We start from the raw sequence: 137730 nt of genomic DNA on the forward strand, positions 1-137730 counted from the left end.
GTGCCCATTCTTTCTCTCTTGCTATCTGCCTACTTCTCTCTTTCTCAAATGAATAAGTAAAAAACATTTTAATTAACATGTTATATGTTAATTAAAATTAATTAATTATATATAAATGCCCCAAAATGTGATTTTTTTTCTATTATCTGTACTTTTTTGTTTGTTTGTTTGTTTTCACAGTAGGGTCTCACTCTAGCTCAGGCTGAGCTGGAATTCACTATGTAGTCTCAGGGTGGCCTCGAACTCACAGTGATCCTCCTGCTTCTGCCTCCCAAGTGCTAGAAGATGAAGGGGGAGGGGAATACTGATATCTGCTTCACAGAATTGTAGTGAGAATTATTAGGAAGTCTACATAATTTTTGCTTTTTAGCCAGTGCCTATCATATTGCAAGTCCTCAGTAAATATTCTATTATGATTATTCCTTACTTTCTTAGGAAACTTCATGGGTGGTTCCATTTCCCCTCAATATCACTGACATATGTACAGTACATATATTCTCTTTCTTTACCCACTTAGATCCTGATAGGCAAAAATCATCTCTGGAGGAAACAAACCCTATAGATGTATTCTACATGCCAAAAACTTGGCAAACAAAGAATTTGAAAGGATAGGAAAGGAAAGAGGGATGGAGGGAAGGAAAGAAAATGTTCTTCCTAAGGAAACTATTCCTTTCTTAATTTGGGGGCAAATAAAATGTAATCTTCAATAGCAAAGGACCACTAGAGATCTTGAATCCGATATGACTTTCCTTCTTCTAAACTGATACAACATCGTATTAGAACCATTCATGTCACATTCTGAAAGCTTGGGTTCATATTCTCATGTATGTCACCCTGAGTACAAGGACTTACATTTCTGAAAGCCCAAGTCCCTTTACCTCCAGAGAGTCATGTAGCTGCCAGTTTTCCTTATGTTCAAGAGAAGACAAGGTGGTACAGGAGAAGGAGCACTATCTTCAGTATTTAGTACACTTGAATTTGGATCTGGGTCCTGTGATTATCACCAAGATCTTAACTTCTGTGAACCTCCATTCCCTCAGCAGGAATGTGGGGACATTTGCAGTGCCTTCCTGTCAGGGGCACTGTGTGTAGTAGAAAGAATGTAGGAAAAGACCTTAATATCATATGTAAGACACACACCCACACACAGGGGCCCAAGAACAAGAGTCCCACACAGATAAGTAAGGCTTGCAGGTTTTAATGTTTCATGACTGATAATAGCAGTTTTAAGAGGATCCTCAGAAAATCCCTTTTGACTTTAGAAACACTTCCTGTGGACAATGGAGGGCCCTGCCTCATCATACTCGGGCTTGCTGATCCACATCTGCTGAAAGGTGGAGAGAGAAGCCAGGATGGAGCCTCCAATCCAGACTGAGTACTTGCGCTCTGGAGGAGCAATGATCTGCAAAGAGCAAATGAATAGGTAAGGAAGCAGAATACAGCGGTGCACACCTATGGTCTCAGGTACTTGGGAGCTCCAAAACTAGCTGTTCATATGAACAGAGGAATTCCAAACTTACTGGGGTAACACAAGATCCCATCTCAAAAAGGAATGGAGGCTGGGTAAATAGCAGCCCAATAGGCAAAGTCCTTGCCATATACAGAGACCTGAACTTGACCCCCAAACCCATATGACAAAAATCCATGTGTGGTGTAGTGTGCTTGTATTCCCAGTGCTGGGGAGGTAGATACAGATGGATCCCTGAGGTTCACTAGCCAGCTATTCTAGCCTGCTTGGTGAGCTCCAGGACTATGAGAGACCCTGTCTCAAAAAAAAGAAAAGGTGGATAGGGGGTTGAAGAGATGGCTTAGAGGTTAAAGCAGTTGCTTGCAAAGCCTAAGAACCCAGGTTTGATTCCCTAGTACTCATTAAGCCAGTTGCATAAGGTGGTACATGCATCTGGAGTTCACTTGCAGTGGTTAGAGGCCCTGGTGTCCCTGTTCTCTTCCTCCCTGCTCTCTCTTTCAAATAAAGAAATAATCTTTTTTTTTTTTTAAGGTAGATGGTGGGTTGGATGGTGGGTATATGGTTGGCTCAGCAGTTAAGGAGCTTGTCTGCAATGCCTAACGACCTAGGTTTGATTCCCCAGTACCTATGTAAACTCAAATGCACAAAGTAGCACATGTGTCTGGAATTTGTTTGCAGGGGCTAAAGGCCCTGGCAAACCCATTCATTTTCTCGCTCTCTCCTTACAAATAAATAAACAAAATAAAATAAAATTTTAAGCCAGGCATGGTGGTGCACACCTTTAATCCCAGCACATGGGAGGCAGAAGTAGGAGGATCACCGTGACTTTGAGGCCAGCCTGGGACTAAATAGTGAATTCCAGGTCACACTGGGCTAAAAGTGAGACCCTGCCTTGAAAAACCAAAACAAATAAATATACTAATTAATTTTTTAAATATGTGGATGGTGCCTGAGAGGAATGATACCTGAGGTTGGCCTCCACATGCATGCACACATACATGCACACACATACACCACACATATATCCATGAACACACCTTCTGCACACCCCCAGCAAAAAAAAAAGAAAAAGAGAAGAAAAGAAAAAAAAAATGGCAAGGAAGGCAAGAAATCAGAAATAATCTCAGCCTGCTGCAGACTGCTTCAGAAAACAGCAGCTTCCATGTCGGAAATGAAGAGGATAAACATAGTGGTTGATTGTTCAAAATTTTCACTCCTTGACCACTCCTCCATAAGAAGAGTGAGTTCCTCTGCCCTGTGATTTTTGGCTGGGCCATGTGTTTGCTTTGACCAAAGGGATGCTAGCAACCAGGACGCAAACAGGGACTTAAAATGTGCTGGCACAGTTGAACGTAGTCTCTGGTGCCTCTTCTATCTGCAAAAGAAGAGCTCCCCTTCAGGAGGAGTTGGCCTTCCATCCTGGGCTTGATTAGGTGAGATATGGACTTGACCTGAGCTGGCCAGCCCTGTAGGGCGGCCTGGCCATGTTGTGGTCCTGAGATTTCACAGGTGTTTGTTAGCACTAGGTGAATGATACCAAAATCCCTAGGGGGCCTTTGTTCTGTCCTTGCCTGGGTTTGGATGCATGGACAGTTTGAATGGAGCTGCCTCTGTTCCTGACTCCATGCCACAATGCCCAGACCCTGGTTTGAACTTCATCTGCCAACAGCCACTTATATTTGAGAAGTTCTAAATTCATGCATAGAATGTGTATCCTTTTATGAGGAGCCCTGAGCTTAAGTTTTAGGAATTGGTTGTCATGTCCAACAACTTTGAATTTCATGTGAAAATGGATCCAGAAGGACTATGGCTCTTCAACTATTTCCCAGTTTCTGAAGGTTCTGGAAATCCAGTGCTTTAGCAATCAGAGAATAAACTTGCTTCCTAGAAACTCTTCACATAGTTCTTAATTTCAGAGATCATAGGATTACATCATAAGAAGTGCTTTAGAAGTTATGAACACTTGTTCATACTCCTGTAAACAATGCCACTGAAAGACAGTGGGTCACAAAAAAAAAAAAAAAAAAAAAAAAAAAAAAAAAAAAAGACATGAGGCCAGGTGTGGTGGCCCACATCTTTAATCCCAGTACTTGGGAGGCAGAGGTAGGAGGATCACTGTGAGTTCAAGGTCACCCTGAGACTACATCATGAATTCCAGGTCAGCCTGGACTAGAGTGAGATCCCACCTCAACCACCAGCCACCACCCCCCGCCCCCCGCCAACAAAAGACATGAGGAGTGGGGAGATGGCTCAGGAGTTAAAGATACTTGTTTGCAAAGCCTACCAGGCCCAGGTTCAATTCCCCAGTACCCACATAAAGCCAGATACACAAAGTGGCCCATGTATCTGGAGTTCGTTGCAACTGGAGTGCCCTACTCTTACACTTTCTTCTCTCTCTCTCTCTCTCTCTGCTTGCCAATAAATAATTTTTTTTTTTTTTTGGTTTTTCGAGGTAGGGTCTCACTCTGGTCCAGGCTGACCTGGAATTAACTCTGTCATCTCAGGGTGGCCTTGAACTCATGGCAATCCTCCTACCTCTGCCTCCCAAGTGCTGGGATTAAAGGCGTGCGCCACCACGCCCGGCTCAATAAATAAATTTTTTAAAATATATTTTATTTATTTGAGGAAGAGAAAGAGGAAGAAAGAGAGAGACAGAAAATGGGTGTGCCAGGGCCTCCAGACACTGCAAACGAATTCCAGATGCATGCACCCCTTGTGCACCTGGCTTACATGGGTCCTGGAGAATCAAACTGGGATCCTTTGGCTTTGCAGGCAAATGCCTTAACCACTAAGCCATCTCTCCATCCCTAAATAATCTTTTTTTAAAAAATATGGAAAGCTGGGCATAGTGGTGCACATTTTTAATCCCAGCACTCAGAAGGCAGAGGTAGGAAGACTGCTGTGAGTTTGAGGCCACCCTGACATTACATAGTGAATTCTAGGTCAGCCTGTGATAGAGCGAGATCCTAACTTGAAAAGCAAACAACCAACCAACCAAACAAACAAACACATAGAAGTAAAGGTGGGGTTAGTGGGAGTAGAAGGGGTCAAGAAAAGGGTAACCAGGGGTGAGTGTCATCAAAATGCATTATGTACCTATTATATAAATGTCAACATGGGGCTGAAGGGATGGCTTAGTGGTTAAGGTGTTTGCCTGAAAAGCCACAAGACCCAGGTTCGATTCCCCAGGATACACATAAGCCAGATGACAAGGGGGCATATGCATCTGGAGTTTGTTTGCAGTGACTGGAGGCCCTGGTGTGTCCATTCTCTCTCTCCCTCTCAAATAAATAAGTAAATAATAATAAAAATATTTTTTAATGTCAAAATGATGGGATGGAGAGATGGCTCAGCAGTTAAAAGTGCTTACTTGTAAAACATGAAGGCCTGGGTTTAATTCCTCAGTACCCACATAAAGCCATAGGCACAAAGTGGTACTAGGCCTTGACATGCCCATTCCCCTGATCTCTCTGTCTGTCTCAGTACTTGTAAATAAATAAATAAATTTATTAAAAATGTCATAATGAAACCCATGATTTTATATGTATAACTAGTATATGCTAATTTAAAACTTTTTAAGGCTGGGCATGGTGGTGTATGCCTTTAAGCACAGCACTTGCAAGGCAGAGGTAGGAGGATCATTGTGAGTTCGAGGCCACCCTGAGAATACAGAGTGAATTCCAGGTCAGCCTGGGCTACAGTGAGACCCTACCTCGAAAAACAAACAAACAAACAAACAAGCAAACAAACAAAAACCACGTTTTAAAAAATCATTTTACTATTCAGGCTGATCAAGGTCACCTAGATGCTCCTGACACAGATATGTGGAGGACTGAAAATGAATGGTCACTAAGAAAGGAACTGGCTTTATTGTCTGGTAATACTAGTTGTAAGAAAACTCAGGTTTGTCTTAGGCTACTGATCCTAGATCACAGGCCATTTCCAACCCAAATCCTTTGTGCATGTCCTCAAGGTTTGCCTCCTGTCCCCCAACTCATGCCCATAAATCCTGCTGTCCAATTAGGTATATGAACAATTTGTTAACTTGTGCTCTTGGGGCAATCACGTCCATCAGCAGCAATCACTTCCATTGACTAGAGTCTAAATTTTGTGAAGATTTGTCATGGCAGTAGCTAATGAATTGGCATATGCATAAAATTACTGGTGGTTGATTGTCTACACAGGGAAGGGAGGCACCCCAGACTGGCTGAGCCAAAAACTGAGGGTGAGGGCCAATTATTGTATCTTGACACATGGTCCTGACCCAGACCTGACATGATGCCTTCTTCGTAGCATGCTTTAGAAAGAGGATGGTTCCTGGGGATTTGGGTAGGAAGAGCTCATAGGCTTTCAGTAGTGTTCTGATGGGCCACTCTGCTTCTCTGTGATGAGCACTGTCAGACAGGTAGTCATGGACAGCCTTTCTTCCTGATGAAGGTTCTCAAAATGCTGACAGAGTGCATGCCCCCTCACATCAGTCCTATTTCCCAGCTTTCTAACCCTATTAGCAGGGAAGTTCCCAGAAGTCCTGAAAAGGTTTATATGCTTGTTCAGAGACAGAGATGAGGAGGAAAGGCAGATATGTGGGCTTCCTTTCTTTCTTTCTTTCTTTCTTTCTTTCTTTCTTTCTTTCTTTCTTTCTTTCTTTCTATCTGTCTATCTATCTATCTATCTATCTATCTATCTATCTATCTATCTATCTATCTATCTACACACACACATACAGTAATGAGAAAGGCTATGGCCTAGATGGTCAGTAGAATAAAGCTGCCTCACTAGGGAATCAAGAAAGCTGATGTGACAGCCAGCCCTGTGGCAAACATCCCTCTTTAGAACGTTCTACCCTCCTCTCAAGTCATGTTTGAAGTTCAAAGATACTGAAGTGTTGCCTCTCTCTTTTCTTTCCCTCTATTCCCTCCTCCACCCCCTTGACATTCTCTTTATGTCAAGTTCTTTTAACCCATTCTTCTGTGATGGCCATGCAATTATGGGTTTATCAATGCTAACCATATTGCTAGCTCCTCGTTGTCCAAGGAACATAATCCTCCATGATGCAGTTGGCTGCAGACTAGGCTGCTGCTGAAGCCAGGAGACCACCAACCACTAGGGCCACACTGTATCTACCAGGTAAGCAAGTCTTTATACAAAGAATAGTAAAAGGGAGGTAGGGCAAGACCCACCTTGATCTTCATGGTACTGGGGGCCAAGGCTGTGATCTCCTTCTGCATCCTGTCAGCAATGCCAGGGTACATGGTGGTACCCCCAGAGAGCACATTGTTAGCATACAAATCCTTACGGATGTCTATGTCACACTTCATAATGGAATTGTAGGTTGTCTCATGAATTCCAGCAGACTCCATGCCTAGGGGAGGTTATGGTACTTAGTCAATGCTTCAGCTCCACCTCTTCAAATGATCCCTCTTCAGCCATTGAAACTGCCATTGCTTAGACCTTTGGTCAACCTTCCAACCAGATCACAAGCTCTGATTCCCCACTAGTTGTACCTTTGCCTTTAGTTTCTCTCTGCTCTGGCTGATACTTCTCACTGTTGCCCATGACATAGTTCTAAAGGAATCCACTTCTTTCCATGGCTTTATGAAGATATATTCACATACCACAAAACTCATCCTTTAAAAGCATACACTTCTGTAGATGTTAGAATATCTGTGAAATATATAGACATCACGGCAATCTAATTTGTTTTTCAGTTGCTGTGTGTGTGTGTGTGTGTGTGTGTGCTTGTTTCTTTCTGGTTTTTCAAGGTAGGGTCTCATTCTAGCCCAAGGTGACCTGGAATTCCCTATGTAGACCCAGGCTGGCCTCGAACTCATGCCAATCCTCCTACCTCTGCCTCCTAAGTGCTAGAATTAAAGGCATGTGCCACCATGCCCCGCTTTTTTTCACTTTTTTTTTTTTTTTTTTTTTTGGTTTTTCGAGATAGGGTCTCACACTAGTCCAGGCTGACCTGGAACTCGCTATATAGGCTCAGGGTGGCCTCGAACTCTTGGCAATCCTCCTACCTCTGCCTCCCAAGTGCTGGGATTAAAGGTGTGTGCCACCATGCCCAGCTTGTTTCACATTTTTTTGAGACAAGGATTTATGGTTTCAATAAACCCAGGGTGCTGGGCATGGTGGTGCACGCCTTTAATCCCTGCACTCAGGAGGCAGAGATAGGAGGATCACTGTGATTTCGAGGCCACCCTGAGACTACATAGTGAATTCCAGGTCAGCCTGAGCTGGAGTGAGACCCTACCTCAAAAAACTAAAAAACTAAAAATAAAAAATAAAAGAGAGAGAGAGAGAGAAACCCAGGGTGGCCTCAACCTAGCTATGTTGCTGAGGATGAATTTGCATTTCTGCTCCTCCTGCTTCCACCACGCAAGTGTTACAATGACAGGAGTGTGCTACCACACCTGGCTCTAGAGTATTTAATGCTCTCTAAAGAAACCCTCCCTTTTTTTTTTTTTTGAGGTAGGATCTTGCTGTAGTCCAGGCTAACCTGGAATTTACTCTATAGTCTCAGGGTAGCCTTGAACTCAGGTCAATCCTCCTACCTTAGCCTCCCAAATGCTAGGATTAAAGGCATGTGCCACCATGCCCAGAGAGAAATACCTTTTCTCTCAAATAAATAAGTAAATAAAAATAAAAGAAATCCCTTTACTATGAGCAGCCATTTCCCATTTTCCCAATAAACAGGTCTCAAAAATGTGATTGTCCTTGTATCAAATACTGTCTTGTGATCATTGTCATAATATTATTTGGTAGGTACTATTACTATTTCCATGTTATAGATGAGAAAAATGCAGTTTGGCAAATGTAACAAGTCTAAGGAGATAGTCTGAATCCCAAACTCATCCTTTGTACCACTCTATAGATACAGGCATCTATATTCAGAATGTCTAGTGGAAAAGTGTTCTGGATTCATTCTTAGTTTCATATTATATTCTCTACCCTGTTTTTCCTCATCTTGACTTCATTATCCTTCTATTAAAACTTTGATTTAAAAAAAAAACAGTATTTTTACTTATGATGGCACATCAAGGTCTCTTGCTGTTGCAAACAAACTCCAGATGTATGTAGCACTTTGTACATCTGGCTTTATGTGAATACTGGTGAATCAATACCTGGTCCAGTAAGTTTTGCAAGCAAGTGCCTTTAACTACTAAGCCATCTCCCCAGCCTTAAACTTATGTTTTTATCTATTTATATTGTTTATTTGCCATTTCCTAAAAAATGTGGGGTAGATATAAAATTTTAAAAGGCTGGAGGGGCTGAAGAGATGGTTTAGCAGTTAAGGAATTTGCCTGCAAAGCCTAAGGACCCAGGTTCTATTCCCTAGTGCCCACGTAAGCCCGATGTACAAAGTGGCACATGCATCTGGAGTTCATTTGCAGTGGCTAAAGTCCTTAGTGTGCCCACTGTCTATATTTGCACCCCCTCTCAAAAAATAAATACGTAGAATGTTTAAAAAATAAAAAAGGGGCTAGAGTGATAGCTTACAAGATAAGGTGTTTGCCCACAAAGCCAAAGGACCCAGATTTGATTTCCCAGGATCCATGTAAGCCAGATGCACAAGGTGGTGCATGCATCTGGAGTTCAGTGGCTACAAGCCCTGGCATGCCCATTATCTCTCTCTTCCTCCCTTTTTCTCTCAAATAAATAAATAAAAATATTTAAAATATATAAATAAATTAAAAAGGCTGGAGAAGCCAGGCGTGGTGACATATGTCTTTAATCCCAGCACTTGGGAGGCAAAGGTAGGAGGATTGCTATGAATTCAAGGTGACCCTGAGACTACATAGTGAATTCCAGGCCAGCCTGGGCTAGAGCAAGACCCTACGTTGGCAAAACAAAAAACAAAAACAAAAGGCAGGCTGAAGAGACAGCTCTTTGGTTAACTGAGCTTCCTGGGCAAGCATGAAGGCCTAAGGGAGCCTGAGACTGCCAAAGTTCAATGTACCTTTAACTCTAGTCCCCACAGGAGAGCAGAGATCCAAGCATTTTGGGAGCTTGCAAGCTCCAGAATCAGTAAAGACTCCAGCTCAAAATAAGACCACGGGGGAAAATGATGGACACCATTGTTCTGCTTTGTCTACCCTAGGAGAGCATCTACCCCCCACTACATGCAGGCATATACCGGACACACCCACACATGCATAAAACAAAAAATCTGTGACACCAAAACTCATCTGCCCCATCTTCACCCCTCTACCCTGTACCCATCTATACTCATTCCTCAACCCTGTACCTTTCAACCTTTGCCCCTCTCACCTGCCCCCCTCACCCTGCACCTACCCACCCCAACTCCTTCATCATGCACCCCTCTACCCTCACCTCTACCCTCCATCTGTACCCCCCTACCCTCACCGTCTGACCTCATCTCTACCCCTTCATCCTGCACCCCTCCACCCTGCCCTCTGTCAACGAGCAGGCAGCACATCACCAATGAAGGAAGGCTGGAAGAGGGTCTCTGGGCAGCGGAAGCGCTCATTGCCAATAGTGATGACCTGCCCATCCGGCAGCTCATAGCTCTTCTCCAGGGAGGAAGATGAAGCTGCTGTGGCCATCTCGTTCTCAAAGTCCAGGGCCACATAGCACAGTTTCTCTTTGATGTCTCGCACAATTTCTCGCTCAGCTAGGGGCAGGAAAGACAAAAGGTGGAAACTTAGTTCTGCCAGCTCAATTGTACTGCAGCAATGTCCATGGATCCCCTCCCCCACTTTTTAACCCTCCTTAAGTCTATTTTGGATCCACCCTTAAGATGATAATGGAATTCCCCCATGAGAGTTTTGCATTCCACTTTCGAAAGTGGGAGTTCAAAGGCTTGGTACTCAAGCAATACTGGGATATTCTCCTTGTCCCCATCACTGTCCTGACAAAGCTACATGACATGAGACCCTTATAGGGTACATTTCCAGAGTAGACTTGGACTTTCCCTTGATGATATGACAGACTCTAACAGGCCACTACTCTACTCAAAAATTTCTCGAACTTCCAGTTAAGATGGTGGCTTAGGAACCATGCCAAAGCAGCCTATGGGAGAAAAAGCACCCCCCACAAAAGAGCCCAGCAAAATATACTCTTCTACTAGAAAGTGAAGGTGTATAAGAAATTATCAATCATAGCAGAGAACTAGGAGAGAACCAGATCATCTAGAGACCACAGTGGCAGGCAGAAGCAGCTCCAGCAGTGGTGGCAGTAGGTCTGCACAGCCACCAGGCTCAGCCTGAGCTGTAGGAAAAGCCAGGTGAGATTTTCCACTCACACCAGCCTCCTAGCAAACTCAAAAAAGGTGGTAATCCCAGCACACTTGGGAGGCAGAGGAAGGAGGATTACCTTGAGTTCAAGGCACTCTGAGACTATATAGTGACTTCCACATCAGCCTGAGCTAGAGTGAGACCCTACTACCAAAGAGAGAGAGAGGGAAAGAAATGTGGAAGGGAGGACGGCAGGAATCAGCAGAGCAGCTTGTGAGGAAGAGGATCGCAAGGTCTAGCAGGAGAACTTCAGCCACCATCCATGCCCTCCCCTCTCCCAGCTGCCAGTACAAGCACCAGAGACCTGGGGAAGGGAGCTCAGCTACACAGCACCCACCATAGGCAATCACAGCAGCAACCCACAGATCCAGCCAGCCTATGTGAGACCACAGCACAGAAAAGAGAGACCTAAGCGGATGTGCATAGCTAAGACCAAAGCCATCCCAAAAGGTAACTGGTATTATACCAGGTCAGTAGCCGCCAAATAAGCCTGGTATATAGGCTTGCATCAGAAGTGCTAATGGCACCTTCCATGTCAGGGTAAATTATATGTTAAATCTGACAGATGGTAGGATTGGTTATTCTTAAATAAGCTGTATTTTGGGCTTGTGATTTTTACTTCCTGATTTATAGTGCCATTGTCTCCTCTTCTTTCATTCATAGGGGAAGGGTCTCATTCAGTCACAAGCTGATTTTAGAACCCTCTACAGACCAGAAATTTCAGCCTCCTAGTTGACAGGATTGAGGGTGTGGGCAACACACATCATTAGGGACTTTGACTTTGTTAGAGGATCTGTTTGTTGAAATGCCTATTCTTGCATAAATACTCTTCTGTTTTCCATTGAATGTGTATATTGTTTAGTTAAATTTTAGAATTTGCCTGTATATGTTCCACCCAGCCTACTACAATACTCACATAACAGGCAAACCCAACACCAAGGGTCACTTTTGTGGTTACTCTGAGAGTCTTTAGAGCCACACCTAGCACCTTAAACTCTTACACAGAAGATATATAACATCAGATTGATTGATACATCTAATATGATACTGCAGATAATTAGAAAACCCAAGCATTAAATTAATCCAAGATGCAAAATCTCTGCATTATAATACAAGAAACACAAAAAATCAAGACAATATAAATCCACCCAAAAGTATGAATCCATCAGAAATGATGTCTAGTGAGAATGATTTAGATGAAATGCCTGAGAAAGATTTCAAAAGAATGATTATCAATATGCTCAAAGAAAACAAAGATGAAATCAAAATAATCAAAGACATAGGGAACCAATTTAATGAAATAAGGAGGTCAATACAAGACATGAATAAGGAAATAGAAATAATTAATAAAAAACAGTCAAAATACTAGTAATGAAAACCCAGTCAGTCAAATAAGGAAATCTGTAGAAAATCTCACCCGCAATATAGATGAAAAAGGAAACGGAATATTTAAACTAGGAGACCAGGTAGCAGATCTAATACAATCCAACAAAGAGAAAGACAAACTATAGGAAGGCATGAATTGGAATTTCAAGATATTTGGGACACTATGAAAAGATCAAACATAAGAATTAAGGGTATAGTACAAGGAGAATTTCACTCCAAAGGCACAGTAATTATTTTCAACAAAATCATAGAAGAAAACTTCCCCCAAATTGGAAAAGGGATGCCCATGCAGATACAGGAAGCCCTTATAACACCAAACAGACAAAACCTGGAAAGAACCTCTCCTAACCATATTATAATTGAACTACCAGACAAACAACCAAAGAAAATATATTGAAAGCAGTTAGAGAGAAAATGAAGTCACATACAAACAAGCCCATCAGGATCACAGCAGATTACTCAATACAAACTTTGAAAGCCAGAAATGCTTGGACTGATGTATCCCAATTTCTGAGAGATAATAATTGTCAACCAAGGTTACTTTATCCTGAAGAGATATCTATGAAAATAGATGGAGAAATAAGGACATTCCACAACAAAAACAGACTAAAGGAATATTTGACGACAAAACCAGCTCTACAGAAAATACTTGACAGGAGAAGATCACACATATAACGAACTAGAAAAAAAAGCCAAAAATACTCAAATACTAGTTAATAGAAGAGAACAAAAATGAAACAGGAAAAATTACAAAACAAGAAAAATGGCAAAAAAATACACATCTTTCAATAATATCTCTTAATAACAACAGCCTCAAACCAAAAAAAACATAGGCTTGCAGACTGGGTTAAAAACAGAATCATTCAATTTGTTGCCTCCACGAAGCTCACCTTTCTACAATGGATGGACACTATCTTAGGGTGAAAGATTATAAAATGGTGTTTTAAGCAAATGGGCTTAGAAAACAAGTAGGGGTTGCTATCCTATTATCTGACAGGGTAAACTTCAGATCAACATTACTTAAGAAAGACAAGGAAGGTCACTTTATATTGATTAAAAGCACACTCCAACAGGATAACATTACAATCCTAAACATATATGTACCTAACATGGGGGTTCCCAATTTCATCAAACAAGAGCTATTAGAACTAAGGTCACAGATAACACCAAACACAGTTGTAATGGGTGACTTCAACACCCCACTCTCATCAATTGACAGGTTATCCCAGGAAAAAATAAACAGAGATGCATCTGGACTAAATGAGATCATAGAACAAATGGACATAACAGACATATACAGGACATTTCATCCAAATACTGCAGAATATATGTTTTCTTCAGCAGCCCATGGAGTATTCTCTAAAATAGACCATATATTAGGACACAAAGCAAATCTTAACAAATGCAGGAAAACTGAAATAATTCCTTGCACTCTGTCTGATCACAATGGGATCAAACTACAAATCAATAGCAAGAAAAACTGTAGAGCCTACACAAAATCATGGAAACTAAACATACACTATTAATGAGTCAATGAAGAGATCAAGAAGAAATCAAAAAATTCATACAGTCAAATGATAATGAGAACACAACATACCAAAACCTTGGGATACAATGAAGGCAGTCCTAACATGGAAATTTATAGCTTTAAGTGTCTATATTACAAAATTAGAAAGATCACAAGTAAACAACTTAATACTTCACCTTAAAGCCTTGGAAAAAGAACAAGGCAAACTAAAAATTAGTAGATGGGAAGAAATGATAAAGATTAGGACAGAAATTAATGGAATAGAAATTAAAAAAAAAAAAACAATCCAAAGAATCAATGAAACAAAGGGTTGGTTCTTTGAAAGGATAAACAAGATTGATAAACCCTTAGCAAATCTGACCAAAAGAACAAATTAATAAAATTAGAGATGAAAAAGGCAGTATCACAACAGATACTAGAAAAAGTCAAAAAATTATAGGTACATACTATAAGAACATATACTCCACTAAGTTTGAAAATCTGATAAAAATGGATGATTTCCTTGATTTATATGACCTACTAAAATTAAATCAAGATGAGATTAACCACTTACATAGACCTCTAACAAGTGTGTTATAAAAAAAAATCTCCCAACTAAAAACAGTCCAGACCCAAAGGGATTCACTGGTGAACTTTACCAGACCTTCAGGGAAGAACTAACACCAATGCTTCTCAAACTTTTCCATAAAATAGAAAAGGAAGGAATCCCAAAACCAGGCAAAGATAGAACAAAAGAAAGAAAGAAAGAAAGAAAGAAAGAAAGAAAGAAAGAAAGAAAGAAAGAAAGAAAAGAAAAATAAAATTACAGACTGATCTTCCTCATGAACATAGATGCAAAAATTCTGAACAAAATATTGGCAAACAATACAAGAATATATCAGAAAGATCATTCACCCCAACCAAGTAGACTTTGTCCCAGAGATGCAGAAATGGTTCAACATACGTAAATTAATAAATGTAATACATTATGTAAATAGACTGAAGGGAAAAAAATCACATGATCATCTCATTAGATGCAGAAGAAGCATTTGACAAAATCCAACATCCCTTTATGATAAAACTCCTACAGAAACTGGGAATAGAGAGACCATATCTCAATATAATAAAGGCTATTTATGACAAACCTGCAGCCAATGTAATACTAAATGGAGAAAAGCTTGAACCTTTTCCATTAAAATCAGGAAGAAGACAAAGGTGACCACTGTCCATAATTTATTTAATATAGTACTGGAAGTCTTAGCCATAGCAATAAGTCAAGAGAGATACATAAAAGGGAGACAAATTGGAAAGGGAGAGATCAAGTTATCATTATTTGCTGATGATATGATTCTATACATAACAAACCCTAAAGACTCTACCAGCAAACTGTTAGAGCAGATAAGCACCTATAGCCATGTAGCAGGATACAAAATAGACACACAGAAGTCAGTAGCCTTCCTGTATGCTAACAACAAAGACACAGAGGATGTAATAAGAGAATCACTCCCATTCACAATAAAATAAAAAAAGTAAAGTACCTTGGAATAAACCTAACCAAGAAAGTGAAGGATTTCTACAATGAAAACATTAAAATGCTCAAGCAAAACATTGTACAAGACACTAGGAAATGCAAAGACATCCTTTGTTCTTAGACTGGAAGAATCAATCAATATTTTGAAAATGGCAATATTACCAACAGTAATCTACATATTTAATGCAATCTTAATCAAAATTCCAATGACATTCTTCACAGAAATAGAAAAAACTCCAAAAATTCATTTGGAAGTACAAAAACCCTCAAATACCTAAAACTATTTTGAGCAATAAAAATAAGGCTGGTAGTATCACCATACCTGATTTAAACCTATCTTACAGAGCCATAGTAACAAAACTAGCATGGTACTGGCACAAAAACAGACATGTAGATCAATGGACCAGAATAGAGGACCCAGATGTAAGTCCGGGTAGCTACAGCAGCCTGATCTTTGACAAAAATGCCAAAAATACTCATTAGAGAAAAGACAGCCTCTTCAGCAAATGGTGCTGAAGAACCTTGATATGTGTCTGTAGAAGGATCAAACTAGATTCTTATCTTTCTCTATGCACAAGAATTAAGTCTAAATATATCAAGGACCTTAATATCAGGCCCGAAACTCTGAAAGTGCTAGAGGAAAATGTAAGGAAACCCCATCAACATATTGGTCTTGGCAAAGACTTTCTGAATATAACCCAATTGTTCAGGAAATAAAATCACAGGACCTCATGAAATTACAATGCTTTTGTATAGCAAAGGACACTGTGAATAGAGCATAGAGGCAACCTACAGAATGGGAGAAAATCTTTGCCAGCTATACATCTAAGATATACAAAGAACTCAAAAAACTAAATAATAAGAATCAAACAACCCACTTAAAAATTGGGCTATGAAACTAAATAGAGTGTTCTCAGAAGAAGAAATATACTCTCTTTGCTTGGACCTGTGAAAGCAGGGCCAGCTTCTTCTGCCATTATGGACCTTTTCTGGATCTGTAAGCTTAAATAAATATCAATAAATATTCCTTTCTCCATAACTGTGTCTGGTTTGGAAGTTCATCTCCACAAACCTGAAACTGTCTGCTACAGAAATTGGTACCAAAATGTCAGGTGACATGAATCTGACCATGTGGATTTTGGTCTTTTGGGACTTTTGTTTTGGAGGAATGGGAATGGGCACAGACTTGGTGCTTGCAACTGAAGATGCCTTCTGAAGCGGTAAAGCCAAGTATTATGGACTATTCTTATGAGAGTTTGCAAATGCTAAGTGCAGAGTGGGTTAACCTTGGAATCTTGGCTTATGAGGTGTCTATGGAGAAGGAAAGACTGCAGAAGACTTTGTTGGAACTGGGCTACTGGCATAAGGACTGGCTGAATTCTACTTAGGCCCAGAGATTTTGATCAAGGTTAAATTTGAAATGGACTGATATGCTTGGCTAAAGATATTGGACTGAGAGACTTAAAATTTTAAGTTGGAAAACCTCAAGCAAGTTAAAATTACAGGCATTGAGACTGGTTTTAGGTTACTGAAGCTGCTATTGTCAAAACATATTAGCAGTCTTAAGAAAGATGGCCCAACTGCTTTACATTAAAACAATGGAGAAGATACCTGATGAAAGACTATGATAGAAATGTAATCTCTTGCAAAGAGTTGACTGGAGAAAGAACCTACTTTTCAAGGTCCTGATTTATTTCATCACTGAATTGGGAATACGGCTGTGTCTTTCACACCTGGTATTTGTCTTTAAGCATCAAAAATTCATGGAGTGGGTCAAGAAGTGCACACATGGTTCCAGAAGCCTCTGCTGAGACATGGCATGAGGCAGGGTGTGATGACACTGATAGGCTGGCAAAGCCATTGGAAGATGGGCTGTGGTTTGCATGGAGACCTGAAGATGTTTTGGATATACCAGGACTGCTCAAGGGCTACCATAGAGACTGTTGGCTAGGGATTGAAATTTTTCCTGGTTACTCAGCCCAGCTGGATGGGCGGAATTGGAAAATCTGCACACTGTTACTGTCTGGTTATATTGGACTTGAACTGTAGAAGTTTGATGTTTGCTTGATGGTTGTTAAGTTTGCATTTTTCTAGTCTGTTTTTATGCTTTATACTAGTTGAAAATGTTTACTCTGTGCCTTTATATGTTGAAAGTATTTAACTTGTTTGATTTTACAGAACTCACAGCCAAGAGACAATCTTAAATCTCAGATGAGATTTGGGACTATCTTATGTTGGTAAAGTCTGTGGGGAGCTTTGAAATTAGACTAAATATAATTTCAAATGTGTGATGGTTTTGAATCTACTGGGGGCCAGCTGCAGAATGTGGTAGTTTGAATAGATGGCCTCCAGTATATTCAGTATTTTATTAGTTTGTAGTTTGGATCTGCAGCCACCTGGCTGGAGGAGGTATCACTGAGCAGTTCTTAAGGTGTGATGGAGGGTTTGAATTCCAATCTAAAGGTATGCAAAGTGCCTAACTCCACCTGGAAAAAAAAGAAGAAATTACAGATGGCATATAAACATCTAAAATGTTCTACCTCCCTAGCCATCAGGGAAATGCAGATTAAAACTATGTTGAGATTCCATCTCACTCCTGTCAGATTGGCTACCATCATGAAAACAAATGACCATAAATGCTGGCAAGGATGTGGAAAACGAGGAACCCTTCTACATTATTGGTGGGAATGCAATCTGGTCCGGCCATTGTGAAAATCAGTGTGAAGGTTCCTGAGACAGCTAAAAATAAATTTGCCATATGTCCTAGCTATTCAACTCCTAGGCATATATCCTAAGGAGTTGTTGCACTACCTTAGAGATACTTGCTCAGCCATGTTTATTGCCACTCTATTCACAATAGCTAGGAAATGGAACAAGCCTAGAGGTCCTTCAACTGATGAGTAGACAATGATGTGGCACACTGGCACATTTACACATTGGAGTTCTACTCAGCAGTAAAGAAAAATGAAATTTGCAGGAAAATGGATGGATTGGGAAAGGGTTATTCTTTGTGAGGTAACCCAGGCACAGAAAGCCAAAATGTCACATGTTCTCTTTCATATGTGGATCCTGGCTATGAATGATTGGACTTCTATGTGGGTAGGAATAAAACTCAGTAGCAAAGGCCAGTAAGCTAGAAAGGGGATATAAAGGGAATAGAAAGGGAGGGAAGGGACTACTTAATAGGGTGGCATTGTATATATGTAAGTATAAAGACAGATTAATGGGGGTGAAAAGACCTAAGTGAGGTCAGGGGAAGAGCCTGAGTAAAGGAAAGGTGGAAGAAGGGCTAATCAGAACCTAAGAGGATATAAATTAGTGATATGGAAACCTATTTTTTGGGGCAATGGAACATTCAGAAGCCATAGATTGTTACTAGAAAATTTTCAGTGCCAGGGATGGGATACCTTCCAGTGAGTTGTTGGCAATGGGGGTCACTGATACCCTCAAAACATTATAGGCCATTGCCAAAGCTCTTGGTTTCCCACCAGAAATAGATGGTAAGACCCTATTGCTGAAGACTTCACATACTTGGCTGCAAGGCCACTGAGAAATCCTGATGGAGTTGTGCTGAAAACCTCCTATATGTAGACCAGCTGACAGAAAGCTGGGAAAAGTGATGCTGCATGCTGTTCAATGGGAGAGAGAGAAATCACCAGTGAAGACACTCAACAATGGACACTGCAAGCCTTATATTTGGCCAGCCAGGCTAAATGACCAACAAGTGCAATAGTGGCATGTTTGTTATGGGGGAAACCAATCACTCTATATTTGGACTAGAGGCCCACTCCATGGGAGGGAATACTTTCCTGATACTGAAAATAGCAGGGGTAGTCATGAACCTTAGGGATATAACATCTGCTGCTGTCTGGCTAAATGTATATACTATGCTCACCAAAATACCCAGTAAGCACTTCTCTTAATGTTCATACTCATATATTAATGCTACTCTACTTTTAGAAGCTTCTTTTTTCAGAAGGCAGTGACCTGGGGATGACTCAGAAGATATCATGGTGCTAAGAAGCAGTGACAGAGGAGTGTTCAGGACTGAAATATCTCTAGCACATCTTCCAAGGGACAGGGTCCATTGCAGAAGAGATGGAGGAAAGAATGTAAGAGCCAAAGGAAGGGTAGGACTCCTTACAACATACACAAAATGGCCTGGTATCCATGACCTCACAGTGCCTGGTACTACTTACCCAAGACCATTATAATAGGAAGAAAAGATGATGACACCAACATAAAAGAGAGACTGATTGAAAGGAAGAAGGCCTATGATGGAAAATGGAGTTGCAAAGGGGAAAGTGGGAGAAGGGAGGTAATTACCATGGGCTATTGTCTACAATTATGGAAGCTGTCAATAAAAAAAAAGAATTGAAACTTAACAAAAAATTCTCTTGTCCAGCTGGGCCTCACGACTCCCCCTTGTTCCATTTGTCCTTACAGACACCGCAGCTCCACAGTGGAGAAGATGCATCCTCAGCTCTTCAGTATAGTTCAGCTCTGCTCGGACCACTGGGCCCGTCAGCACAGATTTGGCTCTGAGCCCAAGTGGGAATAGAAAAGGGGTAGTATACCTGTGGTCACAAAGGAATAGCCTCTCTCTGTGAGGATTTTCATGAGGTAGTCTGTCAGGTCACGGCCAGCCAGGTCAAGACGCATGATGGCATGGGGCAGTGCATAGCCCTCATAGATGGGGACATTATGGGTGACACCATCTCCTGAATCCAGAACAATGCCTGTAGACAGAAAGAACATTCCTGGTTGAAAACCTTATTCTTGTTTCTCATTTATTTATTGGTTCTGTTATCAAATTAAAATTATCAAAAAAAAAAGAAAGAAAATTCAGGCCAGGTATGGTAGTACACACCTTTAATCCCAGCACTTGGAAGACAGAGGTAGGAAGGTTGCTATGAGTTCAAGACCAGCCTGAGACTACATAGTGAATTCCAGGCTAGCCTGAGCTACAGCAAGACCCGGCCTTGAAATCCTCCCCCCAAAAAAGAAAGAAAAGAAAAATTCACCCACTATGAGAATCATCAGTCGTGTGTGTGTGTGTGTGTGTGTGTGTGTGTGTGTGTGAATTTTCTTCCCCCAGATGATACCACAGACTTCTGGAAAGCAGGTATGATGTCTCCTTTTCTTGTACTCCTTGAAATACATACATAATAATGCATACTTGCCAATCAAAAAAAAAAAATCTAAATTGCACTTTTTTTCTTTTCCTTTCTTTCTATTTGATAGAGAGAATGGATGTACTAGGACCTATAGCCACTGCAAACGAACTCCAGAAGCATGTGCATCTGGCCTTACATGGGTACTGGGGGTTGAGCCTGGGTCCTTTGGCTTTTCAGGCAAATGCCTTAACCGCTAAGCAATGTTTCCAGCCCTCTTTTTTGGATACAGGGTCTAATGTGTTTCAGGCTGGCCTCAAACTCACTATGTAGCTGAAGATGACCTTGAACCTCTGATCCTCTTGTGTGTACCTCCCAAGTACAGGGATTATAGGTGTATAATGCCACACTCTATTTATGCAGTACTTAGAATTAATCATTAATCCTAAGGCTTCATGCAAGCTAAGTAGGCTTTCTCCCAACTGAACTATATTCCCATCCTCTAGACTGTACATTCTCAAGTCAAAGTTAGCCTGACCTACATAGTGAGATTTTGTCTCAAAAAAAAAAAAAAAAAATTCCAGGCTTCACTGATGACTTAGCAGTTAATGTGCTTGCATGCAATGCCTGACCAGCCAGGTACAATTCCCCAGTACCCATATAAAGCCAGATGCACAAAGTGGTGCATGCATCTAGAGTTTCTATGCAGTAGCTAGAGGCCCTTGAGCACCCATTGTCATTCTCTCTCTCCTTGCAAATAAATAAATAAAAAATATTAAGCTCTATTCTCCCTGGATCACTCATTGGTCTCTCTCTTCTCTTCCTTTTGTCCCATGAGCTCGCCTGAACATCCAGGTGAGTTTGTTCTTCCTTTCCTTACCTTGGCTTGGGTATTTTTCTTTTTTATTTTTCTTTAAAATAGTATTTATTTACTTGAGGGGGGTGCAAAGAGGCAGATAGAGAATGGGCATGCCAGAGCCTCTAGCCACTGCACACGAACTCCAAACACATGCATAACCTTGTGTATCTGGCTTTATATGGGAACTGGGGAATGGAATCTGGGTCCTTTGGTTTAGCAAGCAGTTGCCTTAACCACTAAGCCATCTCTCCAGTCTCAGTATTTTTCTTTTTGCCTTCTGTTCTGGGATAATTTCTCACTTTAAAAAAATTTTTTTTTAAATTTTTATTAGCATTTTCCATGATTATAAAAAAAATCACATGGTAATTCCCTCCCTCCCCCAATTTCTCACTTTAATTGCACGTATGACTTTCCTCTAATCTCTGAGTCTACCACGTGTGTACTCCCTTCACACTCTAGATCTTTTATATGGGTAATCCCCCCCCCACCAAACTCTGGGCCTGCTACTTGTGTAATTTCTCTAAACTCAGGGTAACTATGGGAGAAACTCTCTTTACTACCCATTTCTCATCTGAATTTCCTGGTCTCTGCTTTGGCACACTCTGCCCTGTGATCTCTACATGGATACACTCTCTCTCACCTGTTCTTTTCTTTCTTTTGCTCCATAACCTGGCCTGAATATCCACATAAGTCTGTCCTTCTTTCTCTCTACTTCTCTCTGCTTGCAAATAAACAAATAAATAATTTTTTGGGAAAAAACCTAACTGGCTGTGGTGGTTTGGTTCAGGTGTCCCCCATAAACTTAGGTGTTCTGAATGCTAGGTTCCCACTGATGGAGATTTGGGAATTAATGCCTCCTGGAGGGAGTGTATTGTTGGGGTCGGGCTTATGGGCTTTATAGCCAGTTTCCTCATGCCAGTGTTTGGCACACCCTCCTGTTGCTGTGGTCCACCCTATGTTGGCCAGGGGGTGATGTCCACCCTCTGCTCATGTCATTGTTTTCCCCAGCCATCGTGGAGCTTCCCCTCGAGCCTGTAAGCCAAAATAAATATCTTTTTCCCAGAAGCTGCTCTTGGTTGGGTGATTTCTACCAGCAAGGTGAACCGGACTGCAACAGTAAAGTGGTACCAGGAGTGGGGTTGCTGCTAGACACCTGACTATGTGGCTTTGGCCTTTTGGAGCTGATTTTCAAGAGGAATGTGGAAGGAGTTGAAACCTTGGCCTAAGAGATGCCTTGCAGTGCTGTAAGTACAGCTTGATGGACTGTTCTGGTCTGAGCTGCAAGACCTGAATGCAGTAACTGTGAGGTTTGGCTTATGAGGGTGAGAAAGAGCTTTGCTTGAACTGGGCTAGCAGTTTGTGTGAGAAGTTGTGCAGGGTTGCGTTGCATAGAAATGAACTGGTGTGAGCAGAGGGATATGGCACAGAAAGAAAAATCTTTGGGTGAACTGTTGCCCATTCAGCTGCAACTGAGAGATTATAACCTATAAGACTGGGATAGCTGACCTGCGCTGGGGCAAGAAGAAAAATGTCAACTCTTTTTTTTTTTTTTTTTATTTGAGAGCGACAGACACAGAGAGAAAGACAGGTAGAGGGAGAGAGAGAGAATGGGCGCGCCAGGGCTTCCAGCCTCTGCAAACGAACTCCAGATGCGTGCGCCCTCTTGTGCATATAGCTAACGTGGGACCTGGGGAACCGAGCCTCGAACCGGGGTCCTTAGGCTTCACAGGCAAGCGCTTAACCGCTACGCCATCTCTCCAGCCCAAGAATGTCAACTCTTTTGAAGGGGCCTGAGTGCTCAGGGAGTGTCCTGTTCTTCAAAGTCTGCTTAATTCCCCCCTGGATTAACAAATTGGCACCCTACCTGGTATCCTGGAGTATAAGAAATGCTGGAAAGAGGGTCATTGAGTTTGCAACATGGTCTTGTGTTTTGGAAATGGTCTTGGGCAGTGTGAAGCAGGTTTGCTGGTTGCCTGCATAGAGACCCCATGGGGCCATGAGGATGAACCGTGGCTTGCAGTGGAGACCCAGTGGAGATGCTGGGACCATGAGATGGCTGCCAAGGAGAGCTGCCGGCCCTGATGAAGATTCCCAGGACTGTGAGTAGCCTAGCTGGAGGGGCAGAATTGGAATGCCAGAGACTTGTTGCTGGTTAGAATTATTGGACTTGGAGATTTGTCACTGGCTAGAGTTGCTGGACTTGAAGCTACAGTTTGATATTTGCCTTGGTTGTTTTAAATCTTGTCTTGGTTGAATGTTTCTTTGTTATGCCCAATGCCATCTATTGCATTGTGAATATTTATTCTGTGCCTTTATGAGTTTTTTGAGGTTATTTTTTGGTATTATGGCTCAGTTAAAAGATCTTGAACTATGGGGATGTATGAACATCATTGGAATTGATAAAAACTGTGGGGACTTTTAACGTCAAACTGAATGCATTGTATTTTACATCATGTATGGATATCAGTTTATGGGGGCCAGGGGCGGAATGTGGTGGTTTGGTTCAGGTGTCCCCCATAAACTTAGGTGTTCTGAATGCTAGGTTCCCAGCTGATGGAGATTTGGGAATTAATGCCTCCTGGAGGGAGTGTATTGTTGGGGGTGGGCTTATGGGCTTTATAGCCAGTTTCCCCATGCCAGTGTTTGGCACACCCTCCTGTTGCTGTGGTCCACCCTATGTTGGCCAGGGGGTGATGTCCACCCTCTGCTCATGTCATTGTTTTCCCCAGCCATCGTGGAGCTTCCCCTCGAGCCTGTAAGCCAAAATAAATCTCTTTTTCCCAGAAGCTGCTCTTGGTTGGGTGATTTCTACCAGCAAGGCGAACCAGACTGCAACACTGGCTATACCAGCTGTTTATTCATGGGGTTCACATAAAAATTCCCAACCTGAGTTTCAAGGTGGTTTTTCTCAAATTTCCTTTTGCCTGTCTGGGCAAGAGCTCTGCCTTGCCTCCTTTTCTTACATTCTGGGTTTAAGCCTTCCTTCTCTTCTCTCTCCTAAAGCTTTAAGCTATAATAAAATCTCTCTGAATCTTATCTCTGATCTGTGGATTTCATTGTTCAAATGCATAACACAAGAATCTGGGGACATGCCAAAATTATTAGTGCATTGGTATATATTGGTGCATTGGCAGAATCTCAAAATTCCTGTATCACTGAGAGGCATTGTTTCTCCCCACAGAAACTGACTGGTGTATCCATGACCCTTCAGAGACTATGAACACCCAGCATGTGCTTATTTGTTATTCCTACACAGGGTTTCCTCCTTGGCTTTGGTTGCCCCTTTTATTCTTATTAGCAGGAGTCCCCCTCCCAGGACCCCAGGTTGTTCATACTTTTGCTGGAGTCAGAAAAGGAATGGATGGACTGAGAAGATCATTCAGTTGGCAAAGTGCTTTCCTCACAAATGTGTAAAAACATGTAAAAACAGCTGGACATGGCATGCACTTGTAATCCCAGCACAAGGGAGCTGAGGATGGACAGAACCCTGGGATTCACTGACCAGCCAGTCTAGTCTACTTAATGAGTTTCAGGCCAGTGAGAGACCCTGCCTCAACAAAGGTGAAGTGGATGGTGGCTGAAGTTGCCATCTGGCCTACACACACTCGTTCATTTGTACACACACACACACACACACACACACACACAATGAATTTGAATGTTACTAACCTGTAGTGCGACCAGATGCATAGAGGGAGAGCACAGCTTGAATGGCAACATACATGGCAGGGACATTAAAGGTTTCAAACATGATCTGAAAGGACAATGAGGAATCAACACTGTCATAGCACCTCTTGACCTAAAGAATGGTTTGTAATTTTTTTTTTTCCAGACAGAGCAAGAGAGAGAGAAAGAATTGGCATTCCAGGACCTCAGCTACTACAATACAACTCTAGACACTTGTGCCACCTAGTGGGCATGTGCGACCTTGCACTTGCCTCACCTTTGTGCATCTGGCTTACATGGGATCTGGAGAGAGATCAAACATGGGTCCTTAGACTTCACAGGCAAGCACCTTAACTGCTAAGCCAGCTCTCCAACCCTGATTTGTAATTTTATTAAGGCAAAGAACTATAAAATTCGGTAGTATGTCTTTATCCCACTCCCATTCTCCATTGGGTCTGGCCTAGATAGCAAGTCTTCAAAAATTCTTCTGCAGCGATGAATGAAGGAAGGAAATATGACCAAGCTGCTTTCTTGGACCAACACTAAGTTTTTCTGGCTCTTACCTGGGTCATCTTCTCCCTGTTGGCCTTGGGATTGAGTGGAGCCTCTGTGAGCAGGGTGGGATGTTCTTCTGGTGCTACCCGCAATTCATTATAGAAGGAGTGGTGCCAGATCTGGTTGAGACAAAAGCCAGATAAGCAAGGCAGACTCTCAGGGAACTGGATAAATCATGCTGGAAGGAGTGGCTGAGTGCTGCTCAGAGGAGGATCAGGAGAGGCTGAATCTGGAGAGAAGAGTCAGCCCTGGGGACTTTTTTTTTTTTTTTTCATGAATCAAGGTTTCAAACTTTTTTTTTGTTTGTTTGTTTGTTTTTGTTTTTCAAGGTAGGGTTTCACTCTAGCTCAAGCTGACCTGGAATTCACTATGTGGTCTCAGGCTGGCCTCAAACTCACAGTGATCTTCCTACCTCTGCCTCCCAAGTGCTGGGATTAAAGACATGTGCCACCACACGTGGCTTCAAACGTTTTGATGTGTGTGTGTGTGTGTGTGTGTGTGTGTGTGTGTTATGCATGCACCCCATGCACATGCTGCGTGGAGGTGGAGGTGGGAGGAGGATGGGTGACCTCAACCTCCTCTATCACTCTTCTGCCCTGTTCTCCCTTAACCTGGATTTGAGCTGTTTTGGTAGTGTTTTACTCTAGCCCAAGCTGATCTGGAACTCACTCTAGTCCCAGGCTGGGCTCAAATTCACAGCGATCCTCCTACCTCTGCCTTCTGAGAGCTGGGATTAAAGGTGTGTTCTCCCCTCAGCTTTTTACATGGGTTCTGGGCATGGAACTCCAGTCCTCATGCTTGCAACAATCTTACCCATCGAGCCATCTCCCCTGCCCTAGCCCTGAGTTTTGGTGAACATATAGTGGATACATAAATTCTAGCTCAACAAGACCCCAGACAGGACAGACAAGAAGCCAATGTACTCTGTTTGCTGTCTACTTCCATTTGACCCTCCCTCTTCTGCCCTCTTCTCTTCTCCCCATTGCTTTGTGCCTTAGGAGAGCCAGGCTCACTGTAGTACTCTGCACTCATTGCTTTCTGTCTTCCTGAGGTGTTTGGTGGACACAAGATACTGCTAGTAAAAAGCTAGACAGGGGCTGGAGAGATAGCTTAGCAGTTAAGTGCTTGCCTGTGAAACCTAAGGACCCCAGTTCGAGGCTCAATTCCCCAGGTCCCATGTAAGCCAGATGCACAAGGTGGCGCATGCATCTGGAGTTCATCTGCAGTGGCTGGAGGCCCTGGCGTGCCCATTCTCTCTCTCTCTCTCTCTCTCTCTCTCTCTCTCTCTCTGCCTCTTTCTTTCTCTATCACTTTCAAATAAATAAATAAACAAAAAACAATTTTTTAAAGGCTAGACAGTGGAAGGAAATAAAAGCCAGGGCATTTCTCCTGACCATAGTGTGGCCTTCCATGAACGTACCTTCTGTTGGTAGTCTTTCTTCTAAGATGCCAGATCTCACTGGGCTCCAAGTACATTGTCCCATTCACAGTTCCCTCAGGCTTTGGGTTGTAAAAGGTGGTGGCTGGTGATTGGATTCCTCAGCATTTCCTTCTGGTTGCCTTATCCCTGCCCATACCTCTGTAAATCTTCATTTATTCATTCTCAAAAAGTATATACTGCCTCATGCTGGGAACCTGTTCTCACTGTTTATTATTGACCAGGCTGGTACTTTAGAGTTCTGGGGACAAAACCATCTCAGGTGAAAACCACTGTTTCTGAGAAAGAGGTCCCTCATTCTGTGATCAAAGATAGCCAAATGGGAGTCTACCTCAGAGGGCTTTAGCAAACAGTACCAGGGACATAGGGCTGTGGCTTCTTTAGAGGTGTGGCTCAGAGTCACTTCATCCTATTGATCCATATATTTATGAGCTTTGCTAGGACGGCATTAAATGTGATAAGAGTAGCTATGGATCAGACATGATACCTACTTCTTAATTCCAGAGTTAAGAGGGGAGAAATACCAAATGTCAGGACACAAGCCAAGTTTAAAATGAAGGAAGTAGGGCTGGAGAGATGGCTTAGCAGTTAAGGTGCTTGCCTGCAAAGCCAAAGGACCTTGGTTCAATTCCCTAGTACCCACGTAAGCCAGATGCACAAGGTGGCTCATGCATCTGAAGTTCATTTGCAGTGGCTGGAAGCCCTGGCATCACCATTTTATCTCTCTCTCTCACTCTCACTCTGCCTCTTTCCCTCTCTCTCAAATAAATAAATAAAAATAAAATATTTAAAATGAAGAAAGTAGCTGGGCATGGTGGCACATGCCTTTAATCCCAGCACTCGGAAGGCAGTGTTAGGAGGATTGCCATGAGTTTCAGGCCACCCTGAGACTCCATAGTAAATTCCAAGTCAGCCTGGGCTAGAGTGAGACACTACCTTGAAAAACAAAACAAAACAAGCATCAAATGAAGGAAGTAGCTGGGCATGGTGGTGCATACCTTTAAGCACTTGGGAGGCAGAGGTAGAAGGATCGCCATGAGTTTGAGGCCACCCTGAGACTACAGAGAGAATTCAAAGGTGGCCTAAGCTACAGCAGGACCCTACCTCAAAAAACCAAAAACAGGAAGGAGGAGGAGGAGAAGGAAACAAAAGTTATATGGGGGATTGGGATGGACCTGATAGCAGAGGTCTCCAAAGTCTGCAAAGGGCATCTGAAGTGGCACAGGAACTGGGCATGAGCAGAAGCTCTGCATCATGCAGTTCTCCAGTGTTATGAAGTTCAGTAGCTGGCGTTGGAGGTGTGAGGTAGTGTTTTAAATGTGCTTCCCAGACACCCTGTCCCAGCATCACCTGGAGTCATCAGTACAGAGACAGTGTCTTTGGCTCCATCATCCACCTGCCAAATCAGTATCTTTAGATGTAAGCCCATGAACTATACTTTATTTTTACAAATTACCATGTCTGAAAGGTTAGAGATGTTGGTCATTCAAAAAAATAGGAATTGAGCCAGGCATGGTGGCATACACCTTTAGTCCCAGCACTCTGGAGGCAGAGGTAGGAAGATCACCATGAGCTCAAGGCCACCCTGAGACTACATAGTGAAATCCAGGTCAGCCTGAGTTAGAGTGAGACCCTACCTCAGAAAACCAAAATAAATAAAAATAAATAAATAAATAAATAAGAAGAAGAATTTTTTTTTGGAGAGGGGTGGATTTCAAGGTAGGGCCTCACTCTAGCCCAGGCTGGCCTGGAATCCACTCTAGTCGCAGGCTAGCTTCAAACTCATGGGTGATCCTCCTACCCCTGCCTCATGAGTACTGGGATTAAAAGTGTGCAGCACCATGCCTGGCGGAAAATATACTTCTTTTTTTTTGTTTTTTCAAGTCAAGTCTTGACCCTAGTCCAGACTGACCTGGAATTCACTATGTAATCTCTGGAGAAATATTTTTAAAAGAAACAAAAACAGCCCATATTTCCATCAACTTACTTGACATTTGACTTTTTCCTTGTGAATTTTTTAAAGGTTTTTTATTTATTTAACTTTACAGAGAGACAGAGAGAATTGGTGCACCAGGGCCTCAGCCACTGAAATTGAATTCCAGACACTTGCACCACCTAGCGGGCATGTGCAACCTTGCCTCACCTTTATGCGTCTGGCTTATGGGGAATCTGGAGAGTTGAACATGAATCCTTAGGCTTCACATTCAAGTGCCTTAACTGCTAAGCTATCTTTCCAGTCCTTGTGAATTTTTAAAAAATCGTTTTGAGTTATTAATTTATTTTATGCCCTTTTATTATCATTACTATAAAATGTTCAAATTTGTTTTTACTTATTTATAGGGGGTTTGACACTAAGGTCTTACTGTGTAGCCCAAGCTAGTCTCAAACTTGTAGCATTCTTTCTGATTCAGCCTCTCGAGTGTTGGGAATACAGTCAGGTGCCACAATGGATGGGGCTCAAATTTGTTTCCATAGAATCAGTGATTTCCCTTTTCATAGTAACTGTTAGTGAATGCAAAAAACTTTCAAAGCTTACACAATTCATCATATATATCATGTACTTAATCATATTACTATTTGTGTAATCTTTGATTTTTGTTTATCCTGTTATAACTACCATTGTGCTTATTACATTTTCTATTTGTAAATTAGGATATTTACAAAAAATTTAAATGTAGGTTGCAGGATATGGTGACTAGAAGATTTTGATTTTTTTTTTTAATTTTATGAGAGTGAGAGAGAATTGGCGCATCGGGGACTCTGGCCACTACAGTCGAACTCTAGATGCATGTGTCTCCTTGTGCTTATGTGTCGTCTCGTACATCTGGCTTATGTGGGTTCTGCAGAATCAAGCCGGATCCTTAGGCTTTGTAGGCAAGTGCCTTAACTGCTAAGTCATTTCTCCAGCCCCAAGATTTTGATTTCTATTACAAACACTAAACTGGTGTTTGTTTGAAACAAAGTCTCACTGTAGTCAAGGCTGGCCTTACTTAAACTTGGGGCAAGCTTCTTGCCTCAGCCTCCCAAGGGCTAGAATCACAGTCATAAATTACTATACTCAGCAAGGGTGGCCTTAAATTTATGATGATCCTCCTACTTCTGCCTCCCAAGTTCTGGGATTATAGGTGTGTGCCATTACACCCAGCAAGAAAGGATTGTTAAAAATTAATTAATTAATCAATTTGCCCGTGTGTGTGTGTGCAGGTGCACATATGCAGCATGCCAGGGTCTCTTGCCACTTTTTGCACTTGTTAAATATGGACAGTTTGGCAATCAAACCCAGCCTGGCAGACTTTGCCTTTGACCATTAAAACATCTTCCCCACTCCAAGAAAGGGTTTTTATCTTTACTCTACAAATGAAAAAACTAAGGTTGGTGGGGGAGGGGGTGTGCACCCAGATTGCATTACTGCTGACCCCAGCATCTTACCCATTCCTCTGTGGAATGTGAAAGCTTCCACAGGCTATGCACTTATCTCACATCCAGGGAGACTTAATCCAGGATGTAAAAAAAAAGAAAACTAAGTGAGTTACGTATTTCAAATCAATTCTCTCTATTCCTCATTGCCTTCTGCTCACGGAGCTCTCCATCACATTTCAGAAGCCAAGTCGGAGTAGAAGCAAGACTCAGCAACTGTCAGCAGAGCCCACTAGAAGATTAGAAGAGCTCTGGTAGCATTTCATATGCATGCTGTTTATCACAAAGGCTGCCATTTAAAAATCATACTGCCCTTGCATAAAGCTTCTACAAATTCCTATGGTCCTCCTTAAGCTTTTCATTAGAGAATCATCATGATAACATAGAAGCAGAGTACCTACCTGAGGTTAAGACAGAGAAAAGGAAAAGGAAAGAGCTATTTGACTCTGTGGAGGCAGCCAGCACCAGCATTTTAAACAAAGCATGAGCCCTAAACAGAGTTAATGCTGCAAATTAGGTGTGACTAGGTCCCCAGATGGCAGAAGAAGGAGTCAGAAACCTACTGATGTTCATGAGGCTACCTTCACAAAAAAAGTGAAAGACATATGGCAGATGTTTTTAGAAAAGTATGGTGGTTTCAATCATATGTCCCCCATAAACTCATGTACATACTTGGTCTTCACCTGATGGCAGTTTGGGAGGCGGAGTCTTGCTGGAGGAGGTGTGTTGCTGAGGATGGGCTAGGGGTATTATAGCCAGCTCCCCACCTGCTGTGGCAGGGGTGATGTCTACCCTCTGCTAATGCCATGTTCTCCCCTGCCATCATGAAGCTCCCCTTCAAGATTGTAGGCCAAAATAAAAAATGTTCCTTCCATCAGCAGCTTTTAGTAGGATGCTATGTCCCAACAATGAGAATGTAACTACAACAAAAGGGAAACTTTGCAGCAGCATAGAGAATTGATTGAATGAGTTAGGGTAGGATGCAAAGAAACCAGTAGGAAGCCATTGCAATGATCCAGAGAGAAGTTGGTAGCCTAGGTTGGAAATGATCTTGGGGGTGGAAAGGAAAAGAAGAGGAATGTGAAAATCATTTCAGAGTAACAGTTGACAGAGCACAGAGAACTGTGTCATAGGAGGGTCAAGGTTATCTATTATCTTAACAATAAGCACATTGGAGGGGAGGGTCCATATACCTTCTCCATGTCATCCCAGTTGGTGATGATGCCATGTTCAATGGGATATTTGAGAGTTAGGATCCCTCGCTTGCTCTGAGCCTCATCCCCAACGTAGCTGTCTTTCTGGCCCATTCCTACCATCACACCCTGCAATATAAAAGAGAAGGATGGAGAAGTGAATCAGTTGAGGGTTCCTACAGAGAGATACAGTCATTGGACTATCCCTGAAGAGGAAAGAGATGGGGAAAGAGCCCTTCTTCCTTGGAAACAGGGCAGCAGGAACAAAGGATAGGTAGACACTGGGCAATCTGATGGCATTAGGAAGAGGAGGAGAACTTCTTGTGGGCAGGTCTCTCTTCTCTCTTCTAAGACAATGAAATTTTTGTTGTTTGCTTTTCAAGGTAGAGTTTCACTCCAGCCCATGGTGATCTGAAATTAGTCTCAGGGTGGCCTCAAATTCACAGCAATCTTCCTACCTCTGTCTCCCAAGTGCTAAGATTAAAGGCTTGCACAATGAGATTTTTTTTGAGAGAAAACAAGGGCCATAGTACACTTTCCCCCTTACCTTATGTGGTGATTTGATTCAGGTGTCCCCCATAAACTTAGGTGTTCGGAATGGTAGGTTCTCAACTGATGGAGATTTGGGAATTAACATCCGCTGAAGGTAATGTATTGTTGGGGGTGGGCTTATGTGTGTTAGAACCAGCTTCCCCATGCCAGTGTTTGGCACACTCTCCTGTTGCTATTGTCCACTTTATGTTGGCCGGGGGATAATGTTCATCCTCTGCTCATGCCAGACAACATACCTGGTGGCGAGGACGGCCCACGATGGAGGGGAAGACAGCCCGGGGGGCATCATCTCCTGCAAACCCTGCCTTGCACAGGCCAGAGCCATTGTCACACACAAGTGCAGTAGATTCCTCTTCACACATGGCGGGTGTGGCTGAGTGAACTGGGGGCTGGAGCACCTTGGGAAGGGAGAAGAGCATAATATTTAGCCACTTGTGAAATCATGCAAGGAACAGTCTTCTTGGCTTTGGGTGTGTGACTACTGGCAACTAGAGTCCTGTTCCAGGAGACACGGGTATGGACTTGGCCTCCCCAGCCTCCCAGTCTCTGGCAGTTGAGCCTCTCAACTCTAGTCAGTTGCTTTGCACTGAATTATATTCCACAAAGTTCACATGTTGAGTCTACCTCAGTATACGCAGTACCTCAGGATGTTACTGAATTGAGAGATTGGTCTCTAAAGTGAGTAATTAAGTTAGAATGAAATCATAAACCCCAAAGGCTGCTAGCCAATATGGATATTCACATAGGATGGGAGTCTTTTTTTTTTTTTTTTTTTTTTTTGAGGTAGGGTCTCACTCTGGCTCAAGCTGACCTGGAATTCACTATGTAGTCTCAGGGTGGCCTCGAACTTTCGGCAATCCTCCTACCTCTGCCTCCCAAGTGCTGGGATTAAAGGCGTGCGCCACCACGCCCGGCTCAGGATGGGAGTCTTTATAAGAAAAGAAAATTACATGCCTTGAGTCACAGCACTGTGGAAGCAGAGGTCGGAGGATTGCTGTGAGTTCAAGGCCACCTTGAGACTACGTAGTGAATTCCAGGTCAGTCTGGGCTAGAGAGCCTACCTTGAAAAACCAAAGAAAGAAAAAAAGAAAAGAAAAGAAAAGAAAAGAAAAGAAAAGAAAAGAAAAGAAAAGAAAAGAAAAGAAAAGAAAAGAAAATTAGAATACAGATGCATGTAGAGTGGACTACGTAAAGACATGGCCAGAAGATAGCTATTTACAAAGGAAATGAGTGTTATAAGAAACCAACCCTGCTGATACCTTGACCTCAGACCTGGCTCCCAGGACTATTAGAAAGCAATTTTCCAGGCTTGGGACATGGCACAGCTGGTAAAGCACTTGCCTTGCAAACATGAGGACCTGATCCCCAGTACCCACATAAAAATGCCAGGTGTGTTTGTAATCTCAGCACTGGGGAGTTGGAAGCAACTGGGGTTCACTGGCCAGCCAGTCTAATCTAATCAGTGAGCTCCAGGCCAGTGACAGACCCTGTTCATGATTTGCTACTTGTAGATATAAATACACAGCACAAAGTTCTGATGGGACATACAACAGACTGTTGTAACTGGGATTACTTCTGGGGCTGGGGAGAAGACCATGAAGGAAGTGTTGAGACTGCCTCTCTAGTGGTTTAGGTGATTACAAGACCATCTTCACATATAGTTCATATGACAGAAAATAAATCATCAAAGACATAGTAGTTATTAGCAAACTATAGAAGCAGCCGGAGGAGGAAAGGGCAGCTTAAAAGGAGAGAGAAGCAAAGAATTTCATGGTGGAATCCACTATCTGCTGTTTCAACAGATGAGGAAACAGGATCTCCCTCCAGGTCTGGGAGCTGAATCAGGATGGATACAGAGGGGTATAGAGATGAATTTTTCCAACACCTACTACAGACTTCTTCCCTCTCTCCTCTGCCTTCTCCCTTCCTTTCTTCTCCTTTTTCTTTTTTTAAAGGAAAACATTTAGTTTTTAAATTTTTTTTAAATAATTTTTAATTTATTTATTTGAGAGCGACAGACACAGAGAGAAAGACAGATAGAGGGAGAGAGAGAATGGACACGCCAGAGCTTCCAGCCACTGCAAACGAACTCCAGACACGTGCGCCCCCTTGTGCATCTGGCTAACGTGGGACCTGGGGAACTGAGCCTCGAACCGGGGTCCTTAGGCTTCACAGGCAAGCGCTTAACCGCTAAGCCATCTCTCCAGCCCCAAGTTTTTAAATTTTTTAAAGAAAGATTTATTTGAGACAGAGACAGAGAGAGAGGCAGATAGAGAGAATGGGAGCACCAGGGCCTCTAGCCACTGTAAAAGAACTCAGACACATGTGCCCATTGGGCATCTGGCTTACATGGGTCCTGCAGACTCCCTCCCAGGTCCTTAGGCTTTGCAGACAAACACCTTAACTGCTAAGCCATTTCCCCAGCCCAAACGTTTACTTAAATTTATTTATTTATTTGAGAGAGAGAAAGAGAGAGAGAGAAAGAGCGAGAGAATGGGTGTGCCAGGACCTCTAGCCACTGCAGACAAACCCAGACACATGCCATCTCTGGCTTATGTGAGTAGTTGGGAATTGAAACTGGGTCCTTTGGCTTTGCAGGCAAGTGTCTTAATCACTAAGCAACCTCTCCAGCCTCCCTTTTTAAACTTTTTTATTTGAGACAGAGAGAGCAAGAGAGACTGGACACAGTGCAAACAAAGGCTAAAAGCGCCACCTTATATATCTGGCTTATGTGGGTCCTGAGGAATCAAACTTGGGTCCTTAGGTTTCACAGACAAGCACCATAACCACTAAGCCATTTCTCTAGCCCCACCCTCTTTTTAAGAAGGGTCTCATGTAGCTGAGACTGGCGAAGAACTTCTGATTGTCCTGCCTCCACCTCTCAAGTGCTAGCATTACAGGCATGCACACCAACTCCAGGGTCTTCCTTTTTTGAGTTAGATAGCATCTGAGACATTATTCTTGGCCCTTGCTGATGAAGAAGAAGCAACAGAGGACTGTATGGATGGCTTAGTGGTTAAGGCGTTAGCCTCCAAAGCCAAAGGATCCCAGTTCAACTCTCCAGGACCCACGTAAGCCAGACGCACAAGGGGGTACATGCATCTGGAGTTCGTTTGCAGTAGTTGGAGGCCCTGGCATGCCCATTCACTCCCCCCCCCCCGTCAAATGAGTAAATAAGCCAGGTGTGGTGGTGCACACCTTTAAACCCAGCACTCAGGAGGCAGAGGTAGGAGGATCACCATGAGTTCAAGGCCACCCTGAGACTACATAGTGAATTCCAGGTCAGCCTGGGGCTAGAGACCCTACCTTGAAAAAACAAAAATAAATAAATAAATAAAATATATTTTTTTAAAAAAGAAGAAGAAGCAACAGAACCCCAGGAGGCAAGGTGCCTCTTAGCCAATGCTTGGGGCAGGTGCAATCAAAGTGTATGACCAGAGGTGACTCCAATGTAGAGGGAAGGACAGACATGTTAGAGACTCCTATTACCCTGACCCCAAAAGGCCTTAGGCTGGAGCTGGTCGATGAGTGAGCAAAACAGAGGAGAGACCATATCTCAGGGCTTTTGAATAGGAAGTTTGAAAGGCTAAGCAGGGACAGATCCGAAGTCAGTACAGCATGAGACTGAAAATGAACAAAATTGGGAACCACCTTAATGTTTAAAAAAAAAAGTACTGAATAAGTTAGTTTTATTAATTAATTATTAGACTTCTCTATAGCACACAGAAAGATAAATATTTAATTCAATGGAAAAGTGTTTTTGTTATTTTTTCAACTTAAAAATTATTTATTTTATTAATTAGTTTTGTACTCAGTGAATACAGTCAAGTTGGTACCATTGTTAGGCTTGTCCATGTCCTACCCCCTCCCCTTGTTGAGGTATATGGGTCATTCATTGTGGAGTTAGCCCATAATTATGGGTAGGAGAAATCTCTCTGTATATCATGACCCAAAGTGTAACTCTGACATTTTTTCCACCCCCTCTTCTGCAAAATTTCCCTGAGCCATGTTGGGTTCATTTTGGGTCTGCTTCAGTGTTGAGGTGTTGGGGGCCTCTGTGTCTCTGGATATCTGATTTGTTAGGAGTTGATTGTTCTATGTGTTGATCTCCTTCACCCTTGTGGTGGTACCCGGTTCACCAAGAAAACAGCACCCTTGCTTGTTTCGCCAATTATTCTTAGTTTCAACTGGGGCCCTTTTGAGGTGTGATGGGATGGTTCTCTCCATATTTATTCAACTTTGCTGGGGAAAATACATTTAAGTTAACTAAAATCTAACAAGAATTAACGAATGAAATCTAACTTCAATTTCTTCCTAAAGACAGAAATTTAATATTGAGAAACAGATTTTAGGGCTAGGAAGATGGCTCAGTGAGGAAAGTGCTTTCCATCCAAGTACCAGGGTCCGAGTTTGGATCTCCAGCATCCGTGTAAAAGCTAGGCATGGTGGTGCCATCCCAGCCCTGGGAGGCAGACAAGAGCATCTCTAGGGCTTCCTGGTTAGCTAGACTAGCTCAATTATCAGTTCCAGGTTCAGTAAGAGACCCTGTCTCAGAAAATGAAGGTGGAGGGTAACTGAGCAAAACATTTGACACTGACCTGTGGCCTCCACATTTATTATTTTTATTTAGATAAAATATCATGTAATGTTCAGTGTTTCCAACTTTCCTAGAAAAAAAACAAACAAACTTTTTTTCAATGTAGGGTCTTCTCTAGCCCAGGCTGACCTGGAATTCACTGTGTAGTTTTAGGGTGGCCTCAAACTCACCTTGACCTCCTGAGTGAGTGCTGGGACTAAAGGCGTATGCCATTACACGGGCCCTGAAAATTTTTTTCTGTGTTTTTTGTTTGTTTGTTTGTTTTGTTTTTCAAGGTAGGGTCTTGCTCTAGCCCAGGCTGACCTGGAATTCACTAAGTAGTCTCAGGCTGGCCTTGACTTCACAGTGATCCTCCTACCTCAGCTTCCTGAGTGCTGGGATTAGAGGTGTGTGCCACCATTCCCAACTAGAATTTTTTTTTTTAAAGACAAAGTGGTGCTTTATTTATTTATTTGAGAGAAAAAGAGAGAGACAGGGAGAGAGAGAGAGAGAGAATGAACATGGGTTCACCAGGGCCTCCAGGAGCTGCAAAATGAACCCCAGACGCATGCACCACCTTGTGCATCTGGCTTATGTGGGTTCTGGGGTATCAAACTTGGGTCCTTTAGCTTTGCAGGCAAGTGCCTTGATGGCTAAGCCATCTCTCCAGCCCCAGAAATGTACACAGTAGTGAAGCCATCCTAACTTCTTCTTGTTTGGTGTTTTGCTTTTGCCCATTCCTCCAGAGCTATTGACACCATGAACCTTAACACAGAAGCATGTCTGTTTCTTTCTCTGGGAACCACTGAACTCTTCTGGGTCAGCACCAGGTCTGCTGGACATCTAAGAGCATCTAGCACAGTGAATGGAATGATATAGCAGTTCCCTCCCCAACCTGGTCAGCTCTGTGCCTGGAAACCTCAAGTGCTTCATTTTCTCTTCCCACACTGGCCAGCGGAGGTCAGTTATCCTGACCTACTGGGGTGGGTGGTCCATCTAGAGGGGAAAACAGCCTCAAAAAAAGCTTCACTTTCGTGACTGTCTCACTGTAGGACCCCTCAGCATCTTCTCTCATCAGGGTGTGATTTATACTTCAAGTGCCTCTGCATTTTTACCCCCCCTTTTTTTCTTGGTTTTCCGAGGTAGGGTCTCACTCTAGCCCAGGCTGACCTAGAACTCACTCTGTAGTCCCAGGCTGGCCTTGAACTTGCAGTGATCCTCAGCCTCCAGAGTGCTGAAATTAAAGGTGTACACCACCATGGCGGGCTAACACCTTTTATTTATTACTCTTGTTTTCTTTTTGTGTATGCGTGCATGTTTGTGAGTGCAGGTGCACTCATGCCATGGTGCATGTGTGGGTGTTTGTGCTTACCTTCTGCCTCGTTTGAAACAGGGCCTCTCCTTGTTCACCATACTGCATTCACCAGGCTAGCTGATCTGCAAGCTTCTGGACCATTCTCCAGTCTCCACCTCCCTTCTTGCCCTACACACTAAGATTATAGATACTGATATCATTGCCTCAGCTTCATGCAGATTCTGGGGCTCCCAGGTCCTCACCTTATCCACTTTAGCCATGGAGCCACCTCCCCAGCCTCTGTTTTCATTTTGCTGTGTTGTCATTTTTTTTTTAATATTTTATTTATTTTTTTTAATTTATTTATTTATTTGAGAGTGACAGACACAGAGAGAAAGACAGATAGAGGGAGAGAGAGAGAATGGGCGCGCCAGGGCTTCCAGCCTCTGCAAACGAACTCCAGACGCGTGCGCCCCCTTGTGCATCTGGCTAACGTGGGACCTGGGGAACTGAGCCTCGAACCGGGGTCCTTAGGCTTCACAGGCAAGCGCTTAACCGCTAAGCCATCTCTCCAGCCCCTGTGTTGTCATTTTGAGACAAGGTGTCGCTACCTAGTCCAAGCTAGTCTCAAGCTCATAGCAATCCTCCTGCCTCAGCCTCCCAAATGCTGGGATTGCAGGTGGGAGCCACCAGCTTGGATTCCCTTTCTGATGTCCCCTCACACAAGAAGAATCAGAGGTGGACTGGAGAGATGGCTCAGTGGCTAAAGGTACTTGCAAAGCCTGATGACCTGGGTTCAACTCCCTAGTACTCACATAATGCCAGATATACAGAGTGGCACATGCATTTGGAGCTTGTTTGCAGTGGCAAGAGGCCCTGGTATACCCATACTCTCCCAGTTTCCACTTGCAAATAAATAATAAATAAAAATATTTTGAAAAGATTTTATTTCCCAAGCAGCATGGCCATGGGCCACTACAGATGCATAGATCTGCCTTCCAGAGGTAGAACCAAAAGCAAACAGGATGGAAGGTGAGGATGGGCAGCTGGAAGAAGGGCTTCGGATAGGCTCCTGTGATGTGTGTCAGGAGCAATTCTAAACCTTTCTGGTAACGTGTGGCTGGTCTCTAGCATGTCAGCTGAACCTAAGCCAAAAGTCACTGTAGTTTCCTGGGGTTGCAACTGCTTTGCCTTCAGGGGAAGCTGAGAAAACTGTTGATTTTCAACATACAACATCTAGGCTTCATTAGAGATCTCACAGTGGGGGCTGGAAAGATGGCGGAGTGGTTAAGGCACTTGCCTACAGAGCATAAGGACTCAGGTTCAATTCCCCAGTACCCACATAAGCCAGATGAACAAGGTGGCTCATGTGTCTGGAGTTTGCTTGCAGTGGCTAGAAGCCCTGGTGTGTCCATTCTCTCTGTCTGTCTTCTCCTCTTTTCTCTTCTCTTCTCTCTCTCCCTCTCCTTGCAAATAAATAAAGTTTAAAAAAAAAATCTCACAGCGGGGCTGGGGAGCCTTCCAGCTCAGGTTGAAATCCCCAGTACCCACACAGTCAGATGCACAAAGTGACATAAACAACAGAGCGCACTTGCAGTGGCAAGAAGTCCTGGCCTGCCTATTTTCTCTCTCTCCTCACAAATAAATAAATAAAATATATTTTTTAAATCTCACAAGATTAGAAATCTAGTTTTGGGGATTTTTCTCTTCAAAGATAGTCAAAGCTGGGCGTGGCGCACGCCTTTAAGCCCAGCACTCGAGAGGCAGAGGTAGGAGGATTGCCTTGAGTTTGAGGCTGCCCTGAGACTCCATAGTGAATTCCAGGTCAGCCCGGTCTAGAGTGAGACCCTATCTTGGAGGAAAAAAAAAAAAAAAAAAAAGTCAAAACCCTGGCAAGTGAGTACAAATAATTTGTTCACTACCCATCTCCTTGGCCATCCCAATATGTGGACAGGTGTGAAGATTCACCCTTCCCAGCACACAGGGGCTAGTTTAGGTCCAGTTTCTCCCACCTCTCCTTTCCTAACACTTATTCTTTCCTGGAACTCTCTTCTCATAGTCCTGATCATGTTTTCCTCCCTGGTCCCCAGTTTCCTCCATTATAAGATAGAAATGATGTCATCTTACCATCTATCACACGAGATGATAGATAGATTAAACAAAAACATGGATATGAAATTTCGGTACAGAACATAAATGAGGATAGGCATACTCAGGCCATTTTTAGAAAAATCCCACAAGCTACGAGTGGTTTTTGCATTGTTCAATGGTTGAAGAAAGAGCAAAAGAAGAATAGTTTGTGGCTTGTGAAATTCAATTTCAGTGTCCATAAAAAAAAGTGTTTTGTTTTTTAAAGACAGGGTCTCATGAAGCCCAGGATGGCCTTGAACTTGCTATGTAGGCAAACTGAACTCTTAGTCTCCTGCCTCTACCACCTGAGTACTGGGATTACAGGAGTATGCCACCACACATGGCCTGTATAAATAAAAGTTTAGCTACAACACAAGCCTGCCCATTTAGTTACATATTGTCTATGGCTGCTTCTTGGTTATAGCAGCACAGCTGTAGTTGCCTAAAATGTGTACTATCTGGCCTTCTATAGAAAAAGTTTGCAGACCTCTATTGTAACAAGCCAAGCAGACACAAGTTCTTATTCATCTCTCTCATTCTTCGCCATGCAAACTTACTCTTGGGATAGAGTGTGTCATTCTGAAGGAGCTACATCATCCATTTCATAAACTAGTGACTACCCAAGTATGAATTTATGCCAGTTACCCAAGATATCTTCATTTTTCTGGAAAGCTTTAACCCTAAATAGAAGGCCTCTAAAAGGTGGGATCTCAAATAAATAGTTGGAGATATAATTTATTTTGTTTTGTTTGTTTGCTTTTGGTTTTTTGAGATAGAGTCTCACTCTAACCCAGGCTGATCAGGAATTCACTATGTAGTTTTGGGATGGCCTTGAACTCACGGTATTCCTGCTACCTCTGCCTTCCAAGTGCTGGTACTAAACATGTGTGCCACCATGCCTTGTGCTGGGGATATATTTTAAAGTGAGGGTTTCAAATGGCATGTAAGTGCCTATACTCTTCCTGTTATTACCCATCCCCTACTCTGGCATAGAAACATACTGTGCAGCTGGTGTGCTGGATGTCCCCCACAGGCCTGCATGTTAAAGACTTAGTTGACATCTGTGGAAGGTGAATAAGAACCTCCAAAACGGGGAGCTAAAATATACCCTTTCTCATTATAACTTAATAATCTCAGGTGTTTTATTTATAGAGATAGAAGCTGAATAGCACACACATGATCAGAAAAGCTGGCAGAAAGGAGCCACTGCATGGAAAGCATTGTACAAATAGAGGACTAGCAGCACTCTAACGGACTCCAGATACTTTCACTGAGTTCATATCTACTCATTCCATGAAGATGACTTCTGGAGCTGGGAAGATGGTGAAGTTGGTAAAGCACTTGCCTGGCAAGCAAGAGGACCTGAGTTTGACCCTCAGTGTCCTCATAAATGCCAAGTGTGGTGGTGCACACCTGTAACCTCAGCCCTGAGAAGGCAGAGAAGCTGTTCCCTGGAGCTTTCTGGCCAGCCAGTCTAGCCTATGTGGTGAGCTCTGGGCCATGGACAGAGTTCTTCAAAGGAAGTGGTTGGAATTCCTGAGGATGACACCTGAAGTTGTCCCATGACCTCCACACATGGGAGCACACAAACATGTACCTACACACACACACACACACACACACACACACACGCATTAAAAATGACTTCTGAGCCAGGCGTGGTGGTGCACGCCTTTAATCCCAGCACTCAGGAGGCAGAGGTAGGCAGATCGCCATGAGTTCAAGGCCACCCTTAGACTACATAGTTAGTTCCAGGTCAGCCTTGGCTAGAGTGAATCCCTACCTCGAAAAAAACAAAAAACAAAAAACAAAAAAAAAATTACTTCTGGTAATATTTCTGTGGGTTGTGTTTTAGGTAGAGTTTCACTTTAGCCCAAGCTGACCTGAAACTCTGTAGTGCCAGGCTGGCCTTGAACTTAGAGATCCTCCTACCTCAGCCTTTTAAATGCTGGGATTAAAGGCATGAGCCAGGGTTGGAGAGATGGCTTAGCAGTTGAGGCCTTTGCCTGCAAAGCCAAAGGACCCTGGTTTGATTCCCCCAGGACCCATGTAAGCCAGATGCACAAGGTAGTGCATGACTCTGGAGTTTGTAGTGGCTGGAGGTCCTTTTGTGCCTAATAGAAAAGCGAGAAGAAAAAGAAGAAGAAGAAAAAAAAGGCATGAGCCAACATGCACAGCTATTTTAATTATTTTATTGAGAAAAGGTTTCATGTAGCCCAGGTTGGCCTTGAGCTCAATATGTAGCCAAGGCAGGCTAACTCCTAATCCTCCTGCCTCTAACTTCTAAGAGCTGGGATTACAAGAATGTATCACTACACCCTCGGTGGTGATTCTTCCCTCCGCCCCCCCTCTCCAACCCTGCAGGCAGGGTCTAGCTCTAGCCCAGGCTGACCTGAAATTCACTTTGTAGTCTCAGGGTAGCCTTGAACTCATGGTGGTCCTCCTACCTCAGCCTCTTGAGTGGTGGCATTAAAGGTGTGCACCATCACACCCAGCCCCAATAGTGATTCTTAAAGTTGGAGAACTCTTGGCCAAGGCCCTCGCTATACTTTATGGCATTTATCCCTCACTAAATAGATACTATTTCAGGTACCCATAATTTACAGGTGAGGAAATGGAGGTCAGTCATGTGTCCAAGACTTACAGTCCACCCTCAACCTACCCCAGCTGTGAAGAGCTGCCACAAGGGTGGCAGTGAGCCTTCAGCCTCGTCCCTCTTGATTCCTGGAGCCTGCTGTCTGTGTGCGTTGGGGGAATAGCAGCCTCATCAAGGAATGCCACAGCTGAGTGTAAGTCATTGTGCCTGGTTTCTTTTAAGGCAGCATCTCATTCAATAGCCCAGACTGGTCTTGAGCTCATGGCACTCCTCCTGCCTCAGCCTTGCAAGTGCTGGACCAAAAGACGTATGTTCCCATACTGAGCAAGTGTTAAACTTCTGTGTGAATTACTGAGCTGCCCTGGGCCTCAGTGTCCTTATCAGATAAGAATGAATTAACTGGCTGCCAAATGCCTTCCGGCTCTAAAACATGATGTCATAGGACATTTGCCCTTCTTTACCCCTAACTCCTCATCCCACAGCCTTCAGACACCAGAAAAATTCTCTATTTACCTTAGCCAAGCACGTATCAGAGGACAGAGACCTACCCAAGGGGGCCTGAAGAAGATGCCTTCCTACTCCCAACATGAATATCTCGTGGATACCAGGACCACCACTGGCTTTGACTCAAATACTGGAGAGGAAGTTGCTTTCCTGGAAGCCTTCCTAAAGCAACCTCCCTGCCATGCTGACCAATGACTCCAGGCGAGTGGGGAAAGTAGGGTACGCAGACACCACGCCCCACCACCTTCCAGCCTGACAGTCCAGAACACAGCACTAAGCTGCCGGGACCCAGGATGCTCTCTGGTCACACATACCCTGGTGCGCTGCAAAGTGTTTGCAGGCACCACTGCCACCCACGGAGGGCCTTGACGTGTGACCTGGGCCAGCATCATGGAAATCAAGCCAATCTGGAGTCCTCCCTGACAATCAGGAGGTCAGAAAGGAAGAGGCTACAAAAGCCAGACTGTACTCACCAAGGGAGTGAGAGGTCCTTCTCCAAGGACTGAGGGCCGCTGTGTCTTTGGCAGAAGTACCAGAGCAATATAAAACCCCAGAGGCGGATCTTCTTTAAACAGAGTCCCTAAAAAGGCCAGCTGACGGTGTGGTAGCAATATTACCATATAAGGTGTTTTTTTTCAATAATGTGGCCTTGGGGGTGTGTGTAGGGAGGGTGGGTAGAGTAAATTATCATTTGAAAAATGTATGCAAAAGGATTCAAGTGGCAACTGCCTGGGTGCTAGTGGTTTGTTCCTTTTAGACTGTCCTCACATAAACAAAACTCACACCAGGCCTTATAAGCTGCCCAGCACAAGGCCAGACAAGGCTGTGCTCCAGAGAGACAGCCATACCAAGAATGGCAGTGGGATTCCTCCGTCCACGCCTCCTGCCTCAGGCCTACTGCCCACTGCCCCAGGGTTTGCATGGGACCCTCAGGCAGTGTCCCCCAAATGAGTAGCTGTGCTTTGGCTGGCACAAGCCCGGGACAACAGAAAGCTGAAGGGAAATTCCACTTGTACTTGGCAAGAAATCCCAAGCACTCCACTGTCTTACTGCCCTGGGGTCCCCAGCCGTTGTAAGCTTCCTGTGGATGTCACGCTCTCACATCCATCTCCTTCACTTCCCTCTACCAGCCCCCCAGTACTGGGAAATACAGACCCAGAGGCCTTCCTCAAGGTTGAGTGCACCTAACAAGACTCATAAGCATGTGGAAATTTCCAGAGTCCTGCGGGTCTTGCTTTTCTTGTGCAGCTCATATTCTCTTCTTGGGTAGCTGTTTCCTGCCCTATTATGTTGGATACCATCTCTGTGGCAATTACTTTCAACTCCACAACACATCACATCTAACCGAGACTAAAACAATCAATCAACTGCTTTTTGGAGAGCTCCTATGAGGTGAGTCTGGGCTCTTCCAGCCCAGCTGTCCAAAACTGATGGTTTCACCTCCACAAAGCTGTACTTCCTGCTTTCCTCTCTCACAATCTTTTCTCTGAGTTAGTCTAGAAACCTTTGTCCCTTCCCTTCCCAGATATCTGAGCACCCTGCCTGGTTGTCATAAAGTGCTTCTCAACTGTGTCTTCCGTCTCTGATTCTAGCCTGGACCTGTCTGACCTGGAGTTCAGCTGAACTTCCCAATTGGCTTTCCTGACTCTGCTCCATGTTCAAACCCAGCCATTCCAAATGTGGGGCCACCAGCGTGCAGCACAAGCATGACATAGAAATGTGGCCAAAATACAGTTTCTCAGGCTTCCCCCAGATTACTGAATCAGAAACTCCTACACTTCACAAGCCCCACCCCCCCAACAACTGGATGCTCAGAAAACCTACCTTTCAAAGGAGAATGCAATGGACACTGACCAGCATCTAGAAATGCTTATTTGTGCATATTCAGAAAAGCACAAGCTCTTTTCTTTTTATGATGGTATTGATTGTTATGCTGTTCCCCAAGCTGGTCCAGAACTCATAGGCTCAGGTAACCCTCAGGCTTCAGCCTTCCAGGTAGCTGGAGCTACCAAGTACATGCCACTGTGCTCATTATTATGGTAAAATTCTTAGAGTTTTCATTTGATTAGAGTTCTTGATTAAGCAAGAACATGTGAACTATTGATGGACAATGCCAACTGTTGGTACCAGTTTAAACTCCTACCAACAGTATGAGAGACCAATATTTTTATACTCCTTTAGATGTTCAATATCAGTGGGAGGTTTGGTCTATTACATTAAAAAATTATTTATTTATTTTATTTACTTGAGAGAGAGATATAGAGAGAAAGAGGCAGATAGAGAGAATGGGTTTGCCAGAGCCTTCAGCTGGTGCAAGTAGCACCTTACGCACCTGGCTTACATGGGTCCTGGGAAATTGAACCTGGGTCCTTTGGCTTTGCAGGCAAATGCCTTAATTCCTAAGCCATCTCTCCAGCCCTATTACATTTTTTTAAGTAAGGAAGGAGTTATTTTAACTTGCAGTTTAAGGGTGCAGTCCATCATGGAGGGAAGCCATGTAGCCGAAGCTTGAGACAGCTGATCACATCATGTCTGCGGTCAGGAGAGAGAGTGCTGCTCAGTGCACCGTGCCCTTTGCGTGCAGTCTGGATCCCCGCCCAGCCTGTGCAGTGGCCACCCACATTCAGGTGGGTCCTTCCTCTTCAATTTACCTAATCTGGATCTCCCAGAAATAGGTCCAGGTTTGTTTCCATTGTGATTCTTTAAAATTAATTTTTTTATAATTTCAAATATTATATATATTTTGATCATATTTCTCCCATCACCTTCTCTTGTCCCCCTCACTTCCCACTCCTTCTGAACCCCTTCTTCTTCCCAACTAGTTCCTCTTTTATTTGGATGTCTTTGTGTGTGTGTGTGAGAGAGAGAGATAGAGAACGAGATACAATGAGTTTAATTAAAGTTGCTCGCCTGAGCATGTATAGGGAGTTATTTAACCAAGAATGGGCAATTTACCAGTGGCTATGCTACTGAAGGAAATGTTTCCCCTCCCCCAGCTATCATTAACTGCCAATAGCTCTTCAGTATGTTTGTTTATTACATTTAGAAGCATGTTGATTTTTTTTTTTTTTTTGAAGTAGGGTCTCACTCTAGCCCAGCCTGACCTGGAATTCACTATGTAATCTCAGAGTGGCCTTGAACTCACAGCGATCCTCCTACTTCTGCCTCTCAAGTGCTAGAATCAAAAGGGTGTTTCACCATGCCTGTCTTTTTTCTTTTTAAATAAATAAATAATATGTGTATATTTAAAGCAAAGAGAGAAGAGAGATAGAGAGAATGGGCACACCAGGGCCTCCAGCCACTGCAAACAGACTCCAGATGTGTGTACCACTTTGTGCATCTGGGTTTACCTGAGTACTGGGTATCATACTTGGGTTGTTAGGTCTGAAGGCAAGTGCCTTAACCACTGAGCTATTTCTCCAGCCCCCAGGCTTGTCTTGAACTCACAGCAATCATCCTACCTCAGCCTTTCAAGTGTTGGGATTACAGGCATGAGTTATGATTCCTGGCTCTCACAACATTCTTTTAATTCTTTTTTATTTGCCCATGCCCATGCCCACAGGTGCATGGGTGTTCTATGTGTGCTAGGGCCTCTTGCTGCTACAAATGGACATCAGAGGCGTGTGCCACTTTTTCCATCCAGCATATGTGGGTGCTGAGGAATTGGATCTAGGCCAGCAGGCTTTGCAAATAAGTGCTTTAGCCCCTGAGCCATCTTCCCAGCCTTTTCACAAAAAATTTAAGTAACATTTTCTAATATTTAGAAGATGTGGTATTTCTCCATTATAGACAGCATTGACATTCAACCTGTGGGTTTAAAACTATTTTTGTTGGGCTGGAGTGATGGCTTAGTGGTTAAGGCACTTGTCTGGGAAGCCTAAGGACCTACGCTTGAGTCCATAGTTCCCACACATGCCAGATGTACAAAGTGGCACATGTGTCTGGAGTTTGCTTGCAGTAGCTGGAGGCCCTGGCACACCCATTCCCTCTCTTTTTCTCTCTATCTGCCTCTTTCTCTCTCTCTCAAATAAATAAATATTATTTTAAAAATATTTTGTTATTTTTATTATTTCTTTGTGGTGCTAGGAATCAAACCTAGGGCCTCACATGTTAGTTAGGCAAGTGCACTACAACTGAGCTATATTCCCAGCCCTGTTATTTTCTAAATTAGCATACAGTATGATGGGTATTATTATGGCATTTTGTTTTGTTTTGTGAGGTAGGGTTTCACTCTAGCCCAGGCTGACCTGGAATTCACTGTGTACTCTCAGGGTGGTCTTGAACTCATAGTAATCCTTCTACCTCTGCCTCCCGAGTGCTGGGACCAAAGGCATGCACCACCATGCCTGGCCTCATTATGGCATTTTCATACACACGTTGTTTTCCCTGACATGCTTGTCAGGTGTGGTTTTGCATACCTGTAATCCCAGTTCTGAGGAGGCAGAGACAGATCAATCCCTAGAACTTGATGGCCAGCTAGTCTAGTCTAACTGTTGAGCCTCAAACCAATAAGCGACCTTGTCTCAAAAAGGGGTGGACAGCAGACCTGAGAAAGGGCACCCAAGGTTATCCTTTGGCCTCCACTTGTATACATGCACCCACACAAACCTGTATCACACACACACGAACATGCACGTATATGCACTCCACATACACAAAATAAGGCCAGTTCCCATTTATATCTCTTAACTTACACATCATGGGTTATTGCCCTTAGGGTTGATGGTCAGCTCTAGCTTTTCCTCTTTGGTGGTGGACCTCTGCTGCCTCTGGGAGTCTAGTATCCACTTCTTCCTCTTCTTTTTTTCTGAGGTAGGGTTTCACTGTAGCCCAGGCTGACCTGAAATTCACTATGTAGTCTCAGGGTGGCTCCACACTCATGGCAATCCTCCTACCTCTGCCTCCCAAATGCTGGGATTAAAGGTGTGCACCACCATGCTGGCTGTTCATTTCATCTTCTATGAATGCAATTATGATCTTCCTTGGATGTGTGCTGCCTGTTCTCAAAGTGTGTTAACCCAGGCTGGCCAATCATAGCACTCCATCCCTCTGGCCACAATGATTGCCCCAAGGATGAGTCTTTACCAAGGCCATGACCCAAAAATGCAGTTCTAGGACTTGTGTTGAAACCATTGCACCCAGAAATTTGCATTTTCCTGCTAGATTTACAAAGACAATGGGCTATCAAACAATAGCTGTTAAAGTTTCTGTTATATGGGCTGGAGAGATGGCTTAGCAGTTAAGATGCTTGTCTGCAAAGCCAAAGGACCCAGGTTCAATTCCCCAGTACCCACATAAGCCAGATGCACAAGGTGGTGCATATGTCTGGGGTTCCTTTGCAGTGGCTACAGGCCCTGGTGCACCCATTTTCTCATTCTCTCTCTTAAATAAATAAATAAATAAATAAATAAATAAATAAATAAATATTTTAAAAAGCTTCTGTTATGGAACAAATGCTGATCATGTAAGAACCAAGAGATGAATATCAAGTAAGTCTTGGTGACAGGAGACACAGGGTCCAACTAAGACTAAGCAGGTACTCTAATTTTCTACCATTGGAATGAAAAGAATTTGAACTGACACAGAACTATTTTCTCCTTCTGTGGTATCTTCCTGAGCTAGCTGAGATCTCAAGGTCATAATCAGAGGCTTTGTGATTTCAGAGCCACACAGGAATTGAGAGTTAAAATATTTGTGTGGTGGAGCCCTGAGTTGTCCATGGATCCATTAAAAAAAATTTAAAGAGCTGGGAATAGCCGGGCGTGGTGGTGCATGCCTTTAATCCCAGCACTCGGGAGGCAGAGGTAGGAGGATTGCCATGAGTTCTAGGCCACCCTGAGACTCCATAGTGAATTCCAGGTCAGCCTGGGCTAGAGTGAGACCCTACCTCGAAAAAAAAGAGCTGGGCATGGTGGCGCAAACCTTTAATCCCAGCATTTGGGAGGCAGAGGTAGGAGGATCACTATGAGTTTGAGGCCATCCTGAGACTGCATAGTTAATTCCAGGTCAGCCTGGGTTAGAGTGAGACCCTACCTTGGAAAAAAGAAAGAAAGAAAGGAAGGAAGGAAGGAAGGAAGGAAGGAAGGAAGGAAGGAAGGAAGGAAGGAAGGAAGGAAGGAAGGAGGAAAGAAAGAAAGAAAAATCGTTTAAAGCTTCCAGTGTGTATGGGGGTGGGGAGTATAGAACCCTAGGCTAGGTAAGAGAAGTTCTAGACACAGGTGTGCTAGTATGGCATGCAGGGCACTAAGCACTGATTAAGGTGTCAGCGTGGCTGTATGGTCGATAGCATGGGTGATATATTGTAATGGGATTGTGCTTTGATGTATTTTTGTTGTTGCTGTTTTGAGGCAGGATTTTACTTTAGTCCATGCTGATCTCACTCTGAAGCCCAGGGCTGGCCTCAAACACATGGTGATCCTCCTCCTTCAACCTCCCGAGTGCTGAGATTAAATTATGAACCACCACACCTGGCTTGTATCTTTTTTTTTTTTTTTAGGCTGGTTATCACTGTATTGCCCAGGCTGGTGTTGAACTTGGTAGCTCAGGCTGAGCTTCCTGGTATATTGAGATCATGGGCATGTGCTACAACACCCGGCACAGTCGACATTGTTTTTTTAAGGTAGTGTTTTGCTCATATATACATAGTCTAGGGTAGACTCAAACTCATGGTGATCCTCCTACCTTTGCCTTCTGAATGCTGGGATTAAAGGCATGTGCCACCATGCCTGGCTCCAGTCGACATTTTTTAGGGTAAAATGAGATGAAAACAGGAGGCTGCTGGGGATGGCAAAGCAAATGAGGGAACAACAGAGGAGTGTCTAAGAATACTCTTGCTTCCCTTCCTATAGGAGATTCTTCCACCAGCGTCACCCACCAATAACCCATTTTGGTGGGTTCAACATAACTCACATCCCAGACCCACAAAAAGACAGAAATGACCTTGGGCCATTGTGGCAGTTCTTTTTTTGGAGCAGAATGAGGCTGGGAAGTAGAATCCTCTCCTGAGGAATTGATCATAGAGATCTGCTGAACCCAGATGCCTAAGCCAGGCCTTCTTCAGGCCATAAAACCAGCACTTTGCTCTTTAGGTCAGTTCTTTGTCAGCTCACCATCTAGCAGGCTCTGTCCAAAGATCTGTACTGGCTCTCGCAGGCACTGTTTATGTTGAACAGGCTCCAGCAGTGAGGTCAGCCTCATGGAAGGTTCCCATATATGACAAGCCTCTGCTGCTGCACCCACGAGCTTCCTCCAGGCCCTTCTGCTGAGGCTGTCCAAGAGTAAGGTCTTAGCTGATTCCCATGTTGAAGGGGCAGCAGAGTTTGGGTTTCAGAAAATATGAGGCCTTGTCCCTTTGCCCAGTTATAAATGTTGTATGTGTTTTCTGTTATACTTCTGGAGAATGCAAAACTGGATAGAGGAGAAAAATAAGGACAACTGGGGTTGGGGAAATGGCTCAGCAGTTAAAGGTGCTTGCTTGCGAAACCTGGTGGCCCAGGTTCAATTCCCCAGTACCTATGAAAATCCCAATGCACAAAGTGGCACATGCATCTGGAATTCATTTGCAGTTGCAGAAGGCCCTGGCTCACCCATATGCTCTCAAATAAATAAAAATACTTAAAAAAAGAGGACAACCATTCCATATTCCTATCCATTGGTAGTTCATATCAATATCACTGTTACAAATATCGCTCCTCATAGCTGTTCTGAACACATGTGTATATGTGGATTTTAGGAAGGGAACTTCACAGTGTGGGTCAGAGTATTGATTTGAAACTCCAAACCACTCATTTGCAGTCCCTTAGCCTTAGGCAACTTAACGCTTTAAAGACTTTCTTCCTTCAACAATAAAGTCAGCTCCTTCTCAATGTTGTCTTTGGCCAGCATCACATTCTTTTAACTTACAGGTTTATAAATAAGTATCATTTAGTAATAAAATTTCCCCCATCATTAGTCTTCTTTCAATTTTTAGGGGTTACTTTATATATTCCAGATTACTCCTAGGATGATACTTTACAGTTAAGAAATGAGGTTTGGGGTTGGAGACATTGCTCAGTGAGTACAGAGCTTGCTGTGCAAACATGAGGACCTTAGTTCGAATTCTTAGCACCCTCATGAAGGCCCATGGTTGTAATTCCAGTACTGGGCAGGCAAACATGAGAGGATCTCTAGGGTTTGCTGGCTGGTTAGTCCGGCTGAATTGGTGAGATCTAGGTTCAGTGAGAGAACTTCCAAAGTTTCCAGCATCTCCCCAAATATTGTTATCAGCCAGAGACTTGGTTTTTAGTTATGGACATACTTGGTACGTAAAGAGCACATGTTGGTACCATCCTTTCCCTCATCCCCGACCCCCCCCCCCAAGCACCAAAAACTGTATTAGTCAGGGTTCTCTAGAGGAACAGAACTGCTAGAATGAATTTTTTTTAATATTTTTTGTTCATTATTTATTTATTTATTTGAGAGTGACAGACACAGAGAGAAAGACAGATAGAGGGAGGGAGAGAGAATGGGCGCGCCAGGGCTTCCAGCCTCTGCAAACAAACTCCAGACGCGTGCGCCCCCTTGTGCATCTGGCTAACGTGGGACCTGGGGAACCGAGCCTCGAACCGGGGTCCTTAGGCTTCACAGGCAAGCGCTTAACCACTAAGCCATCTCTCCAGCCCTAGAATGAATTATTTTTAAAAGGGGATTTATTGGATTAGTTTATGGAAGTCCAATAACAGTTGTAGGCCCGAATCAAGGAACCTGGTAGCTGCTCAGTCCACATGGCCAGATGCCTCAGCAGTCCCAATCCGGCACTGCAGATGGTGCTGGAAGGCCTGGAGGCTTCCTGAGGAGCCGCTGGGTTCCGATCCATGCAGGTCTTCAGTTGATGCTGGTCTTCAGTCTGTGCTGGTCTTCAATTCATGCTGGGAGGCAGAGAGCAGCTCCAGCAGCCAAGTGGAAGGAAGGGCTCTCTTTATACAGAGCTTCCTTATATGAAGTCCCCCTCTGAGCGGGGCTGCTCGCTCTGGGGGAAGGGCACACTCTGGGGGAAGGACTTCCTCCTTTAGTTGATCCTTCCTGAAAGCAACTTCTGAGACCCACCCGAAAGGGATTTTTGTGGATTATTAAACAGATCAAGTTGACAACACCTTAACTATCACAAGCCCACCCCTTGCCAACTTGCCACCAAACCATATCTCCTTACACCATACTTAATTTCCAAATGAAAACAGTAACAAGGTCATAATTCTGTCTAACATGGTATAACTATCCCACGTTCAACTGAAACCGCAAAACCTTCCCCCCAACACAAAGCTTAGTCTCTAATATAATAGGTCCAATATAAATTCAACAGTTAGCTAGTGATATAATCTTAATATTGTGTAGATATGTACAAACACTCTGTATCAAGGTAGGACAGAAACATTGCAATTACAATCCTCATTTCTGTAATTGGTCACGTGGCCTTAGCTGGTATCTGTAACTGCCTTCTTCTACTACCCATTCTGGGTTTCTTCCACCTTCAGGAAGCACCTCATCAGGTTTTGGTTCTTTGCCCAGAGGGGTGACCCATGCCTTCATTCCTGAAGGATCTGGGCCATTTGTCACACTACCTTGATTGGGTTGTTGCAGTCATCCATTGACTTTGAGAACAGAGCATAGTAACACTAAGAACGCCCTAAAGGATGTCCTGCACTCCAGACATACTCTTCCTTACCTCCATTGTGGAGGAGCAGTCCAATTTCCTCCCGGTAGTCTGGATCAATCATCCCTGCTATCACTGTAACTCCTTTCTCAATCTGTTCACTCAAGGACATTAGGAGCCCAAAGTGACCAGGGGGTAGTCTTAGCTTCCAGTTCAATGGAATGTTCTTTGTGTCTCCTGGCAAAAGCACTCCCTACTCTGGAACCAAGACTTGTAGGCCAGCAGAGCATAAGGTAATAGGAATGAGAAGCAAAAATTTAGCTAATAGGTCACTTGGGGCAATGTAAGTGGGACCATTCCCATTTCCACACCTTGGTTCCTGGACCAATGAATCTAGGCTATAGGAGAAACAGTACCACATATAGGATGCTGATTCAGAGCATATACAGCCTGCTGGAGGACACTCCCCCAGCCCTCCAAGCTATTGCCACCTAGTTGGCACTGTAGCTATTTCTTTAAAAGGCCATTCCACCATTCTATCAAGCCATCTGCTTTAGGATGGTGAAGCACATAGTAAGACCAGTGAATTTCATGATCATGAGTTCATTGCCATACTTCCTTGACAGTGAAGTGAGTGCCTTGAACAGAAGCAATGATGTGTGGAATGCCATGATGGTGGATAAGGCATTATATAAGCCCACAGATGATAGTTTTGGCAAAAAGCACTATATACAGGAAAGGCAAAATGCATACCCAGAATAAGTATCTATTCCAGTAAGGACAAAACGCTACCCTTTCTATGATGTAAGAGGTCCAATGTAGTCAACCTGCCACCAGGTTGCTGGCTGGTCACCCCAAGGAATGCTACCATATCGGGGGCTCAAAGTTGGTCTCTGCTGCTGGCAAATTTGGCACTCAGCAGTAGCTGTAGCCAGGTCAGCCTTAGTTAGTGGAAGTCCATGTTGTTGGGCCCATGCATAACCTGCATCTCTGCCACCATGGCCACTTTGTTCATGGGCCCATTGGGCAATGACATAGGTGGCTGAGGAAAGAGGTTGACTACTATCCACAGAATGGGTCACCTTATCTACTTGATTATTAAAGTCATCCTCTGATGAGGTCACCTTCTGATGAGCATTAACATGTGACACAAGTATGTTTCTATCCTTTGCCCAATCAGAGAGTTCTATTCAGATACATCTTTCCCAGATGTTCTTCTCACCAATTTTCTAATTATGCTCCTTCTAAATCCTGGACCATCCAGCCAAACCATTGGCCACAGCCTATGAATCAGTGAATAACCGCACATCTGGCCATTTTTCTTTCCAAGCAAAATGCACAACCATGTGCACTGCCTAAAGTTCTGCCCATTGTGAAGACTTCCCTTCCCCACAGTCCTTCAGAGTTGTCCCAGAAAGAGGCTGTAATGCTGCACCTGTCCACTTCTGGGAGGTGCCTGCATAATGTGCTGAACCATCTGTAAACCATTCCCTAGTCCTCTCTTCCTCAGTCAATTGATCATAGGGCATACCCCATGATGTCATAGGTGCATGCTTGGGAACAGAAGGCATTGTAACAGGAAGTAACAACCACAGGCATTTGGGCAACTTCCTCATGTAACTTACTCCGTCCTTCAGGGCTTGCTCGAACCTGATCATGCATATATCACATCCACTTGATGATGGACTGCTGCTGTGCCTGTCCAACTTTATGGCCTGGTGGGTCAGATAACACCCAGCTCATAATGGGCAGCTCAGGTTGCATAGTAAATTGATGGCCCATTGTCAAATGTTCAGTACCCACTAAGGCCCAATAGCAGACCAAGAGCTGTCTCTCAAATGGAGAATAATTGTCTGTACATGATGGCAGGGCCTTATTCTAAAATCCCAAGGGCCTTTGCTGTGATTCACCTATGAGGGCCTGCCAAAGTCTCCAAACAGCAATCCTATTTGCCATTGACACCTCAAGTACCATCGGATCTGCTGGATTATATGGCCCAAGGGGCAGAGCAGCCTGCACAGCAGCCTGGACCTGTTGAAGAGCCGTCTCTTGTTCTGGAACACAGTGAAAACTAGTAGCTTTCCAAGCCACTTGGTATATGGAAAAGCATAAGACACCCAAGTGAGGAATGTGCTGTCTCCAAAATCCAAATAGGCCCACTAGACATTGTGCTTCTTTCTTAGTGGAAGGAGGGGCCAAATGCAACAGCCTATCCTTCACCTTAGAAGGAATATTCCTACATGACCTTACCACTGAGCTCCTAGAAATTTCACTGAGATGGAAGGTCCTTGAATTTTGGATGGATTTATTTCCCATCCCCTGATGCGCATATGCTGCACCAGCAACTCCAGAGTGGCTGCCACCTCCTGCTCACTTGACCCAATCAGCATTATGCCATTGATATAATGGACCAATGTGACACCTTGTGGAAGGGACAGGCAATCAAGGTCCCTGTGAACTAAGCTATGACACAGGGCTGGAGAGTTAATATAACCTTGAGGAAAAACAGTAAAGGTATACTGCTGACCTTGCCCGCTGAAGGCAAATTGCTTCTGGTGGTCCTTATGGACAGGTATGGAGAAGAAAGCATTCCCAAGATCAATAGCTGCATACCAGGAACCAGGAGATGCGTTAATCTGCTCAAGTAAAGAAACCACATCTGGTACAACAGTTGGAATTGGAGTCACCACCTGATTAAGTTTCTGATAGTCCACTGTCATGCTCCAGGATCCATCTGTCTTCTGAACAGGAGAGTTAAAGGGATATGTTGTGGGAACCACCACCCCTGCATCCTTCAAGTCCTTTATAGTGGCACTAATTTCTGAAATCCCTCCAGGGATGTGATACTGTTTTTGATTCACTATTTTCCCTGGTGGTGGGAGCCTCAATGGCTTCCATTTGGCCTTTTTCAACCATAATAGCCCTCATTCCACAAGTCAGGGAACCAATGTGGAGGTTCTGCCAACTCCTAAGTATATCTATCCCAATTATGCATTCTGGGACTTGGGAAATAACCACAGGGGGAGTTCTGGGGCCCACTGAACCCACTGTCAGGCTAACCATAGCCAAAACTCCATTGATCACCTGATCTCCATAAGCACCTATTTTAACTGGAGGGCCATGGTACTTTTTGGGGTCTCCTGGAATCAATGTCAATTCAGAGCCAGTGTCCAGTGGGTCCCTAAAGGTCTGATTATTTCCTTTCCCCCAGTGTACAGTTACCCTAGCAAAAGGCTGCAGGGCCCTCTGAGGAAAGATAGGTATAAGCTTAATATTGAAACTTTTGGGGGTTGTAGGAGGGCCCTTCCTTGAGGGAACCCGGCCAACCCTTCAGTCAAGGGGCTCAGGATCTGTAAACTGGCTCAAGTCTGGGAACTGATTAAGAGGTCTTGATTCTCTGTTGCTGTAATTCAAAGTGGCTTTATGTTCCCTTGCTCTGGAACTTTTCTGTTAATGCAGATCAAGAAGGAACTCAGTAGGCTTCTTATCTATTTGACTTCTGGGAACACCATGATTAATCAGCCAATGCCAGAGGTTCATACAAGTAAAGAATGTGCATAATTTTGCCTATGCTATCTATTACGAAAAACACGTTCACCCCACCTTTGGCAATTTAGCACTTAGCCCTTGTTACCCCAAGATCCAGTTATACCCATTGCATCTAAATCAACTCATGCAGCATCTGCAGCTCCCACTGTGAGGTCTTCTTTACATAAAAGACCAATGATAGGAGACATTAAGTATCCTGGTGCTCCCCTCACAAATCTGTTTCTATAGTCTTAGTGAAGGGCACATCTTCTGGATGCTCCCATTGTGGGGGCAGAGATGAGTTTACGTGGCAAATCCAGCCCAGCATTCCAAGTTCTCTGAGCTTTTTAATCCCTTCATCAACATTAAGCCAAGGGATATCAGGCAGCTCAAGCTCATTCACAGTAAGCCATCTTTGGATTCATACTTCAGCCAACCAATCAAATAAACTCTTGACACCTCTTCCAACTATACAAGCTGCAGTGTTAAATCTAAAATCTCTGCTCAATCAGCCTATTTCAGTAAATTCAGCCTGATCTAATCGTATGTTCCTTCTCCATCATCCCACACCCTTAAAATCCATTCCCACACATATTCTCCATGCTTCTGCCTGTACAAGTTAGAAAACTCCTGAAGTACTTTAGGGGTGTACCTCACCTCCTCTTGAGTCACACTTCCTATCTCACCTTTAGGGGCCTGCTTAGTTTAAGAGCTTTGTTATAGGCCTAGAGGCAAAGGTGGGTGGGCACTGAGAAGCATCAGCACCTCCTGTTGAATCCTCAAAAAGGAGGGATTAATTCCCTCAGGCAAGGGTGGAGAGGGTAATACTTCAGGGTGTGGAGGTGGAGATACAACTGCTGCTAAGGGAGGGGAGGTCATATCTTCTTCCAAAACAACTTCTTCAGAATCTGACACTTCGATGTCCCCAGGTTCTTTAGGGTCTTCCCACACATCCCCAACCCAACTTCTGGTACCATTTCACTGTTGCAGTCAGGTCTGCATTGCTGGTAGAAATCACCCAGCCAAGAGCAGCAGATTAAAGGGGTGCACCACCACACCCAGCTCTGCGCTTTTTGTCCCAGGTCCTCCACATGAGATCTCTAGCCACATGGGTGCCTTCCTTGGCTCTGTGCTTCCTCAATAAATATAATAATTTAATAATTATTTCTCAGTCCTTTTATTCAGTTATTTAATTAAAACTAGAAACAAACCTAGGGTTTTGGGTTCAAGGACTTTCCTAGTCCCCTAGCACCCTGTTACATTCTGCTCCAATTAGGGTAAGCCTGTGTCTTTTTTATTATCTTTCCAACAGGCAGTTTGATATCACTTTGGGTCTTTTCCATTACTGGTGGGCTACAGGTATTTAAGGCAATGTAAATGTTTAACTATGGTCAGTTGTCCTTGGGGTGACTGCTATAATTCAAACTTACCTATAGTTTATGACCCCTGTCCTGATGACTATAGCCTGTCTGTGCCATCTAGTACCCTGTCTGTGCCATCTAGTACCCTGTCTTGTGATCTGTAGTTAGCCCTATAGTTCCCTGGAGCAGGGGAGCTCTCCTTCCATCTCCCTGGCTGTTGAACCTTTGTTTCTCCTGATTGTGCAGCACTCCAGGGAGAGGGTCTTATAGAAGCTTTTGATTGTGGCTCCTCCCACCTACATTCCCAGTGCCAGGACTGTTAGTGTGAGACACCATGCCTGGCTTTTTAAAAATGTGGGCTCTGGGCTGGAGAGATGGCTTAGTGGTTAAGCCTTTGCCTGTGAAGCCTAAGGACACTGGTTTGAGGCTCAATTCCCCAGGACCCAAGTTAGCCAGATGTACAAGGGGTCGCATGCATCTGGAGTTTGTTTGTACTGGCTAGAGGCCCTGGCACACCCATTTTCTCTCTCTTTCTCTCTATCTGCCTTTCTCACTCTGTCACTCTCAAATAAATAAACAAAAACTGAACAAAAAAAAGAGTTTTTTTTAATGTGGATTGTATGGATCCAACCCAGGTCCTCATTCTTTCAAGACAAGCACTTTACTGACTGAGTTATCTCCCCAATATTCTCATGCTGCCATTTAAGGTGTTTGGTATCCTCGAAAGCACTGGAAGGCTCAAGGGTTTCTTTTCTTTTATTGGTTCTGTTTATCTAGGATTTGTACAAATGATGCCCTAAGCGATTTGGCCTTGCCCCCAGCAGAGCATCCCCTCTGCAGACTCTGCACTGGCCTGCAGTGCATTGGCAGGTCTGTGCCTTTAGATCAGTAGTGGCTCCATTTCTCTTCATAGCCCAGACCACCAAACAGCTCAGAAGAGAGGAAAAGGGAGGGTGAAATGAGAGACAGAACCAATCCCAGGCAAAGAACCTCTGCATGGCCAGATAGGATCAGGTGCCAAGATGGGGACTAGCTGACTTCCTGCACTCATTTTGCCACATGGATATCTGTGCACAGGGGCAGAGGTAAGAAATGTATGTCAGTATGATGATCAGCTGGGGATCAATATGGTTGCGATGCATGATGCATGCAGGCACAGGTTTGCTAAATATTGCCTGGGGATACTGATGACAGCCTATTCTTAGTCATAAGTTACTAGTGCAGGGTTTTCAACCCTGGCTGCAACTGAGAATCCTAGCAGCTTTAAAGGAAATAAAATAAAACAGAACCACAATTAACAATTATGTGTGGGTTCCCACCTCAGAGATTGGGTTTAACTGATGTTAGGTAGAGCATGGATATTACTATCTCTAACAGGTCCCCAGGTATTTCAAGCAAGGGCCTTTAAGCACCGAGATACTTCCCAAGCTCCCCCAGGTATTTGACTACATAGTCAGAGGAAAGAAGTAAATGTGAAATAGTAATGAGGTCCCAGACCTATAATCACTGCTCTCAGGAGGCTGAGACAGAAGGATTGCCTTGAGTTTGAGGCCAGCCTAGTCTATATGGTAAGTTCCAGAACAGCCTGGGCTAAAGAGTGAGACCTCATCTCAGAAACAAACTAAATAACAGCAAAAGGAAATGTCTGTGGTGATGGGTGAACAATTGTGGATCAAGGCTAATTGAGGCTTCAGGCAATAGGAAGCCATGGCAGGTTTCCGAGCAAGACCGGAAATGTGCAGATGACTGCAACATGCAGACCAGAAAGAACACTGAAAACAGAGCCCCGGTAAAAGGCGGCTGCAACAGTCAGGTCAAAGCTAATGAAGCTGTTAACTAAGCTGCATGATGCAGAGTGGAGAAGAGAGCACCCTTCCCCTGCAGAGTTAAGAGTGCCTGGAGCAAGGAGGAAGAGCCAAGCTGCCTCTGTGTCACAGCAGGGCTGGGAATCGTGCTTCTCCTTGCCTCACCACAGCCCCCCATTCTGACCTATACCAAAATCTGCATAATGATTTCTAAGCTCTTGATAGTTAACTGAGGGGGAAAGTATCACCTTGAGTCTCAGAGGACTACTAATGTAAGTCATAAAGCCTGGTGCCTTCCAGGACACATCACTATAGCAAAGCCAGACTTCATATTTTCAGACTCCAGCCCCAATGCTGATTCAGGAAGAAGAGTTTCTCTTGAGCAGGGCAGGGTCTCTAATACTAGCCCTCAGGCTAACCAGGAGGGCTCCAGTTTGTTCAAGGTCATTATCAACTACATACTGATTACAAGCCAGTCTGGGCTGTAAGAGTCACTATTTCAAAAAAATAAAACATAAACCGGGCTTGGTGGCACACACCTTTAATCCCAGCACTCAGGAGGCAGAGGTACGAGGATTGCTGTGAATTCAAGGCCACCCTGAGACCCCATAGTGAATTCCAGGTCTGCCTGGGCTAGAGTGAGACCCTACCTTGAAAAACCAAAATAAATAAGTAAGTTAATTAATTAATTAAAAAATAACAATAAAGAAGATAGGAAGGAAGGAGTAAAGGAGGGAGGAAGGAAGGTGTGGTAGTAAACACCTTTAATCTTAGCACTGAGGAGGCTAAGATAGGAGAATTGCTGATTTTGAGACAAGCCTGGGCAATCCAGTTAGTTCCAAGTCAGCCTGGGCTAGAATGAGACCCTGTTTTAAGGAAGGGTAGGACTCCTTACGATGTGCTCCTCCAGACACAAAATGACGTTGATATCCATGACCTCACAGTGTCTGACACTACCTACACAAGACCATCATAATAGGAGGAAAAAATCATGACATTAAAATAAAAGAGAGACTGGGGCTGGAGGGATGGCTTAGCAGTTAAGGCAATTGCCTGCAAAGCCAAAGAACCCAGGTTCCATTCTGTAGGACCCATGTTAGCCAGATGCACAAGGGGGCACATGTGTCTGGAGTTCATTGGCAGTGGCTAGAGGCCCTGGCATGCCCATTCATTCTCTCTCTCCCTCTTTCTCTGTCAAATAAATAAATAAAATATTCTAACTTATAAAATGAATTGGATACCATTGCAGTTTTAAAAAAGAGAGAGAGGCTGATTGAGAGGGGAAGGGGATATGATGGTCTTTCAAAGAAAAAAGTTGGGGGACAGAGGGAATTATCATGGGATATTGTTCACAATCATGGAAGTTGTCAATAAAAAATTTGGGCATGGTGGCACATGCCTTTAATTCCAGCACTTGAGAGGCAGATATAGGAGGATCACTGTGAGTTCAAAGCTGCCCTGAGACTACATAGTGAATTCCAGTCAGCCTGGGCTAGAGGGTAACCCTACCCCAAAACAACAACAACAACAACAAAAAAGGACAGGGTGGCTGGAGAGAGATGACTTAGAAGTTAAGGTGTTTGCCTGTGGAGTCTAAGGACCCATGTTTGATTCTGCAAGACCCAGGTCAGCCAGATACACAAAGTGGTATATGTATCTGGAGTTTGTTTGCAGTGGCTAGAGGCCCTGGCATGCCCATTCTCTCTCTATCTGCCTCTCTTTCTCGCTCGCACGCACATGCGCAAATAAATAAATATTTTTAAAAACCAAAAAGAAGGGCTGGAGAGATGGCTTAGCAGTTAAGGTACTTGCCTCTAAGACCAAAGGATCCAGGTTCGATTCCCCAGGTCCCAGATACACAAGGTGGCACATGCATCTGGAGTTCATTTGCAGTGGCTAGAGGCCTGGCACACCCATTCTCTCTGTCTCTGTCACTCTCAAACACACGTGCATGTGCATATACACACACACACACACACACACAGAGAGAGAGAGAGAGAGAGAGAGAGAGAGAGAGAGAGAGAGAGAGAGAGAGAGAAGATGGATGTGGTGGCACACACCTTTAATCTCAGCACTCAGGATGCAGAGGTGGGAGAATTACTGTGAGTTCAAGGCCAGCCTGAGACTACATACTGAATTCCAGGTCAGCCTGAGCTAGAGTGAGACCCTACCTTGGAAAACCAAAATGGGTAGGGGAGAGGGAGGAAGGGTGGCTGGAGAGATGGCTTGCTTGCAAAAAGCTAAAGGCCTAGGTTCAATTCTCTAGTACCCACATAAAACCAAATGCATAAAGTGGCACATGCATCTTGAGTTAAAACAAAAAGAGAGAAAAAGAAAGGAAGGAAAGACAGAGAGAGAGAAAGGAAAGAAAAAGAAAAGGAAGGAAGGGAGGAAGAGTCTGGCAAGATGTCTAAGCAGTTAGAGGTGCTTGTTTGTCCTGTTGGCCCAGGGTTCCATTCCCAAGCTGCCTACTTATCCTAGATGCAGAAAGTAGCACAAACACCTGGTGTTTGTTTGCAGAGGCAGTATCAATGGCTTCACACACCTCCCCAGACACTGCCCAAGTGAGAAAAGCAACAGGTCATGGGCTCAGTGGAGCGGGTGCCAGGAGATGGAGCCACACACTTGGAATGGAACTGGGATTCCAAATGTCTCTAACACCCCCTGGCTGAAGGCTGTAAGGCTTGATTAAGGAGGAAGTGAATGGGATGACATGTTGAGACAGTAGCAGAACATGCCCCTGGAAGATGCAACAGGCAGAGAAAAATCACAGGATAAGTGAAAGTGAACTGGGACACACTTCCATGTCAGCACCTCTCAAATTCCATTTCCCACTTTTCTCAGAACAACCTGGCTTCAATGAGCTTGTTTATGTGATACCCCAATCAGACACATCACTGTAGAACAAAGAAAGTTCACTTTTATTGTAGAAGAAAAAATATCTTAAATATGTATTAAATAACTTTCAAACATTTTTTTTCCCCAGGGGTTTTGAGCCTCCCTGCAGATAATTAACAAGGTGACAGGTTAGAAGAGGGAGGAAAGGGTGACAATTAAATTTAGGAAGAAGGGTAGAGAGGTGCTCTGTCCTGCAATCCAATGGTTTAGTTGCCCTTTTTTTTTTCCTAATGTACCTGAAACTTCATCCAGTTGTTTGTTTTCAAGTGAAAACTTTGAAAAATGTTCTTCCCTTGTTGGTGCCTGCCTTCTATTCAGTCTTCTTCAAACACTGAGATTCAAGGGCAATGATGTGTTAGGTTTGAGCTTGAAGGAGGGGATGAGACACTTATCGAAGATCTGTTATTGTAATGACTGTGTCCTTCAGACTCACATGACGGCAATCCTGCAATAGGGAAAGAGGGAAAATGATGAAATCATGGAAAATTCTGAAGTCAGTTTTTTTAATTTCTATTTTTAAATTTTTTATACTAATTTATTTGCAAGTAGAGAAACAGAAAGAGGTAGAGAGAATGGACATGCCAGGGCCTCCAGGAGGTACAAATGAGCTCCAAATGTATGCACCACTTTGTGAATCTAACTTTATGTGGGTACTGGGGAATAGAACCCAGGTCTTTAGGCTTTGCAGGCAAGTGCCTTTACTGCTAAACCATCTCCCTTAAGTCATTATTTAAACCTCTTAGTCAGGTGTGGTGGTGCACACCTTTAATCCCAGCACTCAGGAGGCAGAGGTAGGCAGATTGCTGTGAGTTCGGGGCCACCCTGAGACTCCATAGTGAATTCCAGGTCAGCCTGGGCTAGAGTGAGACTCTACCTCGAAAAACAAAAAAAGAAAAAACAAACTCTTATTAAAAATAATTGTTTAATGTCAATGATTCCCAGCCTAGAAGCCAAACTGTGATATAAATGGTCATTATGGTAACAGGTCTGGAAATCACCACTCCCACCAAACTGTTCATAGAAAAAGTCAAGGTCAAGGCTGGAGAGATGGCTTAACAGTTAAGACGCATGCCTGCAAAGCCTAAGAACCCAGGTTCCATTCTCCAAGACCCATGTGAGCCAGATGCACATGGTGGCGCATGCATCTGGAGTTTGCAGTGGCTTAGAGGCCCTGGTGCGCCCATTCTCTCTCTTTCTTTCTGTCTCTCTCTCCCTCTCTCTCTGTCTTTAGTAAATGAATAAATAAATAAATCTTTAAAAACAGAGTCAATGTCTTTTCATATATCTTTGTTAATTATTCAAATGCAGATAGTTTGTTTGTTTTAATTTCTTTCTTTTTCTTTTCTTTTTTTTTTGGTTTTTCGAGGTAGGGTTTCACTCTAGCCCAGGCTGACCTGGAATTCACTATGGAGTCTCAGGGTGGCCTCGAACTCATGGCAAACCTCCTACCTCTGCCTCCCGAATGCTGGGATTAAAGGCATGCGCCACCACACCCAGCTAGTTTGTTTTTTGAAGTAGAGTCTTGCTCTAGCCCAGGCTGACCTGGAATTCCAAAATAAGTGGTAAACTCCAGGCTAGTCTGGAGTTATCCAACAGAAGCACATTAACTCTGTGGGGTGAATTGAAACAGCCTGGTCTTGTCCACTAAGATTATTAATTATGACATATGACATTGGGTGGGGATTAGGAGTTTAAAAGGAGACCACCACACCCTTTTTTCTAGGCAAAATTCTAGAACCAAATACACCTAGTTTATTTTCTGTGGTAATGTTCCTTTATATTCAAATCTTTTAACCAAAACTTTAACAACTGATGTTGATGAAGAATGAAATTAGGGCTGGAGGGATGGATTAGTGGTTAAGGCACTTGCCTGCAAAGCCAAAGGACCCAGGTTCAATTTCCCAGGACCCATGTAAGCCAGATGCACAAGGGGGCACATGCATCTGGAATTCGTTTGCAGCAGCCAGAGCCCCTGGCGCACCCATTCTCTCTCTCGTTGCCTATTTCTCTCTCAAATAAATAATAAAAATGTAAAAAAAAATGAAATTAACATTTAATAAGCCAGCAATGTCTTTAGGAACTCTCTGTACATTACTTTTGTGTGTGTGTGTTTTGTTTTTTCAAGGTAAAGTCTTGCTCTAGTCTGGGCTGACATGGAATTCACTATGTAGTCTCAGGGTGGCCTTGAATTCACAGCTATCCTCTTACCTCTGCCTCTCAAGTGCTGGCATTAAAGGTGTGTACCACCACACCTAGCCCATTACTTCTTTTCCTGAGGTTCTGAGGATTGAACCCAGAATCTCATGAATGCTTAGCCACTGAACTATACTCAGCCTTACCTTCATTAAATTTTTTCAGTAGCTCCATATAGTATTATTACAGAAGAAAGACTCAGGAAGGGTAAGCAGCCTCAAAGACATGTAGTCACTGGGTGCCAGAGTGAAGACTTAAACCTATTTCTATTCCACACTGTTTCCTATGTCCATTCTTATTATGGAGAGGTGGAAAGATGAGTGACAAGCCTGGTCTTCCAGGTAGGTCAGAAAGGACGATGCATCTCATCGGCTCCAACTGTCCTCCTAGCTTGAAATATGGCCTAGATTTCTTCTACATAGATACGTACACAGAACAGAGGACTCTCTTGTGAATGAGGGTGGAATCCTTTTTGTCGGCAGTTAGAGATTTCCTGTAGTCCACGGTCTGTTAACTGGAACACCCCAGTCCTTAAATAAGAACACACAGGCTCAAAGTCAAACAATAGTGCCCTTCATTCCTAACCCCCCCATACACACACACACACATGCACACTCAAAGATACACATGGGATCTAGGCATGTACACTAAGCTGGCAAGACAGCTTTCACAGGGTACTGGCTTGCAGCTCTCCTCTCTGGTGAGTGGGCATATCTTAAAGAATGACTTATCTAGAAGTTAAGAATAGAAATCAAACAGTAATCTTTTTTGTTTGTTTTTTGAAGTAGGGTCTAGCTCTGGCTCAGGCTGACCTGGAATTCACTATGTAGTCTCAGGCTGGCCTTGAAACTCACAACAATCCTCCTACCTTTGCCTCCCAAGTGCTGAGATAAAAGGTATACGCCACCATGCCTGGCTAAACAGGAATTCTTAAGTAGCAAATTATAGCTAAAATGAAAAAGTCTCTAAAGAAATTCAACAACAGATCTGAGTAATAAGAAAAAAAAAGTAAGTGAATAACCACCATACTAGTTTTGCCGGGAGAAATCATCCTAAATAATAAGACTTGGAATGAAAAAGAAGTAACACTCTGAGACAATGAGATTGATTTTGAAATTGTTCAACATCAAATTCTTGATATTGAGCCACAGAGATAGTTTAGTGATTAAGGTGCTTGCCTGCAAAGCCTAAGTACCCAGGTTCAATTCCCCAGGACCCAAGTAAGTCAGATGCACAAGGTGGCACAAACGTCTGGAGTTCATTTGCAGCAGCAGGAGCCCTGGTGTGCCCATTCTTTCTTTTTCCCTATCTGCCTCTAACTCTCTCTAAAATAAGTAAATAAAGTTATTATTAAAATTCTTAATATTCTTATCACTTCAAATCAAAGACTTCCAATTTCTTGAGAGCTGTTTTCACAAAAGCAACAAAAGGCGAGCATGGTCATGTATGCCTTAAATCCTAGCACTTGGGAGGCAGAGGTAGGAGGATCGCCATGAGTTTGAGGCTACCTTGAAACTACATAGTGAATTCTAGGTCAGCCTGAGCTAAAGCAAGACCCTATCTCAAAAAATTGAAAAACAAAACAAAACAAAAAAATTGTGATGAGGATAACTTCTAAAATAGTAAGCTGGGGTTGGGGAGATGGCCTAGTAGCAAAGTGCTTGTTCAAGCACAAAGATCTATTTTTAGATCCTTTGCACCCACATAAAAGCCAGACATGGTGGCTCATGCCTGTAATCCCAGAGGCTGAAAAGCAGAGACAGGAGAATACCTGGGTCTTGCTGGTCAGCTAGTCTAGTCAGATCATTGAACTGTGTTCAGTGAGAGACCCTATCTCATAAAAATACAGTGGACAAGTGTTAGAGAAAGATGCCAGACGTGAACCTTTGGTCTACACACACACACACACACACACACACACACACACATGCAAACGAAACAATGGGATAAGTTGGTTTTATTAAAATATGGGGCCTAAAGAGAGCTTTTTAAGGCAGCTAATTAAAGTGCAACTTACATATTTTATTTTTTAAAAGGTTGCAATAATGGATACATTTTGTTCTTTGTAACCCCTAGGACCATGTCCCACATACTCACTCATGAAACTGAGGTGAACAGACGATTGCAATAGATTCTGGCAGGATCACCTGATAAGAATAATGAGTGTGGAGATCAATGCTTGACAGAAACGCAGTCTGCGTTGGATGTGTCTGAGAAGAGGAAACAAACCACAGAATTCTCTATGAGCACAGCTAGCCATGCCTGCATCACCAAGGGTGGGAGGGCCAAGGAGCCCTCCAAAACTGACTCCCAGACCTCTTTGGAGGATGGCTTTGAACTAACCTCTGCAATCATGAGAGACACCTGAGGTTTGTAATAAGCAAGGTACTTTCCAGCATTTTAAACAAACAAAGTCTAACATAAATATGTGAAGAGATTCATAACTTCTTTTGTAAGTGTGTATAATACATGTGATGTGTGTAGTGTGCACATGTGTACACAGCAAGCACACTGGTGTGCAAAAGCCAGAGGAGAACAATGGGTAATGGGTGTCCTCTCTTACACTTTCACTTTATTTCTTCGAGACAGAGTCTCTCACTTGAACATGAGTAGCCACTTTTTAGTCAGTCTGACTGAGCAGGGAGCCCCAGAAATTTTCTTGTGTCTGCTCTCCTTAGCACTGGGATTACAGTTGTGCATAGCTAAGTCTGTCTTTTACATGGCTGCTGAGAGGAAGGTATCAAACTCATATGTTTGCATAGCAGGTGCTCTTATCCATTGAGACACGTCTCCAGGCCAGTTCTTCCTTTTTCTTTTTCTTTTTCATTTACTTATTTATTTATTTGCAAGCACAGAGAGAAGAAAGAATGGGCAAAAGGGCTTCTAGCTGCTGCAAACAAACTCCAGATGCATGTGCCACTTTATGCATCTCACTTTATGTGGGTACTGGGGAACTGAGCCACAGGTCATTAGGCTTTGCAGGCAAGTGCCTTCACTGCTGATCCATCTCTCTAGGCCCCCCTTTTTCTTAAGTTCAACATATATTTGGTTCTTTTTTTTTTTTTTTTTCGAGGTAGGGTCTCACTAGCTCAGGCTGAACTAGAATTCATTATGTACTCTCAGGTTGCCCTTGAACTCATGGCGATCCACCTACCTTTGCCTTCCAATGCTTGGAATTAAAGATGTGAGCCACCATGCCCGACTAAGTTGAAGATATTTTTATTTATTTATTTTATTTATTTGCAAGGAGAGAGAATGGGTGTGCCAGGGCTTCTCACCACTGCAAACTCCAGATGCATGCACCACATTGCACATCTGGGCACCGAGGAATCAAACTTGAGTCCTTGGGCATTGCAGTCAAGCACCTTAACCACTGAGCCATTTCTCCAGCCCAAAATATTTTTATTACTTATTTATTTATCTATTTGAGAGACAGAGGGAAAGAGGAAAGAAGGGTCAGATAGAGACAAAGAGAATGGGCACACCGGGCCTCTAGCCACTGCAAATGAATTCCAGACATATGCACCACCTTGTATATCTGACATTACATAGGTACTGGAGAATCAAACTTCAGTCCTTAGGCTTTGCAGGCAAGTGTTTTAATCACTGAGCCATGCCTCCAGTCTAGGATTTTCTTTTTTTTCAAGGTAGGGTCTTTCTCTAGCCCAGGCTGACCTGAAATTCACTTGTAATCTCAAATTGGTTTCAAACTCAAAGCAATCCTCTTACATCTGCCTCGTAAGTGCTAGGAGTAAAGGCATGTGACACCACACCTGGCCCAAGAAATTATTTTTACTAAACAATAGATAAAAGTTAGAAATAGCTGGGCATGGTGGTGCATGCCAATCCCAGCTCTTGGTAGGCAGAAGTAGGAGGATCACTGTGAGTTCAAGGCTACCCTGAGACTACATAGTAAATTCCAGATCAGCCTGAACTAGAGTGAGACCCTACCTCGAAAACAAAAAAACAAAACAAACAAACAAAACAAAACAAAAAGATTAGGTAAAGAAAAGAAAGGTCAGATCTGCTTACATGTATCCAGCCCAGTGTTAATAGGCCAAATTCATCTTGCATGAAGAAGAGTTCTTCCTCATTTTCAGTATAGCAGTAGTCAGGGCCAGCCTTTTGCCTTGGTATAATCACGTGGGAGATGGTGAACACATTCTTTACCTGGGAAGGAGAAAACAACTGGTCACAGTTCGCTGGCACTCTTACCACCCCACTCTGGCCAAACAGTAGAAAGTAGAAAATCTATACAAATGAAGGCCCTTCCCTTCAGCATGAGCCTCTTTTGTCCTTCCTGAACCTCTTACCTCAGTGGTACCCAAGCTCGGCTGCTCACACATACTGTATGCTACAAAGCAGCAGATGTGGAGCCCAGCCCCAGGGCTCCCTCTTTGCATGAACAGGGATAACACCACAGTTCTGGGGAATTTCTGCAGCCTCCAAATAGGTCTGTTCAGGTCTCAAAAATTTCTCTGCACATGTCTAAAGCAGTTTCCCTGTTGAACCCTTATCCTCTCAGGCCCAGGTTACGTGTATTCCGCTTTATTCATAGATTCACTCAGCAGTATGGAATAACAGGATTTTTGTTTGTTTGTTTGTTTGTTTTTCTTTTTTGAGGCAGGGTCTCACTCATGCCCAGACTGACCTGGAACTCACTATGTTGTCTCAGGGTGCCCTCAAACTCATGGTGATCTTCCTACCTCTGTCTCCTGAGTGATGGGATTAAAGGCGTGTGCCACCACACCTGGCTGGAATGGATTCTTTAAACTCTCCATTCAGTGGTATTTCTTCCTGAAAATTTTCTATTCAGCACAGCATGAATATTTTATCTTGTGGTGTGTGACCCATCTCTGCAAAGCACTGATGGCTTTTTGTGGATGTGTACCAAGTACCTGATTTTACATTCCCGGGCCCTAGACAAAGCAGGCATTCAGAACAGAATATGCAGGCAGTGACTGATTCTTTCTACTCAGTTTACAAGTCAGTCAGTCTTCCTTCCATCTTTCCTTCCTTTTCCTTTCTTCCTTGAGGCAAGTTCTTACTCTAGTTAAGACGGGCCTAGAACTCACTATGTATCTCAGGCTGGCCTCAAACTTGTGACAATCCTCCTGTCTCAGCTTCCAAAGTACTGGGATTACAAGAATGAACCACCACTCTCAAGTAGAATTATTTATTTTTTTTTAAATATTTTTGTTTATTTATGAGAGATAGAGGGAGAGAGAATATGGGCACTCTAGGGTCTCTAGCCACTGCAAATGCACTCCAGATGCATACATCTCCATGTACATCTGCTTATATGGGTTCTGGGGAATCAAACCTGAGTCCTTAAGCTTCGCAGATAAGTGCCTTAACCACTAAGCAATCTCTCCAACCCAAGTAGAATTACTTCTAACTATAGCATTAAAGCAATTATTTCACTTCAAAGGACTCAGAAAAGCAACCCAATACTGAGTCACCAAGTTCAAGGTGACCAGGTCAAGGTTCCCTCAGTGGTGGGATTCATGTAAAAGCTTTGACCCTGACTATCTTCTCTGAGAGTCTCAAGAGGCCATGGGGAAGGAACTAGTCTCAGCTCAAGAAGAGTTTTCTTTACCAAGTTCCCGCAGAGCACACCACATGTTTCAATTCCACAAGCAGTGTTGGCACTTGCTATCTGGAGAAATTCAGCACAGAGATTAAGAGGAATCACCACCTGGCGGAGTTCATCCCTAGTATCTGCAATGGAGAAGGAGGAACAGTTGAGTCAACAGGGCTGATTTTCCCCAAGTATATCTCATAGCTGGCAGTACTGGGAGAGAAATGCTATCCATCCTGATGGCACCACAACTCCTCAACAACTTCTGGTCACTGTTGATTGGGAGCTATCACCATTAACAATAGGTATCTATCTGCTTGACTGTGTTAAGGAATACCTAGAGAAGGCACAGCATTATTTCTGGATGTCTGTGAGATGTTTCTTAAGGAATAGGTGTTTGGGTCCATATACTTTCAATATGGTGGGTACCATATAATCAGCTGGGGAGCTAGATAGGATCAGACAGGCAGAGGAAAGGTGAATGTCTATCTCTCCCCTGGCCTCTCACAACTGACATGCTCTTCTTCCCTCCTTACACATCCTTACTTCAGGTTTCCTGGTGTCTAGACTCCAGGACTTGTACCAGTGGTACCCTGGGCTCAAAAGTATGTGTACAGATCTGATCTGCAGAGGTAACAGAATACAGCAACACAGTCTGTTCACAGAACTAAAGACAATGGCTCGGGGAGAGGGGGTCAGCTGGGGATAGTCCTGACTTTTAGATTAAACCTCACTATGTACATACTGAATAGACACTGTGCTCTACTCACAGGGAGCACAAGCTGTAACATGCAGGAAGCTAGAACCTACTTATGGACAAATGACTATCAGGTAAGTGATCAAAACTGGACTAGAGCCCAGCTATAGCACTCCTAGGCATATATCCTAAGGACTCATCTCATTTCCTTAGAAGTACGTGCTCTACCATGTTTATTGCTGCTCAATTTATAATAGCTGGGAAATGGAACCAGCCTACATGTCCCTCAACTGATGAGTGGATAATGAAGATATGGCACATTTATACGATGGAGTTCTACTCAGCGGTAAAGAAAAATGAAGTTGTGAAACTTGCAGAAAAATGGATGGACCTGGAAAGGATTATACTAAGTGGGGTAACCCAGGCCCAGAAAGCCAAGCGCCACATATTCTCTCTCATATGTGGATACTAGCTACAGATGATTGGGCTTCTGCGTGAGAAGGAAAATACTTGGTAGCAGAGGCCATTAAGTTAAAAAGGAGACATAAAGGGAAGAGAAAGGAAGGGAGGAGGATACTTAATAGGTTGATATTGTATATATGTAAGTACAATGATTGTAATGGGGAGGTAATATGGAGAATGGAATTTCAAAGGGGAAAGTGTGGGGGTGGGGAGGGTGGGAATTACCTGGGATATTCTTTTATAATCATGGAAAATGTTAATAAAAATTAAAAAATAAAATAAAATAAAATAAAAACAAACAAACAAACAAAAAAACTGGACTAGAGGGCTGGAGAGGTGGCTTAGCAGTTAAGGCGTTTGCCTGCAAAGCCAAAGGACCCAGGTTCCATTCTCCAGGACCCACATAAGCCAGATGTACAAAGGGAACATGTGTCTGGAGTTCATTTGCAGCAGCTAAAGGCCCTGGGGTACCCATACTCTTCTCTATCTCTTTCAAAAAAAAAAAAAAGATGAGCTGGGCGTGGTGGCGCACACCTTTAATCCCAGCACTAAGGAGGCAGAGGTAGGAGGATCTCTGTGAGTTGGGGCCACTCTGAGACTCCATAGTGAATTCCGGGTCAGCCTGGGCTAGAGTGAGACCCTACCTCAAAAAAAAACAAAAACAAAAAGCTGTACTAAAGAGAAACAGCTCAGTGTCATGGAGAACAACTGGCCAAAGGGAAAGTCATAGGAGAAACTTCAGGAAAAGCAGGGAAGGCAGAAACAGAAAGGAAAAATTGAGATAGAATGCTAACAGTGCTCTGAGGAAGAGAATGTGTCTCGGGGCACAGAAGACAGGAACAGTTGTGCAAGGTAAACAAAGGAAATTAACAGAAGGAGGAGGAGGTCTGAAGGCTAATCCTCCGGGCCCAGCCTCCTTCCCTTCTCACCCTGTACTTACAAATGGATCCTTTGCAAAAGTAACTTCTATAAATGGTAGTCAAAAGTCAATTCGTACCCTCCAAAATTGAATTTAGCAAGGTTCCCTCACCATTTCACCCTATCATTCTTTTTTCTGTTCTCTTTTCTTGTTTTGGTTTTTAGAGGTAGGGTCTCTCTCTAGTCTAGGCTGACCTGGAATTCACTATGTAGTCTCGGTGGCCTCAAAACCTCTCACAACGATCCTCCTGCCTCTGCCTCCCAAGTGCTGGGATTAAAGTCATGCACCACCACACCTTGCTTAAAAAATATATATGATTAGGAGTGTTTTCAAGGCAAGCACATTCAATAGTCTGGCCTTTTTTTTTAAAGTCAGTCATTGCATTTCACAGTTCATTTCAGAGTTATTTCCACATAAAGCCACCTGTATCTCTAGTTCACTGAACAAAGCCCACTTTTACAAGTCAGTGAGCAAGTGGCAGGACACAGGACCCCGATGACATGTGGTTCTGTGGCCAAAGCTTGTGGTATGACCACAGAAGAGGACATTAGCAAATGGTCTCATTCACGTCTGTGAGGACACTTAGTATTCAAGGTATTAAAGCTCTGTCCACTAAAGGTGACCCAGCTGGTCTTGTGTCTATGACATGGCTATAATCTTCTGAATCCTGCCTGGATCACTCTCAGTCAAGTTCACCTGGGCTGGGGTCCACACGTTCAAATTGTCGGGAAATTTTGTGTTGGGCTTTTTCCAGCTCTTCTTCCTGTTGTTGACTGTTTCCAGCAACTCTATGCAACTTTTTCAGTTCTTCAGTGAGTGTATTACCAGCTAATCCCTCCTCCTGAATCTTCTATAAAGAAAGAAAAAAAATTCTTTTCAGCAGGAAGATTTCCAAAATTACATTTGCTGTGGTCTAGTTTCCCCAGCAAGAATTCATTCTTTCCGTGATACCCGTGGAAGATAGTCACCACTCCTGCCTACCTAGCCACCAGGCCCTTATCTTCAAGGATAGTTAAAGTCCCTATGATGATTGATTATTTTTATTTATTTATTTGACAGAGAGAAAGAGAAGGAAAGAGAGAATGGGTGTGCCAGGGCCTCCAGCCACTGCAAAGAACTCCAGGCACATGGACCCCCTTGTGCATCTGGCTAATGTGGGTCCTGGGGAATTGAACCTGGGTCCTTTGGGCTTTGCAGGTGAACACCTTAACCACTAAGCCATCCCTCCAGCCTGATGCTTGTCTTTTAGAAAATATTTTTATATTTTACTTTTATTTACTTATGAGGGAGAGCAAGAGGAGAAAAGAGAGAATGGGCAAGCCTGGGCCTCTAGCCACTACAAAGGAACTCCAGACACATGCACTACCTAGTGTGTCTGGCTTTAAATGGGTACTGGGGAATCAAAACTAGGTCCTTAGGCTTTGCATGCTAGTGCCTTAACTGTTAAGCAATCTCTCTACCCCAATGCATACCTTTAATCCCAGCACTTGGGAGGCAGAGGTAGGAGGATCACTGTGAATTTGAGGCCAGCCTGAGACTACATAGTGAATTCCAGGTCAGCCTGGGCTCTAGTGAGACCTTACCTCAAAAAATAAACAACAACAAGAGAAAATACCTGAGATAACCAATTACTACAAACAGCTTTAGGTGCAACCACATGTGAGTCAAGATTCCAGATCCCATGATCCCCAAAGCCAATATTATAATGAGAATGTTCACTGTTTTAAAGTTTCTTATTTCAGGTATAAAGGACAGACAATAGATGTTCTGACCTTCATGACAACTTTTGGACAAGTAGGCTAAATCTATACTAGAATATTCTGCCTAAGCACTGGAGCTCTACATTTTTGAATCCCTGACTTTTATCCCTGCAAAAGTGATCACATTAACATCACCGAATCTTAATACAACATAATACAATCCCAGAACACACCCTGAAAAATCAAAGTAACTTCCCATTCCTCTTCTGTACTGTACACACTGACCTTTTGTTTATATTCTTCATACTCCTTTGAGTATTTTTTCAATAATTCTGTCTTTAAGTGTTCAGCTTTCGGGAAGGCAACTTCTTTGAGCTTCTGAGGTACAAAAAAGAAACTGAGAATGAGAATAATTCTAATGTCACCTAAGAGAGAAAGCACACAAGTCAGGAGTAGCAACAATGTTTCAAAAATGATTAGAAATGGGCGGGAGAGATGGGTCACTGGTTAAGGCACTTTTCTGCAAAGCCTAACCAACTGGGTTTGATTTCCCAGTACCTGAGTAAAGCCAGTGCACAGAGGCGCATGCATCTAGACTTCACCTGCAATGGCTGGAGGCCCTGGTGTGCCCATTCTCTGTTTGTTTTTCTTCTCTCTATGCTTGCAAATAAATAAAATCTTTTGTAAAATATTAGAAATACCTGACCTCCTGCCATTCCTACTCCTTTGTAACTCTGCAGGAGACGCTCAGCTCCCTCAGTGGCTGATGCTCAGAACCTGAATCTGCTGCTTTCACGTCAGGTGTTCTGTTCTGTGCGGGAGCTTGTGGATGAGCAACAATAAAAAAGAAGACCTACCTTAATTGTAGCCTTTCTCTCTGGGATGACACAGGTTTTGTATTTGCGATGCTTTGGAAGCTTTTCAATGAAAAGCCTAAAGAAACAGACAAGATTGGCTATGAGGCAGAGGACATGTTCATGAGACCTTGAAGCAATATAGCTGATACAGGGTTCCCAGAGGTGCCAGGGAGACACCCCCATGTGGGCCTTGTCCCATACCCTCATCTCCCTTCCTGGAAAGAGAAAATCTCTGGTCTTTTTCTATAAACCAGGCATGTGACAGTGATCAGTACACTCTTGCAAGCTGGATGTGGTAGTGCACACTTATAATGTCCAACATTCAGGAGGTTGAGGCAGGAGAATCATGAATTTGAAACAAATATAGGAAACAGAGTAAGACTCTGTCTCAAAAAAAGAAAAAAAATTAAAGCCAAAATAAGCTAAGCTCTCCTAGCAAGCTGTGGTGGCACATGCCTTTAATCCCAGTACTTGAGAGACAGAGGTAGGAGGGTTGCTCTGAGTTCAAGGCCAGCCTCGGACCAGAGTGTTAGCCTGGGCTAGTGTAAAACTCTACCTCAAGGGTTTGAGAGATGGTTCAGCAGTTAAGGTGCTTGCCTGTCATGCCTAAACCTAGGTTCCATTCCACAGTACCCACATAAAGCCAGATGCATTAAGTGACACATTGTGCCTGGAGTTTGTTTGCAATGGCTGGAGCCCCTGGTGCCCCATCCCATCCTCTCTATCTTGCCTCTTACTCTCTGTCTCTGTCTCTGTCTGTCTCTCAAATAAATAAAATATTTAAGCAAAAACAACAAAAAGGCAAGTAAAAGGATTAAAAAGAGCAGGGTGTGGCGGCACACGCCTTTAATCCCGGCACTCAGGAGGCAGAGGTAGGTTTGCAAAGAGTTAGAGGACACCCTGAAACTACATAGTGAATTTTAGGTCAGCCTGGGCTACAATGAAACCGTACCTCAAAAAAAAAAAAAAAAAGGATTAATTAATTCGGCACAAAAGCAGGCAGACATGTAGATCAATGGAACAAAATAGAGGACACAGATGTAAGTTCGAGCAGCTACAGCCACCTGATATTTGATAAAAATGCCAAAAATACTCATTGGAGAAAAGACAACCTTTTCAACAAATGGTGCGGGAAAACTGGATATATATATATATATATATATATATATATATATATACATATATATGTAGAAGGATGAAAATAGATTCTTCTCTCTCTCTCTCCATGTACAAGAATTAAGTCCAAATGGATTTAAAGACCTTAACATCAGACCTGAAACTCTGAAAGTGCTAGAGGAAAAAGTAGGGGAAACCCTTCAACATAGTGGTCTTGGCACAGACTTTCTGAATAAAGCCCCAATTGTTCAGGCAATAAAACCACAGATTAACCACTGGGACCTCATGAAACTACAAAGATTTTATATGACAAAGTACACTGTGAATAAAGCAAAGAGGCAACCTACAGAATGGGAAAAAATCTTTGCCAGCTATATATCTAATAGAGGATTAATATGTAGGATATACTAAGAACTCACAAAATTAAACAATAAGAAATCAAACAAGCCAATTAAAAAGGGGCTATGAGCTAGGTGTGGTGGTGCACACCTTTAATCCCAGCACTTGGGGGACAAAGGTAGGAGGATTGCTGTGAGTTCGAGGCCACCCTGAGACTCCATAGTGCATTCCAGGTCAGCCTGGGCTAGAGTGAGACCCTACCTCAAAAAAATAAAAAATAAAAAAGGGCTATCAGAGAGTTCTCAGAAGAAGAAATATGGATGGCTTATAAGCATCAAAAAATGTTCTATATCCCCAGTCATCAGGGAAATGCAGATTAAAACTCTGTTGAGATTCCATCTCACTCCTGTCAGATTGGCCACCATCATGCAAACAAATGACCATAAATGCTGGTGAGGATATGGAAAAAGAGGAACCCTTCTACACTATTGGTGGGAATGCAATCGGGTCCAGCCATTGTGGACATCAGTGTGGAGGTTCCTAAGACAGCTAAAAATAGACCTACCATATGACCCAGAAATAGTACTCCGAGGAATATATCCTAAGGACTCATCTCATTACCTTAGAGATACTTGCTCAACCATGTTTATTGCTGCTCAATTCACAATAGCTGGGAAACAGAATCAGCCTAGATGTCCCTCAACTGAGAGTGGATAATGAAGATGTGGCACATTTATAAAATGGAGTTCTACTCATCAATAAAGAAAAATAAAGTTATAAAATTTATAAGAAAATGGGTGGATCTGGAAAGAATTATATTAAGTGAGGTAACCCAGACCCAGAAAGCCAAACGTTCCATGTTCTCTCTCATATGTGGATCCTAGCTACAGATGATTGGACTATTGTATGAGTTGGAAGAAAACTCAGTAGCAAAGGCCAATAAGCTAGAAAAGAGATATAAAGGGAAAAGAAAGGAAGGGAGGGGGTACTTAATAGGATAGTATTGTATATATGTAAGTAGAAGACTAGATTAATGGGGGTAAAAGGCCCAAAGTGAGGTCAGGGAAAGAGACTGAGTAAAGGAAAGGTGGAGGGAGGGCTAATCAAAATCTAAGAGGATATAAATCAATCATATGGAATCCTACTTTTTTGGACAATGGAACACTCAGGCGCCATAGATTGTTGCTAGAAAATTTTCAGTGCCAGGGATGGGATACCTTCCAGTGAGTTGTTGGTCAGGTAGGTCCCTGACGCCCCCAAAACATTATAGGCCATTGCTGAGGCCCTTGGTTTCCCACCAGGAATAGATGGTAAGTCCCTATTGCTGAAGACTCCATATACTTGGGTGGAAGGCCACTGAGAAATCCTGTTGGAACTGAGCTGATAACCTCTTCCATGTAGACCAGCTGACAGAAAGCTGGAAGAAGCCATTCCGCATGCAGTTCAATGGAAGAAAGAGAAATCACTGGTGAAGATACTCAAAAGTGGACACTGCAAGCCTTATATTTGGCCAGCCAGGCCAAATGAGCCAAGGGGTGCAATAGTGCCACATCTGTCATGGGGGAAACCAACTGCCCTCTAATTGGACTGGAGGCCCACTCCATGGGAGAGAATACATCCCTGATACTAAAAACTTAAAACAGGGGTAGTCATGAGCCCTAGGGGTGTGATGTGTGCTGCTGTCTGGCTAAATGTATATACTATTTTTATCAAACTGCCCAACAAGTACTTCTCTTAATGTTAATACCCTTATATTAATGCTACTCTCACTTTTGGTAGAGAATCTTCTCTTTTCAGATGGCAGTGACCTTGGGATGGCTCAGAAGGCATCATGGTGATAGAAAGAAGTGACAGGAGTGCTCAGCACTGCAATATTTCTATCACACCTTCAAAGGCTCAGTGTCTATTGCGGAAGAGGTGGCAGAAAGAATGTAAGAGCCAAAGGAAGGGTAGGACTCCTTGCAACATGCTTCCTCCAGACACAAAATGGCCTGGATATCCATGACCTCACAGTGCCTGACACTACCTACACAAGACCATCATAATAGGAGGAAAAGATCATGACATCAAAATAAAAGAGAGACTTATTGAGAGGAGAAGGGATTATAATGGAGAATGGAGTTTCAAAGGGGCAAGTGGGGGGTAGGGAGGGCATTACTATGGAATATTTTTTATAATCATGGAAGTTGCTAATTTAAAAAAATTGTTAATAAAAAAAAAGCAAAGCCCTGTTGTTCACCTAAACTGTATCTCCAAAGAAAAAGATCCTTTCCTGGGCTGGGGAGATGGCTTAGCAGTTAAGGCATTTGCCTGTTTAGCCTAAGGAAACAGGTTTGATTCCCCAGGACCCAAGTTAGCCAGATGCACAAGGGTTGCATGTGTCTGGATTTCTTTGCGGTGGCTGGAAGCCCTGGAGTGCCCATTCTCTCTTTCTCTCTTCCTGTGTCTCTCTCAAATAAATAAGTAAATAAAAAAAATATTTTTTTTAAAAAAGATCCTTTCCTTATGATGCAGTAGGTTTTCAAAGGATAAAGGATTCTGTCAGAAAACCTTAGATAACATTCAGTGGCCAGGGACAGGAGGCTACAGAGCAAACCCTGTCCTTTCCTACTCGTGTGACCTTTGCCTCCGGCAATGTTCTTTTGGGATTTATGCCCCTTCAAAGAATATTCCTTGGGCTGGAGAGATACTTAGTGGTTAAGGTGTTTGCCTGCAAACCCAGAGGACTTCAGTTCAATTCCCTAGTCCCCACGCACAAGGTGGCACATGTGTTTGGAATTCATTTTCAGTGGCTGAAGGCCCTGATGCATCCGTTTTCTCTCTGAGTGTCTCTCTCTCTTCCCCTGTGTCTTTCTCTCTCTCAAATAAATAAACAATAGAATTTTTTTTAAAAAAAGAATATTCCTTGCACCATACCAAATACAAGCACAGAAAAGGGGCTGCAAATGAGCAACCATAGCTATGAAAATCACTAACATACTTAAAAATCCAGTGTAAGCTGGGCATGGTGGCACACAGCTTTAATCCTAGCACTTGGGAGGCAGAGTTAGGAGGATCACCATGAGTTTGAGGCCACCTTGAGACTGCATAGTGAGTTCCAGGTCAGCCTGGGCTAGAGTGACACCCTACTTTGGGGGAAAAAAAAAAATCCAGTGCTAGGAACATGGCCAACCTCTGATGTGTGCTAATATGATGACTGTCACTGGCAGGCAAATTGGCAAAAATGTGAGCGGGAATAAACATGAACGCACTAATACCAGCACTAGAAACTTTGTAGCATGGAACAGCAGTGGCCCCTTGTATACTGTTATTTGGTGTTATATCTAGTTGCTGTCTACAGAAAGCAAATGTATCAAAACAAAGACATCTGCAGCCAGAGGTGGTAGTGGTTGAGCACACCTTTAATCACAGCACTATGGGGGCAGAGGTAGGAGGATTGCTGTGAGTTCAAGGCCACCATGAGATGTAGATCAGCCTGGGCTAGAGCGAGACCCTACCTTGAACAATTAAAAATAAACAAATTAGGGGTGGAGAGATGGCTTAGCAGTTAAGCGCTTGCCTGTGAAGCCTAAGGACCCCAGTTTGAGGCTTCCCCAGGACCCACATTAGCCAGATGCACAAGGGGGTGCATGTGTCTGGAGTTTGGTTGCAGTGGCTAGAGGCCCTGACATGCCTATTCCCTCTCTCTCTTTCTCTATCTGCCTCTTTCTCTCTCTGCCACTCTCAAATAAATAAATAAAATGGACAAAAAAAAAAAACAAATTACTTGCAAAACCTACAAAAAAAAAAAAAACCTCACACAGGGAGTGATGGAAAAGTACAAAAGGTGACTAAACACATGCATGGTGCTCAACTTCACCTTTAGTGAAAAAAGTTCTGATTAAGATGAAATACCATTTTTTCCCATCAGATTGGCAGATACTTAAAGGCAGTTCAGACCTGGTGCAAGCATAGCTGAGGGAAGTGGATGTCCTCAAACACAGTTAGCAAGACTAAATTGATAACAGCTTTCTTAGGAGAAGGAGAAGCTGGGAGGCAATCCATTTAACCTGAAAATATGTATATTCTTTAAACTTGCAACTCCATCTTGCAAAACTTATGTTGAAGATCATCATACAATAAATACAAATATATGTTTATAAGAATATTCAGGGCTAGCCAGGTGTAGTGGTGCATATCTTTAATCCCAGCACTCGGGAGGCAGGGGTAGGAGGATTGCTGTGAGGTCAAGGCCATCCTGAAACTCCATAGTGAATTCCAGGTCAGCCTGGGCTAGAGTGAGACCCTACCTTGAACCCCCCCCCCTCAAAAAAGAATATTCAGGGCTGGAGAAATGGCTTAGTGGTTAAGGTGCTTGCCTGTGAAGCCTAAGAACCTAGGTTCAATTCCCCAGGACCTACATAAACCAGATGCATGCACATGGTGGCACATGCATCTGGAGTTCATTTGCAGTGGTTGGAGAACCCTGAAGCACACATTCATTCCCTCTCTCTCTCTCTCTCTCTCTCTCTGTTTCTCAAATAAGTAAAAATAAATTTAAAAAAAAGAATATTAGGGGGTGGAGGAACAACAAAAACGAATATTTGCTGGGCATGGTGGCACATGCCTTTAATTCCAGCACTCAGGAGGCAGAGATATGAGGATTGGATCACTGTGAGTCTGAGCCACCCTGACACTACACAGTGAATTTCAGGTCAGCCTTACCTACAGTGAGACCCTACCTTGAAAAACAAACAAACAAATATTCAAGTGGAAGGGACACAAGGAGGAGGAAGGGAGCGGGAGGGGATTATAATAAAAAAAAACATGAATATATAAGAAAAATTTCACTAACAAGTTTAAGAATAGGGCTGTCCCAGTGATCACTGTCTGGCCGGATGTTGTCAGGCACACGTGACTCGTTTTGTCTGATGCAATATGTCTGCAACCAGCTGAGAGCCAGGTTTATGACAGAATCCTGCAAAGGCAGTGGCTGGCTACCCAAGAGTGCATGGATATGTATTAGAAAATTAATCTCACAGCCAAAACAGATTTTGCTTAACCCATGGTGTGTGTTTATTCTGTATGTTTTAGGCACTCCGATGTGATAATGTATAAGATTCCACACTTAAATCTGAAGTTTTGAATTGTAAAAAAAAAAAAAAAAAAAAAAAAGAATAGGGCTGGAGAGATGGTTTCATGGTTAAGGAGCTTTCATGCAAAGTCCAGGGATCTAGGTTCGATTCTCCAGGTCCCATGTAAACCAGATGCACATGGTGGTGAATGTGTCTGGAGTTCATTTGCAGTGGCTACAGGCCATGGTGTGTCCATTCTCACTCTGTCTCCCCTTGCTCTCCCTCTCTAATAAATAAAAATAAATCTTTAGCTGGGCATGGTGGCACATGCCTTTAATCCCAGCATTTTGGAAGCAGAGGTAGGAGGACTGCCGAGAGTTCTAGGCCACCCTGAGACTACATAGTGAATTCCAGGCCAGCCTGAGCTAGCCTGAGACCCTACCTCAGAAAAAAAAAAAAATCTTAATTTTTTTTTTTTAAATATGGAACGCTTCACGAATTTGCGTGTCATCCTTGCGCAGGGGCCATGCTAATCTTCTCTGTATCGTTCCAATTTTAGTATATGTGCTGCCGAAGTGAGCACTTAATTTTTTTTAAAAATAATACGGCTGGAAAGATAGATGGCATATCACTTAAGGTGCTTGCCTACAAAGCCAAAGGACCCAGGTTCCATTCCCAGGACCCATGTACACCAGATGCACATGGTGGCACATGTACCTGGAATTTGTTTGTAGCATCTGGAGGCCCTGACAGACCCATTCTCTCTCTGTGTATCTGCCTCTATTACTCCCTCAAATAAATAAATAAATAATAAAATTTTATTTTAAAAGTTTAAGAATATTCAGTGTATGGGGCTAGAGAAGTAGCTTAGTGGTTAAGGCACTTGCCTGCAAAGCCAAAGGACCTTGTTTCATTCCCCACAATCCATGTACGCCAGATGCACAAGGTGGCGCATGAGTCTGGAGTTCCTTTGCAGTGGCTGGAGGCCCTGGCATGCCCATTCATTCCGTGTGTGTGTGTGTGTGTGTGTGTGTGTGTGTGTGTGTGTGTGTGTGTGTGCGCGCGCGCCTCTCTCCCTCTCTCACTCTCTAAAATAAATAAATAAATAAAAAGAATATTCAGGGTATGACTGAGGCTGTCACGACTTCACCATTAATAACATGACCCCATTGAGGAGGGGCTTTAGGTAAAAAGGAGCAGGGTCAAGTGAATAAAAGAGTATAACCTTTTATAAAATAGAATTTTAAAATAACTCAGTATGTAATTATTAATAAAGAACAAGGACAGGGCTGGATGTGGTGGTGCACGACTTTAATCCCAGCATTTAGGAGACAGAGGTAGGAGGATTGCCGTGAGTTCGAGGCCACCCTGAGACTCCACAGTGAATTCTAGGTCAGCCTGGGCTAGAGTGAGACCCTACCTCGAAAAACCAAAAAAAAAAAAAAAAGAATGACAGAAGTAACTGGGGAGGAGTGACATTTTAGATGGAGTAGCTAAGGTAGGCATCAGTAGGAGGTGGCATTTGAGGAAGCACTAAAAGATAGTAGGACATGAGGAGATCTGGGAAAAATCTGTTCCAAGTAGGAGATGGCTCTGTATGTTTTCATGTGGAATGACTATCATTAAGAGAGTGAGACCAGCCAGGCATGATGGCGCACGCCTTTAATCCCAGCACTTGGGAGGCAGAGGTAGGAGGATCACCGTGAGTTCAAGGGTACCTTGAGACTCCATAGTGAATTCCAGGTCAGCCTGGGCTAGAGTGAGACCCTACTTCAACCCCCCCCCCAAAAAAGAGAGAGAGAGAGAGAGACCAGAACAGAACACAGATTACGATCCCTTCCTTCACCAAGGAGAAAAAATACACAGGGGCTGCACATATGGAAACACTGACTTGTACACACAAGACACAACAATGGTCACCTCTGATCTATGGACTTTGCTTTTCACTTCAATGCTCACCTTGTCGTGTTTGAGGGGAAAATTACCATGAATAATCTTGTATGAAAACAATTATAAAGTCAAGCAGACACTCTATAGCAGGATCTTCTCGTTCCTTCCAGTTTCAACAGTTAACCAACAAAGTCAGCATGATCGCAGGAGAACACTTCTTTAGTCCATAACCTCTAGTCCCAGCCAACACCTTCAATACAGGGGATCGTTCATTGTCAGAAAGTGGATGTGTGCTAGAGGAAGCTCACACAGCCTATGGAATTGTCTAGATGTCCTTGAGTCCTTTCTGTGCAGCCCAGTTGATGACCATAAGAAGCTGTGAAGGAATCCACTGCCTGGCTCACTGTGCTCATGGTGAAAATATGCACTGACTGAGCATGCTGAAGGCCTGTCTTCTATCCTGGGTCTGCCAGAGACAATGCATTCCTTCAGCAAGGAAACTACTGAGGGGAGAAATATGTCTGAGATCATTAAGATTCCTGAACTGCTCCAAGAAAAAGGAACAAATGTATCCACAAAAGGTCTAAAGAACTGATTGGCAATAATGAGAGGCCTAAAGGAGTGGAGAGGCGGATGCTGAATCCTCCTCACTCTTCTTTTCTTAGTTTTTTTTTAAGTTTTATTTACTTATTTATTTATTTGAGAGAGAAACAGGCAGAGAGAGGAAGAATGGACACACCAGGACCTCTAGCCACTGCAAACAAAACTCCAGATGCATGTGCCACCTTGTGCATCTGGCTTACATGGGCACTGGGGAATCAAACCTGGGTCTTTAGGCTTTGCAGGCAAGTGCCTTAACCACTAAGCAATCTCTCCAGCCCTGTTTTTAGTTGTGGTAACTGACATACATAAGAACATACCAAATAAGAAAGACAGCAGCTGGGCGTGGTGACACACACCTTTAAACCCAGACCGTGCAAGGCAAAGATAAGAGGATCACTGTGAGTTGAGGGCCAGCCTGAGACTACATAGTGAATTCTAGGTCAGCCTGAGCTAGTGAAACCCTATCTAAAAAGCAAACAAACAAAAAAGATAGTGAATCCTTGGGCTAGAACTCTGTAACAGCTGCATGTGTCAGTTAATAGGATCAGAGGACTAAAAGTGTATGCCAGGAAAACTATAGCTTGCTACATTTAGTGCTTCAGGCCAATATCACCCAATGAAGTCCTAAATTAATTCCTAAACTCAACAAGTCAAATAAATAAACTTCCATATCCCCAGTCTATGACTGTCATGTGGGCCATCATATTAAAGGGCCCTCTATGCAGGCCCTTTAGACAAGGGCAAACTTCCCATAGCACTTCCAATATACACTGACAAATGTGTCACTCAAAGGAGCACCAGGTCACATCTGGCTTACTGGAGTACTGGGGAACAGAACCTAGATCCTTAGGTTTCTCTGACAAGCACTTTAACCACTAATCCATCTTTCCAGCCCAGAAAATTTTTTCTTTTCTTTAATTTTTTATTTTTCTTGTTTATTTATTAGAGAGAGAGAGAAATAGGCAGGTAGAGTGAGATAATGGGCATGTCAAGGACTCTAGCCACTACAAACAAACTACAGATGTATGGCCCCCTTGTGCATCTGGCTTATGTGGGTCCTAGGGAATCAAACCTGGGTCCTTTGGCTTTGGAGGTAAGTGCAACCACTAAGCTCTCTCTCCAGCCCCAGAAAAACTTTTTCTAATATCACTGATTTTGCTACAAAGTAAGTAGAGGTGAGGTATTTTGGCTCTGCTAGATACCAACAATAACTCTATGACTAGTTGCCTTAGTAGGGGAAAGGACAACACATGGTCATCCTATAGAAGCACCACTTCCATCTAACAGCTGGGCCATGTGGGCACAGGCCAAAGAGCTGAGTGTATTTGCCATAGCACCACCACCTTCAATACACATGTCTTTGAATGGCAGGGAAAATCAGTATGTAAGACTGCAGCAAAAATAATTAATGTAGGGCCAGGAATGGTGGTGCACGCCTTTAATCCCAGCACTCAGGAGGCAGAGGTAGAAAGATCACCAAGAGTTCAAGGCCACCCTGGGACTACATAGTGAATTCCAGGTCAGCCTGAGTTAGAGTGAGACCCTACCTTGAAAAACAAACAAACAAACAAAAGGTTAATGTAGATGAGATATTCCTTGCTTTTAGAAATGATGAGCAGCATAAATTAACACAAAGGTAGAAAAAGTGGGGGGGGTCATTCAGGAAAAAGGAAATTCTGGGTGTCTTACGTAATATACTTGTTATAAAGTATGAAAGCATGTTCCATATTCCCCTCCTCATAATATATTGTCGCCATTCTGAGGATTTCAACTCCTGATCTGAAGTATCGGCGAGGAGGGAAATCGTCGTTCACATCCACGGCACTGCCGATGTGAGTAAGTACCCTTACTCTCTCTTCAGGAGGAAGACTGACATCACAGTAGTCCGACATCAGATCAAAAAGTGTCTGAAACAGAGAAAACAGGTCTCATCCCACCAGCCAAGCACTCCGTGTTTACCTCATAAAACTCTACAGCAAGAAGTTGGAAGGGAGCACCATAATCTGTCTCTGACCAATGAGTATCTCTCTCCTACCTTCAAGGAAGCCTAAAACTTGATGCAAAGATTGACAGGCTCAAAAATCCACCCTTAGGCTGAAGAGATGTCTTAGTGGTTAAGGTGCTTGTCTGCAAAGCCTAAGGACCCAGGTCCAATTCCCCAGAACTCATATAAATCAGATGCATATGGTGGTGCATGCATTTGGAGTTTGTAGTGGCTAGAGGTCCTGCCACATTCATTCTCTCATTCTCTCTCATAAATAAATTAAAATAAAATATTTAAGCCGGGCGTGGTGGCACACGCCTTTAATCCCAGCACTAGAGAGGTAGAGGGAGGAGGATTGCCTTGAGTTCAAGGCCACCCTGAGACTCCATAGTGAATTCCAGGTCAGCCTGAACTAGAGTGAGACCCTATCTCAAAAAAGCAAAACAAATAAAAATAAAAATACATAAAATAAATAAACAAATAAAAATAAATCTTTAAAATAAAATATTTAAAAACAATCCAGGGGAGCTGGAGAGATGGCTTAGTGGTTGAGGTGCTTGCCTGTAAAGCCAAAGGACCCAGGTTCAATTCCTCAGGACCCACATAAGCCAGATGCACAAGGTGTAGCATGCATCTAGAGTTCTTTTACAGAAACTAAAGGTCCTGGTGCACCCATTCTCTCTCTCTCTCTCTCTTTCTCTCAAACAAATAAAATAAAATAAAAAGTTTAGGGTTGGAGAGATGGCTTAGTGTTTAAGGCACTTGCCTGTCAATCCTAAGGACCTGGGTTTGATTCTCCAGGTCCCACATAAACCAAATGCACAAGGAGGCACATGAGTCTGGAGTTCGTTTGTACTGGCTAGAGGCTCTGGCACACCTACTCTCTCTCTTTCTCCCTCCCTCCCTCTCTCTGTCTCTAAAAAATAAAAATTTGGAAAAAAACAGTTTTACAAAAATCCAGGGGCTAATGATATGGCTTATGGTTAATTAAGGTGCTTGCCTGCAAAGCCAAATGACCCTGATTCAATTCTTCAGGACCCATGTAAACCAGATGTACAAGGTGGCAATGCATTTTGAGTTTGTTTGCAGTGAATGGAGGCCCTAACGTGTCCATTCTCTCAAATAAATAAATTAATTAAATAAATTTAGAAGTCCATCAGGCATAGTGGTGCATGCCTTTAATCCCAACACTTGGGAGGCAGAGGTAGGAGGATCACTGTGAGTTTGAAGCCAGCTTGAGAATACATAATTAATTCCATGTCAGCCTAGGCTAGAGCAAGACCCTATCTGGAAAACAACAACAAAAAAGAAATCCAGTTTGTCCCACAGTTTGGCAGAGCAGGACTATAACAACAGAGGTCATGGTGCATTCTTTCCATCTTTCAATCATTAGGAGGCCTGCCTAACATCTGCAAGAGTAAGGACAGCATTTCCTATTTCTTCCATTATTTATCTTTCCAACTGCCTGTTTCCATTTTCTCCAATACCTAGGAGAGTATATTCAGTGAGTATTCATGAAGATTGGTGATTGACTTCATGTTTGATCATAAAAAAATTTTATTATTTATTTGAGAGAGAGAGAGAGAATGGGGCACCAGGGCCTCCAGCCATTGCATGCGCCCCCTTGTGCATCTGGCTAACGTTGGTCCTGGGAAATCGAGCCTCGAACCCGGGTTCTTAGGCTTCACAGGCAAGCGCTTAACTGTTAAGCCATCTCTCCAGCCCTTGCTTGATAATTTTTATTTAACTTAAACATAACTGGCATTGTTTTAAATATTTTTATTGGGTATAAATGATATTTTATGGATGTTGTTCATATTTGAGCAGAAGTTTAAGCATTCTGGGAATGCTCTGTACACTAAGCTACTCTTAGGTGCAGTCTGTAACATCATTGTGCCTTATCTAGACAATGTATACAGTCTGCAAACAATTACTTTCCTTCAGAAAATAAGCACTCCTTGAATCACAAGTTGAGAGAAGGGGGAAAATGGACATTACAAAGTCCTGTAATTCTACAATCTTCCCCAATATTGTTGATGTTAGACCCAGACTCCAAATTCCTGTGAGACCACCATTCGTCATAATCTCCAAAATGAATATGGCTCCTTGAATGCACTGAATTACACACATTGTAACAGTATGCTCTAGAATATACAAGCTAGAGTAGAAGAATTCTGGGGCCGCATCTCCTCTTTTCCACCATGCACACCTTTCTCCTCCCCAGCACAGACCTTCTGTTTTTCTGAGGATTGTCACGTGTCCTGGAAGGCCCCCATTACGGTTTCATTGGTTTAGCTATTGTTTTTCTGCTTGCTACTCACCCTCTCCCTCAGTGATGGTTATCTCTAGGCCACGTCTATCTTTAGGTCTCTTCAACCTGTGGGTCTCATTTCCTCCATGAAGCGGCCCCCCTAAAGCACTGTCATTCGTAGTAAATGCTGGGGACTGCTAGAGATGCAGACACCCGGCAAGTCTCACCCAGCCTTTTGCAAATCTAACACTTCTCCAAGTCTCTCAACTGGTAAATCAGGTGCAGTTTACAGGAGTTACATGAAACAAGATGGTCAGGGCATCTCTGCCCCTCTAGGGAGAGGTAATTAGCATTGGAGAAGGGAATCCCCTCCCGAGGCCAGCAAGTGGCACCAGACAACAGGAGGACCCGCAACACTCCAGAGAGGAAATTCAGGAGCCACAACGGAGAAAGGACCAGGAGGCAGCCAGTGGAAGACAAGGAGAAAGGAAGTTGCAGGAACTAGCAGGGTTGGTCTTATATAGTCGCAGGGCAGGATCTAGCAGCAGCTGCTAGCCTTTCCTTTCTTAAAGGACTCATTCAAGGTTTTCCGGTCTTTCAAATGGAATAAGCCCTGGGCCCGGGAGGTCCAGCTTGCGGAAACCGGAGCTGTCAGGACCTCCGCGCCGCAGGCTCAGCGTGGAACTCCGGGGAGGAGCGGGTTGGGCCTCCACCCAGGGTGGCTCAGAGTCCTACCACCGGGAACCCCGTCCCACAGCATTCCAGGGACCCTTCCCCACCTTTCCTGGCGGATGACAGTCGAAGCTTCCGTAGACGTCACCTCCGATGCCACGCCTACTTCTTCCAGTCGCTCCACTACGCTTTCTCCCAAGGCTTCAGGACCCGCAGCCAGGAACGAGTGGGTGGGACTAGTCGTGGAGCCAATGAGCAGCGAGCTCTACGCTGGCGTCTTTGTGAAGGAAAATGAGCCTGGAAGAAAGAGGAACCAGCTAGATGAAGTAATCAATGGCCAGCCAATGTAGTTTTTTATTTGTTTGTTTTGAGATAGGGTCTCACTAGCCCAGGCTGACCTGGAATTCACTATGTAGTCTCAGGGTGGCCTCGAACTGAAAGCGATCCTCTTACCTCTGCCTCCCCAGTGCTGGGATTAAAGTCACCACCATACCCCATCAATGTGTTTTTAAAATCATTTTGATGTGGGTAGGAGTCTCCAACCAAACAGTTCCTCCATCACATTTATATCAAGCTAACGTTACAAGAAGGATTGCTGTTCCAGCCACAACAGCAGACTTTGCAAATGTAGGGACAGGAAAACTTGAACGTATTTTTCAGCAGGTGTTACTGGTTACATAAAATTCAGAGTGGAAAAAAAAAATTCATAGAGTGGGGGCTAGAGAGATGGTTTAGCGGTTAAGCGCTTGCCTGTGAAGCCTAAGGATTCCGGTTCAAGGCTCGATTCCCCAGGACCCACGTTAGCCAGATGCACAAGGGGGCACACGCATGGGGAGTTCCTTTGCAGTGGCTGGAAGCCCTGGCGCGCCCATTCTCTCTCTTCCTCTATCTGCCTCTTTCTCTCTGTCGTTCTCAAATAAATAAAAATAAAAATAATTGTTTAAAAAATAATAAATTCATACAGTGATTCGGCAATAACTTTTTTTTTTAAGTCTAGGTTTACCTGCACCACTCCCTGCAGCCCATGTTGGCCTTGATAACAGGGTGATCATCCTACCTGAGCCTCCCCAGTGCTTGGGATTAAAGGTTTATAAAAGAGCACCAGACTCTTTGAAGTCAGAACACTTGGAAAATGTATTAAAAGTGTTTACTTTCTAAGGATTCCTATACAAAACCAACCTAGGCAGAAAAATTGCTATCTCTGAGACCAGCACAAAGTGGGTACATAGCCCAAATGTAGAGTGGCATGTTCTGCATGCAGGTGTGCATATATCTGAGTATATGCACACACATAATCTCTCTCCCCTTTTTAAAAAAAAATTTTGTTTTTATTTATTTATTTATTTGACTGAAAAAGAGGAATTGAACCAGGGTCCTTTGGCTTTTCAGGCAAATGCCTTAATCGCTAAGCCATCTGTCCAGCTCCTAACCTCTTCTTTTTCAAGGTAGGGTCTCATTCTAGCTCAGGCTGACCTGGAATTCACTATGTAGTCTCAGGGTGGCCTCGAACTCAAAGCAATTCCTCCTACCTCTGCCTCAAGAGTGCTGGGATTAAAGGCGTGCGCCACCATGCCCAGCTTGTTTTTTTTTTGTTGTTGTTGTTTTTTGAAGTACGGTCTCACTCTCTCTAGCCCAGGCTGACCTGGAATTCACATTGTCTTCCCAGGCTGGTCTTGAACTCACAGTGCTTCTTCTACCTCATGTGTGCCACCACACCCTGCTTACATACCCTTGTTCTGTTAGGTTGTTTTATTCCTCTGTCATGCTTGGGGTCCAGCCCAAAGCCAACTTCATGCTTGCCCTCTACCACTGAGCTGCGTCCCCAGGTCTGTAAGCCTGCAGCTTATTCTGCCTCAGGCAACACTGCAATTGCCAACTCTGAAATGTTATGGTTTAGTTTAAACTTTCCTAAACTGCCCATTGAGTTTGCTAGTGTTACAACCTAACCTATGCTGGCTAAAGCCCCTGTTCATGTGTTAACTCATTCCCCAGGCCAAGTTTTTATGTCTGTGTTTCCTGTTTTTTTTTTAAGTTATTTGTTTGTAAGGAGAGAGAGAGAGAGAGAGAGAGAGAATGAATTGAATATGGGCACACCACCAGGGCTTCTAGCCAGTGCAAATGAACTTCAGATGCATGCGCCACTTTGTGCACCTGGTTTTACATGGGTAGTGGGGAATTGAACCTGGATCAGAGCTAGGGCCCAGTCTTAACTCATAGATCCCCTGCAGAGAAATCTGGGAACAATGGCATTTTACCTTTTGTCTCACTCTTTTTCTCTCTCTCTCTCTTTCTTTCTTTTTTTTTTAACAATACCCATGTCCCATGGTTTTTGTTTATTTATTTATTTGAGAGCAACAGACAGGCAGAGAGAGAAAGAAGCAGAGAGAGAGAGCATGGGTGCACCAGGGCCTCCACTCTTCAGCCCTCACTCTTTTTCTTTATAATTTTTTGAATATTTTATTTATTTATTTATTTATTTATGAGAGAAAGAGGCAGTTAGAGAGAGAGAGAGAGAGAAAGAAGGAGAGGAAGAGAATGGGTGCACCAGGGCCTCCAGTTACTGCAAACAAACTCCAGACGCATGTGCTACCTGTGTATCTGGTTTATGTGGGTACTGGGAAATCGAACCTGGGCCCTTAGGCTTTGCAAGCAAGCAGCTTAACTGCTAAGCCACCTCTCCAACCCTTGTCTCACTCTTTATTGAAATGTATTTCATGACCACCATGGTGGAACAAGCCTTTATTTAATCCAAGCACCTGGGAGGCAGATGTAAGAGGATCGGTGAGAGTTCAAAGCCAGCCTGAGATTACCTGGTGAATTTCAGGTCAGCCTGTATTAAGAGCAAGATTCTACCTCAAAAAAAAAAAAAAAAAAAAAAACATAAATACGTAAATAAATAAGTAAGTAAATGAAATGGATTTAATTTCCACATCTTTTGGGGCACCTCACCTCCGTTATGTCAATGGGTTCCCGATGCCGGCACTGGTCGTCCTGTAGATGTGACCATCCGTGAGACCAGGTGTGCACATACAACCTGCTGAATGCAAAGAATTATAGATGACAATGGCCAGGTTTTCTCTTCTGCATCAACTGCAATGCATGTTTAATGTATTTCTTCTACTAATTTTTCAAAATAAAAATGTGTATCTTCTTTCAAACATCACTTTCCTTTGTATATATGGTGATATTTAGCATAGCCCTAAAAATTATAAGCAACTGATTACATGGGAACAAGTGTCTTTGTCAGAAAAACCTCTATGAGCATAAAAATTGATTAAGACTGAAAAAAAACCTGAAACCCTGGGTCAGCTTCTCTTTCATAGAAATGGAACTTGCACTGAAAAGAGAAAGTGCAAGAAGAGATTTGGGTTTAATACTGAGTACTTTGTGGGTCTCTTTCATGGATGGCTTAAAATAATATATATTTCTATTGATCTCTATTGGTCTTACTAACTGCTATCTCCAACTCTTCACAACAAAAGCTTGGATTTTATGTAGGCTAGAGGGAGATTCCATCTTGAAACCCTCCCCCCCCAAAAAAAAAGACAAACTAGACTCATTCTCTTCAGTGAAGAGGACAAGTGCTTTATTTGAGCATTTATTCATTCTAATAAAACTAAAAGAGGGGGCTGGAGAGATGGCTTAGTGGTTAAGGCACTTGCCTGCAAAGCCAAAGGACCTCAGTTCAATTCTCCAGGACCCACGTAAGCCAGATGCATGAGGTGGCACATGCATCTGGAGTTCGTTTGCAGTGGCTGCAGGCCCTGACATGCCCATTCACACTCTTTCTATCTCTCTCTGCCTCTTTCTCTCTCTTAAATAAATAAATAAATAGACACACCTAATCATCGATACAGATTATGGATATCAAGAAGTGTCTGATTTCTGTGAGTTGTACACACATGTAATCCTAGAACTCGGGAGGAAAGCAGGAGCAAGAGGATCTGGATTTGAGGTCACTGGGTTGATAGAAAGTTCAAGCAAGTCTGAGCAACATAGCGAGACCCAACACTAGGGATGTAACTCAGTGGTTAGAACATTTGCTTACCATGGGCAAAACCCTGGGTTCAATCCCCAATACCTCAAAGTAAATACATACAAATAAAATCTGACTTCTTAGAGTACTAGAAATATGGAGTCAGGGAAGAGGCAAGTAAACATTTTGATAAAATGTCCATTGCATGAAGCTGCAGTTGGCTATCAAGTTCTTCAGTATAGGACTTATTAAAATAACTACTCTGTTTCTTTATTGTGTGTGTAGCATGGCCTTTATTTATTCCAGCAATAAAGGCAACAGGTTCTGCAATAGACTTTACTTGTTTGCCTACCATGACTCCAATAACCCATGTGAGCAAAATTCCTTTTGTAAATGTTACAGAAGTAGGGAAGAATAAGAAGTAAATGTGTGAACTGTGGTTCTGTTTATTTCTCTTTGGGGATGGCTGATCAACTCCTTAGAGGTACTAACCCCAGGCTCATTAGCTAAAATCGAGTTACAAAGTATAGAATCCAGTTTTGTGATTTAATATGGTGATGGTCAGCTGGGTTTGGTTTTGGTCATGACACTGAAGTTTCCATCAAGGAAGAACTTTGTGTATTCTGTTGATTTGCTTGTTTAATGAAATGTTAAGAAAACCACAATTCACTGATTCACTTATTCTTGTCCCTAAACTGAATTATAGTGACAAGTACACTTGTACAACTGAAAAAACTATTTTGGCATTTCACATTTGCAAAGTAGGGTATTAATAGCATCAGCTTCAGATTTTGTATTTAAAATTTCTGGCTCATATATTCAATGGTGCAGATTCTAAAGTTTGTAAGAACTTTTTTTTTTTTTTTTGAGATAGGGTCTCATTCTAGCTCAGCCTGACCTGGAATTCACTATGTAGTCGCAGGGTGGCCTCGAACTCATGGCGATCCTCCTACCTGTGCCTCCCAAGTGATGGGATTAAAGGCGTGCCCCACCATGCAAGGCAGAACAATTTTTGTTTAAAAAACAAAAACTTGGGCTGGAGAGATGGCTTAGCGGTTAAGCGCTTGCCTGAGAAGCCTAAGAACCCTGGTTCGAGGCTCCATTCCCCAGGACCCACGTTAGCCAGATGCACAAGGGGGCATATGCATCTGGAGTTAGTTTCCAGTGGCTGGAGGTCCTGGCGCGCCCATTCTGTCTCTCTGTCTCCCTCTTTCTCTCTCTGTCGCTTTTAAATAAATAAATAAAAATAAACAAAAAATTAACAAAAAACTTGCTCCTAGTTTTGTGGCTCTGTGTACTTTTGAAATCAAATTAAGAAAGCAGTTAATAAATAAATAAATAAATAAATAAAATACGTTTTTTAAAAACTAAAAGAGGGATGCTTGGATGCTACAATTGAATCAATAGAAATCTTCCTAGACAAAAAAAAAAAAAAAAGAGAGAGAGAAAGAAATCTTTCTGGCACCATTTCTATATTATTGAAATATGATGTTCCAGGGCTGGAGAGACAGCTTAGCAGTTAAGGCATTTGCCTGTGAAGCCAAAGAACCCAGGTTCAGTTCCCCAGGATCCATGTACCAGATGTACAAGGTGGCATATGTGTCTGGAGTTTGTTTATAGTGGCTGAGGCCCTGGTGTGCCCATTCTCATTCTCTCTCTATATATATGTATATATATGTATGTATGTATGTATGTATGTATGTATGTATGTATGTGTATGCATATATGTATATATATGTATGTATATGTATGTATATGTGTATACATATGTATATATGTATATATATGTATATATATATGTGTGTGTGTGCCTTATAACTCTCTCAAATAAAATAAATTTTAGGGCTGGAGAGATGGCTTAGCGGTTAAGCGCTTGCCTGTGAAGCCTAAGGACCCCGGTTCAAGGCTCGGTTCCCAGGTCCCACATTAGCCAGATGCACAAGGGGGCGCACGCGTCTGGAGTTCGTTTGCAGAGGCTGGAAGCCCTGGCGCGCCCATTCTCTCTCTCTCCCTCTATCTGTCTTTCTCTCTCTGTCACTCTCAAATAAATAAATAAATAAATAAATAATAAATTTTTAAATAATAAAATGATGTTCCAGGGCTGGAGAGATAGCTTAGAGGTTAAGGCAGTTGCCTGCAAAGCCCAAGGACCCAGTTTCAATTCCCCAGGACCCACATAAGCCAGATGCACAAGGTAGCTCAGGAGTCTGGAGTTAGTTACAGTGGCTAGAGGCCCCGGTGTACCCTCTCTGTGTGTCTCCTTCTTTCTCCCTCCAGAGTGCTGGGTGGGTCTCTCACTCTTTCAAATAAATAAAAATACTTTTTTTAAAAAAAAGAAACATGATGTTCTGGATGGATTCTTTTTTTCCTCTGATTTCTGCTGCCATTTCTGATTTATTATTATGGGATAGTTCAACATATTGAATCTGTATTCTTTTTTAGTTAAATTAAAACACTTTATTAAAATTTTTACGTAATACCCTGCCACCACCTTCCTTTGTCCCTCCTCCCCATCTCCTAGCACTGAATCTTTGCCTTCTTCCCTACCGTTTCCTAGAAAAGGAATTTTAATTTATTATTTGGTTTTCAGAGGTCAGGTCTTGCTCTTGCCCAGGCTGACATGGAATTCACAGTCTCAGGGTGGCTTTCCTGGCTATTTTATTTTATTTTTAAAATATTTATTTAGCTAGGAGTGGTGGCGCACGCCTTTAATCCCAGCACTTGGGAGGCAGAGGTAGGAGGATCACTGTGAGTTCGAGGCTACCCTGAGACTGCATAGTGAATTCCAGGTCAGCCTGAGGTAGAGTGAAACCCTACCTCAAAAAACCATATATGTGTGTGTGTGTGTGTGTGTGTGTGTGTGTGTGTGTGTGTATGTATATACACACATACACACGCATATATATTGAGCTGGGCATAATGGCACATGCCTTTAATCCCAGCACCCAGGAGGCAGAGGTAGGAGGATCACCATGAGTTCAAGGCCACCCTGAGACTACATAGTGAATTCCAGGTCAGCCTGGGCTAGAGTGAGACCCTACCTTAAAAAACAAACAAAAAAAAATTTAGACAGGATATGGGCACATTAAGGCCTCTTGCCACTGCAAATAAACTCCAGACACATGCACCCCTTTGTGATCTGACTTTATGTGGGTACTGGGAAATTGAGCCCAGACCACCAGGCTTTATAAGCAAGTGGACTTTAACTGCCGAGCCAACTCTCCCCCTCTTCTATTTTAATATCTTTTTGTTTTTGTTTTTTGAATTCTCTTTTTTTTTCTTAATTTAATTTTTTATTGACAACTTCCATAATTATAAACAATAAGCCATGTTAATTCTCTCCCTCCCCCCTCTTTCCCCTTTGAAACTCCACTCTATCATATCCCCTTCCCCTCTCAATCAGTCTTTCTTTTATTTTGATGTCATGATCTTTTCCTGCTGTTATGATGGTCTTGTGTAGGTAATGTCAGGCATTCTGGGGTCATGGATATCCAGGCCATTTGGTGTCTGGAGGAGCACATTGTAAGGAGTCCTACCCTTCCTTTGGCTCTTACATTCTTCCTACCTCCTCTTCTGCAATTGACCCTGAGTCTTCAAAGGTGTCATAGAGATATTTCAGTGCTGAGCACTCCTCTGTTACTTCTTCTCAACACCATGGTGCCTTCATGGAGTCATCCCAAGGCCACTGCCATCTGAAAAGAGAAGATTACCTAACCAAAAGTGAGAGTAGCATTAGTATATGGGTATGACCATTAAGAGAAGGGCTTACTGGACAGTTTGGTGAGCATAGTATATACATTTAGCCAGACAGTAGCAGATATTACACCCCTAGGGCTCATGACTACCCCTGTTGTAGGTTTTCAGTATTAGGGATGTATTCTATTTTAATATTTTTATTATTTTTTAAATATTGCTATTCTTTTTTAAATTTTTATTTATGCATTTATTTAGGGAGTGAGAAAGACGCACAAAGAAAGAGAGACTGAGAGAGAGAAAATGGGCACACTGGGCCTTCAGCTGCTGCAAATGGACTCCAGACACATGCTTTACCATGTGCATCTGGCTAACATGGGTCCTGGGGAATTAAACCCAGGTCCTTTGGCTTTGCAGGCAAATGCCTTAACTGCTAAGCCATCTCTCTAGCCCTAAAGTGTCACCCCCCCTCTTTTTTTTTTTCCTTCAACATAGGGTCTCACTCTAGCCCAGGCTGATCTGGAACTCACTCTGTAGCCCCAGGCTGGCCTCAAATTTACAAAAATCTTCCTACCCCTGACTCCCGAGTGCTGGGATTAAAGGCTTTAGCCACCATGCCTGGCTCATCTTTATTACTTTTTTTTTTACACTCCTCCATCATCTATGACAATGTATTGATGGGCAAAATAATATGTAGTTCTTGTGCAGGTAATGACAGCCATTGTGAGGTCATGAATGAACTGACCACCTCTTTGTGTGTGTGTGGAAGACAGCATTCCAAAGCATTCCTTTTTTTTTTTTTTTTTAATCCAAGGTAGGGTCTCGTTCTAGCCCAGGCTGACCTGGAATTCACTAAGTAGTCTCAGGATGGCCTTCAACTCATGGTGATCCTCTTACCTCTGCCTCCCAAGTGCTGGGATTAAAGGCATGTGCCACCACATCCAGTTTGGGTTCTTTATTGACTTGTTTTTTAGGATTTCTCAACCTCCCTTTTCAAGAACATATCCCCTTTTTTAAAATAGAGAATTAAAAACTATTAAATTCTGCATGTCATATATCTGATACCATGTTAGTTGGATCAACTTCCCATTTATTAATCTTTTTAAAATGTTTTTTAAAATTTGTTTATTTACTTGAGAGAGAAAGGCGGAGAGAGAGAATGGGGGGGGGGGAGAATGGGCATGCCAGGGCCTCCAGCCACTGCAAAAAAACTCCAGATGCATGTCCCACCATGTGTATCTGGCTTACATGGGTTCTCGGAGTCACACCTGTGTCCTTTGGCTTTGCAAGCAAGTACCTCAACAGCTAAGTAAGTCATCTCTCCAGCTCCTCATTTGTTAATCTTAACTCTTAATTTGAAGAGGAAACACTTTGCAAGTAAAAGCGTATTCTTGGGCTGGAGGGATTGTGTATACATTCTCTCTATCTTCTCCCCTCTCTCAAATAAATAGAACTTATTTTTTTTTTAAGTGTACTTGCCAGGTGTGGTGGCACACTACTTTAATCCCAGCACTCAGGAGGCAGAGGTAGGAGGATCACCATGAATTTGAGGCCACTCTGAGACTACATAGTGAATTCCAGGTCAGCCTAGGCTACAGTGAGACTCTACCTTGAAAAACCAAAAATGAAAAAAAAAAGTTTACTCACTGTAATGTAATTTACTTAAAAAGCACAGTGTAAGATGGAGAAGATATTTGTTTGTAATATTTTACCTTGACTTCAGACGTGCTATTCTTTGTTCTTCTACTTGTAGGTAGATGGATTCAGAGATGTCCTAATAGGTACAAGTTCCTATGCCTAATAAATTCTTAATTAATTAACTTGAGAGAGAGAGGTAGATATATAAAGAGAATGGGCACACCAGGTCCTCCAGCCACTGCAAATGAACTCCAGACACATTCTCCATCTTGTGTAGCTAGCTTATGTGGGTCCTGGGGAATTGAACCGAGGTTCTTTGGCCTTGCAGAAAGTGCCTTCACCGCTAAGCCATCTCTCCAGCCTCTGTGCTTAATAGTGTGTGAAAAGATTGAACCCTTTGGAGGCTAGTTAGGTAGTGTTGTTCAAAAATTTTGTTTGACTACACTTCATTCCAGCAAATGTATTTCTAAGAATTTAGATATACTATATGTCTAAAGATGTTCACACTGCAGCTTTTTCTGTAACGGAAGATCAAAACCACAGCTAAAAAAAACAAACCTTACAAACATCTAGAAGAACATCAGTACTGGATAGGTTAAATACATTATAGTACTTTTAGTTATACTTTTATAATCAATGAGATGCTCTGCTGTCATTTAAGTCTCTCTCTCTTTTCTTTCTTATTTTGGTTTTTCGGGATAGGGTCTTGCTTTCCAGCTCAGGCTAACCTGCAATTCACTATGTAGTCTCAGGGTGGCCTTGAATGTATGGCGATCCACCTACCTCTGCCTCCCGAGTGCTGGGATTAAAGGCGTGCACCACCATGCCCGGCAACAGTCTTCATTTTTATTTATTTGCACATGTTTGTGTGTGTGTATGTGTGTGTGTGTGTGTGTGTGTGTGTGTGTGTGTGTGTAGGCTGCAAATGGCAGTGGTAGTGGCTTTACATGAATGCTGGGGAATTGAACCTGGGCCAGCAGCCTTGGAAGCAAGCACCTTTAACCTCTGAGCCATCCACCAGCCTCAGCAATTAAACTAGAAGGAGATAGATAGATAGATAGATAGATAGAGAGAGAGAGAGAGAGAGAGAGAGAGAGAGAGAGAGAGAGAGAGAGAGAGAGATAGATATAGATATATAGATATACAAATTGAAAAACATTTGTTGTGGAAAAAGTATGTTTCTCATGAATAAGGAGACATATGTATGTGAAGGTAAAATATTTGTGAACAATGCACACAGTGCAAACACTTGAAAATGTCGTGAAGAACACACACGGATGGGGACTGTGGGACTTAACCTTCCCTTCCCTGAATTTGAGTTCCTGGGAACTCACGCCTGCACTGCGGGCCTCCAGCTTTAGAGGGCGCTCGATCCGCCAAAGGCCTGTAGACAAACCTGGCGTCTGTCATTGGCGTGCTGACGGCATCACGCCGGGCAGGGGCGCACGCGCACTAGGAGCCGCTCGGACGCTGCGTGGGTGGCTGAGTCGGCGCTTTATATCCGGCTTCCTTTTGTGGCCCTCGGTCGGCGTACTGGCCGCTCTGACTCGTTCGCCGTTGGCTGGGCGGCCTCTTGGGGTCCACATGAACCAGTGGCATCATGGCCGCTGTGGCTGGGGTCGGGGACGGGACTTTGCTGGACGTCCCTCATCCAAGCAAAAAGGCAAGAACAACATCCCGGAAAGGTAAGTGCTGTGGTTCCGGGGCGCAGCCGGTCCGGCTGGGAGCGGCAGGACTGAGGGTCCATGTCTCCCCCGCGCCCCTTTTCAGGCCTCGGTCCTGCGTGCTCGCCGCGCCTCCGCAGCCGCTGGGAAGGGACGGCGTATGGGATGCTCCGGGATCGCCGACATCTTACTAAAACGAGGCTCTGGCCATTACTGCTCGGCTAGACCCCGGAAGGAGTGTTGTGACGTGGGACTGTTAGTGTTGGGGACACTCCTTAATTAGCACAATGGATCGTCCTCCAACGCACAGCGCCTCATTGTTATTGTGGCACATAAAATGTGAGTGGTAAGGCCTACATTTGAAAAACACCCTTCCTCTCCCGTACTCGACTGAGATTATCCATGGAAAGTTGGCTTACATTGTTTCCAGCCCCAGGAGACAGGAGGTGTCATTTAGGGATTTTCCTGTGTACATTCAGTTAATTACTTTGGAGACTGTTCATAGTTCTTGGGATATTTTTCTCGCCATCGCACACTTCATTAAGTGCATTATTTTGTCTCCTGACTATGTTTAGAATCTGCCAACTTCCCTTCAGCGTGGTAGTGCAGATCTTGCCTGACCTATTATAGTAGATGACTCCTGCAGACCTCCACTTACCTAGAGATAGGCTGACTTGGAACTCACTCTGTAGTCCCAGGCTGGCCTCAAACTCACAATGATTCTCCTATCTCTGCCTCCCAAGGGTTGGGATTAAAGGCCTGTACCACCACGCCCAGCCTCTCAATGATATTTTTAACCCCCTTAGCTCACTTAGAACTCACTGTATTCTTTGAGTTACTTAGAACTCACTTAGTAGCTCAGCCTGGTGTTGAACTCATGGTGAGCCTCCCACCTCAGTCTCCTGTGTATTGGGTTTAAAGACATGTGTCACCATCCCTGGCAAGAAATCTTTTTTTAAAAAATATTTTTAATTTTCGTTTATTTATTTAAGACAGCGAGAGAAGGAGAAAGAGGCAGATAGAGAATGGGCACACCAGGGCCTCCAGCCACTGCAAATGAACTCCAGACACATGTACCACCTTGTGCATCTGGCTATGTGGGTCCTGGAGAATTGAACCACAGTCCTTTTGGCTTTGCAGGCAAATGCCTTAACCGCCAAGCCATCTCCCCAGCCCCCCTTTTTTTCTTAAAAAAAATATTTATTTGGGTTTTTGTTGTTTTGTTTTTTGAGGTAGGGTCTCACTTAGCCCGGGCTGACCTGGAATTCACTGTGTAGTCTCAGGGTGGCCTCAAACTCTTGGCGATTCTCCTACCTTGGTCTCCCGAGTGCTGGGGTTAAAGACATGTGCCACCACACCTGGCCATATTTTTTAATATTTGATAGTTAAGGCTAGGTATTATCAAGGGTACATATGTTCCAATTATGCCTGGTTTTGTTTGTTTGTTTTGTTTTGTTTTTCAAGGCAGGATCTTACTCTAGCCCAGGCTGACCTGGAATTCACTATGTTGTCTCAGGGTGGCCTCAAACTCAGTGATCCTCCTACCTCTGACTCCTGAGTTTCGTTTCCCCCGCACCCCCCCCCCCCAGGTGAGGCCTCACTCTAGCCCAGGCTGACCTACCTCTGCCTCCCAAGTGCTGGGATTAAAGGCATGCACCACCACACCCAGCTATGTCTGTTTTTTTTGTGGGGGGGGTTGGTTTGGTTTTTGGTGGCTTTTTAAAAAATGTTTTCAGTGTATTTTATTTACTTGAGAGATAGAAAGAGGCAGAGAAAGGGAGAGAGAGGGAGAGAAAGGGCGTGCCAGGGCCTCTAGCCATTGCAAATGAACTCCAGATGCATGTACCCCCTTGGGCATCTGGCTTACATGGGTCCTGGAGAATCAAACTAGGATCCTTTGGCTTTGCAGGCAAATGCCTTAACCTCTAAGCCATTTCTTCAGCCCTATGCCTGGTTTTAAAATGGCATTTCTTACTTGTGGAGAAACCTTTGTGCTGTTATGTTGCTTTGTAACTGTTTTCAAGATGGGAAAACAAGATGAAGAAAAGTATAGGTTATTATAAGGACAAGATAAATAGTTGAGTGGCAAAAGGTAAAGGAGGGAGAAGGGACATGCTGTGTGGGCCAGGGTCCCCATCATGAAGGTTCCTTTGTTTGATGTAGAAAATCAAGCCTGACAGGCAATTTGGTTAACAAAAATCATGTCTAATAGGTGGACAGACTATCTCCCAGTGGGACAGCGGATGCCTGGAACTCGTTTCATTGCTTTCAAAGTTCCTTTACAAAAGGTAAGCAAAAGGTAATTCAGTGTTCTTTCAGAAACTTAAACTCACCATGTAGAAGGCTAGTTCTCAACCATGTCACTCTCCTTTCTGTAGAAAACATTTCGTAATGTCCCCTTTACTGTCCTGCAGTGAGATTTACAGACAAATGTGATCTACTTCCATATATAATTTTAAGGAAAATAATGTAATATCCTATAACATAACATAAAAATTAAGCCAGGCATGATGTTACATACCTATAATCCCATCACTCTGGAGGCAGAGGTAGGAAGATCGCTATGAGTTCAAGGCCACCCTCAGACTACATTGTGAATTCCAGGTCAGCCTGGGCTAGATTGAGACCTTGCCTCCAAAAAACAAAAAAAAGGAAAAAGAAAGAAATCTTTATTGTATTTGTGAAATGGAGTTAGGTTCTAAGGCCTAGATAAATAGTACTTTATTGTGGGGAGTGGGGAGTTGATGAAAGGTTGTTTTTTTTTTTTTTTGTTTGTTTTTTTCCGAGGGTGGCCTCGAACTCATGGCAATCCTCCTACCTCTGCCTCCCAAGTGCTGGGATTAAAGGCATGTGCCACCATGCCCAGCTGAAAGGTTTTTTTTTTTTTTAATCTTAAAGTTGACTAGAACATTCCAAAGACATTCAAGAAGTGGGACCCAAATGAAGAATTTTATATATCTATATCTCACAGTGAGCCGTTTCCTTCCCATCACTTGGTGAGACTGCCATAAAGCTTTCCTGTGTGTCTCGTTGTATGTTATTGTGGGGCTTATAAGAATGAATAATGTCTTATAGAACTATTGGCACACTGTCTATCTCTTACTTCATTCTCTGACAGAAATTTGAGAAGAAACTTGATCCAGAAGAATACTTTTCTCCTCTGGATCTTTTTACCAAAATCCAAGAGCAAAATGAAGAGCTTGGACTGATAATTGATTTAACATATACTCAGCGCTATTATAAACCAGAGGTAAGTATAACCCTTAGTTGAAAAGAATTTTCTTCATTGTGATGCATGACAATTCACAGTACTTTTCATTCCATGTGTAACAACCTGGCCTCCTTTCTGGGGCAATGATAATTTTAAAAGGAACCAAATAGTTTCCCTAATTACATGTTTGGGTTTTTTTGTTGTTGTTTTGTTTTGTTTTTGTTTTTTGAGGGAAACCCAACAGACTGGCCTGTTTTTATTCTATGTGAGAGAGAAAACTGGGGTGTCAGGGCCTCCAGCCATTATAATCGAACTCCAGACTTTGCGTACTTGCATCTCCTTGTGTCTGGCTTACATGGGACCTGGAGAGTAGAACATGGGTCCTTAGGCTTCTCAGGCAAGCATCTTAACCGCCAAGCAATCTCTTCTGCCCTAATTACATGCTTTTAGTTTCTGTCTCAAAATTATATTGGAGGTCAGGCCTAGTGATGAATACCTATAATCCCAGAGTTTGAGAGCCTGGGGCAGGAGGATTATGAATTCATGGCCAGTTTGGGCTACATAGTGACACTAAAAAAACAAAAACAACACAACAGAGTAGATTGGAGAAATGAATTGAATTTTAATTTTTGTAGCCATTACCTAAATCTCTTTCATTAGCCTGAAAAACCCTCCTAACCATAAAGCATTAATTCCTTCCCTCCTCCCACCCCACCCACCCCAGACCCTAGTAATCTGTAATCTACTTCTATTGCTGTAAATTTGCCAATTCTAGGTCCTGTCATATAATAGGATCATGTAATATTTTTTTCTTTTCTGTTTGGCTTATTTTATTAATCATGTCTTAAAACTTCATTTATGCTGTAGCACATATAATCTTCTTTCTTTTTATGGCTGAATATTGCTAAGTATATGCCATGTTTCTTTTATATCCCTATCTGTTTTTCCTATTCTATTTTTGTTGTTGTTTTTCGAGGTAGGGATCACTCTAGCCCAGGCTGACCTGTAATTCACTCTGTAGTCTCAGGTGGCTTAGAACTCATGGCACCTCTCCTACTTCTGCCTCCTGAGTGCTGGCTATTTTTTTGTTTGTATTAAAGGAAATACGTATAGTTTCATCTCTATATTTTATGCATTAATATACATGTGTATATTAAAATATAATACTTTTTTGTTATTTTAAGATAAGGCTTCACTCTAGCCTACGTTGACCTGGAATTCACTATATAGCCCTGGCTGGCCTTGAACTCACAGTGATCCACTGATCTCAGCCTCCTGAGTGCTGAGGTTAAAGGCATGTGCCACCACATCCAGATATAATACATTTTTCTTTATTTATATTTTCACTTTTTATTGACATCTTTCATACGTTTAGACAATATACTATTATCATAATCTCCTTCCCCCTCCCACCACCCTCTGCTTCCCCTCCCCTATGTCCCTTCCACTGAATTCCTTCTTTCCAGTTAGTCTCTCTCCCTTTTTTTTTTTTTTTTTTTTTTTTTTGAGGTAAGGTCTCGCTTTAGCCCATGCTGACTTGGAATTCGCTATGTAGCCTCAGGCTGACCTCAAACTCAGCAATCCTTCTACCTCTGCCTCCTGAGTGCTAGGATTAAAGGTGTGTGCCACCATTTGTATAGAGAGAGTGAGAGAGAATGGGCGCACTAGGGCATCTAGCCATTGCAAACAAACTCCAGATGCATGCAACTACTTTGTATATCTGACTTTATGAGGATACTGGGGAATTAAATTTGGGTCGTTAGGCCTTGCAGGCAAGTGCTTTAACCACTGAACCATTTCTTTAGCCTTCTATTTTTTTCTTTTTTGAGGTAGGGTCTCACTTTAACCCAGACTGACCTGGAACTCACTGTGTAGGCCAGGCTGACCTCAAATTTACTGATCCTCCTACCTCTGCCTTCCCAAGGGCTGGAACTAAAGTCATGCACCACCATACCTGGCTATTCTTTTTTCTATTTTTTAATTTTTGGTTTTCCAAGGCTAAGTTTCACTCTAGTCCAGACTGACCTGGAATTCACTGTGCTCTCAGGGTGACCTCAAACTCACGGCAGTCCTCCTACTTTTGCCTCCCAAATGTTGGGATTAAATTGCCTCCCAAGTGCTGGGATTGAAGGCATGTGTCACCACGCTCGGCTCTGATTCTTTTTTCTTAATGTCAACTCTTTAATATGTTCAAACTTGAAACTGTCTTCTAAATGCCCTAAAAATTATCTTTCTATAATAAGTTGTTTAATCTATAGATTCCACTCCATGTATCTTTTCATTTTCTTTTTGTCCCTTCTGATTTTTTTTTTAATTTAATTGAGCAGAGAGAGACGTGAGAAAGAAAATGCATGAGTGTCCCAGGGCCTCCTGCCAGTGCAGACAATCTCCATATGCGTTGGCCACTTTATGCATCTGCCTTTACATGGGTACTGGGGAGTTGAACCCAGCCTAATAGACTTTGTAAGCAAGCACCTTTATTCACTGAGCCATTTTAACAGCCCCCAGTTATTAATTTTTTTCTTTGTTTTTGTTTTTCAAGGTAGGGTGTCACTCTAGCCCAGTTTGACCTGGAATTCACTATGTAGCCTCAGAGTGGCCTCCAACTCACTGTGATCCTCCTATGCCTCCCAAGTACTGAGATTAAAGGTGTTTGCCACCATGCCCAGGTCTATGCCAAAAACAAACAAACAAACAAAAAACTTATTTATTTGAGAGAGAGAGACAGAGAGAGAGAGAATGAATATGAATGAATGAGAATGGGTGCACCAGGGCCTCCTGCTGTTGCAGAAGCACTTCAGATATATGCATCATTTTATGAATCTGGCTTTACTTAAACCTGGGCAATCAGTCTTTGCAAGCAGGTATACAGATTTTAATTACATCTTCATTTGTTGGTAGCAAGTTTTCTTTTTTAATTTTTTAAAAGTGATTTTATTTGTATTTAGTTATTAAAGACAGAGGAAGAGAGAAAAAGAGAGAGTGAGAATGGGCACGCTAGGGCCTCTAGCTACTGCACACAAACTCCAGACGCACGCCACCATGTGCATCTGTTTTATGTGGGACCTGGAGAATTGAACTGGGGTCCTTAGGCTTCATAGGCATGCACCTTAACTACTAAACCATCTCTCCAGCCCAAGTTTTCTTTTTTAATTTTTCAAGGTAGAGTCTCGCTTTAGCCCAGTCTGACATGGAATTCATCATGCAGTCTCAGGCTGGCCTTGAACTCATGGCAATTCTTCTACTTCAGCCTCCTGAGTGCTGGGAGCTAAAGCGTGCATCGTCATATTCAGCCCCATTAGCAAGTTTTCTTGGCAGTTGATAGTTGGACTAGCTTGATAAGTTTTAGGATTTATTTGATCTTTTCTCTTTTCCTTCCTTTTCTCTTCCCACCATCTCCATCCTTCCCTTGTTTTGCTTTATTTCATTTTTTATTTATTGACTTTTTTTTTGAGCTAAGGTCTCACTCTAGCCCAAGCTGACCTGGATCTCATTCTGTAGTCACAGACTGTCCTTGTACTCACAGAGACCCTCCACCTGCCTACTGAGTTCTGGGATTAAAGGTGGGAGCCACCATGCCTGACTTGATTTTTTTTGTTTTTTTTGTTTTTTTTTTTTTGAGGCAGGGTTTCACAATTAAAGGCATGTAGTCACACTGTTGTTTTCTTCTAATATTTTTTATTTAAGACAGAGAATAGGTACACAAGGGCTTTCTGCTTCTGCAAATGAACTCTAGGCAAATGCGCCACTTTGTACATCTGGATTTTGTTTTGAGACATGGTCTGACTGGCCTAGTACTTCCTGGTTCCTAGTTTCAGCTTCCCAAATGCTGGAATTGACAAGTGTGTACCATAGCACTTGTCTTGAGTATTTTCTCTCTCACTCGCTTTTTTTTGGAGACAGCTCATTGCAGCTTAGGGTAGTCTCCAATTTGCTATGTAGCTAAGGATGTCCTTGAACCTCTGGTCCTCCTGTCTTCACATGCCAGGATTATAGGTGTGTGTCAACATGTTTGGGTCCCCCCTCCCCAGTATTGTGTGTGTATTTGGGTTCTTGCTATGTTGCCCAAGCTAATTATGAACTTCTGCCTCAGTCTACTGAATAGCTAGGACTACAAGTATGTGCTATCATGCTTAACACAAGAGTTTCAGAGATGATGTGTTCTTCAACCAGGGGGCTTATAATAAATAACCATTATTACATGTGGTATTAGCCATTATAATGATTGATCTGTTAATTTCTTTGGTGCTTCAAAAGTAATTTCCTTTTTCTTTTTCTTTTTGAGACAGGATCTTGCCGTGTAGCACAGGCTGGCTTCGAACTCAAGATTCTCCTGCCTCAGCCTCCCAGGTGCTGGGATAATAGGTGTATGCCAACATTCCAGGCTTTAAAAGGTGAAATTTATCATTCTTCTTTTGTTTATTAAGGAAATTCCCATTCATTTTTTTTCTTAGTTTACACAGGCAGTTTTCAAAATAATTATGGTTTACTAATATCCTCCAGTGGTATGAGTCAGGAACTCTACTGCAGTTGTTTTTCTCTTTTTCCTTTATTTATTTGAGAGAGTGAGATAAAGAGTTGGGGGGAGAGAGAGAGAGAGAGAAAAAAAATGAAAATGGGTGCACCAGGGCTTCCAGAAACTGCAAGTGAATTCAAGACACGTGCACTACCTTGTACATCTAGCTTACATGGGCCCTGGAGAATTGAACTGGGATCCTTTGGCTTTGTAGGCAAATGCCTTAACTGCTAGGCCATCTCTCCAGCCCTTTATTTATTTATTTATTTATTTTATTTTGTTTTTTTTGAGGTAGAGTCTTACTCTAGCCCAGAATGACCTGGAATGTAGTCTCAGGGTGGCCTCGAACTTACGGTGATCTTCCTACCTCTGCCTTCTGAGTGCTGGGATGAAAGATGTGCACCACCATACTGGCTTTTTTTTTTTTTTTTTTTAACAAGCAGGCCAAGTGTGGTGGCACCTATGGTAGGCTTTTTTAAAAAAAAATTTTATTTTTATTTTTTAATTTTGAGATAGAGATGGAGAAAGAATGGGTACACTAGAGCCTCTGCCACTGCAAACAAACTTCAGATGTATGCACCACCTTGTGCATCTGCCTTATGTGGGTACCCTGGGTCCTTAGGTTTCACAAACACCTTAATTGCTAAGCCATCTCTCTAGCCCTGCACTTGTTCTAATTGGAGCACAAGTTGTGGCCCTCTGTATAGTTGAAGCTTCTCTGTTTGGCTACTAAGACCCATTGACACACCCTGCTTATTTCAATCACTTTTTTGTTTGTTGACCCAACCTGACACAGCCTTTTAAGACATTTTCTTTATTTATTTGACCTGGGGGTGGTAGTTATAGAGAGAACAGGCACACCAGGGCTTCTAGCCACTGAAACAAACTCTAGACTCATACACCACTTTGTGCATCTGGCTTTACATGGGTAGTGGGGAATACAACCCTGGTCCTTAGGCTTTGCAGGCAAACACCTTAATTGCTGAGCCATCTCTCCAGCTACTGACTCAGCTTTTTACCAGAGTTCTTTGACTCCTTTTATTGGGAATGGTATTTAGAAATATAATCTGAGCTGGGTATGGTGGCGCATGCCTATAATCCCAGCACCTGGGAGGCTGAGGTAGGAGGATTGCTGTGAGTTTGAGGCTACCCTGACACTACAGAGTGAATTTCAGGTCAGCCTGGGCTAGAGCAAGACCCTACCTAGAAAACCAAATGAAAGAAAGGAAAGGAAAGGAGGAAGGAAGGAAGGAAATCTGAGTACTACATTGTTGCCTTTATCATCTCAGTACTGAGACAAAGCACCCAACCAATAGCAGCCTACGTATGGAAGGAAATGGTTTATTTCAGCTGTTTGGGGGTCGGGGGAGCTTCATCATGACAGAGAAAGCATAGCACAAGCAAGATGGCAGGGGGAGGAAGAAGTCCAAGTGAACTAGCCAACACCCAGTAGCTGCAATCTGCACCCAGTGACACACCTCCTCAGCCAAGGCTCCGCTGTGCAAAGGCTCCACCAGTGGGGGTTGAATATGAGGCTGAATTGCTAACACATGAGGACATTTCACATTTAAATCATCACATAGATGAATTCATTGCCGACGTTGAGGCTTTTTGTGTGGACAGAGCTTGTATGTGTAAAATACATCATGAGTTTATGCTGGGATTTCCCATTTAAACTCAGTTATAGGATTTTACTTAACCAGCATAATTTTTAGTTATACTCTGTGTCCTCACTCACATGGAATTTTGTATGTTTTGCATAGCAATTGACTATCCTGTAGTTCTAATAAAAATCAAGTGATATTTTCTGGTTGGAAAAGCTTTGGAAGAAGTAGGTCTTTGGTCAGAATTGCTGACTTAGTAAGTTTATTATAATCTGTTAGTTTGTATTCTGGCTCCTCTAATATTTTAATTATTTCCCTACAAATAAAATAATACATATTTTTCTTGGTTTTTGCCTTATAGGAATTTCCAGAAACTATTTCTTATATAAAAATTTTTACAGTTGGGCATCAGATACCTGATGATGACACTATTTTAAAATTCAAATGTGCAGTTAATGATTTTTTAAGAGAAAATAAAGACAATGGTGAGTTCTTGAGAGTTTTCCCTGTCTAACCTTCGGTGTGCATTTTGAATGGTGTTGGAGTGTTTTGATTTTTTTTAATTATTATATTTATTGAGGGAAGTACAGAGCCAAAGAAAGATACCCATGTGGCTAGAGATCCCATGTGGAGGGCCTGGGGAAAAGAAAGTGCCATTTGAGGAGCTGGAGAGGATAAAGAACCCATGCAGAGAGTAAGTCTAAGGGGCCCTCCCCGCTGGGCTTGAGCCCAGCCGAGGGAAGAAACTCATCCACAGCTGGAAGTTCCCAAGTGATGAGCAAGAGAGAGAACAGTTTTGATATTTTAACATTATGACATTAGGTTTGCTGTCTTTGAAAACATTGTGGTGAAAGTGTTAGATGATACTAAGAAGGTATTTTTAGTTTTCCTATTGGTCACAAAGAAACAGTGTTACTATTAGAAAGTGACCTAAGAGTTGGCCAGATATGCTACTGCACACCTGGAACTAGAACTCTAGAAACTGACTTAGCCTGTTGTAGTGGCTCACACCTTTAATCTAGCACTTGAGAGGCTAAGGTAGTAGCATCACTGAGTTTGAAGCCAGCCTGGACTACATAGTGAATTCCACATCAGCCTGGGCTAGAGTGAGACCCTACCTCAAAAAAACAAAAAAGGAAGGAAAGTGACTTTAGTGAGAAATACAAACTAAACTCATTCATTCATCTAAGTACTTGAATGGGAGCTGAGCATGGTGACACATGCTTTTAATTTTAGTACTTGAGAGGCTGAAGTATGATTTCTGTGTTCAAGCAAGACCAGCCTAAACCACAGAGCGAGTTTCATTTCTGTCTGGACTACAATGAGACTCTGCCTCAGTAAAAATTAAAAAAAAAAAAACACCAAAGACTTGAATGGGATATATGTAATACAATAAAAATATTTCTTTGGTTACAGGATGAGTTAGAAAGTTAAAAATTTTTGGGTCTAAGAGGTGCAAAGGTTAGGAGTAAGGCAATCCTTTAGGAGTACAACAGTAGAGTTGCTTCTTTGTTATACATATTTACCTTATTTCTGCTATTTATCCACTTTGAGTATTGTATTTATATTTAGCATCAAAAGTGAAGGTTGAAGCTGGGCGTGGTGGTGCATGTCTTTAATCTCAGCACTCAGGAGGCAGAGGTAGGAGGATCGCCGTGAGTTTGAGGCCACCCTGAGACTACATAGTTAATTCCAGGTCAGCCTGAACCAGAGTGAGACCCTACTTCGAAAAAAAAAAAAAAAAAAAGTGGGCAGAGTTCATTTGCAGAGGCTAGAGGCCCTGGCGTGCCCATTCTCTCTCACTCTGTCTCTCTCTCCCTTTCTCTCAGCCTCAAATAAATAAAAATAAATCTTAAAAAATAGTTAAAAAAAAAAACAACCCAAAAAACAGAGAGAAAGGAAAAGGGAGAGGGAGGGAGGGAGGGAGAGAGAGAGAGAGGAATGAAGGAGACATATAACTAAAATCAGGTGTATCTGCTTCAGTTACTAAACTGTGTTTTTTGTTTTATAGACAAACTTATTGGTGTCCACTGTACCCATGGTTTAAATAGGACTGGTTACCTCATCTGTAGGTGAGTTGCCAACTCTAGATACAAATAGTGTTGAAGTTGTTATTGTCTAGTTACAATGATAATGTAAGCTTAAATATACAAAGCAATATTGTCCCACATCTAGAGATTATCACCATTAATAAGTTATACTTTTAGAGTTCAGAAATGCAGATACAAGCACATATATGTCTATAGCATATGTAAACATTTTCATTTTTTATTTAATATGTGGCAACATTTTTCTGTGCAAGTACTTAGAGATTTATTCTTCTTAAAGTCTGCAAGTTTCATTGCATACTGATAAACATGAAAGCTAGATGTTTTGAGTATTATTAAACTTATTGATGAGCATCTTTGAATACTTGTTTCGCTGTCCCAGAGACAATTTGACTCAAAATAGAATTCCTGAGTCAAAAAGTATATATTCTGATACTTTTAATGGATATTCCTATACTGTACCTATTTCTGTTTGTCCATTTTGAAAATATTTATTGAGCATCTGGTAGGTATTGTACTGAATGTTAGTGAAGGGATGCAACCTGCCTTTCAGACTAAGTAAGAAAGAGTGACACAGTAAATACAGAATTAAAGCTGACAGTGCTGAGAAGGAAAGGAACATAATACAGTGAAAGCATTTGAGCTCATCAAGGAGACAAGAGCTTTCCAGGGGAGGTTTAAACGAATACCTGAAGCTTGAATTGGTGCTGAGTAGGGATACTAAGGAGAACTGTGGGCTTAAGGAGCACCAAACATGATATAACACATGGTGTTGGAGAAAGTGGGCCTTATAATGGAGCTAGAAGTGTAGGTAGGAGCTAAAGCTAGATCACACTAGGAGTGTTATTAGTTTGATTTTTTTTGTTGTTGTTTTTGTTTTTGTTTCACTCTAGTCCAGGCTGATCTGGAATTCACTATGCAGTCTCAGGCTGGCCTTGAACTCGCAGAGATCTTCCTACCTCTGGGATCAAAGGTGTGCACCACCCTACACAGCTTATTTTGTTTGTTTCTTTTTGTTTTGTTTTAAATATTTTATTTATTTGAAAGTGAGAGGAAGAGGCAGAGGGGCTGGAGAGATGGCTTAGCAGTTAAGGCATTTGCCTACAAAGCCAAAGGATCCTGGTTTGATTCTCCAGGACCCGCGTAAGCCAGATGCACAAGGTGGCACATGTGTCTGGAGTTCATCTGCAGTGGCTGGATGCCCTTGCACATCCATTTTCTCTCTCCCTCTCTTTCTCTCTCTCAAATAAATAAATGAGAAAGAGGCAGAGAGAGAGAGAGAGAGAAAATGGATGTGTCAGGGCCTCTTGCCACTGCAAATGAACTCCAGACGCATGTGCCACCTTGTTCATTTGGCTTACATGGTTTCTAGGGCATTGAATCTGGGTCCTTAGGCTTCACAGGCAAATGCCTTAACTGCTAAGCCATCTCTCCAGCCCTTATTTTGTTTATTAAGAACAGTAGAAAACTATTGATCCTTATCATCTTACTATTGAATGCAGAATGCCCTGTAAAGGTAGAAGCAAGGACTCAGGCTAGGTTTTTGTAGGAATTAAAGCATAGTGGTAACCTTGATAAGGATGTGCTATCATTTTGGTGAAAAGAAGTGGCTGTATTCTTTTTGTTTTGTGTTGTTTTTTGAGGTAGTCTCACTCTAGCCCAGGCTGACCTGGAATTCACTATGTAGTCTCAGGGTGGCCTTGAACTCACAGCAATTCTCCTACCTCTGTCTCCCAAATGCTGGGATTAAAGGCGTGTGCCATCATGCCCTGATGAAGTGGTTGTATTCCTGAGGTAGTTTAGGTAATATCATTGTCAGTACCTGGTGGTAGGTTGAAGACAATAAGGAAGAAATGGCTGATACTGATAGTGACTCCTGTTTCTGACCCAGATAGTTGGTTACTCAGTACTTTTTAGACATGTTACTATTTTCCCTATTTTGTCTTTTATATGTTACTGGTTTTTGATAGTCTGACATATTAAGAAAGTCTCCTTTTGTTTTTAGTATACAAAACAGTTTTATCAAAAATGAGTATTGATTTTTTTTTTCAAATATCTTTTAAACATTTTCCAATCTGGTCATATGTTTCTTTCTCTATGAGTTAAGCTGCTATGTTAATGTAGTGCTTATATTAATGATTTTCTAAAATTGGATCAGTTTTTTGCATTTGGGATAGTCTTTTTGTGGACATGGTATTTCATTCTTTAATAACTATTGGATTAGTGTGTTGATACTTGGGATTTGTATGTCTTCATTTGTAAGTGCCATTGGACCTTTTTTGAAATTTTTTTTTACCTTTTTGTATACATAAGTGACCCAAATTATGTTGTTTTGTTAGATATTTGATTGATGTAGAAGGCATGAGGCCAGATGATGCAATTGAATGTAAGTATGAGGGGTGTCACTACTTTTTCCTTCTTATAAAAGCTAAAGGTGAAAATATAGAGGAATTTCTCAAATTTTGAAAAAAATAATTCATTTTTTCCAATATAAGTAAAAATTGATAAAAGAAAACCTCTTGGGGCTAGGGAATAACTCAGTGGTAGAATGTCTGTTTAGCATGTATATATGAGACCCTGAGTTTGATCTCCAGCACCAAAAGAAAGAAAAATAACATAAGGTAATACTTTGGCAAAAGTTTATAAAGGAACATACCTGTAAGCAGTAAGGTATAACATTCCAAATAATTAATCAGTGATTCCAGCTTTGGTTTGCTTTCTCTGGGAAAGATTTGTTTTTTACACAATTATTTCTAACCAGTTCATCTATTCCTCAGTATTCAATAGGTGCCGGGGGCATTGCATAGAAAGACAAAACTACATTAAAGACCTTCAGAATCGTCATGTTAGAAAGTAAGTCTTATTTATTTTTGATTTTTCAAGGTAGAGTCTCACTCTAGCTCAGGCTGACCTGGAATTCACTATGTAGTCTCAGGGTGGCCTTGAACTCATGGTGATCCTCTTACCTCTACCTTCTGGATGCTAGGATTAAAGGTGTGCACCACCACATCCAGCTTGTAAGTCTTATATTTTTACGTGTGAGGTTTGTAGTTTTGGGAGATCACTTTTTTATACTTTACTTGCTAGGGGAAACCAGGAATGAGGGGGGGTTGTTATTTTTATAAGTCAAAATATATGGCTACTAAATTGGCAGCTAAAATTGGAAACCAGTAATAATGTGTGGAATTGTTTTCTTTGAGGAATTGGTATTCTGGGATGCCTAGGCCAGGTTTTGAAGACTCAGCTCATCTCATGGAACGAGTCCACTCCACTAAAAGGCCTGTTAACCAAGGACCTAGGAACAACCGGGCCTGTGGTAATCCACCACCTTCCCGGCGTTTTCACACCCAGACCCAAAATGGGCAGCAGTCATTCAGGTACCTATGTTTTTCCTTTTTCTAGAACTGAAATAGAAACTAATACTAAAGGGGCTGGAAAGATGGCTTAGCGGAATAAGGTGCTTGCCTGCAAAGCCCAAGGACCCAGGTTTGACTCCCCAGTACCCATGTAAGCCAGATGCACAAGGTGGAATGTGCATCTAGAGTTTGTTTGCAATGGCTAGAGGCCCTGGCACACCCATTCTCTTATCTGCCTCTCTTTCTGTAATAAATAAAATAAATTTTTTTTAAAAAAAGAGTAAATAAAACTAATAGTATGAATCAGTGGAAATACGTTATGATAGAGCCAGGAGTGGTGGCGCATGCTTTTAATCCCAGCACTCGGGAGGCAGAGGTAGGAGGGTTGCTATGAATTCGTGGCCAGCCTGGGAATACATATGATCCAGGTCAGCCTGGGCTAGAGTGAAACCTGCCTCTGGAAGAAAAAAAATGTACGATAATGATGAGCAGTTGATGGTTTCTTATTGATCAGTGTACATTAGTTTATCATTTTACTTTGTATTTCAGAAACTCCCATATGGGTGGGCAACTAATTCAGACTGCCAACAGGCCTGCTTCCTCCCCCATCCCCACCATCCCGTTCCCCTTCCTACTCAGGGACAACTGGAAAGGAACATTGAGATTTCTCTTGTTTTTACATGTAGTTTAATGGGGCAGGAGAGGTGACTCAGTTGTTTAAAGGCTCGTACTTGCAAAGCCTGACAGACTAGGATCAATTCCCCAGCACCCACATATGCAGATACAGATGCAGGTACACAAAGTGACATAATCATGTGGGGTTCATTTACAATGGTAGGAGATCCTGGTGCACCCATTCATACTCTCTTTCTCAAATACTTGATTTTGTGTGTGCCTGTTTTTGGGTTTTCGAGGAAGCCTCTCTCACTGTAGCCCAGGCAAACCAAGAATTCACCAAGTAGTCTCAGGCTGTCCTTGGACTCATGGCAGTCCTCCTACCTCTGCCTGGTCCAAAGTGCTGGGATTAAAGGCATGTGCCACCACACCCAGCATGGTATTGTTTTTGTTTTTGTTTGTTTGAGATGGGCATTATCAAGGTAATTGACTAATGTGATTATGGAGGCCAAGAAGGCCCTCAACAGGCCATCTGTAAGCTAGTGAGGCTCAGTCCAAGAAGAAAACCTCAGACTGATTGAGGTATGAACTGGTAGACTGAATGGGAAAACTCTGCTTTCAGTATGGGCAGACACCAATCAATTGGCTGGGATTGCAGTCAAGCAAGGAGGCAGATAAAAGGCAAATTTGTCTTCTGCCCTTGGACACTGCAACTCTAGCAATAGCACTTCCCACCTTCCACTCCAAGGGTCTTGCTTTTGAAACAAATCCCAATTGTCTGAACATGTTACATGTGCCATTACTATAGTTTTTCTATACTTATTGATTAGTTAATACACTTATTTATAAGGCAAAAGCAGTTCTGAGGACTGGAGAGAAGGCTTAGCAGTTAAGGCACTTACTTGCAAAGCCAGAGGACCCAGATTTGATTCCCTGGTACCCATATAAAGCCAGATGCACAAAGGAGCACATGTGTCTGGAGTTCAATTTTCAGTGGCTAGAAGTCCTGGTATGCCCATTCTTTCTTACTTCCTCTGCCTCTCAAAAAAAAAAAAAAAAGCAGTTCTATGATTTCAACTGACTCTATTTTATGTCAAGCCATCCATACTTTTAAAGTGAAAGTATCTGATTGACTAGTGTGCCATGTGTTTATGGAGGGAAAGCTCTTGAGAACCAGTGCTTTCCAGAGCAATGGACAAATTTGGAATGTAGGTATTGTCTTTTTTTTTTTTTTTTGCGGGAGGGTTCCATGCTGGCCTTGAACTCAACATCGATCCTCCTACCTCTGCCTTCAGAGTGCTGGAATTAAAGGCATGTGTTTCCATGCTTGGCCTAAATGTGTTCTTAATTTACTTTTATAACATCCTGTGCACAAGGAAGGAATTATTGTTCCATTTTGCAACAAGTGGAGAAATAGAAAGATTTAAGTATAAGCAATTTATATACTGAAGTAATCCAGGTAGGAAAGAATAGAATGAGAATCTTTGTATTATTTTATAAAAGCTTATTATGTTAGTTCTAATATTGGTTTATTACTTTGTGTTTAAGAAAATGTTCACAAAACCAGAGTGCTTACCACAGAGGCCACATCCCTCCTCCTGGTCCTGCTGGAGAAGACTACTCCCAAAGAAGATACTTATGGAACGTGAAGCCAAGTAGTAGTCAAGCTGCCCAGAATAAGAAGTTGTATCCAGGCAATTACCAGAGATTCTCCTATCCCACCTACTGGGGATGGACCAAATGATGCACACCTGTCCTGGCAGGCTACTGAGATCACAGCTGGACTGAAGATAATTGGATGACTTAATAAAATAGAGCCAAGGAGGTCTATTTAGGTCAAATGAGTTTTTTTTTTTTAAACATTTTTTAACATTTTTAAATCTTTCATTACTCCTTTATTATGTGTTCAGATTTCAAGATGAATTGCACTAATATTTACATCTTTTGATAGATGCACAGTAATTATAGCAGTTGTTAACAAAACTTTGATTCTAGTCTTAAATTTTTTTAAAAGAAGATATTTTAGACCAGATAAACTATTATGAAGACTTCCCTTGCAATTTTTTAAAAAGTTTTATTTTACTTATATGTGTGTGTTTATGTGTGGACATGCCAGGGCCTCTTGCTACTGCAAACACCAGATGCTTCTGTGACTTATTGCATTTGGCTTATGTGGGTGGCTTGGGAATTGAACCCAGGCTAGCAGGCTTTAGAAGAAAGCACCTTTAACCACTGAACCATCTTCCCAGCCCTGACAGTTATTTTTTTTGTTGTTTTCTGAGGTAGGGTCTCATGTTAGCTCAGGCTGACCTGGAATTCACTATGTAGTTTCAGGGTGGCCTTGAACTCTTGCTGATCCTCCTACCTCTGCCTCCCAAGTGCTGGGATTAAAGGTATGGAATTATTTTATTACTTATTTATTTATTATTTTGTTTTGGTTTGAGGTAGGGTCTCACTCCAGCCCAGGCTGACCTGGAATTCACTATGTATTCTTAGGCTGGCCTCAAACTCACGGTGATCCTCCTACCTCTGCCTCCTGAGTACTGGGATTAAAGGTATATGTCACCATGCCCAGCCTCCAAGTTATTTTTAAAACTTACACCCCCCCCCCTTCTACCCCATCATTTCAGTGTGTAGGAACATAAATTTTTAGTGTTTATGTTCTGTTACCCAATCATTAAGGGTATCTTTTTTTCCCCCTAACCGTTCAAAATTTCTGTTAAAATCTACCCCAAGGGGCTGGAGAGATGGTTAGGGTGCTTAGTCTTAGCTAAGGTGCTTGTCTGCAAAGCCTAATGACCTGGGTTTGATTCCCTAATGCCCACGTAAAGCCAGATGCATAAAGTGGTGCATACATCTGGAGTTTGCAGTGGCTACAGGCTTCGGCATACCCATTCTCAACCCCTTCTCTCTGCTTGCAAAGAAATAAACGAAATACTAAAAAGGAAGAAATTATTGTTAAAAAAAAAATCTACCAGGAGACAATTTCTTTACAACCTAGTCACGTTCTGTAATTTGTTGTTTTATTACTGGATAGGTTTCTTTCCTTGGCAAGCAATTTTGGTATTTGACCAGTTTCTTCACTGAGCTGTCAGTTAAGCTATCTAACTAAAGCAAAAGGTAAAATTTTAGGGGGTGATTGACCAGTTGGGCAAAAGGAAACTGATTAATAAACCAGAGTGCTGGCTAACTAAATTATAATTCACCTGATAGGGTGAACATCAGTAGGGTAGAACTGTTCTGGATTTATAAGGATGCTCTGAACAGAGCAGGACAGGTTACCTAGGCTCTCTGGGAAACTGGTGGTGTTACTGCTCCTCTGTTGAACATTGCTGTCTGGGATCACTCTCCAGTTGCTTCCCATGCTGGAGTGGTACTCTGCCTTTGGAACATACAGCCGACTTGTGGAAGGTGCTAATTACTACCAGCTGCAAAGCTTACTCAGGAAGTGTCTTCTCATCCTGACACATAATAAACCTCACAGAATCTTTGGTGACTACCTGGGGCAATTTGGCTTCAGTTTTTAAGGCCTCTAAGGATTTGTATTACTGGTGATGCACATGATCATTATTTTCTCTCATATGAACACCATGAGGAACCTGACCTTATCCAACTCATCTCTTCTTGCCTGTGTCTAATGCACTCAGAGTTGCCTTTCCTCCAAGTGATGGCTCCTCAAGTCTTACTCTGCTTGCCATATTTAACAGAAATTCAAAGGTTCTTCTTGCTACGAGTCTACTCTTGGAGAATTCTTCCTCAAGGTGCACCATGAAGGCTTACATTGGAAATAAATGGAACAAGACAATTATGAGGCAAAAAAGGCAAAGTTGGGGTTAGTATGGGAGGCAGCCAGTCTCCCACTTGTCAAGAGCACCTTGGCAAGCACATTCTAAGGAGGATACTGCCAGCAGAGGACAAAAATTGCTTCTTGACTTTTACCCCCTGTTTCTCCACATTTTGGTTATCATCAGACCTCTGGCTCATGCTACATCATTGAGAGGCCTTGGGTAGGAAGAACCAGCAGCTTCCTTTTTTTTTTTTTTTTTTTTTTAAGGGTTTTTAGTGATCTGTTAAGGCACTTGCCTGTGAAGCCTAAGGACCCAGGTTTGGTTCCCCAGTATCCATGTAAGCCACATGCACAAGGTGGCACATACAACTGGAGTTTGTAGTGGCTAATGGCCCTGGCATGCCTATTCTTTTCCTCCTCTTCTTTCTCAAAGAAATAAAATATAAAGCACAAATGGATAGTTTCTCAAATGGCTGTACTGAAATTACTATGAAAAGGCAATTCTCTTCCCTGATTATCATTTCTTAGAGACAGCCAACTTAAATATTTCTTCACTATTGGGCTGTAGAGATGGCATAGCACTTAAGGTGCTTACCTGGCAAGCCAAGGGCTCATGTACAACTCTCCAGGTCCTGTGTATGCCAGATGCACAGTGACACAAGCGCACACATCCGGAGTTCAAATGCAGTGGCTGAGGCCCTGGCTCACCAGTTCTCACTTTTGCATAAAAAGAACAATTCTGCACTATTGTATGCTGGTTGCCTCCATTGTTTAATATGATTCTAGATTTCCCCTTCTTGATTTTTCACTTTACTATGTTGACAAATCTTTCTTACGGGGAAATCGGTATTTAGCTCCCTACCTACCCATACCATTCTAGTTTCCCAATTTCTGTTTACATCCATCTTACTAGGTAAATGTTCTTCGTGGACCATAGTCTGCCACAGTTGTGTTTTTTATACCTTACCCTCATGTTTTTGCCTCATTTTTCCCTTTCCTATGGACTCACTAATTCATCTCCCCAATCTGCAAAGGCCTTATATCTTGCTTGTTTTGAATTCTTCCTGGAGCATGTTGATGTGCCCAGGCCAGGTGTGGAGTAAGTTTGCTATGGCTGTCATAATGGAGTACCAGAGACCAGGAGGTAAAGACAACAGGAATTGATTTTCTCAAAAGTTCGGGGGTTAGAAAAGATGGTGTCATCAGGGGTTTGTGTTTTTTGAGGATTTTCTTAGCTCATAAATGTCTGACACCTTACTGTGTCTCCTCATTGTCTCCTGTTGTTTTTTCTTCATTTTCTCTCCTTCTCCTTCCCTCCCTCTCCCCTTCTCTGATGGTACTGAGGATTTGAGCCAGATACTTGCACAAGCAAATGTACTATTGTGCTACATGCTTAGCGCTTTCTTCTTTAGGATGCCAGTCATCAGATTAGGGCTTACCCTAGAGACCTTATTTTAACATATTTACCTCTCTAAAGGTTTTATTTCCAAATACAGTCAGTCTCAGATACTGGAGCTTAGAACTTTAAAAGGAAATTGTTGGTGGGGGGCAGGGCGGACACAACTAGGCCCATAGAGGCACCTTGGCTGTTCTCTAGACCTGGGCATAGCTCTTGCCCTGGGTTTTCTCTTCCCCTGCACCCCCCTGTTCATTTCTTAGGCCCCCTCCTGTCTCATGGATCCCATAGCTGCTGCTTTCATTTTATTGCCCTGTTTAGTGGATTATATCCTTCATTAGCTTCTCAAAGATTAATGGGAAGCAAATTCTTTGGACAGCTGAACCAATGAAATAGGTTTATTTGACTGCATCCATCATTTGATTAGCTATAGAATTTTAGGTAGGTACATGTAGCTTCATTGCTATTCAGGATTTCACTGTTGCTGGTGAAATCCTGTGGTGCTCTGATCTCAGAGCTGTTTTTTTTTAATTTATTTACTTGAGAGTGACTGACAGAAAGAATGGGCCCACCAGGGCCTCCGGCCACTGCAAACGAACTCCAGATGGGTACGCCCCCCCTTGTGCATCTGGTTAATGTAGGTCCTGGGGAATAAAGCCTCGAACCAGGGTTCTTAGGCTTCACAGGCAAGCACTTAACCGCTAAGCCATCTCTCCAGCCCTGATCTCAGAGCTTTTATTGGTGACCTATAACTAGCTCTTTCAGTCTGGTAAATTGTAAGAAACTTCTAATTGAATGTTGGGTTTTCTGAAACAAATGATTTAATTATGTATTCTCTCATTTTCCATTTAATTTTTGCATTAATCCTTTGTCCAGTTATATACTGGAGAAGGAGATTCTGAGGGTGTAACCAAGGTTTGTTTTGTTTTTTTTTAATTTGAGAGAGTAAAGGAGAGAGAAAGAGGGAGAGAATGGGCGCGCCAGGACTCCAGCCACTGCAAACAAACTCCAGACGCATCCACCCCCTTGTGCATCTGGCTTATATGGGTCCTGCAGAATTGAACCTGGGTCCTTTGGCTTTGCAGACAGACGCCTTAACTACTGAGCCATCCCTCCAGCCCCCAAGGTTTTTATGTATGTACTCTAAGTGGCAGTCTCCTCTTCCTGGTAATTATGTAAACATAATGAACTATGTAAATTATGTAAACATAATGAATGGGTATGAGACATGCAAATATAGGTTCTGATATATATGTTGCATTTGGGACTAGAGGTACACATTCCTATGGTCAGCTCTATATTAATTTCTAATGGTTAGGGTTTTTTTGTGTTTTGTTTTGTTTTTTCGAGGTAGGGTTTCACTCTAGTCTAGGCTGACCTGGTATTCACTCTTTATTCTCAGGGTGGCCTTGAACTCATGGCAATCTTTCTACCTCTGCCTCCTGAGTGCTGGGATTAAAGGTGTGCATCATTATGCCCAGCTAGTTCTTTTATTTTTAATATTTTGTTATTTTTTATTTGAGAGAGAGAAATAGGCAGGAAGAGAGAAAGAGAGAGAATGGGCACGCTAGGGCCTCCAGCAAACAAACTCCAGATGTGTACACCCCCTTGTGCATCTGGCTTATGTGGGTCCTGAGGAATTGAACCTAGGTCCTTTGGGTTTGTAGGCAAGCACCTTAACCACTAAGCCATTTCTCCAGCCCCTCTTTTAATTTTTTTTCTTTTTCTTTAATTTCTTTTTATCAGAGAAAGAATTGCTGTGCCAGAGCCTCCAGCCACTAATCAAACTCTAGATGCATGTACCATCTTGTGTGCATGTGCAACCTTGCATGCTTGCATCATCTTGTGTGTCTGGCTTATGTGGGACTTGGAGAGTCGAACATGGATCCTTAGGTTTCATAGGCAAGTGCCTTAACTGCTAAGCCATCTCTCCTGCCCAAACTAGCTCTTTCTTTCTTTCTTTTCTTTTTCTTTTTTTTTTTTTTTTTTTTTTTTGGTTTTTTGAGGTAGGGTCTCACTCTAGCCCAACTTGACTTGGAATTCACTGTGTAGTCTCAGGGTGGCCTGGAACTCACGTCAATCCTCCTACCTCTGCCTCCTGAGTGCTGGGATTAAAGGTGTGCACCACCACGCCTGGCTCTAGCTCTTTCTTTTAATGAATGTGTTATATCTCTTCAATGTTACCAGGTTTTAAATTTTATTTTATTTTATTTATTTGAGAGAGAAATAGAGGCACAGAAGTGGGGGAGAGAATATGGGACCTTCAGCCACTGTGAATGAACTCTAGATTCGTGAGCCACCTTGTGCATCTGGCTTATGTGGGTCCTGGTGAATCGAGCCTGCATCCTTTGGCTTTGCAAGCAAATGTCTTAAATGCTAAGCCGTCTCCAGCCCTTCCCCCCTTTTAAATTTTCTTTTATTATATTGATTTGAGAGAGAGAAAAAGCACACACAGAGAGAAATGTTACCAGTTTTAAATTTTTCTTCTGTTCCCCACAACTTTCTTTGAAAAACAAAATTATTGCTACTTGTCAACTACCATGTCAACCCAGATTTGATTCTCCAATGGCCACATAGAACCAGATGTACAAAGTGGTGCATGCCTCTGGACTTTGTTTGCAGTGGCTGGAGGCCTTGGTGCACCTGTTCTTTCTGTCTGCCTGTCCTCTCTGTCTCTCTCTGCTTGCAAGTAATTAAATAAATAAACTTCAAAAATTCCTTTGCTGTTATTTTAGTGAGGTTTGGGTCATTTAGGAGTCTAAGGCCTCATAACCGATGTATTAAGTTTTTAGTTGCCAAATAAGTTCTGGGGGGTAGGGCTTGTCCTCAGACTGGTAAGCTTGGTTATTATGCACTTTATTTCTGAGTGTAGGCATTGACTGTCCCAAGACACTATCTGGACCACAAACACTTCTGCTATGGAGGGAGGGAGGTCCCATCTAGAACGCTAGATAACCTTTCCAGTGAAATTCACAGGATGTAACAAGAACTCTACAAGAATTATGATCCAGGGCTGGAGAGATTGCTTAGCATTCAAGGTGCTTGCATGTGAAGCCCCAGAACCCAGGTTTGATACCCCAGTACCCATGTAAGTCAGATGCACAAGGTAGTGCATGCATCTGGACTTTGTTTGCAGTGTCTAGAGGCCCGGTGCACCCATTCTCTCTTTCACTCCCAAAAATAAGATGAAAGAATTATAACCTCCAAACATGTTCATATCGTTCTCTTGGAAGTGTGTATACGTACATACAAGCCGTGGCACATGTGTAAAGGTCAGGTAACAACTTAGAGGGGTTACTCCTGTCTTGTTTGCTGCTGGGAATGCAGCAAGCTATAGCAGATGTGTGCACTACTTGAGTCAGATTTTACATGGGTTCTGGGCATCTGAACTTCAGTCATCAACTTGTGCAGCAAGTGCTTTAAATGACTCCGCTATTTCCTCAGCTGTCCTCTAAAATGACTTAAGACCTTCTAGTCCAGTTTTCATCCACTTGTCAAGAACTTCCATATCTGGCTCAGTGGGTAGAATGCTTGCACAAAGCCCTGGGTTCAGTTCCCAAGATCCCATAAACTTTTTTTTTATGGAATTTTTAAAATTTTTATTAGCATTTTCCATGATTATAAAAAAAATCCCATGGTAATTCCCCCCCCAATTTTCCCCTTTGAAATTCCATTCTCCATCATATTACCTCCCCATCTCAATCATTGTACTTACATATATACAATATCAACCTATTAAGTACCCTTCTCCCTTCCTTTCTCTTCCCTTTATGTCTCCTTTTTAACTTACTGGCCTCTGCTACTAAGTATTTTCATTCTCACGCAGAAGCCCAATCATCTGTAGCTAGGATCCACATATGAGAGAGAACATATGGTGCTTGGCTTTCTGGACCTGGGTTACCTCACTTAGTATAATCCTTTTCAGGTCCATCCATTCCATAAACTCTTTCATGGTGACACACACTTTAAGTAATCCCAGCACTTGGGAGGTGCAGGCAATGTCTTCCTTGGCTACATAGTGAGTTCAAGGCCATTCTAGTCTACATCAAACATGTCTATTGTGTCTGATAATTTTATCAAGGTTATAGAGTTTCATTTGAGGGTTATTCACATGATAGGGAGTTTCTGGCAACTGTGTCAGAATTATGTTCATTTTAAAATGTGGCAAATGTTTGTGCAAATCCATTTCACAAAGATCAACATTGGTATGGAAATTCTTATTTAACATCCAAGCAAGATCTTTTGAATCAGATTGTATATGATGCATAGTGATCTCTTCCCCTGCAGCTGTAGGAAAAGGGTTTTGAGATGCTCTTCTTAAAAAATGGCTTTTTAGACAGGCTGGTGGTACATGCCTTTAATCTCAGCACTAAGGAGGCAGATATAGGAAGACTGCCTTGAGTTCAAGGCCAGTTTAAGACTACATAGTTAATTCTGTGGGGTGATCTATAGGGAGGAGGTTTTCAGCTCAGTTCCAGTGTGATTTCTCAGTGACCTTGCAGCCCAAGCGTGTGGAGTCTTTAGCAATAGGGTCTTACCATCTATTTCTGGTGGAAAACCAAGAGCCTTGGCAATGGCCTATAATGTTTTAGGGACATCAGGGACCTCCCTGGCCAACAGCTCACTGAAAGGTATACCATCCCTGGCACTGAAATTTTTCTAGTAACAATCGCTTCTGGGTGTGACATTATCCAAAAAAGTAGGTTTCTATATGGCTTATTCATAACATCTTAAATTTTGATTAATCCTCCTTCTACCCTTCCTTTACTCAATCCCTTCCCCTGACCTCACTTAGGCCTTTGCACCCCCAGTAATCCATTTATCTCCTTACAAATATACAATACTCTCTCCTTAAGTCGTCGTCGTCTTTGGATAAGCAACTGTTAGTTTGCTTTAAGTCATTGTAAAATCAGTTTATAATTCTGAGTTTGTGGAACTGTAATCCTGCAGTAATGTAATTTCAGTTTCTCACCATTTTTGTTGAGTGTGCTTTTCTTTTTATTGTTTTGAAACAAGCCCAACAGACTGTTCCCCTTTTTGAAGAGGGAGTGAGAATGAGAGGGGCGGGGGAGAATTGGCATGCAGGGGCCTCCATCCACTGTAGTCGAACTCCAGATGTGTGCACCACCTTGTGCACATGTATCACCTTGCATGTTTGTGTCACCTGTGCATCTGGCTTATGTGGGACCTGGAGAGTCAAACATGAGCCCTAGGGCTTTGCAGGCAAGTGCCTAACTGCTAAGCCATCTCTCCAGTCTAAGCATGTTTTTCAGATTCCTCTATGTTGGATGTGATGTGGGATTTTGTAGTTTAGAAAGAGTTTGTAAACCCCAGCTTTTGGGCTATTTTATTTTTTTGGTTTTTTGAGGTAAGGTTTCACTCTAGCCCAGACTGACCTGGAATTCACTATGTAGTCTCAGGATGGCCTCGAACTTGTCGTGATCCTCCTACCTCTGCCTCCTGAGTGCTGGGATTAAAGGTGTGTGCTACCACACCTAGCTGGGGCTGTTTATTTTAACAAATAACTGAATAGTTATTTGTTAAATAGATCAATAGATTGAGAAAGAAATTATGAATTACTGAATTTAGGGAGAAATTGTGAATTGTGAAGTTTATTTGGGAAAAATTGCTATCTAGGGAAATGCTGAAACAATCACACACCTGGAGAGAGAGTTTAGCAGTTAAAACACTTGATGTGAAGCCTGAGAACTCAGGTTCAACTCCCCAGTATCCCAGTAAGCCAAATGCACAAGTTGGCACACACATCTGGAGTTCATTTGCAGTGGCTACAGGTCCTGGCATACCCATTCTCTCTTGCTTTATTTGCCTCATTCTCTCTCAAATAAATAAACAATAAATAAATAATTAAAGGCTGGAGAGATGGCTTAGTAGTGAATTCGTTTGCCTGTGAAGCCTAAGGATCCAGGTTCAATTCTCCAGGTCCCATGTAAGCCAGATGTACAAGGTGGTACACTCATTCTCTTCCTCAAATAATAATAACAATAAAAACTTTAGCCAGGCATGGTGGTGCATGCCTTTAATCCCAGCACTCATGAGGCAGAGGTAGGAGGATTGCTGCGAGTTCATGGCCACCCTGAGACTACATAGTGAACTTCACATCAGTCTGGGCTAGAGCAAGACCCTACCTTGAAAACAAAAACAACTTATATTTTGACACTTGGTGCTCTTCTGTGTTCCCTAGCTTGTCACACATTCCACCAAGTAGCCCAATGAGGAAAAACAGTGTCTCCTTAAGCTTTTTTGGCTGCCTTCAAACAACAGCTTTCTGGGCTGGAGAGATGGCTTAGCGGTTAAGCGCTTGCCTGTGAAGCCTAAGGACCCCGGTTCGAGGCTCAATTCCCCAGGTCCCACGTTAGCCAGATGCACAAGGGGGCGCACGCATCTGGAGTTCGTTTGCAGTGGCCGGAAGCCCTGGCGCGCCCATTCTCTCTCTCTCTCTCCCTCTGTCTTTCGCTCTGTGTCTGTCACTCTCAAATAAATAAATAAATGATGGACAAACAACAGCTTTCTGTATAGAAGAGAATGATGAAATGCCTGGAGGCAAAACATGGTGGTTATTGGCAGGCTCCAGGCATTTAGAAATAACCAGCAGAAAGCCGGGCATGGTGGCGCACACCTTTAATCCCAGCACTTGGGAGGCAGTGGTAGGAGGATCACTGTGAGTTCGAGGCCATCCTGAGATTACCTAGTGAATTTAGTGAATTCCAGGTCAGCCTGGGCTAGACTGAAACCCTACCTCGAAAAACAAAAACAAACAAAGAAAAAACAACAGAGGTTGTTGGCGTGGGAAAGCTGGTGTCCAGCAGAGGGCAGAACTGACAAAAATTGTGGAGCTCCTGATGAGTGGATAATGAAGATATGGCACATTTATACAATGGAGTTCTACTCAGCAATAAAGAAAAATGAAATTATGCAATTTGCAGGAAAATGGATGGATGGATCTGGAAAAGATTATACTAAGTGAGATAACCCAGGCCCAGAAAGCCAAGCGTCACATGTTCTCATATGTAGATCCTAGCTATAAATGATTGGACTTCTGTGTGAGTAGGAAGAAAACTCAGTAGTGAAGGCCAGTAAGCTAGAAAAGAGATATAAAGGGAAGAGAAAGGAAGGGAGAGGGTACTTAATAGGATGGTATTGTATATATGTAAGTAGAAGAATAGATTGATGGGGGTGAAAAGGCCCAAGTGTAGTCAGGGGAAGAGATTGTGTAAAGGAAAGGTGGAGGGAGGGCTAATCAAAATCTAAGAGGATATAAATAAGTCATATGGAAACCTACTTTTTTGGACAATGGAACACTCAGGAGCCATAGATTGTTACTAGAAAATTTTCAGTGCCAGGAATGGGATACCTTCCACTGAGTTATTAGCCATGGAGGTCCCTGATGCCCCCAAAACATTGTAGGTCATTGCTGAGGCCCTTGGTTTCCCACCAGGAATAGATGGTAAGACCCTATTGCCGAAGACTCCACATACTTGAGCTGTATGATCACTGAGAAATCCTGTTGGAACTGAGCTAATAACCTTGTGGTGGTTTGATTCAGGTGTCCCCCATAAACTTAGGTGTTCTGAATGCTAGGTTCCCAACTGATGGATATTTGGGAATTAATGCCTCCTGGAGGGAGTGTATTGTTGGGGGCAGGCTTAAGGGCTTTATAGCCAGGTTCCCCATGCCAGTGTTTGGCACACCCTCCTGTTGCTGTGGTCCACCTTATGTTGGCCAGGGGGTGATGTCCACCTTCTGCTCATGCCATCGATTTCCCCTGCCATCGTGGAGCTTCCCCTCGAGCCTGTAAGCCAAATAAACCTCTTTTTCCCAGAAGCTGCTCTTGGTTGGGTGATTTCTACCAGCAATGCGAACTGGACTGCAACAGTAAAGTGGTACCGAGGAGTGGGATTGCTGCTAGACACCTGACTGTGTGGCTTTGGCCTTTTGGAGCTGGTTTTCAAGAGGAATGTGGAAAGAGTTGAAACCTTGCCCTAAGAGATGCCTTGCAGTGCTGTAAGTACAGCTTGATGGACTATTCTGGTCTGAGCTGCAGGACCTGAATGCAGTAAGAACTATGGACTGTGAGGTTTGGTTTATGAGGGTGAGAAAAAGCTTTGCCTGGACTGGGCTAGCAGCTTGTGTGAGAAGCTTGCTCTTGTGCCCATGTCCTGAGAAGTTGTGCAGGGTTGCTTAGCGTAGAAATGAACTGGTGTGTACAGAGGGACATGGCACAGAAAGGAAAATCTTTGGGTGAACTGCTGCCCATTCAGCTGCAACTGAAAGATTACAACCTTTGAGACTGGGCTAGCTGACCTGTGCTGGGGCAACAGGAAGAATGTCAGCTCTTTTGAAGGGGTCTGGGTGCTCAAGGAGTGCCCTGTTCTTCAAAGTCTGCTTTATTCCCCCCTGGATTAACAAATTGGCACCTACCTGGTATAGTGGAGTATAAAATGCTGGAAAGAGGGTCATTGAGTTTGCAACACGGTCTTGTGTTTTGGAAATGGCCATGGGCAGTGTGAAGCAGGTTTGCTGGTTGCCTGCATAGAGACCCCATGGAGCCATGAGGATGAACCGTGGCTTGACCCAGTGGAGATGCCGGGACCATGAGATGGCTGCCAAGGAGCTGCCGGCCCCGATGAAGTTTTCCAGGACTGTGAGTAGCCTAGCTGGAGGGGCGGAATTGGAATGCCAGAGACTCGTCGTTGCTGGTATTATCGGACTTGAAGATTTGTCACTGGTTTGAGTTGCTGGACTTGAAGCTACAGTTTGATGTTTGCCCTGGTTGTTTTAAATCTTGTATTGGTTGAATGTTTCTTTGCTATGCCCGATGCCATCTTCTGCAGTGTGAATATTTATTCTGTGTCATTATGGGTTTTTTGAGGTTATGTTTTGGTATTATGGCTCAGTTCAAAGATCTTGAACTATGGGGATGTATGAACATCATTGGGATTGATAAAAAATACGGGGACTTTTAAAGTCAGACTGAATGCATTGTATTTTACATCATGTATGAATATCAGTTTATGGGGGCCAGGGGCGGAATGTGGTGGTTTGATTCAGGTGTCCCCCATAAACTTAGGTGTTCTGAATGCTAGATTCCCAACTGATGGATATTTGGTAATTAATGCCTCCTGGAAGGAGTGTATTGTTGGGGGAAGGCTTAAGGGCTTTATAGCCAGGTTCCCCATGCCAGTGTTTGGCACACCCTCCTGTTGCTGTGGTCCACCTTATGTTGGCCAGGGGGTGATGTCCACCTTCTGCTCATGCCATCAATTTCCCCTGCCATCGTGGAGCTTCCCCTCGAGCCTGTAAGCCAAATAAACCTCTTTTTCCCAGAAGCTGCTCTTGGTTGGGTGATTTCTACCAGCAATGCGAACCGGACTGCAACAAACCTCCTCCATGTAGACCAGCTGACAGAAAGCTGGAAGAAGCCATTCTGCATGCAGTTCAATGGGAGAGAGAAATTACCAGTGAAGACACTCAACAGTGGATACTGCAAGCCTTATATTTTGCCAGCCAGGCCAAATGAGCCAATGGGTGCAATAGTGGTACATCTGTCATGGTGGAAACCAACTGCTCTCTAATTGGACTGGAGATCTGCTCCATGGGAGGGAATACATCCCTGATACTGAAAACTTAAAACGGGTAGTCATGAGTCCTAGTGGTGTAATGTCTGCTGATGTCTGGCTCAATATATATACTATGCTTATCAAACTTCCCAGTAAGCACTTCTCTTAATGTTCATACTCTTATATTAATGCTACTCTCACTTTTGGTAGAGAACCTTCTCTGTTCAGTTGGCAGTGACCTTGGGATGACTCAGAAGGCATCATGACAGGAGTGCTCAGCACTGTAATATCTCTATCACATCTTCCATGGCTCATATTGCGGAAGAGGTGGTGGAAAGAATGTAAGAGCCAAAGGAAGGGTAGGACTCCTTACAATGTGCTCCTCCAGACACAAAATGGCCTGGATATCCATAACCTCATAGTGCCTTACACTACTTACCCAAGACTATCATAATAGGAGGTAAAAAATCATGACATCAAAATAAAAGAGAGACATTGAGATGGGGAGGGGATATGATGGAGAATGGAGTTTCAAGGGGGGAAATGGTGGGACAAGGGCATTACCATGGATGTTGTTTACAATCATGGAAGTTGTTAATATAAAAAAATAAAATTGTAGGGCTCTGTGAGTTACTTTACATCCTTTAAATCTTCATGCACATGGTCTTTATTTCAAGTTGTTTCAAATCTTTCTGTGAAAGCAAGGGAGATTAAAAACACAAATTCAAATGATGCTCACAAGAATCCTATACAATTCATCAGTCTCATTTATACTCACTGGTTTGCCTCACATTTATTGCGCACTCTTTCTTTTTGTTTTTGCGAGGTAGGGTCTCGCTCTGGCTCAGGCTGACCTGGTATTCACTATGTAATCTTAGGGTGGCCTCGAACTCATGACAATCCTCCTACCTCTGCCCCCCAAGTGCTGGGATTAAAAGCGTGCACCACCATGCATGGCTTTATTGGGTACTTTTTATGGACATTCATGGTGCAAGGTGCTGAAATAGAACAATGACTACCATAAGGTCTCTCAAGGAGCTCACTGTGTATGACCAATTACTGAGTAAACTGAAGCACAGGGTGTAAATGACTTACTGAGGTAGAAACAGTGAGGTGTTAGAAGGTGGGGCTAGAGCTGGAAGGTGGGCAGGAACAATTCATGGGAAGCACCCCGCTGACTGAGGAGCATGGGTATGTGCAGAAGCATACCACAAAAACCTGCTTGCAGGAAACTTCACATGACTGCCTCTTATCTTTCTTTTTCTTCTTTTGCATGTAGGTAGGGTCTCACTTTAGCCCAGGCTGACCTGGAACTCACTATGTAGTCTCAGGGTGGCCTTGAACTCACAGCGATCCTCTTACCTCTGCCTCCCCAGTGCTGGGATTAAAGGTGTGTACCACCATATCCGGCTACATGATTGCCAATTTTATCATGACCAGACTCATGCCTCAATTAATTGATCTATTTCCTGACAGTATTTCTATACTTGTCCCCAAAGTCTTAAGGCAAGCTGCCAATTTACTGAGACAGTGATTCTGTAGGCAGCTGAAAATCAGCAAGTATCTGACTCCAATTTTACAAATGAATACCATATTAAAATAGTTTAATTAGGGCTGAAGAGATGGCACAGTGGTTAAGGCATTTTCCTGCAAAGCTAAAGCACCCAGGTTTAATTCTCAAGGACCCACATAAGCCAGATGCAGTACATAGTGCATACTTCTGGAGTTCTTAAAAAATAGTTTAATTAAATACATTAATTTAAATGTTATAGCACATTTGTGTTACTTCTACATGTAGAAATTTGAAGAAAAAAAAAAAAACTCAGCTAACCCTCATCCAGACTTAGAGATATCAAGGAAATTAGAGCATTTGTTTGTCACTTTCCATATACACATTATTTTGGCTATGTAAAGGTGGAAAGTATGACTTAGGCATATTTCACAAGTAATGTAAATATTTTACAGATATATACAAAGAGATGACATTTAGCTCTGTGTATACCTAGCCAATGTACAACTTTCTTGCAAATGTGAACCATGTAAGGCAATTTCTCTTGTGTAACACAAAATAATCCTTTAGGAAAAGGCAGAATCTATGAGGAATTGTGTTTGTCAGGCCTGACCATCTATCTTCATGCTATTCTTTGTTATTTCAGGAGACAAGATGTCCTTTCACTGACAAAAGACAAGGAACAATGATCTAAAGTGAATTCTGAATGTGGTCCCCATAATTGTCCAGTCACTCTACTAGGGAGCTACTCGGAACCTACTGCTGCTACTAAAGGAGACAGGAGCACTTCATGATGATTTGTTGCTGAGAATTAAACCAATGCAAATTTCATCTGCACATGACATTCTAAAATGTCAGTCCATTTCTCAGATGCTGTCAGTTCCTCATGAATAATCTTCCTTGCTTCCTTTCTTGGGGCATTCTGGGTATTTGCTCTGAGAAGAGGAGGGCTTGAATGCTGTGAATATCCTGGTAAGTCACATATGCTAGTATTTCATCTTCTTTGTCATCTGTTAACTCCAGCAGCTACTGAGCATAGTCTTTGATTGACTTGTCCAGTGCATCTTCCATTGCTAAGTCTGAGAGTTCCTCCTGGACCTTCTTGGGCACTGTTCCAAAAATTTTAAGATAGATCCTATCCACTGAATATGGTTCTTAGATTTCTTTTCCATGAGCTCAATGCCATCTAAGACACTGGTGATGTACTATAATGGGGAAATTGGGGTTCTGGGGTGCTTCCTGGAACTCCAAGCCCTGAGTGCATATCTGCAAACTGACCAAAGAATTGGCAATTCCAGATTCAAGAGAATGATTTTTTTTTTCTTTTAGCATGTTAAACATTCTGTATTTTGGGTTTTGTGGCAGTTGTGGTGGCTACCAGCTCCTTACATCCAGCAAATGGATATTGCCATCAACCACCAGTGTGTCGACATTGCCCAGTTCTTTAAATCTGTGTTTGTATTCCAGGCTGTTCACGCCATTCACAGCAACCTTGAATTCCCTGACGTCACAATAAACTATCATCTCAAAGTACATCCCAGGACTAAAGGGGAAACAGGTAATATTTCTTTCTCCTTCTCCCCAAGCATCATGAAGAAAAGAATTTCTTACAAATGCTTTAATATTTAGGCGTGGGTTCAAATGTAAAGCAATATCTTTTGATTTTCCTGCCACTAAATCAACGTTGAAGATTCTCTCTACTTCTCTCTGCTAGTCCCAGAGTATATGTCTCTGTACTTTGTAAATCTGAGCTGAAGCTAAACCCAATGGAGTGAATATTCACTTTTCCATAAACGCCCAGTGTGTCTATTTTCTCTGGGTCAATCCTGTGGGCATAGAGCAGGGTATGTTTTCCATTCACAGCCACCTGGAATTTGCTCTTTAGCACCATGATCACAATCTCAAATAACTTTTCTTTTTGAAGGGCATGTCATAGATGAAATCCTCCCAGCCCCATTTCTCATTTGTCAGAGTGTTGCAAACAATGCAATTGATTCTTTGGAAGCGAGGGTTAAAGTGGAAGACCACATCAGCACGAGGCTTCAGGCTGCTGCCATGCTGCAAGTCCACCTGGAATCTGTCCACATCACTTGGAACATACCCACGGATTACAATCAGAGATCCTGGCTTCAACTGCTCAGAAATGGTGCCAACACAGGGGATCACTGGGTTATAGATGATATTTTGCAAGTTGTTCAAGGACAGCATCATTCTTTTCCAGCTTATTGAGTTTATTGATTGGAGACTGTCTTCTGCATACAAAGCTTTAACTAAGTTTCATTTGAATGTTACTCAGATCAAAACCAAGGTACTTGCCCAGTCCCCAAAGTCTCCAGACAGGCAAGCCCCTTCGGCGTCCTAACTCAGAGGAGCCACCACTTAAATTTGAGGATCATCCCCAAATTCCCTGAAGAATCACATCTTCTCCCCACGTTCAACACTGCGGTCAGATGACTCAGCACCGGGGCGTGCGCGTCTGGAGGGAGACCAGCGGAGCTCGGTCCCTTCACCCTCCGGGGCCTGTCACTGCCATGGGGAAGGACACGTGCCCCTGCCCGCTCTCTCGGCTGGCAGCGCGGCGACACCCCAGGGCGCTCGGCCTGCAGTGGACAGGGCCAGCGGAAGCATCTGGACCCCAGCCGACCCTCCCTCCCCGGCACTGCAGCTGCTAAGAGAATGATTTTTTAAATACCACATTTTATTCAGATTTTACAAGAGTATGAAAAGTGGGCCAGACTTGATGATCCACGCCTTTAATCCCAGCACTTGGGAGGCAGAGGCAGGAGGATCCATGTGAGTTCAAGGCCACCCTAAGGCTACATAGTGAATTCCAGGTCAGCTTGAGCTAGAGTGAGACCCTACCTCAAAAAAAATCAAAGAGTGTGGAAAGGGGAAGGCTGGGAGGTAAGGGGAGATAAAATGGGGAGAAGAGAAATAGACCACAATGGAGCTCAAAAGCCCATGTGGGCCACATGTTGCTTAGGAGTCCACTTGACTAGATCTGGGTGGAAAAGCGTGGAAAGAGAAAAACAAAGTTCAAGGAGTTCCTGCCATGTGGGGGGCTGGAGGAGATGAAGAACCCATGTGAGGAAAGAGAAATCACCACTGAAAATACTCAACAGTGGACACTGCACACCTTATATTTGGCCAGCCAGGCCAAATAAGCCAACGGGTGCAATAGGGGCACATCATGGTGAAAACCAACTGCCCTCCAATTAGACTGGAGGCCCACTCCATGGGAGGGAATACATCCCTGATCCTGAAAACTTAAAACAGGGGTAGTCATGAACCCTGGGGATGTAACCTCTGCTGCTGTCTGGCTAAATAATATACAATGCTTATCAAACTGCCCAGTAAGCACTTCTCTTAACATTCATACCCTTATATTAATGCTACTCTCACTTTGGGTAGAGAATCTTCTCTTTTCAGATGGCAGTGACTTTGGGATGACTCAGAAGGTATCATGGTGCTGGAAAGAAGTGACTGTGCTCACTACTGTAATATCTCTATCATACCTTCCAAGGCTCAGGGTCTAATGCGAAAGAGGTGGTGGAAAGACTGTAAGAGCCAAAGGAAGGGTAGGACTCCTTACAACGTGCTCTCACAGTGCCTGACTCTACCTACATAAGACCATCATAAGAGGAGGAAAAGATCATGACATCAAAATAAAAGAGAGACTGATTGAGATGGGGAGGGGATATGATGGAGAATGGAGTTTCAAAGGGGAAAGTGTGTGTGGGGGGGTACTACCATGGGATATTTTTTTGTAATCATGGAAGTTGTTAATAAAAATTTGAACAAATAAATAAAATATTTTTTAAAATTTTTTTGTTTATTTTTATTTATTTATTTGAGAGTGAGAGCGAGAGGGAGAGGGAGAGAATGGGCACACCAGGGCCACCAGCCGCTGCAAACAAACTCCAGAATTCCAGATGCGTGCGCCCCCTTCTGCTTCTGGCTAATGTGGGGCCTGGGGAATTGAGCCTTGAACTGAGGTCCTTAGGCTTCACAGGCAAGCTCTTAACTGCTAAGCTACCTCTCCAGCCCGACACTGGGGTTTTTGATTAATAACTTTTGGTTTCCAGGGAGTGGTTTTATCCATTTATGTAGCATACCTTTGTTCAAACCTTTTTAATAATTTTTTTTTTTTTTTTTTTTTTTTTTTTTGGTTTTTTTGAGGTAGAGTCTCACTCTAGTCCAGGCTGACCTGGAATTCACGATGTATTCTCAGGGTGGCCTCGGACTCATGGTGATCCTCCTACCTCTGCCACCCAAGTGCTGGGATTAAAGGCGTGCACCAACACACCCAGCTTTTTAAATTAATTTTTAAGAGTCTCATGCTCTACCAATTGAGCTAGCCAGGCACCCAGTTTTCGTTTTTATTTTTTGAAGTAGGGTTTCACTGTAGCCCAGGCTGACCTGGAATTCAGTATGTAGTGGTCTCAGGGTAGCCTCGAACTCACAGCGATTCTCCTACCTCTGCCAAATAAAATATTTTTAAAAAAAGAACCCATGAGGAGAGTAAGGGCTGGGGGTCCTTCCGGCTGGGCCTTGGCCTGAGCCGGCTTAGGCCCAGCCAAAGGAAAAACTCACCCACAACTGGAAGTTCCCAAGTGATCAGAGAGTGAGAGACTGCCCTCCCCTTGCAAAGGTATTTACAAACAGTGGTGGGCTGTCTTGTGGCCCCGGTGAACCAGAGGGCCAGCTGGTTGGTTAGGCTAAGGGCTGTCTCAGGAAGAGATTAGCCCTGGCACCAAGTTCTGGGGGCTGAATTTGACCAACCACAGTGTTTAAATCCTATGAAAGACCTTCCTCCTAGTAGGGGTCCTGATTGTGGAAAACAATTCTATAGAGCTAGGCAAAAGATAAGTCAGATGTTCTTGGATTTCTGGCTAGTGCAAGCTCTCCTGCTATTCTTACCTTCAGGGGTCCAGTCACCCTGACTATACCCCTCCCCAGTACACGCATCATTTTTGCATTCCCAATGTTATTTATTTATTTTTGTTTATTTTTATTTATTTGAAAGCGACGGACAGAGAGAGAGAAAGAGGCAGATAGAGAGAGAGAGAGACAGAATGGGCATGCCAAGGCCTCTGGCCACTGAAAACAAACTCCAGATGCGTGCACCCCCTTGTGCATCTGGCTAACGTGGGTCCTGGAGAATTGAGCCTCGAACCAACCAGGGTCCTTCGGCTTCACAGGCAAGCACTTAACCGCTAAGCCATCTCTCCAGCTCCCAATTTTATTTTTTATTTAAATCAAGAATACCCCCAGGAGCAGATCTGACAGGATCCATAAAATTTTGAATTAAATAAACCAGTGACACATAAAAATGAGGACTCTTCATTTCTAGAACTTTCAACTGGAACACACTTGGAAGAAAAGTGGTATACATGCATCTATTTTATTATTTATTTTAAAAAATCATCACTCTCCTGGGGCTGGGGAGATGTCACATTTGCTAAAGGCGTTTGCCTACAAAGCCTGCTGGCCTGGATTCAAGTCCTCAGTACCCAAGTAAAGACAGACACACACGTTGATGTATGCATCTGGAGTTTGTCTGTGGTGGCAAGAGGTCCTGGCATGCCCCTACTCTCAATCTTTTTCTCATGGATATATACTGTACATTTTCTTCTAAATTCATCCATATATTTGATGGCAGTAGGCTCTTCACATGCATGCGGTCTGGGCAGCAGCAACACACCATCTCCTTGGGCTGAGTTCACTAGCAGGTTTGGCAGTCTCCACACTGGGAAGGGCCTCACTCTTATTTAACTCAAAAATTTATGGACCCTGGAAGGGTCTCACTGTAGCCCAGGCTGACCTGGAATTCACTATGTAGTCTCATGGTGGCCTCGAACTCATAGTGATCCTCCTACCTCTGCCTCCTGAGTGCTGGGATTAAAGGCATGTGCCACCATGTCCGGCTAATTTATTTATTTATTTTTGATTTTTCAAGGTAGGGTCTCACTCTGGTCCAGGCTGACCTGGAATTAACTATGTAGTCTCAGGGAGGCCTCGAACTCACGGCGATCCTCCTACCTCTGCTTTCTGGGATTAAAGGCATACGCCACCATGCCCAGCTAATTTATTTATGTTTAATGCATAATTTTTTCTAGACAACTTCTATACTTACAGACAATAAACCATAATTCTCTCCCCTCCCCCACTTTCCCTTTCGCAACTCCACTCTCCATCATATCCCTTTCCTCTCTCCATTAGTCTCTCCTTTATTTTGATGTCATCATCTTTTCCACCTATTATAAGGGTCCTGTGAAGGTATTGCTAGGCACCACGAGGTCATGGCTATTGAGGCCAATTTTCATCTGAGCAGTTGCATTGTAAGTAGTTGTGCCCTTCCTTTGGCTCTTTCATTCATTCTGCCACCTCTTCCACAATGGACCCTGAGCTTTGGAGGGTGTGATAGATGTTTCAGGGCTAGACACTCCTCTGTCACTTTTTCTTAGTACTATGTTGCCTTTTGGGTCATCCCAGGCTTTATACCCCTAAGGCTCATGACCTCCCCTACCATATGCTTTTAATTAGGTTTTCAGTAC

At 42.9% G+C, this 137730-nt stretch overlaps 3 protein-coding genes, 1 non-coding gene and 1 pseudogene across 7 annotated transcripts; 1 reads left to right on the forward strand and 4 right to left on the reverse strand.

Annotated features, from left to right (window-relative positions):
* Window positions 1-1182: 1182 nt before the first annotated feature.
* On the reverse strand, window positions 1183-43856 carry Actg2 (actin gamma 2, smooth muscle). Its single transcript, XM_004668277.2, has 9 exons — window positions 43517-43856; window positions 32180-32341; window positions 31392-31520; window positions 25352-25462; window positions 24792-24876; window positions 19727-19888; window positions 9912-10103; window positions 6649-6830; window positions 1183-1402 (listed from the first exon to the last, which is right to left on the reverse strand). The coding sequence occupies exons 1-9, from the start codon at window positions 43661-43663 to the stop codon at window positions 1259-1261; spliced, it is 1314 nt and encodes a 437-aa protein (XP_004668334.2). The 5' UTR covers window positions 43664-43856; the 3' UTR covers window positions 1183-1258.
* An 18407-nt stretch (window positions 43857-62263) lies between these two features.
* Window positions 62264-88797, reverse strand: LOC101603927 (STAM binding protein). 4 transcript variants are annotated; one of them, XM_045152447.1, is made up of 10 exons: window positions 88689-88797; window positions 85364-85581; window positions 74673-74748; window positions 74101-74193; window positions 72812-72965; window positions 70056-70177; window positions 68489-68626; window positions 66554-66666; window positions 64887-64986; window positions 62264-62708 (listed from the first exon to the last, which is right to left on the reverse strand). In XM_045152447.1, the coding sequence occupies exons 2-10, from the start codon at window positions 85564-85566 to the stop codon at window positions 62652-62654; spliced, it is 1056 nt and encodes a 351-aa protein (XP_045008382.1). In that variant the 5' UTR covers window positions 85567-85581; window positions 88689-88797; the 3' UTR covers window positions 62264-62651. The 4 variants fall into 4 exon arrangements, with proteins under 4 accessions (XP_045008382.1, XP_045008383.1, XP_004668284.2 ...); XM_045152448.1 differs by having other exon boundaries at window positions 66554-66603; window positions 87980-88715; XM_004668227.2 differs by having other exon boundaries at window positions 87980-88710.
* On the reverse strand, window positions 81658-81764 carry LOC123461791. The gene has a single exon (XR_006637856.1). It is a non-coding gene; the product is annotated as a U6 spliceosomal RNA (small nuclear RNA).
* Window positions 88798-99355: 10558 nt separating the features above from the next.
* Dusp11 (dual specificity phosphatase 11) lies at window positions 99356-116730 on the forward strand. Its single transcript, XM_004668279.2, has 9 exons — window positions 99356-99573; window positions 101765-101840; window positions 102671-102802; window positions 109245-109368; window positions 110895-110955; window positions 113271-113317; window positions 113709-113784; window positions 114132-114308; window positions 116451-116730. Exons 1-9 carry the CDS (start codon window positions 99473-99475, stop codon window positions 116644-116646), a joined length of 990 nt encoding a protein of 329 aa, XP_004668336.1. The 5' UTR covers window positions 99356-99472; the 3' UTR covers window positions 116647-116730.
* Window positions 116731-132520: 15790 nt separating this feature from the next.
* On the reverse strand, window positions 132521-133476 carry LOC101600283 (annotated as a pseudogene).
* Window positions 133477-137730: the final 4254 nt, after the last annotated feature.

This window comes from Jaculus jaculus, chromosome 6 (assembly GCF_020740685.1).
Source record: "Jaculus jaculus isolate mJacJac1 chromosome 6, mJacJac1.mat.Y.cur, whole genome shotgun sequence".
In the NCBI taxonomy this organism is placed as follows: Eukaryota; Metazoa; Chordata; class Mammalia; order Rodentia; family Dipodidae; genus Jaculus; species Jaculus jaculus.

Coding starts and splice junctions, on each gene's coding strand:
- Actg2 (XM_004668277.2), bottom strand. CDS start 43,663: ATGGTAATATTGCTACCACACCGTCAGCTGGCCTTTTTAGGGACTCTG. Junction 24,877..25,351: donor ACAGGGAGAAGATGACCCAG/GTAAGAGCCAGA, acceptor TTGTCCTTTCAG/ATCATGTTTGAAACCTTTAA. Junction 1,403..6,648: donor CCAGTACCATGAAGATCAAG/GTGGGTCTTGCC, acceptor TGCTCTTTGCAG/ATCATTGCTCCTCCAGAGCG.
- Dusp11 (XM_004668279.2), top strand. CDS start 99,473: ATGAACCAGTGGCATCATGGCCGCTGTGGCTGGGGTCGGGGACGGGAC. Junction 101,841..102,670: donor TCAAAGTTCCTTTACAAAAG/GTAAGCAAAAGG, acceptor ATTCTCTGACAG/AAATTTGAGAAGAAACTTGA. Junction 114,309..116,450: donor AATGGGCAGCAGTCATTCAG/GTACCTATGTTT, acceptor TTTGTGTTTAAG/AAAATGTTCACAAAACCAGA.
- LOC101603927 (XM_045152447.1), bottom strand. CDS start 85,566: ATGTCGGACTACTGTGATGTCAGTCTTCCTCCTGAAGAGAGAGTAAGG. Junction 74,194..74,672: donor AGAGAAAGGCTACAATTAAG/GTAGGTCTTCTT, acceptor TTTGTACCTCAG/AAGCTCAAAGAAGTTGCCTT. Junction 66,667..68,488: donor TAACACTGGGCTGGATACAT/GTAAGCAGATCT, acceptor TCCTCTTCTCAG/ACACATCCAACGCAGACTGC.